This window comes from Marmota flaviventris, chromosome 6 (assembly GCF_047511675.1).
Source record: "Marmota flaviventris isolate mMarFla1 chromosome 6, mMarFla1.hap1, whole genome shotgun sequence".
In the NCBI taxonomy this organism is placed as follows: domain Eukaryota; kingdom Metazoa; phylum Chordata; class Mammalia; order Rodentia; family Sciuridae; genus Marmota; species Marmota flaviventris.
In genome coordinates, this window is record NC_092503.1 from 11317664 (window position 1) to 11461842 (window position 144179).

The 144179-nt window shown below is 40.0% G+C and overlaps 1 protein-coding gene across 1 annotated transcript; it reads left to right on the forward strand.

Moving 5' to 3' along the window:
- The first annotated feature begins 53103 nt into the window (after nucleotides 1–53103).
- On the forward strand, nucleotides 53104–106466 carry Nox3 (NADPH oxidase 3). Its single transcript, XM_027939553.3, has 13 exons — nucleotides 53104–53151; nucleotides 53741–53836; nucleotides 53939–54049; nucleotides 54974–55058; nucleotides 63088–63233; nucleotides 65629–65810; nucleotides 69232–69361; nucleotides 74333–74425; nucleotides 76793–77046; nucleotides 82484–82646; nucleotides 92784–92930; nucleotides 96272–96396; nucleotides 106340–106466. Exons 1-13 carry the CDS (start codon nucleotides 53104–53106, stop codon nucleotides 106464–106466), a joined length of 1707 nt encoding a protein of 568 aa, XP_027795354.2.
- The last annotated feature ends 37713 nt before the right edge of the window (nucleotides 106467–144179 follow it).

Sequence of the window (144179 nt, forward strand, 5' to 3'; positions counted from 1 at the left end):
GAACATTCCTGTATAGATAGGAGACCTTTCGGGGGATACCTCATTTCCAAAACTCAACATTCCACCCCTGATCTCCAACAGCTCATATGCATTTCACAATGCAAAATGCATTTAGTTCATCTCCAAGAGTCCAATATTCTTAGCAGTTTTAGCATGACCTCAAAGTCCAAGTCCAAAGTCTCACCTGAGACTTAAGGCCAACTTTGCTGTGAATCCCTGCAAAAATCAAAAACAAGTTACATATATCCAATATACAGAGGCACAGAGTAAAATTTCCATTCCAAAAGGGAACAATCAAGAGATAGGAAGAAGGGATGTGTTAAAGCAAGACCAAAACCCGGCCAGGTCCTATAACTCTGCCTACAGCATCTAGGACATTCGGTCATGGGATGTGCTCTCTAAAGGGAGCAGCCCTGCCCCTGTTGCCTTGCTGGTTGTAGGACACATGCAACCAGCAACTTTTCTTGGCAGAGACTCTATGCTATTGGCATCTTTTAATTCCTGGGGTCTCCATTTCAGTTTCAAGCATCACCTTTTCCCCTTCACAGCTTCAAGCATCATATTCTCAAGGATTCTAGGCCTATTAAGCTTTTCCTGATCTCCCAAGCTTTCCTTTGAAATCTCTATGGAAGCTTTCAGGACCACTTAACTCAGCATCTGGCATTCCTGCAGAACCAGCACTGCATAAATGATGTCAAGATCTGCTGCCAGCTTGTCAATACATGGGCTGCCTGGAATCACAGTTGCAGTGGCTTCTGAGTACCTGAGAAGCTTAGCCCAGTTAACCAAACTCCTCATCCCCCCGACGATCTCTTCTCAAAGGAATTTTCTTTTCTCTTTCCTGGATTTGTAGATTTGGCCTTGCAAGTTTCTGAGATGTCCTAAAGCCGTCTTTCCTATTATCTTTGTGAAAAGTACTTAGAATCTCTTTAGGGGCTATATTCTCTTCAACAAGGACACTTTCCTTTGGCCCCAGCTTTACACACACTTTTTTCTGGCCAAAGTTCTCATGGTGGTGTCAGAAAGCAGAGAGAGAAAGAGAAAGAGGAAAATGGTCACAGAAAGATGCACCCGTCCAGCGCACTCCCCCAGTGGCTCACCTCCTCCAGTTATGCTCCACCTGCCTACAATTACCATCTAGTCATTCAAACTAGAATGAACTGATCAGGAAACAACTCTCAAAATCCAATCATATTACCTTGAAATATTCCTGCATCAACACAAGAGCTTTGGGGGACACCTCATATGCAAACCATAACACTCTTCCATACTATTCAAAGAGTTTTACACATATATTGATTATGTATTCTTAAACTGAAGAAGAAAAATTTTGTTTCATAAATCTTAGAATTACCTACTATGCGATTTTATGTTGTTGATGTTAGTACTATGATATTTCTCACCCATGAAAACCACAAAGCTTTACTAGGAGCTCCACTTTATGTGACTGACCTGCATTAATAAAGTTCTGGGGTGAAGGAGAATTGAGGAAAAGGATCCATGTACCCCCTTTACATCAACACCAAGAGTGAAACTGTAGGAGGAGTCACAAGTTTAAAAATGAACAACAGTAGTTCAGCAGAAGCAAAAGATAGCCAAAGGCAACCATGAGAATATAAGGTACTGCCTCCCCATCCATTAGACACCATCTCTCACAGAAAACCTGATGAAAGCATTGAGCTCCTACAGAGCCATGCATGATTGTTTAAACTCATTTCACTTAAATATCAACAGTATTCCTTAGCTGACCACTAGGTTACTGCAATGTGACCTATATCTTGGTCTCCATCACTCATCCACATGTGAAAAGACAAGGTTGAATGAACTGACCAAAATCTACACGTGCAAGAGTTCTCAAAACCTTCCTGTGATACTTCCCATTGATAAGTTCTATTCTATTAATTAACTTTTACTTTAAATTATAATAAAAGAACCATCTTCTTTAGATATGTTACCTAAAACACCTATACCAGCTATCTGCAACACATCTGGAGCCATCTGCAAATTCAGGGAGGAAAAAATACCCTCTCCGTGAGAAACACTGTTCCCAATCTCATGATAACAGCAGTGAGTGAGACAGATGACTCAGAGCTCTCATACATTAAGACTTTACCCCATTAGCTATTTATAGGGAAATCTTTTAAAAATGTATATGCTTAAAAGTTTAAAGTGTGCTGCTCAGGATGTTACGTTGACAAATGGATATGCTGTAGGTTACTCACTTCTTTCACTTTAGACTTAATTTTATTGTCAAAAGTAACAAAATATAAGATGCTTCTAGTTCTTATCCAAACTCTTAAATAAAAAGATAATTTTTTTTATTAAGTAAAAAATAATAGTGTCCAAATTCCTTAATAAAAGGACAGGCATTTTGCCTACAAAAAAAAAAAAATACAGTCAGACAAGAAAAGACACTTGTAAAGAGTGATTCATATCTAACAAAAATGTGGTAGTTGGAAACACAGGAAGAAGATTTAGATTAAATGAAAGGAATTGACAAGAAAAAAACCAAAGCGGAACCAGCTTGTACGGGCCCCATCAGTGGCCATCCTTGTTTCCTGGCTTCATCTGCTGAGTGGACTTAAAAGTACATAAAAACAGTGCACAGAGATGAAGAAATCACTGACATGACCACCATACTGGAATTCTATCTGTCCCATTCTTACTTTCATTTGATTCCCCTCATAGCTAAGGTACATCAGTCCATGCATCAAGATGGGGAAGGCTCTCTCTACACAATGAAATGACACACTTAATTGTGAAATCCTTACCTTATTCTGGACAATGAACTTAAAGCCCATGAATGTCTAACAGTAAGAAACTTAGATGAGTGACCTAGGAAAGTCATTTTGATTTGATTTGCATGTCTTCATTTCCTCATGTATACAACGAAAGCCTTGGACTAGAATGATAAGCTCCTTAAAAAAAATAAAGAATATGTTGTATAGGTACCAGGAGCCTAAAATTTTAAAATATATACTTTTCAAATAGTAACACATTGACTAAATGTTGTTTCCTTTGGAATTTTTTTAATGTTTGGAATATTGCAAATGTGTGTGTGTGTGTGTGTGTGTGTGTGTGTGTGTGTGTGTGATGTATATATATATATATATATATATATATATATATATATATATATATATATTTTTTTTTTTTTTTTTTTGTCAGTACCTGGGATTGAACCCAGGCCTCACATGTTAGCCAACTGCTCTACTACTGAGTTACATTCCCAGGCCTTCAAAAAATATTTTTTTTGTGTAAAAATAATGAAACACCTGAAATTTTCTAGAGAATTTTACATTGTTAAAGATAGGGAGATTTGGTTAACTATATAAACAGATGTTTCCGATATTTAAAAAATTCTTATATTGCTGGTTTAAAAATAAAAAAAATAGGGAAAGAAGATAGGACTGGAAATGTTCCTGAATAACAATTTCTAAGAATTTCATTATAAATTGTTCACTCTTCATACAAGCATGCAATAGTTTATTTCTTAAAAAGCTTGAACTATTGTATCAGAAACCACAATACCTATGAAAATCCTTTTTTAACTCTAAGACAACACAAAATGTAGGTATCGCTGTCATTATTGTTGTAGTAGATGATTCCACATATGCTACCATTGCCTTCTGAGGCTCATGGCTTATACTTCTTTGTTTTTAGTGACAATAAAATCTAGATGCTAACTTCCAGTTTCTGAGGTGAACAATTCATATGGATGTTCCTCCACCTTTGCTTTTAGAATATTTGGTAGATCCAGATATTATCTGCGATTCTTAAACAGTTTTATTCAAACATAGCACGGGTTCTGATTGTAACTGAAGAAGCTATCTATTGTCACTCATGTAGCTCTGGATGAATGAGTTTTAATTTGACCCACAAGAGTCAGTCTAGCCAAATAATAACAATGAAAATGCATGAGAACAGCAATTTCAACCCAGCTATTTCACAGACAAGCTTATTTTATGCATCAATAGCAAATAAATCAAGAAATTGGATGGACTTGCTGAATGTCTTTCACTGCTCTAAGTAAATCCATCTCGCTAGCGTAACAAGCAGTTCTGAAGATTGGAGTGTAAGCAGAGAAGAAATATTGATTGATTGCTTTATTTAGAGTAGAACTGTAACACCACCTATGCAAGGAATTTAGCATATATAGCCAGGCAGTACCATCTTGTTGCTATGAACTTAACTGCAAGGTAGATTAGATGCTGCTGTGTAGAGTCTGGCCCTATAAGGTGAAGCCCCCTCTAATGGCACAATGGCTCCTGCTAGCAGTATTAGATTTGGGCAGTGCCGGTGACTGGGCTGGCTGGTGCACTAGATTTCTGTAATACACACTGCAGGGTAGCTGAGCATTTGTGGGAATGTCAAAATTCACATGTAGGAGCCAATTGTTTTCAATCAACCTTGTAGGCATTTTAAGGAAGAAGAATATCTTATACCAAATATTAAATTCCAAATGTATGCTCCATTTTGAAGGCTCCGGTTTTTATGTCCACATGAAACAAACCTCCCTCTAAAACAACTGTTTGCTTCCTGTCAGCAATTCTTCATCTTCTTATTGTAATGTTTCTTAAATAGTAATAATACAAAGAATCCCAGACCCATAATCTGAGACCCAATAGATGTCTTACTGAGACTAAACAGAACATACAAGAATTTAAAGGAAAGGAAATGCCTGGGTTAATAATATACCTGCCCTGATAGAGAACTGTGCTATGTTCTTGCTTCATGATTGACAGTGTTTTAATACTCCAAGCTCCATTTCCCAAATGTACATTGTTAATGCAGATGCTCTTCAGCAAACTTAAGATCTGGGGAAACAGACTTTAAGAGGAGAAATTAAAAATTCATGCAGTTGGCTACCTGATACTAAGAAACTACATTGTCCTAAGTCATTTAGTAGCTCTTGACATTCAGAAAGGACTAAATCCCAAAAGCTTTGTGTATCTGCAAATTAATACACAGCACTAGAGTTTATAAATTCTTTTAAATAATCAAATAGTTATATCTGGAAAAACAAACTCAAATGACTTCCTCAGTCCTTCAAAGAGAGTTACATTGAACATCACAGTCAACAGAGGATGGCCAGATAGAGTAGTTCCCTGGTTAGGCGACCAGTCCTGCATTGCAGTCTTAAAGTACATGGGACTCAAAAGGCTCTTTTAGAAAAATGATAGATTGCTACAAATCCTGAGCCTTAAGGAGGGTCACTTGCAAATGTGGTTGTTCAAATTTATTTTATTACTATGCAAAACCGATGGGCATTTTTATCAGAAGAAAGTTGTCTTGATCTAATCAGTGGTAATGTAATTCAGAAGTATAACGTTATTGGTTATATGTGATACAAAAACCAAGGGGAAGCATTTCAGTATATATGTATGACAATCAAATGAAACTTGTAGTTTGATAACTTTAAAAGAAGAATAAATGCATTATTAGAATATTCGAATAGAATTATTTTTGAAGTATTGGTTTGCAAAAAATTGGATACAATGTCCTTCAGAGAATTTCCTGTGAAACTGATATGAATCTCCCTTTTACTCTGCTGTAACAGTGCTGCAGCTTATCTATCACAGCAGCCTTCTCTAAACACCACGATTCCTACACCAGAGGACTGCAGAAGTAGGGAACACATTCCACTCATGATTTTCACAGCTTTCAGTAACATCTCACAAAGAAAGTGAGAATTGCTTTTATGGGTATTTTGCAGCTGTCTGGGGCATCTCCTGGCTCTGACAGGTCCCTTCACCTCTATCACCACACATCACCCACTGATCTCATATGGATAGCATGTCACCAGATGACAAGCCCCTCCAGAACAGGATCTTTCTGTTGTTCACCTTCATCTCCCCAACCTCATACCACAGTGCATTTCATACAGATGTGGTTACTTGTTAAAGAGGCAATCAGGCATTTGACTCAGAACATTCTAGTAACTCTGTTTTCCCACCTTTTTTGTCATCTGACACCTTAGAAAGCCTAACCAACACTTGGCAGCAGCTCATAAGATTTGGGGGCAACAAAGAAAGCCAAGGAGGCTAGTCCTGCTCTGCTCAGCAATGCCTAGAGGCATTCTAAGTGCAGCTCTGTGTGATATTGAAGTGGGAATTGCTTATCACCTAGTAAAATCAGGGGGAAAAATGAGCACTATTACTCTCGTTTCTTACAGTACAGTGTGAAAAGAAATTGAATAAATACCCTTGATGCCCAAATCACTAGGCTTCATACTTGAAATGATTGAGTGAAAAGAGAAAGTTCTCAGAAAAGCCTTTCTAAAATGAGCCTGTTTAAGCAGCTTGTTTCCTCAAGCAAAACTACAAATTTTGATTTATCAAGTGCAGGTAGTTGTACAGTGCCTTTGAAAAGGCTACTTATGCTCCTCAAGGCAGGGAATCTGATAATATCAGCTGGTTATTTTTGTGAAGAAAATGATACCTATGCGTGAGCACGTTGGGCTTGCATAGTTATATATCGAACCACTCTTCCCTGTTAAGTGAAAAGGAGAGAGAATTCTGTTCTCTTAAGCCTTCCTTTGCCTGTGTTGGAGAAGAAAGATCTAGAAGGTTGCACAGAGTTCTTGTGCCAAAGGTTGAGCTGTGACAGCTCATGCACTTCTCCCAATGACCATGGTGGTATGTGCTGGCCTGGACTCTCTCGGCTCAAATGTCACATGCTGAGGAGTTCATCTGTGGTTTCTGTCCTCCACCCAGATGAGGACAGACTCTGTGCCTGTTCTAGACTTGCTCAGCATGTTCCTTTCTTATTTGTCAGTAGTTTCCTTTTTCTCAAAGCAGGCCACAGGTTCATTTCTAAGGCCAAAGAGAAGTTTAAGTTGCTTACATCAGAAGGTAATCATGATAATTAGATAATTAGATAATTTCACACTTCTACTCTATTTTACATGTTTTCCCATTCCTACAAAAAAATGAAAAAATAGCATTTGTATTGTTTTAATTACATTTTGCAAATGAGAAAACCATTGGTTCTAGAGTCTACTGTGACATTGGCAGGAACGACAACAACAAAAAATAAAAGTCCCCAATTTCAGACAGTAAAATAAAGCCTAATGAAGACAAATTAATGAGGTTTCAGAAAATCTTTTTCTGTTTCTTTAAATAGCTCCAGCTGAGAAAAATGAAAAGTCTACAGTGCTGAGATTCAAGTAGTTTAGTCTATGACAATTTACTAATACTTTATTTAAAATGATCAAGGTCTGGAGCCTGATGCTTAGGAAGGTAAGGAGTATTCTCTCATAGTGGGGACTAGGACAAACACCATTCTCATAAATGCATACGGACAACTTTCCCATCATCAAAGCTCCCACCCAAGAAGGGTGAACTGCTCTAGGAATTTCCACATGCTGGACACAGCTAGCAAACTACATAAAGCACATGAAAGCAGTGTTTTCAGACCGTGATGACAGGAGACGTAGGCTGGTGATCTGTGAGAGCATTGGGGTGAACCTTACCTTCACCCCAGCTTCCTGCCTGGCAAAGGCAGTGGGGTAGAGAACAGAGACTGGACATCTCAGTTTGTTGAAGGACAGGGTTTGGGGTCTGGAGAAGCCAGAGGGTCCACAGTTTGTAGGCAGAATCAGTGAAGAAGGTGGAGCTACACCAAAAGCTCCAGAGATCTGCAGATGTGTCCACTCAAATCACTGCCTGATTACTGATCTGCACATGCATAAGGCAAAACCCCAAAATGCTGGGGAAAGACTCAGAAGGAAGAATAACTAACTTTAAAAAGCAGGAAAAATGTGAGTATGGGCGGGGGGAGTGTCAAAGAGAACAACTAGCAACATGGCAGACATGAATTAAAAGATAGCAAGAATTACCTTTAATGTAATATAATGGGCTAAACACTCATTAAATGAGGCAAAAAGCCAGGTGTAATTTTAAAAACTCAAAAACCTTAGATATATGCTCTCTGAGAAAATGGCCTTAAATATAAGGACCCAGATAAGTCAAATGTAACAGAATAGGAAACAATACAGAACGCAAAATAATCAAAAGAAATTTGGAATAGCTATACTAACACCAAAGAGTTCAGATTGAGGATATGCCCAGGGATTCCGAGGGACATTTTAGGGCAATACAGAAGCTAATCCATTACAATCCCAGAAGTGTGCATACCTAGTAATAGGCCTTTAATAGAAGGGAAATAGAAATATCCAAAACTGTAGTTAGATATGTCAACAATCTCTTCTCAGTAATTGATAAAAATAAGGGAGAAAAATCCTTAAAATATCGGAAATATGAGGAACAACACTATCAATCAACTTGGCCCATCTGAAGATCCATCTTCTCCAAAAAAAACAAGAATATATATTTCCCTCAACCCTGCATGGAGCATTCACCAACAGATAGTCAACAAGTCTCAACAGATTTAAATGGGCTGAATTCATGAAAATTTGACTACAACAGGATGAAATCAAAAGTCAAAAAAGAAATTCATATGGAAAAATTCCTATTTACATGGAAATTAAAGAACTCACTTCTAAATAATTCATGGGTCAAAAAATTAAAGATATGAGAAAAAATGTTTAAAATTATAATAAAAATACAGCAAGCACATCACTGTTCATGGGATGCAGCAGAAAAAAAAAATGTTTGGAGGAAACTTTAGAGCATTAAGTATTCTTATTAAATAAAGAAAAAGTTTTGAAGTCCTTAAAATTAAATTCAAAGTTATCAGAAGAAAGAAAATAATAATAAAGAGGTTTATACAATAGAAAAGATAAAAATAGAGAAAATCCAATGTAACCAAAAGACAAGTGCCTGAAACAAAGAAAAATATAAAGGACCAATATTAGAAATAGAATAAGTGACATCATTACAACTTCTACAGATACTGAAAGAATAATAACAAATGCTAGAAAACACAAACAGATTAGAAAAGAAAAACTAAAATAGTTTGCAAAATATAAAGTTTAAATACATAAATCTTATTTCTATATACTAATAACAAATAATTGCAAATAGATTTTTAAATAAATAATGACATATGATGGAAATATTTGAGGATAAATTTAATATTAGAGAGGACCTAATTACTGCAAATTACAAAATAATTCTAGGAGGAATTAAAAAGAACTTAGATTATGGAAGAGATATACTATGTTAATGGATTAAGAGACTCCCTATTGCTGAGATATTAAGTCTCCATAATTGGATCATTGTGGCTGTAATGTGTACATAAATTAAAAACTGCTACAGCCACTTTGCAAACCAGTTTGGCATTTTCCACTTAGGCCAAAAATACACTTTGCCAAAGTATCTGGAAATCTACTCCCACATATTTGCTCAAGAGAAATGAAAAGACTCAATAACCAAGGCTCTTGGTAATTTTATTTATAGTACCCCCCCCAAAAAAGAAATAAGTCAGTGTGCCTCAAGGGGTGGCCTTGCCTTCTATGGCCTTGACATAGAAGTGGATACTGCTTGGTCAGGAGAGGAAACGCCCACTGACAGACCCATCCAGGTAGATGATTGTGAATGGATTATGCAAGTGAAAGAAGTCAGACACAGAGCATCACATACCCAACAAAAAAGACACTATTATGCTGAAGGGAAGATCGCTAGTTTCCAGAGTCCAGGGCAAAGGGACATGGAGAAACTTAGGGGTGATGTAAAAATATTATATTTGGTTATAATGATGCTCACACAACTTTATACATTTGTTCAAATGAATCTAATTATTCATTTAAATTGATTCCTTTTATTCTATAATTATACCTCATTAAGTTTATTTTTAAAAACAGATTGGAAAAAAATATAATTAAAAAGAAATCATCTTCATTTATTAAAACATCTGGATTAACAGAAACTGTTCTTGTCTCATTGTTTGTCCTGTTATATGTTTTACATCTTATTGAGCAGAGGAAAAATAAAGCTATTGAACACCGACACTAACAGTGTGGAAAGACTTCAAAAGGTATAAGATTAATTTAGATTAAAATTAGAGTCTTTCATAACAACCGATAGTTTTTTAACTAACTGTTATATTTCAGAAGAGCAAAGAATTCAGATAGATGTTTATCTTTATTGTGAATTATTAAGTAATTTGACATACCTACACACATGTCAATGTTTACTGCTTTCAGTAAACATTGAATTATGGTTTAATTTAGAGCATTTTGATTTTTTATAATCAATGCCATTGATTTTATATACCAATTATAATGAAAATAACATTGGAATAATATGTTTACCCTTTTGCATTCTCACTTCTAGACTATTTTGTCAACATTTTAAAAACCAATTCATTGATTGGAATGGATTTTTTTTCTACTTTGATTTCAAACTCATTGTAAACAATCCTGTAACATTGAGCACACTTCTTCATCAATATAAAAATTAAACTACTGGGGCTGACCTTATAAATACATCAGAGGGGCAGAAGGACACAGAATATGTTAATGACATTTCTGGATAATCAAGGCCAATAAAAACATAATATTTAAATGTGATATGCAGAATAAATCAACCTCAAAGGTACATTCCCAAACTTTAAATAGCCTGTACTGAATAAGAAAAGCATGACCTGGTAAATCTAAATCTTAGTTCCTGAAAGGTAGAAACTCCTTAAGTATGTTCTGTAGAACTCTGCATAGAGACACTCACACACAACCATGACTTCATTTTCAAATCAATAGGACAATATTGAATTAAACAAAATAAACCAGTTTCTTCATGTCAGGACTTCTAAGAGTGTTTAATGTACAATATGCATTTAATTCATATTGAGAAAGACACAAATTAAATAGGATGTCCCCAAAGTATTAGATCATGAATTCTTTTATCAAAGATCAACTACTAGAACCTGTATTTGAAAAACACACTTTGGACAATCTGGTTTAAAATAGGGCTTATTTTCCCTGAGACACACTTTCTGAAATCTGTGAGCATAATTCTCTAAACCATGTCTCACTTAATCTTTTAATGATATGTTGTTTCATTTGTTCTGCTGAATAAATGTTAGAAATAAATAATTGTTTTGCTTGTTTTGTAATAGTCTCCTGGAGAGCATTTGTTTGTGTATGTGTATGTCTGAATGTATATATACATATATAAGCAATTCATTTACAATAAATAATAATGAAGTGTGTACATATAATTTAGCGAACTTTAAGTGGCTCTAATTTAACCTTTAAACCTTGGGCTGGGGTTGTGGCTCAGTGGTAGAACACTTGCCTAGCATGTGTGAAGCACTGGGTTCGATTCTCAGCACTGCATATAAATAAATAAAATAAAGGTCCACTGACAACTAAAAAATATTTTAAAAAAAGAACCTAGACAATGCTAGTCTATATCAGATGGGCATACCTACTTATCTCCAAAGGGATATTTGTAAATAAGAAGCAGTTATTAGAAGACAATTATCCATGGGTCTCTTGCATTTATAGATGTCTTAGGATCAGAATTATAAGTAACTTTTTTCAGTACATTTTTTGGAGGATATTTATGCCGCAGTCCAGCTGCAGCAAAATAACCGGGGGGGTGATGAGCAACTTGTGTACATTGATACAGCAGGAGTGGGAGCCGTTTATTGTAGGACAACAGAGGTATTTATACATTCCACACAGCTTATCTTAATTAACATAAACTAGATACAGCAGTCAACCAATAAGAAATCTCCACACTTAATGGCTCGCTGGCGCCACCTCACAAACCACTCCCCCTGGCAAAATACCAGGCGCCATCCTGACTTGTTTACAGACTCTAATAATTTGTATAGCAACATCCTTGGAAAATGTAGTATCTTCCTATGGGGCACCAGGGCAATTTGTTTGCAACTCAGGATATATAAAGATAATGTCTCTTTTCAGGCAAAGTTTGGGAAGGTTTGCTAGCAGTCTCCTTTGAAAGAATTGTTCACGTGCTCCCTTTAAAAGCTCACAGCTCCTCAGCTGTGAGACAAACCCACTGCATATGGAGTGTCCATCTAGTCTGCATCACATCATGTCTCTGGGTCCCAAGGAGCATGGGAAACATTGTGAACATGAACTTCATACTTTCTCTTGTGCCATGAGTAATAATAGCCTCTGTCTCAGACACAAGAGTCTCGTATCTTCTCCAAGCATCCGTGAAATTTTGACAGGTAAACTTATTAACTTGCAAATAGGTTAAAACCTCAGATTCTTCATAGTTCTTGACAGCTGTAACATTTACTCTGAGGTGACATTTTCAGGTAAATATCTTCCCTTGTAGCAGGAAAGGTTTAAGGATGTCAGTAGAGGATTGAATGACACAAAATGGGAAAGATGTAAGGAGGCTAAGTATTGCTGAAATAACCAAATATGCAGCATTGGTTCCCAGGGACTGCCAATGTAAGATGTAACAAAAATGTCAGAAAGAATATGATGGAGGCAAGGTTTCAGTACATAATGTTCTGATTTCATGGTCCAACTTAATTTGTGGGGCTTTAAAACAAAAGAGGGTGTGGCAGAAAGTCAGAATACTGGAATTAACACAAGTATATGCACAGGTCTGCAAAAAGGTATTTAAAAGCTAAAGGAATTCTGCAAGTAAAATATAGTACATCTTTATTTTGGAAGTAACAACACAATCAAAATATATGCTGCATGCTTGCAATTCTAGAGTGGAAGGAAGGAATAGAAATATATCTTATAGAAACAAATTGCATAGCTCAAAATTCTGGAAATATATTCTGGAATTACAGAAATATAATTGTACTGTCTACACTTATGCTTAGCACCCAATAGGGGTATTTTTTCATCATTGTACTCTTTCTTTAAAACAAAACCCCCAAATTCTTAATATTTGGAATATGAAAACCCTCTGCCTTGTTATTCAATACTACGGTAGGCAGGGTAACAGCTCCATAAAATTTCCATGTTTTAATTCCCAGAAACTGAAATATGTTATAAAACATGGCAAAAGAGACCTTGCAGATGTAATTAAAATTATAAACTTTAAAGTGGGATGATTTTCCTGGCCTATCTGGATGAACCAGATCAAATTACATGAACCCTTACAATGAAGCAGAGAACATTTTTTAAGATAGAGGCCAGAGAGATGCATCAGATGGGAAACCAGAGAGATTGGCAGCACCCATTGCTACTGGAGGAGCACTGCAGGAAATTCATTAGGAGCAACTCAGGCAGCCTCTAAGAGCAAACACCAGCCAGAGAATGGAGACCTCAGTCCTACAACCACATGGAGCTGAATTCTTCCAACAACTTGCATGAGCTTAGAAGCAGATTCTGTCCCAAATTCTCCAGAAAGAATCAGCCTTGTGAAACTCTAAGCAGAGGACCCAGCTGGGCTACATTCTGCCTGAACTCTTGATCTACAGAACTATGAGATCATAGGCGGGTGTTGTTTTAGTTGCTAAATTAATGGTAGTTTGTTATTGCAGAAACTAAAAACTAATACAAGTACGATACCCTCTCTATAAACACTGACCAACAATCTGTATGAAGTTTTTATAGTTGAGGATTTTAGCAGAGATGACCCAATAAACAAACCTATGGAGATGTTGCTAGTTTTTAAATTCAAGTGTCAGTTATTTGCCTACAGACATTAGTCTAGTAAATGAAATAACTTGATGAATAATTGAAACTGCTATTTGATACCTTTTCAATTATTCAATAACAAAAGAAAATAACAATATCATTGCCAGAGAGTTAAAACAGTATTCTCTCTTGAATTTATTTAACTCTTACACTATGATACAAAGTCAAGGCTGTCACAGCTGACCGTGAAGATTAGAAAATTTCCTTTGAATTTCTTGCAGTCATCAAACACAAGGTCATTGTGGGTTAGTGGAGCAGATAAGTTAATATTTGCATCTCACCCAGCAAATGACCTAATCCTTTAAAAAGGGTCTTTGTTGTTATTTCTGAGCTAAGGAAGCTAACTTCTTTTTGAGAATAAAATTCCTAGACAATTTTAAACGTCAGGATAAGAGCATTGTAATCATGCTTTTAGACGATGGTAATATAACTGATCATTAGTTAACTCACAGCAAGATTATGAACAAACTATAGGAATGCTACTTAGAATGGCATAAAGAAGTGACTCTAGGGACAGTGAATGATTTGGAATGATCACATTTACTTATTTGATAGCATTGAGTTAATTCTCCAGAGGAGTAAGCTCATTTCAAGATCATTAACAGGTCTTAACTCTTCACATCGGTTCTCTATAGTTTTTCATTTAATATCACAATAACAAATTATCAATTACACCATCCCAGATGTATATATTTCAGAAGCAAATGATTCTGTATGCATTTAACCTTTTGACATCATGATCATGATCACCAACAATAAAATGAGGACAGAAAAATGCTGGTTGCTCCCTAGAAAATTCTCCATGGGGACAGAACTCTGTGGAGAACACTGAGCCCCTTGCCAGGAGAGTATGCACTAGCGCTCACTCTCACTCTCTCTCTTCTCTCTCTCTCTCTGACAGTAGCAGAGCCTGATAGCTCACTTATAGCCCATGGACTCCAATAAGGGATACCAGAGAAATCTAGAGGAAAATAAAAATTATTTTCTTACTGAGTCAAAGTTTATTTTAAAAATTACACCTAGATACCAGTAAAGGGCAAACTCAGAGTGGAGCGTTAGGGCTAAATGTCATATCATCTTTCTTCTTATTTGCAAGAAGGACAACATCAAAATCATCTAAAGCAGATAAAAACTTTTTGTATTTGAAAATGTCTTCCAGGGAAAGGAATTTCACAATGTCCTATTGCAATTCACAGCAATATAGGATTTTTCAGACAATTCCTTTTAATATATAATTCATCTGCTGAAAATATTTCTTGAAAAAATATCACTCCATAAAAATTTATTAAATAACTACTATGTTCTCCTTCTTTCTTTCTTAGCAACTTTGTTTTGGTATAATTGTTTTGAATAGAAAACTTAAGGTGGAGAGTACCCTTCCATGGTTAGGAGAAACATAAGATGGAAATAAAGACTTTATTACTCACAGGTCCTGAATGGTCCCTATCATGCCTGGAGGCCACACACATGGGTATCAGAAGGTACCTGGGGAGAGAGGGTCTCATGGACTACCACCTTTATTCATTCAATGTATTTAGTCAAACAGATTTCTATAGGGAGTTTTAATGGGTGACTTGAAAGCAAGCTAACACTGATACTGCAAAGGGCTACTGTGACATATCATCAACAGTCCATGTGGGGTATGAGGGCCAGCAGAGCCAATCAAGTGGGCTGCATCTAGCTTCTCTGTAAGGATATTATCACCAGTATAAAGCAGACATCTGGCTGAAACACACTGAAGAATTAGGGACAGAAGGTGGATCTAGAAATTATATTGGGGTGACAAAGTCTTGCTTCTGCTCAGGGTAACACAGTAAATAAGCAGTCATTACAGATTCACATATCAAAAACTCACCCATTTCAAGCTTACAATTCAGTGGTTTAATATATTCACAAACTTGTGTAACCATTTCTCACGATCTGTTCAGAAAATTCTCATTACTCTAGAAAGAAACCCCCATTCACAACAAGTCACTCTTCTATTCTCCCTTAGTCCAGACCCCGACAAAAGCTTTTTTTTTTGTCCATAGATGTATTTTTAATTATATATAATTACAATTATATAATTTTGAAATATATATGTAAATACCAGGTCCATACAAGATACAGTATTTTTTTTTTAGATATAGTATTTTATGACTCAATTTTTTCACTTACCACTTTATGAGGTTCACTGATACTGTAGTGTGTATTAGAACTTCATTCCTTTTTATACCTGAATAACATTCCAGTGCGTGGACATACCACTCTTTGTTTATCCATTCATCAATTTATGGACATTTGGTTTCTTTTCACATTGAGGCTCTTATAAGTAATACTGCCATAATCATTTATGCACAAAATTTTATATGGATATATGTTTTCATTTCTTTTGAGTGTATATTTACCAGGGGAATGTTGATTACATGGTATGATTGACATTTTGAGAGCCTGACAAACTGCTTTCTAAAGAGGCTGCACAATTTTACATTCCCACTATCATTCTCCAAAGCATCCTCACCAATGCTTGCTATGGTCAGTTATTTTTATTACAGCCATCCTTATGAGTAAGAAGGGGTATCTCCCTGTGACTTTAATTTGTGTTTTCTCAGTGAACAATTATGTTGATCAACTTTTCATGTACTTATGAGTCACCTATCTATCTTCTTATGAGGGTTTTCTGTTTGAATTCTTTGCACATTAATTGGGTTATTGGTCTTTTTATTATTGAATTATGATAGTTCTTTCTATGTGTTGGATGAAAATGCCATATCAGAAACACAATTTGAAATATTTTCCCCCTTCTTTTCACTTCTTGATGATACCACTTTCAACACCACGGATTTTAATTTTGGTAAGTGTGATTTTTCTATTTTTTTCCTTTAGCCACTGGGGTTTTGGTGTTTTAGTTAAGAAATCATTGCCTAATCCAAGATCATACAGACTTACTCCTGTGTTCTCTTCTAGTAGTTTTATAGTTTTAGCTCTTACATTTAAGTCTCTAGTGTATTTTGAGTTAACATTTACACATGGCATAAGGTAAGGGTCTAACAATTCATTAGTCTATATATATCCAATTTTCCCAGCAAAAGACTACTCTTCCTACATTGAAATATTTTGGTGCTCTCATAGGAAAAAATCATAAATATATGAGTTGATTTCTGAACTCTTAACCTCATTCCACAGACCAGTACATTTGTCTTTATATCAGTAACACACTGTCCTGATTACTGTAACTTTGCAGTACATTTTGAAATTGAGTAGTGAGTCTTCTCTAGTGTTAGTTTTTTCTTTTAAGACTATTATGATTTCCTTGAGATTCCATATGAATTTTAGAACTGCCCTGTAAATTTCTGCTCAAAAAAAGGCAGATAGGATTTTAATAAGCTGAATTAATAGATCAATTTGAGAAGTACTGCCATTTTAACAATATTAAGTCTTGTCATCCATGAAGATAGGATGTCTTTCTAACCAATTACCTCTTCTTTAATTTCTTTTGATAAGATTTTATGATATTCAGTACACAAATTTGTACTTCTTTTGTTATTTTTAATTTCAATTGCCCAAAGCATTTAAAGTTTCTTACTATTTTAAGTAATAGCCACTTAAATGATCAGTCCTATGAATGTATTGCCATTTTCCCTACTTAACCAGGCATTTTGAACTATTACATGTGAAAATTACTTTAGACAAAAAATCTTTTTTCTATTGACTTTGGTATCCCACAGTATCCAGTTAAAGTATATGGTACTCTGAAGAAGTCAATTTGTATGATCTGAATGAATAATTTTCCCCATACTGTGGAAATTGATGTAAATGTAGAAATTAAGAAAACATGCTAAGCTATATGGGGAGAGTCACCACAAGAGTAGTTGCTGAAGACTTAAATATGCAATTCCTGATTTATAAATGACCTTGGCTGTATGGCTAACCCTATAGGTTTTTTGGGGGGTTTTGGGGTTTTTTTTTGTACCAGGGATTAAACCCAGGGCACTAAATTACTGAGCCATATCCAATCCCTTTTTAGTTTTTATTTTGAGACAGGGTCTTGCTAAATTGCTTAGGCCCCCACTAAATTGCTGGGCCTAGCTTTGAACTTGCAATCCTTCTGCCTCAGTCTCCTGTGCCACTGGGATTACAGGCGTGCACCACCCCATCTAGCTCACAAATTTCTTCCTCCCCTTCAAAAGCCATACACCCAGGATGGTTGAGGCCTTGGGCACAAGAGGCCTATCGCATAGCCAGTATTTTCACTGCTGTTAACCAAACAACCTGACAAGAACAATTAGATGAGGAAAAGTGTTTTAGAGGGGGTTCACAGTTTCAGAGGTCTCAGTCCACAGAAGGCCAGCTCCATTCCCCAGGGCTCAAGGTGAGGCAGGACATCATGGCAGAAGGAAGTTTTTGCTGGAGGAAAGTAGGTCAGGGCGTGGCTATGAAGGAGGAGAGAGAGAGAGCGCATGCTCCCCTCATGCTCCAGTGACCTACCTACTCCAGCCAAACCTGCCTGCCTGCAGTCCTCACTCAGGTAATCCTGATCAGGGGATTAAGACGCTGATTAGGTTAATGTTCTCATAACCCAATTATCTAAGCTTTCTTGTATTGTCTATCGCACGTGAGCTTTTGAAAGACATCTAATCTGTAACCCTAACAAGGCCCTTTTAGTTGGCAACAGGAAGTAGCAAATTTATTTTGTTAAGGACTAGAGAGCATACAGTGTCTCACATTTCATTGGTTAGCTGGTGCCTGTACAACTCCTCGACTTTGCCCATGTGCCATGGCAGCACAAAAGCAGCCATAAACAACACATAAACAAATGAATATGGCTGTGTTGCAACAAAACTTTATTTATAAAAGCAGGTGATAGACCAGATTTGGCCAGCATGCTGTAGTGAACAACTCCTGGCCTATTCTGATGTACCTAGAGCACCAGGTTCTAGGTACCATGGGCAGGGGTGGGGGGATGTTTCCATTATTATAACCTTTACATACATCACCCCCAGGCATCCCGCTAACCAGAGATGATGGAAGCTTCTAACTCCACACTCTCAGTGATGACTGCTGAGGAGGAGGGTCTCAGGAAGGCAAGGTGGGGTTCCTGCAGACAGAGAAAGCAGCTACAGCTGCCTGAGCCTTCTGTACTTGTCTGCTCCGGCTGTTATAACAAAGCATCATAGACAGGGTCATTTAAACAATAGAAATTAATTGTCTCACAATTCTGGAGACAGAAGGTTCAAGATAAAAGTGCAGGCAGGGCAGATTTCTTCTGAGACCTCTCTTCTTGGCTTGTAGATGACTCTTCTCTATCTTTTCATCACGTAATCATCCCTCTGTACTCGTCTGTATCCAAATTTCCTCTTCTTATAAGGGCACCAGTCATATGGGAGCACAGCCCACCCTAATGACCTCATTTTAATTTAATCATCTCTTTAAAGGCCCCTATTTCCAAATGAAATCACACAGGGTTAGGATTTCAACATACGAATTTGTGAGGGGACATAATTCAGCCCATTATAGCTTCTCTCAGAGGAAACCCAGCAAAAATTAATTCTACCAGCCCCTCATTTCCCCTTTTCCTTTCATATCACCTGTCCCTGTATTGTCCACTTCCCTTCCGTGGCCACCCCCTGCTAAGGAAGATGCAGATATCTTCCTTCCAGAGTCCACCAAAGACTTGAAACAACCTCCCAGATTTTCCCTGATTTCTCTACCCCATAAACCATGTTCATAATCTCCTGAAGATTTTTTTACAACATTAAAGTATAACATATTAAATGATATTTCCTCTTTGAGAACCTAGATCTTGTTAGGAGTGACACAGTCACTCTCAGAGAGGTCATTGTAAATACAAAGAACCAAAGAAAGCTTTGTCTGTTTTATTGCTAATAACAGTAACTAAGGGTAACATAGAACTTTACAACCAAAAAAATGCACATACATGTGTCCTTGCTTTTGATCCCAGTGGTAGTCCTGTGAGGAAAAACAGGACACCTTTGATTTACACAGGAAGGACCTACGCTCCAGAATGTTCCAGAGATGTGCTAAGGTGACACAGGGAGGTTTTCCAGCTAGAAGGATCCAGGTCTCTGACTGACTGAGGGCAGTTGGCTTCTGGTATTGCTCAGATGGTCCAAGCAGTTCTCTCCTTGTTTTGAACACAAGTGACAATGTGACCTTTCTGGATAAGAAAAAGAAGTGAGGCGGAGAGGTGAACTTGTCCCAAGAGTGAAGAGCAGATATGACCCAGGAGAAGGGAGAGAAGCCAGTGCCTAGGCTGTGTTGGTGTCAGAGAACACGCAACTCCAGCCATGAGGAGAAAGGCATGCTTCCCTCCCAGCTCCTCCCTCTCCTGGGCGAAGGGTCACCTGCCGAGGCTCTGAAGCCTAGCTTAGAGAGTGAGGTGAAGGGAAAGATCTGCACAGGTGTCCAGTTTACCCCAACCCACTTCCAAGAGGAAAGATGACAGAAGGCAGCCCAAGACTTGGCTGCTGTCACTCCATGCCCACCGTCACAGGGAGCCGGCGGAGAGCCGGTTCCAGTGTTCTTTCTTAATGTGCTGCTTGTGATTGTCGGCACCAGTAAGCCTGATGGGCCTGCAGCCTGTTTACAGAAGAGATGGTCTGCGGGGGATAAACCTAAGAGAAGCACCTTACATCAAAATATTTTGTGTTGAAAAGAAATTGTGCGATCCCTCCACCCCCTCTCCTCTGGAAAAGGCTTTTTATTTTCTAAAGGGCATGTTGCTTAAATCGTTCCAACCAAGGCTGTGCAGAGCGCTTCAAAGGACTTTCTCAAGGAAGGCCCTTGGGAGACAGTGCCAAAACACATTAGATTTTGAAGCTCTAATTTGAAAAAATGTTTCTAATTCAGATCCCACAGTCTCCTTTAGTAAATTCCATGGCATTATTTCTTGTTATACTTCCTCTTGGCACCATATATATTCCTACCCTTCTTTTTACCCTTCGGATGGCAGTCAAGAGTTATTGCATCTCTTCAATTCATCACTTAACTGAGACATATAAAGCATATTGAGTTATTCCAGCCACTTTCTTTAGGCACAAGTCCTTAATATGATCTCTTTATCGTCCCCTGCATTCTTCTGGGTAAAGAGCTCTAAGTTGTGAGGCATATAAAAAATCACCTTAGTCCAGCCACCCAGTGGACACCTAAATCTTACTCACCCAGCAAACCAATGAAAAGAACCCCAATTGCCTACTCAGCCCTCAGGAAATTCCATACCTTGTGAGTTAACTCTTTCTGTATTTGAATAGTGAAGATGTATTTTTCCTGTGTATTTTTATTCTGATTGGGGAAAAACATGGGGCTTCCAATTCTTCTTCTATGCTCTAAAGGTCAAGCAGAAGTCTACCTTTTAAACATACAATTGAATACTGAAAACAATTTTTAAGGTCATTGAATATCCCCAAGACTCCAGCTAAGTTCAGGAAGTAAAGGCATCCATAGATTAACTATGAAATTAGCAACTTGTTTACCTACCTATGCATCAGCTTGACTGGAAAACACACAAAGTGCTATTTCCTGAAATAATTCCATCCTCCCCAAGACCTTTTTTTTTTTTCCATCTCTTGGGAAAACTCTTACTTTACATTTTTCCTCATCATTTACCTATGATGTTTCCTTCAAGTCCCCGTTAGGCAAATGAGAAATCTAACTTGTGAATTTGGACTAAGAAGTGAAAATAACCTAGGGGTTTAGTTTTTCTGATAACATCATTATATTTTATCAGAGACCTTCATTATTTAGAATTAATAAATATTAAGAGGTTGCAAACATCAAGTGACCCAGCAATGTGAAAGAAGTGAGATCTTGAGATCCAGGAAGTGATTTTAACCCTTTTGAAAATAGGACAGCTGTTACCAGAGCCTGGAAAGGGGGAGATGGAGAGAGCAAGGTAAAGGGGTTCACGAGTGCAGATGCATAGGGAGGAATAACTCTAATGTCCTACAGCACAATAATAAGGCAGTTACTGTTGACAACAATTAATTATTTATTTCAAAATCTCAAGTAGCAAGGATTGTGAATGTTTCCAACACAAAAGAAATGTGTGAGGTGATGGATATGGCAATTAACCTTATCTGATCATAATACATTGTATGTATGTATTAAAATATTACACTCACGCCATAAGTGTGTATAATTATTATGTGTCAAATAAAATTATAAATACAGATAGTAAACTTCATTTGCTCATGCCCAGGGCTAGAGAACAACAGCAATGTGTCTCAAATTCTAAAATAGACCTACATTTCAAAGCTGAAAGAATTGCTTATGTTATTTGTTCTGGAAGATGACTCAACCCTTCTGGCATTAGCTGCAAATCAGCTCCACCAAACTGCATTTGCATCTGGTATGTAAGAGGCTTACCATAAACATTCGCCAGTGGATCCTCACAGGTTCAAGGGAAGAAAACTCTTGACTAATTCTTTGTACTTATTTCTCAAAATCCCTTCATCACATGAACAAAGATGCCTGTTAGCTCGGTTTCTCTTTATCAACAGAGAACTCTGGAAACTTCCGGACTGATGGGAGGTCTCCCCCGAAGGAAAAGCCACTCCTTCCTAAGACTGCCTTTGCCAGCCCAGCACTTAACGTAAGACAGGTGGGCTGGGGAGTGGCTCCATGGTAGAATACTTGCCTAACATGCGAGGCCCTGAGTTCAATCCCCAGCACTGCAAATAAAAAAGTAGAATTGTATAGAATGAGACAGTCTGTCCCCGGCCCTCCTGCCCTAATTTCAACATCCGTGAGTCTCCCTGCCTATCTCTATTCTTCCAATAATGGCATTTTTCACTCTCCTGACCCTGCCAGATTAATCTTTGCCAATCTAACTCTGATCTGTTCAAAGAACTCCAACAGTTCCATTTGGTTGCAGAATAAAAGCCAAATGCTCACCCAGTAATCGGATTTTTTCTTTTTCTTTTTGCAGTACTGGGCATTGAACTGAAAGGAGCTCTAAACATCCCCAGCTCTCCTCCCCTTTTTATTAAGAGGGATTCTCTCTAAGTTGCCCAGGCTGGTCTCATATTGTGATCCTCCTTCCTCACCCTCCTGAATAACTGAGATCATAGGTGCACACCACAGAACCAGGCTTGGATTCTTTCTGAGCCATTTAAGTCTGCCTTTTCAGGTTGACTTCACACACTCTGTTCATAAATCCTCAATTTAGGCAGAGCTGACGGGAGTACCTACCTCCCACCTCACAGACATCTTCACCCCAGCCACTGGTATCTTTCTACCTGGATGGTCCTTTGCCACTTGATTCCAATTGACCCTCTTCTACCTGCCCAGTACAGCCTAAGACTCCCACAAAGATGTTCTTGCTATTGCTCAGAATGTCTACTTCTAAACTCTCAGCTGTATTTTATTTTTGTTTTACTTTCCTTGTTGGAGTATTTAAATAGTCTAACTTTCTCTATTTTACCATCTTTCCTACTATAATGATCTGTTATACCAAAGACTGGTACCATGCCTTGGATGCAGCAGTGCTCAATAAATGCTATCAGATAATAGCAAACATCAGCCAGTAACCTGAGTTTATTCACAAACTTAATTCCAAAGAAAAGGCTATGGTGTGTGTCTGTGTGTGTGTGTGTGTGTGTGTGTGCGCGCGCGCGCGCGCGCATGCGTGCACAGATTTCAGCTTTTTAGAATACAAATCTTGAGCACTTGATCCAAAGGACTTTTGTGCTTCTATAACCAAGCCCTGTGTTATATACATATTTTGCTACTAACATGTTTTCTTCGAGTTCTAGTGCATGGAATACAAAACACTTCTGCTTGCTCCCTCACAACTCCTGTGTAGTCGATGCTATTGCATCCCTCTTAACATTTCTGGACTATTCTTTGGAGTTGTTGCAAAATATCGTTATGCCTTACAATCAGTGGGAAAAAAAAATGGAACAATTCAATTTCCGACCAACATAACTCTAGGTAATCCTCCTTTGCTGCTAATTCTAAAAAGGACCAGAAAACACACAAAGAAAACATCAAAGTGCTATTTCCTGAAATAATTCCATCCTCCCCAATGCCTTCTCAAAAGTGATAGCAGAAACAGGGGGAACAGGGTGCAGTTTCCAGAAGCTAATGATAGGGCCGCCATCCAGGACGGCAATAATTGAGTTTTAATGTCCTGAGCTGTTGCTTGTCATAAATCCTCTATACGTAAAACTCGAGCCTCTGCTAGGCAAGATTAATGGTTAGCAGTGTATATAATATTTATTAAACCTCTTTTTATGTTGCCTGGCAATCTGTGCTACCATCAAACAAGTTGAAATAATTGACATTTAGCACACCAACCTGCTTTTGACTGAGAAGCATGACATTCATGTAGATAGTAAACATTTGGCAAATGCTGTAAATGTCTCCAAATTTAACGTCATGACCTTTTCCCAGGTAAATGTTTTTGGATAAAATGTAAATAATGATTCACTGTATGTCAAATACCACAGTATGTCAAATACTGTGCAATGTCAAGTTTACTGTCTTCTTAGCCTCCAGAGGTTCATAGATTGGTTGACCTGTTGCATCTTTCTGTGAGTTTTATATTAAAACTCACTACCATTTATTATAATTCATTGCTTTTCCATAGCTTTTCCCCACAATATTTCTGATTAAGAACAGGAGTTTGGTTTCATTGTGTAATTAAGTGAAACTTGGCATTTTAAAAATCCATACTCCAGCATGAGAAAAATAATTCTATTCCAGAGGCCTCTACACATCAGGCTGCATAACGTCCCTCAGAATCTCTGGAAGTAGTAACTTCAAATTTTTAAATAGAAAGTAGAACTAACAGATTTAAGGGGCTAGTCCTTTCACCTAACAAAATCTCTGGCTCTTCTTCTAATCACATAACAAATGCTAATGTTATCAAAGTGGAATATAACTGCATCTAATTGTGCTACTCTATAAAAGTTCATCTTAATTTCTCACTGTGAAAAAAATTGCTCCAATTAACAGTCCAAGAGGTCCTTTCAACTTCATTGTTGCATTTAAGTAGTTCCCTAAGAGGACCTAGACTTTTTCACTTAGTACGTACCAAGTACACAGAATTTTTCATTCACTCTCCATTCTTTTAGTTTAACAAAATATCCTAGAAAGAAATATTTTGCAAGGATTAGTTTGATTCACTTAAGAGTATTTTCATGTGGTAGTAGAAATAAATATATAATAATGCACTAATACTAAATCTATTTAGAATTTTTTTTCTGATGTTCAAAGATAAAATAGGAATCCCCACTAAATTCCCAGAGAAGTTTCTAGAGAGGAATTCAGATGATCAGTTAAAAAACAAAACCTATTGTGTGCCTGGTATTCATTCTGCATTTTGAATCATCTTTCTAGAACATTCTTCCAGTGAAATTTTACTGAATGCCCAATAGATGAAAAGGCACACTCCAGTCATTGCAATTTCAGTGTTAAAAGAAGACATCAGGCACCTGCCCGCCCAGAGCCTTAACTCTGGGGGAAGCTGCATCCTGTGGTACCTTCTCTTCATTTCCACAATACCAGCTCACCATCAAAGCCACTGGAAACTTAGAGACCATTTCTTCCAACATCCTCATTTTAGATATGGAGAACCTTAGCTCCAGAATTCAGAGATGACTTGTTCAAAGTCTCATATGTCCAGTGGCAGAGTAAAGGCAGAACTGACTTCTCCCCCTCTATAGGGATTCTCCTACACTCTATCTCATTCATGCTCCAGTTCACTTAAAATTAAATTGCAAAATGACACCGCATACAAAAGTGTGGAAAATAATTCTCTGATTCTCCTGCACTTACCACTGTCTGAAAACACAACTGACTCTGCAGACACATTTTAATATCTCTACAGACTACAACTATCAGATTGTGGCCAAAAGTTATAATGGTGAAGAGCATATCTAAGTCCTTTAATCCTAGGTGTTACCATCCAGACCCCCGTCTAAGCTCTTCATATACTTTGACATATTTAATCTTCAAAACAACCCTATGAGATAAGTATTATTATTATCCCCACTTAACAGATGGAACAATTGTGGTGCAGAGAAGTAAAGAAACTCATTCTTAAATAAAATATTTACCAAGTTAATGGGTTAGCACAGCCATTAAAAAGAATAAGCTCAAAGCATCCATAGTGTATTCTTAAGTGAAAAATATGCATTTATATATGTGTGTAAACATATAATAAGTATACATATATATGTGTATGTATGTGTGTATATATATGTATACATATATGTATATACACATAAGATCCCTCAGAATATCTAGAAGTAGTTGTGTAATATGAATTGAATTGTATTCTGCTGTCATATATAACTAATTAGAATAAATAAATTTTTAAAATTCTAAAAAAAAAAATCTGGAAGTAGTAACTTCAAATTTTTTAAAGTAGAAATAACAGATTCAAGGGTTCATTCTTTTTTTTTCAATCTCTCTCTCTCTCTCTCTCTCTCTCTCTCTCTCTCGCGCGCGCACACACACACACACACACACACACGCAAGTGTTGTTATTGTTTGCTCTGTTTTAAACTTAGACAAACATTATTTTCCAGGGTCTTAACCCCACAGCATCTACTCCCACCTGTTCATAAATGGATGCCCCTGATTTGGTCAACATTGCCTATCCTCATGCAACTGGAACTGTTCAGCATGGGAACTGTTCTTGCCGCAGTCCGGCTGCAGCAAAATAAATGGGGGGGGGGGGGGGTGGACGAGCAACTTGTGTACGTTGATACAGCAGGAGTAGGAGCCGTTTATTGTAGGACAGGAGCGGTATTTATACATTCCACACAGCTTATCTAATTAGCATAAACTAGATACATCACTCAACCAATAAGGAATCTCCACACTTAATGGCTCGCTGGCTTTACGTCACAAACCACTCCCTCTGGCAAAATGCCAGGCGCCATCCAGACTTGTTTACAGACTCTAACATTTTTCTGGCAAAATGCCAGGCGCCATCCTGACTTGTTTACAGACTCTAACATGTTCTAATTAATAGAATAAATCATATTAAATTATGGTAGAATAAATCATATTAAATTATAAAGTGCACTAATCTTAAAATTCTCAAGGCATATTTATGTCTTTAAAAAAGAACAAACACCTCCAACATCAATTGTGCAAGGAAAATACATCTGAGCAGGAGCCAGAGCCTGTAGCCCTTGTTAACATGACAACCATGAAATCTCCCGAGCTACCAGATGCCAGAAAAATGGGGTTCAGAATTTTAATTGTTAATCCCCGATTTAGCCCATTGAACTGCGGAGCCCTTTAAGGCCAAACTAAATTTTAAATTCAATTCACTTGAAGAAGTTCATTGGTGACCTTTGAGAAATCAATTGCATAGTATCCCTAGAAAGAAAAGATGATCTAACTTCCCTATAAACGGATGACCTGAAAAGACATGAGCTATCCCTACCAAATGGGTTGGGAGGGCACTCTCACATTTAAAGCTCAGTGACGGCCTTTTATATCCTAATGGGAAACTTTTAGTTCCCATAAAAAAATGAATGAAGAAATAAATACTGAGAGCCAGCTGGGAGTTGGGTACCTTGCCGAAATATTGAGCAAATTTTTAAGTTCTTCTTTTGGCATTACTTACTCATTGTTTTGACTCCTTGAATAAAAATTCAAGTCATTTTTATTCCACTCCTTATTTAAAAACAGAAAATTTTCTTTTTTATTTTTTGAGGTGAAAGTAGTTTGCAAATAGATAAAGCTTTAGAAATAGTCATGTAAACAAAATTTTCAGAATATGGACACAGAAAATCAAAGCATCTGTGAACTATGGTAACTGACCAAGGAGTCTGCTTCCCACAAAGTCTGACCACACACTCTCAGGAGTCCAGGACCCCTGAATATCTAGATTCAATCATATTTCTCATTGACACCCACAGACCTCCCCAGATAACAAACAACTTCTCTCTTTAGAGATTGGTGATATCCCAAACCTAGTCCCATGGAAGCCCAAGGTAGGCTCCAGTATTTTCGCCAATTAGACAGCAGCAGTCTTTTCAAGCACCTCTGTGATTGCCTGAAACCACCAGTTTCTAATTTGGGTGACATTTACTAAAATAGTAAATCCATGAATGAGAAAAACAAACTTTAGACAAAAAAAAAAAAATGAGATGACATTGCTTGGTTGAAATCAGTATAAGCTTGGAGGAAAATGAGAACTGGTCCAAGAGATAATGATAGAGAGGTTAAGATGTCCCAGGTTTCATCTTTTTCAAGAAGTATTTGTCTATCGATTACCTTCAGACTCTGTAAACAACCACCCAAGCCCCACCTCCCATCTGCTTTGCCAGCAGAGTTAAACATTGCTTCTCAGAACAGACTTATATAAATAAGTTATGGACAATATATTGCCAACTTCCACCACCTAATAACATCATGTATTTTTTATGGATTGTTGGGATTTGTAAGTTGGAGGCATCTCCATTGAGATGGATAATGGCTGTGCTGTTTTATTTTATGCACAGCTTTCTTATTGAGAACTGCATTAATCTTGTGTTTTATAATGGTGAATGCCAAAGAGGTGTCTATTCCTCTCTGTGAAAAAAAAAAAAAGAAAAAGAAATCTTGTTTTGGCTTCTAATGTACTTTCTCCTTCTGCTTATCTCCTGCTTAGACATTTTTATTAGTATAATTGTTGTTGGGAGCATAAACTGAACTCTAGAATCTAAGGAAAAGAAGTTCTCATAGAGCAGATTTATGATCCAATATGACAAATTCTTGTACTTTCAAATTCAGACTCCAAAGTCAAGAAGGATTTGATGTCAGAATGTTTTTAAATCATTTTCTAGAAGAGATCTAATACAAGTGCCTGGAGACTGAGGTTCTTATAAATGGAGTTAAATTTCAGATTAATATGCATTGGTATCAAGCAGTATTAGGTGATTTAACCATCATTAGCTTCAAATTGTTATACAGATTAAATAGCTATTTTATTCTAAATGCAAACACAATAGCAAAACACAGAACTATTATTTAATTGTTTTAAATAGACTGTAATTTTGAATATTTCTAATATGACAGTTTTTCCCCCAACCCCTCTGCAATAAGTGACTCTGCCAAGATGAGAAGAAGCCCCAGACAGTGTAAACACACCATTACACCACGAAAGACAGCCTAAGCAGGAGTGGGATTTTTTTGTGTGTGTGTGACTGCAAATCCACATTGACATTCAAACAATTTTCTCGCTTATGGAACATCAGGGATAGAAGGGACCTTAAAAGATAATCTGGTCTAGGACATTTCTTTTACTCAGACAATCCCAGGGGGTGAGTGGATTAACAGACAGTTATTTAGAGGAAAAGATTACACTGCTGGACTTCTTTCTACCAGACTGTATCATGTTTATGTGACCACAGAAAACCAAAGCAGTAGGGTGCACAGGACTCCCCTTTACCCGTGGGAGATACATTCCAAGGCTCCCTGTTGATGCCTGAAACTGCAGATAGCACCAAACCCTGTACATACGGTTTTTATTCTATGTGCCCTCTGGTGTACCCACATAGTACCGAAATTAACCTGTCCCTTGTGTTTTATATTCAGTACCTCCTTTTCATCACTGCTCTGTGCTTTAGGACCATTATTGAGTAAAATAAAGACTATCCAAACAAGCACTGTATACCTAGTATGCTGAAATAATAATTAATAAAGCTACTAAATGACTAACAGCATATTCAGAGTGGATACATTGGACACAGCAAGGACTGTGTCCTGCGTGGGACAGAGTAGGAGGTACAAGATTGTATTATCTATGTAGAATAACACACAACTTAGTACTTTTGAATTATTCATTTCTGGAATTTTCCATTTTATATTTTTGGACTTGACCACAGTTAGATAAAGCCTTAGAAAACAAAGCCATGGGCTGCTATACATGGAATTATTTGATATCCTTAAGTGACAATTTGAAAGATCCCTACATAGGAAAGATCCCTATAGGATCACTATAAAGGAATCTGATATTAATATTTTTTTAAATGAAGCTAGGTAAAAACCCAAATTGTTTTGTCCGTGATGTACAAAACTGATCAGTTTATTTTTCCTATTTTTTGTTGTTTTGGTTTTATTGATGGTTAATGGAACTTATTTTTACAGTTTCTCTAAGTTAGAAATTGTCTTTTTGAAAGTGTCATTTTCTGACCTTTGCCTGTTGCTGTCATTTTGGATGTAATTATTGTGAATGCTTTGCTAAAATTTGATTTAGGACTATTTCATCTTCAACTGTGCAGAAAACAACTTAGTGAGATTTGAAAGCTCTTGTTCCAATCGCCTTAATCAATGGCTTTCAATTTCTTATGTAAATGAATTTACACATATTTAAATGCCAACTCAGAGTAGAAAGGAAAACCTGATAAATCCTTAATGATGGCAACCCATATTAACAGCCCACGGTTCCAATGACAACCCCTCTTGTAATTTAAAGCAGCAGCATAATTATTCCATTTCCCATAAATGGCTACTGTAATGACACCAAGTTTGTAGTTTGTCACATGGGTGGCAGCACAAGTACACATGTAGCTGTTTGTTTTTAATAAGTCAGATACCTTAATGGGCATTCCCCTGCAATAACAATACAGAATATATTTATGAATGTGTGAGGACATTTACTTAATGGCACACATTAAAACATTCAATAAAAGGTAAATATGGTAGAGAATGAAATACAGCATACAATTAAATAGAAATGTTCTTATACATTTTGCAATCTTTGCTTTGCGACTTCTGTCATTATCTACTTGTGCCATGTCTTTAATATCAGAGTGACAAATGTACCATGATCACATGCCATGTAAAGAGAAGCACTTGTATCAATGCATAAGAATTTACTAAGTTATAAAGGCAAGACTGATCAACCCAAAATTGATCAGCATTTGTGCATCTAGAAATATACTCTTGAGCCCTATTTCTGAAATATTAATATGAAATACCAAAGAGTGGCTTAATTATCTGAAGTCGTTGCTTTAGGTAAACTTTGCATTATTTTACTTCAAAGTCTAAAGTATTGATAATGAAGTGATTCATAGAGAGTGATGACACTGACCTTTTACCTCCTCTATATCTTGAAAGGTCACTTAGTTTTATGAACCTTTATAGGCACTCATTTCAAGTAATTGTGTACTATATTTCAGTGAAATCAGATGTATAATGTCAGAAGAAAAAGAGATGCTCCAACCTAATCTTGCCCTCCATCTTCTAGATTGAAGGTCACAATGATGTGTCTTTCACATTAATTTAGTATGCCAAGAGAATTATATCTTGAATGTATCTAGAATGACAGAAATGGTGTAATAAGTCTAAAGTTAGTGGTCCCATGTTGGCCCCATAGCACTGTGTGTTTTCTTCTATCATATTGCTGTGTAACTCTCTATTTATGGGTCTGTGCCCTCCTCTAAATTATAAGCTCCTTGAGGTGGTAAGTGCTTCTCATCCTTCACTGAATTTTCATGTTTCTCTTCAGCTCTCAACGCCGGCATGCACCTTGCACACAGTAGGCACGCGAGATGGATTTGTGGAATGTGGGGAGGAAAGAAAAAGAGGTAGGGAGGAAAGGATGAAGGAAAGTGGATGGAAGAGATGAAGGAATTTTTCTGCACCCTCCTGATAAATTAAAGGACTCCACCTTTGTAGTCCTAACAATGGTTACACGTCACCAATGACACCAAGAAAAGGCACCAGTCCAATGTTCTGCTTCTATGAAATTTAGAGAAAATTCCTCTGGTGACAATATATTTAGAGTTCCATTCAATTAAGTTAGTCAACCATGAGAACATACTCATTGCTATTTTTTAATAATTTCAAAACACCCAAGTAGTGCTTATTAATTGTTTATCTTGGGTCTGATATTTTGTTAGCCACTGGAAGAAAAGCAAAAGAAGTTGTATGATCATCCATTCATTCAGTACTCAATAAGTATTTAGCAATTTTCCAGATGTGCAGAATGCTTTCCCAGCCCTTGAGATAATTACATTGTTCCTGGGAAGAAAAGGTTGTGTGTATGAAACCGAACACCATGAGAACACTGAGAAAAACTGGGGTACTTCGGAATAATGGTACATGGCTACCCAACACTTATAGGTGCTCACCAGGTGTCAGGCAAGGTGAAGCATTTGACATGCGTTCTTTCACTTAATGTTCATTGTACTTTATACCCATTGTTATTGAAACCTCCACTTTACAGCTGAGAAAAGCTCAGTTCAAAGTGGTTAATTAACTTGGCTGTCTTAGTTCATTCAGCACCCTGCAATGAAATCCTATAGACCAGGAGCTTGTAAACAACAAAAATCTATTTCTCACAGTTCTGGAGGCTGGGAAGTCCAAAATTCAGGCACCAACAGATTTGACACCTGGTAAGGGCCAGCGTCCTCAGGAACCTTTGGCTTCTTGCTGGAATCTTCCATGGCCGAAGGGCCAAGGGAGCCTTTGGGGTTTCTTTCATAAAGGCAAGAATCCCACTCATAAGGACCCCATCCCTATGACCTCTCACCTTCCAAAGGCCCTTTCTTCTAATACCCTTGGGTGTAAGGATCTCAAATATGACCTGGAGGAAGTGGGCACAGTCAATCCATGACATGGCCCAAGTCATCAGCTGGTAACTTGAGCCAACAGTGTTTGTGGCTCTCATGTTCATGCACTTAACCCCTATTTTCTATGACTTCTGATCACAGGCCTAAAGTTTTAGATGTAGATGAGACATTTTAAGATATAGATTCTATGTTGGCTAAAATTATAAGAAAATTTAGCTGGGCACGGTGGTGCACACCTGTAATCTCAGTGGCTTGGGAGGCTGAAGCAGGAGGATTGTGAGTTCAAAGCCAGCCTCAAGTGAGGTGCTAAGCAATCCAGGTGAAGCCCTGTCACTAAATAAAATACAAAATAGGGCTGGAGATGTGGCTCAGTGGTCAAGTGCCCCTGAGTTCAATCCCCGGTACCCCCAAAAAAATTATAAGAAAATTGTCACGGAAGAGATAATATTTGAGATACAGATTTTGAAATGTTGACATTGTTTATATGATTTGAATAGACAGAAGAAAGAATCATATCAAGGTGGAGGCCAGAACAAAAAATCCAAAAGCATATTTATACAAATGGTAAATTCAATCTTGGAGTATATAATTTATGGAACTGAAGCTTTTGGTTGATAATTCTACAAAGACTGATGAATACGCCCAGAATGGCAACCTAGAGGTCACGAACCCCCATACCAACCCACTCCCCCTTGTCCCACCTCACTAACTTGGTACAAAGTTATGTTCCCTTAATATTTGCTCAGTTTTCTGATTCCTATCTCTACTACCCAAAGCCTCACAACTTCTTCCTGGGACAGTGCTCCAACATTAACTTTCTTTATGACCTCATAAATAAATCTCTCTCTAATCCTCAGATTTCCTATTAGCAAAATGGGCATGGTAATAAAACTTTTATCACAGGCTACTTTGTACATTGAAAAAATGAGACAAAAGATGGAACATACATGTCTCAGTGCCTGGCAAACAGTAGAAACATGTAGGGTGTGAAAAAGATCTTTTTTTTCTACTTGCCTAAGTTCAGTTGCTGAAGCCCTATGAATTAAAATGATATAAGACAGAGTAACAAGGGTGGGGGGAGTAGATATAATTCCATACATATTTATGGTTTTAGAGCTTTTCCTATCTCTATTATTCCTCAATTGTCTTCATCTCAAAATAATCCTTATTCTGGAGTGGTAAGTCTTGGGGTAGCATACTCTAGTTAGCTTCAAACTGAGTAGATATTACTTTGCTATATTTTTATCCTGTCTTCTTGATGATCTTCCTCTCCTATTATCTCCTAAATTAGGACTAGGGTTATTTTTCTAAAATGCACCTCTGCTCATCTCAGCTTAATGCTTCTAAGTTTCCCAGTGATTGCTCATGGCCTGCAGGATGGAATCTATACTGCTTCGTCTGGATGACCTTGTAGACCATTTGCCCGTTAGCAGACTCATTTAACTTAAAAAAAAAAAAATAAGCCCATACCACGTGATAGAAAGTATTCTCAAGGTACAACCACAACGATGACAACGAGAAGGTTTGTAACACAAACTCCGAAGTTTAAGGTGAAATTCTGGGCTATGGAGATTTGGGACCACCAGCATATGGGTAAACCAATCGGCATGGCTGAGACTGCTGGCAGACCCCATGGAGCGTGAGAAACAAAGGGGTCATGAACACTTGGGACCCCAACACTTAAGAGAAAGACAAAAGAAGAAAGGTTCATAAAGGAAGCCGGAGGTGTTGAATGGGAACTGGATGAGGCTGCCATTAAGTCAGGGGAAGAGGAGACAAAGGAGAGAGTGATCACCACATGGGTGGCAGATTCTGCTTGGAACACCATCGTGGTGTGTGCCAGGGCAGGGGCGGGACCCTCACAGCCTAGCCTCACAGGCGGGCACGCGGCTCAGCAGTAAAGCGCTTGCCTGGCATGTCCAAGGGCCTGGGTCTGACCCCATCCCCCGCCATTCAAAAACGAAAACTGTAAATGAGAAAATGAAGGCAGCTATGCTGATGCTTTTCAATGAAGAATCATAAACACCCAAGAAACAAGCCTTGGTTTAGGTTTTGGGTTTTTTTCTTTATGGCGGGGGTGGGGGGGGTGTGGAGGGGGTGGGGGGGTTGTTGTCCTTTTTGTTTGATTGATTTAAAAGCAAAAGCTTCATTTGTTACAAGTTTTCAACACTGGCTACTTGTAGAGTCACTTTAAGATGCTTTAAGAAATAATGATGCCCAGGCCAAATGCCAAAAATTCTGATCTAATTGATTTTAAGCTCCACCTGACATCTGTATTTTTTTTTTTTAAACTTCAAAAGTGATTCAGATTTGAATCGGCTCCAAGCTTCTTTCACAGAGGAAACTTATGGATTTCTGTGGCATGTGTAGATAAGGAGGGGAAAAAAATCTCTCATTCTACCCTCCTATATTCTCAGCTGGGGCCCCTGTGACAGGGAGATCAACAAGAGAAACCAAACAAATGTTTATTAACATGTTCATCTCACTTCTGCATGGGAGGAACTCAGGGAATGAACAACTCAAAGAGGTGCCTTAGAACTCTGGCTTATGTCAAATCTTCAACAAAGAACAATGGAATTATAGAGAAATAATAGGGCTGAGGAAAGTGGGTTTGGGCTTCTTTAAAGAGTGGAAAACTGAGAGGCTATATATATATGAGAAACCAACGGTTTATAAAAGCTGGTTACTAATGTTTGGTACACAGATTCCTCTGGTGCCATGTGCAAGCTGGTAGGAAGACAGAGTTACTTCCAGCAGTTGACTCTGATCCTTCCTAGTAGAGAAGGGAGGAGGGCCAGCTTTGGAAATACATGTCCTGCTTTTAGGCAAATAGAGAGAGGGCAGGGAACTTTTCTGATATCTACTTCTTCTCAAAGGCTTTCGGCTCAAAGCAATCCTCAGGCCAGAGTGGCATATCTGGGTAACATCGCCTGGTTCCCCTTTTGACAGGTATGCATCTTATGTACCTAGGCTGCACTGTGCCTAGGAATTGATGTCCATCATCTTAGTGCATCCTTACAATCAGCCTGCAAGGTAAGTATTATAATTAGCCCCTTATATGGCGATGGAAACTGAGATACAAAATGGTTAGTGCTTTAGCCAAGGGTAGCCAGATGGTAAGAGCAAGGACAGGATCCACACAAACCCCTGCTGTTGACTCCATCTGACCCTGTATGTAACTCTGCTGCCTCCACTTGTAAATTATCAATCCCACCACAAAGGCACCACGGCTGGCAACACAGAATAACCAGAAAATAAACCCCTGTGGTCACCCAAACAAAAGGTAAACACCCACAGTAAAAACTTAAGAGGAAATAATAACATAAAACTAACTCTAGCCTGGCACAGTGACACCCAGCTGTAATCCCACCCACCTGCCTCAGGAGGCTCAGGCAAGAGGATGATGAGTTCAAAGCCAGCCTCAGCAACTTAACAAGGCCCTAAGCAACTCAGTGAGACCTTCTCTCTAAATAAAATACAAAAAAAGGGCTGGGGATGTGGTCGAGTGCCCCTGAGTTCAAACCCACATAAAAAAAAAAAAAAAAACTATTGTTACTTCCACTAGAATAGTCAGGAGCACTACATTGTAAATTTCCAGTTATCCTTACATCATGCATTTGACTAACTATATATTGCAGAATTTGACTTTGCAGATCCAGCATAATCCAGATAAACCACTAGACAGATAATTAATTTTGCTTAAACTAACTCTGAACCTGAATGGCATTTCTATCCTACCTTTCTAAGTGACCCCAAACTGAATGGATACAATGACATAAACCTAAATAATGATTTAGTAGAGCAATTACCAAAAGTTTAAATTTTTCTCCTAAAACAGCTGCATGATAAATAGTTCCAAACTTGCAGGTAAGTGAAAGTTTTTTAATTATTCAAGACAGGTGAGCAAGAGTATGACACCTGCCCTGAACTGTAACTGGAATTCATTTCACTGGTTCTTTGCATGTGTGTGCATGCTCACACACGTGTACACTCACTCATGTGCACACACACGCACAAATCATGCCTGCTCTCAAGGAGTAGGCCTAAATATGTCAGCATGTATGTGCATGCATGTGACAAATACTCACAGCACCTGAACATTGCAAAACCGGGATCCATCATGGCATCTGTGCTCATGTTGATAGCCACAGCCTCATAGGACTGAAATAAACAAAGGATGCTTTTTTAATTTGTAAGTGACAGGATGAAGAATATTGTGGATTTTCCCCACCAGACTGTAACAATATTAAGGTAAATCAAATTTTGCACCTCATTTATTTAACAATGTCGTTTTTCAGTTGCTATAGGGCTTTTTTAGCCTCTCAGAATACAAGGCTGCACAAATTTCCCAGAACTTATTTTTGAGAAGGAAAAAAAAAATTGTTAGCTCTTGAACACTTAATTATAATTGGCTACGCTTCTTTTCTTTTATTAAGTGATAATTTATGAAAGACTACTTCAAGATCGTCTAAAATGCTGCCTTTAGAAAGACTGGAGCAAGGGAATATGTAATCACAATGTAATGTAATCAGAATATTTAATTAACATGTAATCATAAAGGAAGAAAATAGTCTTGGAGGCTTCGTACCCAAAAGTCAACAACAGGACTCTATTTAAAAAGCTATATATGCTTTAAAAATGGTTTTAATGGTTGATAACATGGCCTTTTGTAAGATATTTGCTCAATAATTCTTTTTTTTCAAATAGAAAATTTAAAACCTTGCCTAGAACTTGGTCTTGAAAAGCTACTTCCTGTGACCTTTCAACCCAATTCTTGCTTGTCCTTTAGAGTGCCCGGCTTCTCCCAGAATCTTCACCCCAGACGCTTCTCCATTCACATCCTCCTCCATCCACCCCATGAATTTCTTCTTTCTGCTGAGCCGTGGATTACTAATTAGAGACATCATAATGAGGGATATCAAAATCAGAGCCTTGTGATTTGAAATTTCTGATTGATTTTTTTCCTACTTAAGGATTCATAAGAACATATCGAAATGCAATCATTAAACAAATCACTGACGAAGCAAGGAAGACACATTTGTCCACCACATCAATGGCAAAGCACGGGACAAGAAATGGATTTGATTAGGAATCATGAAGACGATACTGAAAATTCCAAGAATGAACACAGCTCAGATTGAAGTGCCTTTTATGCATTCTCTTATTCATGGACCTGAGGTGGTTTAAAATTCATTACTTTCTTAAAAGCTGCAATGAACGTCTTGTCCATAACTCCTTGGATACAAGTGTTGAGAAGTGCCTTCAGGCAGATACCCAGCAGAACTGCTAGATGATAGGAAGTACCAATGCCTCAGTTGAGGACACTGCTGAATAGCTTCCCCAAGTGGCTGCAGTTCACACTCCAACAGCAGCTTCCACAGCTCTTTTTCCCTTATCCTGGCCAATTCAATATAGCCTGCCCTTTACTTTTTTTTTTTTTTTTTTTTTTTTTTTTGCACCAAAGAATGAACCCAGAGGTGTTTAACCACTGAGCCACATACCAGCCCTTTTTATTTTTTGACACAGAACCTCACCAAGTTGCTGAGACTGGATTTGAACTCATAATCCTCCTTCCTCAGCCTCCTGAGCTGCAGGGATTACAGGCAAGTGCCACCATGCCCAGCTAGCCTGCCATTTTAATTTTGCCAAATAAGTAAGAAAGGATGCTTTTCCCCCCTTCAACTTGTATTTTTATGATTTTTAATAAAGTTAAATTTCCTTTTGTCCATGTGCTGACCAACGTGTGGCTTCTTCTCAAGTTGCCTGGTTTCACTGGACTACTTTTCTGGAGGACATTCCTACAATGTTTTAGTAGTTACCACAGTTTGACAGTGTGTTCTCTTGGATCATGTATACAGATGATCATTTACAGACTCTTTATAGTTCTAAATATTGTAGTTCGATTTCTTGTCATATTTCCTAGTTAGGTCTGTAAGAACAGGATTAGAGGATTACAGTGAACAATCTTGCTTCATGCAGACCTTTAATGGGAATGTTAAGTTTTATCATTTTGTATAATGTTTAATATAGCTTTGTGTTAGAGGCTCCCCAGCTTATGGCCTGAACCTTATATTCCTAATTTGTTAAATTTTCATTATACACGAGTACTAGTCTTATACAGTAATTTTCTCCATCTATTGAGATAATCATGTGGATTTTGATCTGAATTTACTAATGTAATAATACTTAAGAGATTTTTCTCATCTTAAAAAAAATCTTTCATTTCCCAAATATACATTAAGTGGTTTTAACGATTTCCTATGCAGGCTTATGCTCAATTTGCTCAGTTTTCTCGGTTATACAAGTTTTCCTAGAAATTTTACTTCAAGTTTCAAAACAAAATCGTCTATGTTCTTTTTTAAGTTTCTTTATCTAATTTAGTCATCAAGATTATAAGAGCATGAAATTGTTCTTATAAGATAGAGGTCTCTTCTAAAGGGTCAATAACACTCTCATTAAACTACTTGGAACTGTTGTCTAATCACTGGATTAGGAAAGGCAGTATAGAATTTTTATTGTTAGTTCATTTCTTTAAACATTACTGTATACTCGAGTCTTCTAGTTTTCCTTAAGTATGTTGGATTAGTCCCTATTTTCTTGAAAATCATATTTTACATATTTTTTCAAAATTTTGTATACTTGTTGATAGTATACTCTGAGGCTAAAAGATAATTTATATTGGGCTAGTTGTTTTGGTTTTATCTTCATTATTTTGTTTGACTTCTCTTTCATTGTTTCATTTTATGATTTAAAGTCTTCCTTTCATACATAATTTTACTATTGTAAACATATTTGTTTTGAAATCTCTTTCACATATCTATTATTTCCTTTTCTAGCAGTTTTGATTGTGGGAAGTATTAGAAAAGAAAATAGTATGAACTCCCATGTACCTGTCCTTGTTTCAAAAGTAATAAACTCTGAGCTAATCTTTATTCATTTGTTACCCCACCCTCTTCCTCCTATCTCTTGATTATTTTGAAGTAAAAAAATCACATTATGTCATTGCACCCATACACACATTTCAGTATACATCTCTAAATCATGAGGACTCTGAAAAAATATAACTACATTTATGTTGTCATCCCTAAAAAGAAAAAAATGAATATGGCCAGATCATTCAATGTCCAATTTTCCCTACTATCTCATAACTTTTTATAGTTCTGTCGAGTTCTTATTAAGTTGCATACATTGCAAATGATTAATATCTCTTAATTCTGTCATCTGTAGCTTTCCTCCAATTTTTGAGTAGTTGTCTTTTATTTGATGAAACTGAGTAGGTTGGCGCCTGATCACATAAAGTTTCAATATTTTGTTTGGCAAATACTGCCCAATATTATGAACCATAAAAATGTGTGCAATTTCTGGTCAAATGTCTTTTTGTGATGTTAGCACCCAGAACTGATAAATGCATTCAAGTTAGGTCATGGTTAGAATCAGAGGTTGCAAGTGATCTTCTTAACTTTTATTATTCATTTGCAATCACAAGTCGAAAGACCATAGTCCTAAAAAGAAAATGGCCCCTTCTTCAATGATTTGATTACACTAGGGACAGTTTGAACAGAACAACAGGATAAGAAGTAAAAATGTTTGATTCTTTTCCTTATTTGTCAATTTTCAAAATACTATTGATAGCTCAACAGCTTCCAAATGTGACAACTAAAGTGCTTCCTGTTTAGAATCTGTGTGAATTCATGCACCTTCTATATATCTGATATATCATGATCTTTATTGATCCTCATATTATCTCATCTCTGACCAGCAGGAACTTTTCCACTTGGGCCCTGAAGTCTCCTCGACATATCAGTTGGAGTCTCTGATAGTTTCTGCTATGACTAGATATATCCCAGGCTCTTTTCAATTTCCTGCTCAGCAAACCTTAGACTCAGCCCCTCATGGTTTTATTGATGAATAACATTTAGAAACCAGGACCTGATCCAAGGGATGCTCACTGTCCGTGGACACTCTACTTTTTTTCTAGACCTTTCCCCTGAACATAGCAAGAAAATAATCGCTTAGATGAAACATTTTATGACCTTTTACTGATAATTCTAATTCAAATCCATAATTACAGAGTTGCCACTTCACCATGTCGATCTCACATCTGTATCCTTTCTTTCCCCACACGTAAAACCTTGGCTCTCAATGGCAACAAGATAAATGCCCCTGTCTTTATCCTTCAATTCATGCAACATTCAGAATAATATTGCTAGAAAAATGTTTTACTTCATTTTGTCCTACAAAGACACATCATAAACCGTAAGCAAATTCCTCTGCATGTAATTACTGCTTTATTTTTCTCAATCATTTAGAAGGTAATTATCCAACATACTGTCTATGTCTTCCTTTGTGCCAAACCTTGTATGTATAAAATATTTATGTGTAAGGTCATCTTTCAGCCTTAAGAGAAACCCAATATTAGAGCCCTGCCTTCTGTGGGATGTTCAGCAGTGCCTAAAGTTTCACCAGTCATGAAACATTTTTACATTAATTTGTGGCTCTGTGCTTCTTCAACTTTCAGTATAATTCAGAATTCTGACTCCAGGCGATTCTGTTTTCTCCCATGATAAGGAATGCTCCATTCTTTCCAGGCTTCACATTCTTCTGTTCCTAGGGATCTCACAGCTTCCTCCATTAGGCAGTGCTATGGTTTGGATTTGGTTTGGGTGCATCCTCTGAATCTTCATGTACTGGAATTTAATCACCATGTGATATATTAAGAGAGTGGAAACTGCGGCATACAGTGGCACATGCCTGCAACCCCAGCTACTGCAGAGGCTGAGGCAGGAGGACGGCACGTTTGAGGCCAAGCTTGGCAATTTGGCAAGACCATCTTCCTAAATTTAAAAAATAAAATAATAGGGGCTGGGGGCGGGGATAGCTCAGTAGCTGAGCACTGCTGAGTTTAAACCCCAGAATTGGGGAAGAATAAAAGGGGTAGAAACAATCAACTATAGTGTTCAGAGATGGGCGGGGGGCCACCTGGGAGATGATCAGGATTCAAGAAAGGTATGAGGGTGGAGCCTTCGAAAATGAACCCAGGGGTTTACAAGAGAGACCCGAAAAGATACGACTCTCACACGATGCCCTCTGCCTCCTTGGCTCTTTGCCGGCAAGAAAGCCATTACCAAATGCAGCCTCTTGACCTTGGATCTCCAGAGCTGTGAGCCAAAATAAACATTTCTTCACTAAAACTTACCCTGTCTGAGCATCATGGTAACAGCCACAGAAAATGGACTACTGCAGACAAGAAGCCTGGTCCTCCTCCTTGGGTACACAGGGGGCATCTACAACTTACAGGTCCTGGGGCGAAGTTCCAACCTGGGAACCCCACTCACTACCACTACTGGAGCTTCTTCATTTATATACCTGAAGTCTTCCACCTGTGTCATCAACTTGCACATGCATTTCTTAATAGTTAGAACTAGTTTAGCTGGCATCTCCAAGAGTCTTAAGGAATAGTGTTGTTCCCTGTATCTATTAAGGTCACGGTCATGATCAGGAGCCTCCAAAAGCAAACTTTCAGATACATTCACACAGAGCAGAAAAGACAGGTGGAACCCAGAAGCCTTCCTCATCCAGATATTTTGGTAATTGTAGGCATCTGAACGATGGGTCAAATTTCTCCCCTGAAAATTGAGTTCAGGTAAATTTGCATGCAGTTTAATTTCTGGTAGTCATTTCAAGAGATTTTTAAACATTTAATCTTGGGCGTGATACCTATGCTTTTTGTACCCAATGGGAATGCTTTATTGCTAATTTGACTTTGATGCAAAAATGCACCCTTTTAAGCATTTATTCCTTAAGTTTGAAAGCTTTTTCTCTGGGAGTGCATCAAGCACTTTTTAGGAGCACTATCTTATCATCAGTTCATTATTTGGTCATTTGTTCTGAAGGAGATTTCGAGGCTTTTCATAAATCTTGGCATTTCATTTACCAGATTCCTCCAACTTAGCCCTCATCTCTTCTTCAAAGTCTAAATTTTAAGAAAAGAAAGAATTATATCTTTTCAATGTCTTAAACGTATCTTAACACAATTTAAAGAAGATTTTTTAAAATGAATTTATAACTTGGCAATTTGATTTCCAGACTAAGCAAAGTTTTACAAATGGAATACTTTTAAATAAGTTATAATTAATTAACTATGCAAATATATCAAATAAATTTGGATACATAGTTAGATGACTAATTACAGTTCAGAAAGGTTAGAAATTGTAATACTATTTTTCAGCTTGGTTAATATAATATTATAATTGGGGTTGCTTTGATCATTGGGAATGTCAGAGACAATAATTTTTCAAGCTTGGCTGATTTCAAAATCATAGAGTTATGAGTATTAGCAGCTTAATATAAAATGTGGTACTGTCCACAAAGTTAAAAGAAATTATTTTTGTCATAATAAGCTATATTAATTTAATTAGTTATGTATATGGTTATATTTTTCATTTGAAAATGAAAGAAGAGTGATAGTTGATAGATCTAGTTCTTGAAAGAGAAAAAAGAACTCTTTGATATTTGAAATAGTTCCATAAGAAAAATGTTTGCCTCCACAAGTTTTATTATTTCATGCTGTCGATTTTCTAAATGTCCCTTAATTCACATTTTTATTCAGAAAGCACTCACATGGGGCTCAGCAATGTGTTGGGTATTAGCTCTCCTTGAGCTAACTTTCATGTACCCTCCCCTGGTCTATTTCAGTGACGTCCTACTTTGCCTTCTGACTTCCAAATCACTCCTTCCAGTCTACCCTCGCCCTGACCCCAGATCATCTTCTTGCTATAGAAGTCTGAGGCCAGTACCTCTGCGTTTCATGCTTTTACAATGCTTCCCTACAGTGACAATCCCAAACTGAAGGGCGTGGGACCTTTCCAGCTAACAGATGTGTTTTCTCAGAACATGGCCCTATTTGGAATAAGGATCTTTGAGATATAATCGAGGTCTCTCAAGGAGACACCACCCTGGATGAGGGCGGTCTTATACATAGTGAGTGACCTTGAAAAAGACAGAAAAGGAGAAGACACAGATACACCCAGAGGGAAGCAGACCATGTCAGAACAAAGGAAACTGAGTTATGCTGCCCCAAGCCAGGCACTATTGGATGGATCTTAAATGTCCCCAAAGGCCATGATACTAAAGGCTTAGTACCTTGGTGCCACCTCAATAGTGACACTATTAAGAGATGCTGGAACTTTAGGAGGTGGAGCCCAGGGAAAGAAAGTTAGGTCCTTGGGCGCGTGCCCTTGAAAAGAATGTTGGGAAACTGGCCTTTGTTCCCTCAGCTCTCCTCCGCTCTCTCTTCTTCCCCAAGTAACCATGGACAGAAACCTCTGAGACCATGAGCCAAAATAAACCTTTTCTCCTCTTTTTTTTTTTTTTTTTTTTTTCTTTTCTCCTCTTAACTTGACTGTCTCGGGTGTTTTGTTACAGAGACAGAAAGCTGATTAACACACCAAGGAAGGTCAAGGATTTCCAACAGTCACTAAAACTTCAAGAGAGGCATGGAAGGGATTTTCCCTAGGTGCCCATGGAGAGAAGAAACACTTACAACACCTTGATTTTAGATTTCTGACCTCCAGAACTGTAAGAGAATAAAATCTGCTATTTGAAGCTGCCGACTTCATGGTAATTTGTAATGATGTCCCCCAGGATACTGAGTGACCTGGCCCTGGCTATCTCTCCATGTCTCTTCTCACCTTCTGGTCTTCACCTTTGACCTCTTTATCTGCTTGCCCTTCCCTCACACCCCTGTGGTTTTGTGACTGCTTTTGCAACTGCGGCTCCCCCTGCTTTATGGTTAAATCTGGAATGCCTCCCAGAGGCTCAGGGGCTGAAGACTTGGCCTGCCATGCAGCAATGATCAGAAATGGGACTTTTGGGAAATGATTGGCTCTTGAGGTTCCAACCTCATCAGCAGATTAATCCACTGATGATCTGAAGGGACTGAGAGGTAGTGGACACTTTAGGAGTTGGGGGCTAGTTGGAAGGGAGTGGGTCCTTGGGGATGGGCCCTTGTTGATGTATCTTCTCCCTGGCCTCTTCCTTTCTCCATTTCTCTTTCCTTTCTGGCTGCCATGAGGTGAGCACCTTTGCGCCACCAAACCCTCCCTTCCATGATAGTCTGCCTTTCCACAAACCCACAGTGATAGGGCCAAGCGACTATGGAAACTGTGAATCAAAATAAATCTTTCCTCCTTTATGTTGTTTTTCTCAGGTATTTTGTCACAGTGACAAAATGTTGGCTTCCCTCCCTGGAAGACCCTTCATATTTTTTCCTTCCTGATTAAATTACAAATCCCTGAAATGTGTCTCTTCCTTATTCCCCAAGATGAGCAGGCTGTTGCCCCCTGGTGGTACTGCTGTGCAACCACACCTTTTTTTTATAACCTTCCACACTAGACTCGAGTTATTTCAGGGGAAGACATCTTACAGAGGAGATCATATTTAAACTGATCCTCAAAAAGGGTTGAATGTATAAGGCAGGGGATTGTTAATTTTACATGTCCACTTGACTAAGCTATGGTCCCAGTTGTTTGGCCAGCCACAATACAGATGTTGCCTTGAAGGTATTGTTTTGTTTTGTTTTGTTTTAAGAGATGATTGACATGTCAATCAGTAGACTTAGAGCAAAACAGGTTACTCTTATGTATGGGTGACTCTCACCCAATCAGTGAAAGCCTTATAAGCAAAGATTGAGCTCTTCCACGTAGAAGGAATTCTTAAGAGAACAAGAGAGAAATCCTGCCTTGCCTGAGCCTTCAGCCAGCTGTGCAGTATCAATTCTTACCTCACTTTCTGACCTGCCCTACAAATTCCAAACTTGTTTTAGTCACAACCAATATCCATTAATCAAATGATACACAGTCATGATACCTCACCTGTAGAATCCAGGGGCCGCAACCTCCTAGAAAAGACTTTGAACTGAAAAATTGAAGATCTACAATTAGGGACCGTCAATTTGTAGCACCTGCAACTCCAATGAAACTTAAATTAGCTTGGAGGGATGACACCATAGAGAGGAGCCAGGCACCACAAGCAACTCTAGCCCAATACACCTGATTTTCAACATGTTTACAAAGAGTTCTTTGCTCTCGTTGAAGATTCCGAGGCTAGATGTGTAGCTGGTGGTAGAGTCCTTGCCTAGCCTGCATGAGGTTGAGTTCAATCCCGTCCTCTAAACACTCTAATATGGGTCTTGAGCAATTACTTTATTTCTTATTCTTGGCAAAAAGAACTGCTAAGATATGGGAATGGGGACAATAAATTTTACTTTTAAATTACATAGCACGAACAAGGCAATTCTTCAGGTCACTGTCCTATGAAGTCACGTTCTTCACTTGGGAAAATTCACATTTTAAGCACCATGTTTAAATATTTGATATTAAATGTACACTCTCTCAAGAGCTGCGCTGTCAGTGAGGGAGAGCAGAGTAGCACCCGATGACTGATCCTCTCTTTCCACGGGACTGAAAACACAGCTTAATGACTCCAGTCATTCTGAATAACATTTTTTTCTTTATTGATTCAAGTTAATCAGCCAGGCCACCATAAAACGCCTGTAGCTCTGGACGCCAATCAAAACAGAAGCACTCATGCAGATAAGGGAAGTTGTCATCAGGTGTTGTCATTAAGCATCTGTGCTTGGGACTCAGAAGTGACAAGGCCGGGCAGGCAGACCACAAGACTAGGCTTTGGGTATGATGAGCTCACAACTCGGCTTCCCCTCTACATCTGAGGAGAGTTCTGTAGCCTCTCTGAATCTTCACATCCTCATCTATAACACCGTGCTTACGGTACCTCCTCATAACTCTGTGAGGGTTACGTATCCAGCATATAAGATGCCTGGCTTCTGAAAGACCCTCCCAAAATACCCATTTTCCTGGCTTTTGGAAAGTGGAAAGGTCCTCCTATTAGCACTTCCAGGTTCCACTGCCTGGGATCCCACTTCTGAGTGAGCTCTCAGGAGGTGACTTCTGCTGATTCCTTCTTCTCTGTCCACTGTATATAGCAAAGACAGGAAAGCAGAGGTTTAAAAAAAAAAAAAAACTAGCCAACGAAACTGACCACTCAACTTCAGTCTCATTTCTCCACTAACCACAAGTATGACCTTAACCTTGTCCCTTAACTTCTCTGGTCTCTGTTTTCTCTTCAACATGAGAAAATGGCAGTAAATGAACCCTAAGCATTCACTCACATCTTGAGAATCATAATTCTAGGAATATTTATTCAAAACATGGGACCCTGCAAACCATCACTAAAAAGAATTGCTGCGTCTGTTTGTGTGTGCCTGTCCTGGGTCACTGGATGATGACCGTGTGCTTCTTTTTCATTTAAAAAAAAATTGTATTGTCTTGATTTAGCTTCCTAATGGCCTTTTGTCAACAAAATGAACCTTTAAAATACTAACAATACCCACATTAACAGTTGGGTAGGGAAAAAAATACTAAATTGCACGAGATGACAAATGAACAAAAACCCGACTTCATCCTGGAAGAGGGACACCAGCGCCCGCGATGACTGACGTTGGCGTCCTTGAAGACACACGTGAGCTCTTCCCCCAGCTCAGAATTTCATGTCTGATGGTTTTATTTAAAAAATAAAAATGAATAAAACCTTTGTGGCTTCCTGTTCTTTTCTGAACTCTGGTCAAACAATCCCACAGTTTGGCAGACTTGGCTTGTGAATTTCCAAAAAGATGGAAAGTAAACTTTCCGGCTTGTCCAAACGGATGGTGAAAACAGAGAATTTCAATACATGTTCATTTGCCTTCTTATTTGCTACCGGAAAATTGATGAGTGTTGCAAGAAGTATTTATTTGCAGGAGGGTTGTTTTATGTTATTTCACCTATCCCGTGTCTATTAAATCAAATGGGTGTAATTCACCGTCTGCCTCCGCAGAGCCTCGGCGGCAGCAGGCACGGAGGGAGGCTGGGGGGCCGCTGTGCACGCAGCGTGAAAGAGCAGCGGGAAAAGGGTGGTTGGAAGTGCTCTTCTCATCACAAATATGTGTCTTCAATATTTAGTTGTTGTGGCAGGAAAATGCCAACAAATACATGAACTGTAAACCATCTGGCTTGAAATATGTTCAAATATGAATGTTCATCTTGAAAAATGAAATCTATGGAATTCTGGCATCCACTTTGACTTTTGAGAGATGAACAGCTTGGATATGCAAAGAAGGGATTTCTCGACTAGACTTCTTAAACTTTCAATTTTCCTGAACTCAGAGGTTGAAATGATTCACTACCCGGAAAGGAGAACTTTTCCTTGTGCTTTCAAACTTTAATGAAAGCCACTGACTGCTTTAGAATCCCCACCACTCTGTGTGGGGGTTTGTATAGAATTGTCTTGTGCTGAGAAGCGCAGAAATGGATGTGGTTCTGTATTTCTTATTTAACATTAATTAACTTCTGATGTGTGCTAGACACAATATATAATATTTAAAGAGCAGGATAATCCTGGCTTTTGTTGGATTTTTAAACCAAGAAATTAAAACCAACAAATAGGAGAGTTTGAATGGTGCCTTTCAGTTAAGGGTAAGAAATGTTGAATTAGTCACTCTGGTTTCTTATGAGTCTTCAGGTTCATAAGAACGATTCTCCCAACGATTTCAAGAAGGGTTTAGTGACTTGGCACACGGGAAGAAGAAATGTGCTGCAAGTGTCTGTGAGCATTGAGGAAGATGAAGGCAGGGATATGGGAAAGCCAACAAATCACTGAAGTTCTGGGCTCAGAGGACCAGAAAAAGAAGATTGTCACTCTCTCCATGCTCGGGAGTCCCCAAGTGTGCGATCTTTACCACTCAGGATGCCCTCACTTTTACATGATTCTTCAGTCCTTGCATATGTCCCCGTCACCTCCCTAGTGTCACAGGTTCTCAATAGCAGAAGCAAGACCTCAAAACCCCCCTGTGCCTAAGATTGTGTGATGCACATAAGCAGTGATCTCGGCGGGTATTCATTTGAAATTGCTAGTGCGTTGGATAAACCTAAGAATCATGAGGCAGGGGAGGGGAGAAAGCTCAAACTCAGGAGAATCAAGTATGTTTGTGATACAAGCCATTTAAAAGAGGTATTATAAAAAACATACTTGCTAAAATAAATACACAGTACACTTAAATTGACAAAAGTTAGGTTATTAGTCATAGATTTAATTAGATTTATTTTAAACTCAGCTATTTTCATATGTATGCTTTCTTCACTTTTTTCTTTTATTCTGCTTTTCCTTTAAGATGGAATTCATGCAACATGATTTATTCAACATAATTACATAATTGTCACAATAAATGCTTCTCAAAATAATCATGTAAGTATTGGGAATTACATGTGTGAGCAATTTTTTTCTTTATTTTTTCATCTCTTTTCACCTTAACGCTTAAATGTTTATATATGCTTTTAGGAAAAGGCAAGAACATGTTTAATGCTTAGAAGAAGCTCATTTGGCAATGCTATTTTTATACTCTATGAACGCTGCTGTATCTATAGGGAACCTAGATTTTAGTATGCAGCAGCAGAAGCTACGAGGTGATCAATCTTGCCCTTGAAGATCAAAGTGTTTCTTTGTTGGGTCAACTGATCAACTAAGAAACTAAAAAATAAAACAAAACTAAAAATGTAATAGAATGAATCCAGTCCAGAAATCCAGCAAGGTTAGGACAGTCTGCATTCAAACATAAGAGCAATTAACCTGCCTTTGCAAACATTTGCTCTATCCCCCTTGACTCCCTCCACTATGAAGAATTGCTATTGGTGAGCTTTAGGAGAACAAAATCCCCCTCCTCTTTTGTGGTGGGCTGGGAGAGCCAACCAGTAAACCCATTCAATCAGAGAAAGCACCACCTTGCAAACAAGGCAAATTTCACTTCTTCTGAGACAATTCTGAAACATGGGAGAGGCACCGCCTATTAGTGATGAAAATAATTAGAAAAAAATAGATCAAATGCTAAGCGTTTATATCATTTTAGAGATTTTGCACAATTTCCTTCCTGCTTAAAGTAGCCCCTTTAATCTGTCCCTGGTTCTTTGAAAATGTTCAGTCTTTATTTAACTTGTAATCTGCATCTATATAGATTCCTTCAACAAAGTAAAAACGGAGGCAGCCCTTTCAGGCATGATACGCACCCCTCAAATTTTTACCAGGTAGGTTAACAAATAATAAGAGTAACCCAATGTCTCCTTTGTGAAAATTGAGTGTTTTCATAAAGGACCCTGAAGGTTAGACTGAATTGGACTTTGGTATGCAAAATTACTGAGCCCTGAATGAATTTGAACATAATTTAAAATTTACTTATGATTCTTTGATATGAGTCAGCTAAAAATCATTCCAAGTTCTACAAAAATAAAATTTATGAAGAAAATATTCAAGCTAAATCATGAGTCATATTTTCATAATACAACCATTAAGAAATGTTGTATTCTATAAGTAAATAGTAGTTACACTAAAACATGATGTTCTTTACATATTCAAAATGAGGAATCAACAAATCACATTTTAGGAATAAGGATGAAGCATATAAAGATCAAATTTTAAACAAAGACTTTTAAGTAGTATTTTTGCTGTAGTACTAGAAATATCTTAAGCAACTAACAAAACAGTGATTATACATTATTCCTCAGCATGTGTTAGCTTACTGTTGCTGTGACAAAATACCTACAATAAACAACTTAGAACCAAGAAATGCTTCTTCTAGCCCATGATTTCAGAGGTTTTAACAGTCCATGATCTCTTAGCACCAAGTCTTTGAGCCAGTGGTGAGGCAGAACATCATGGCGGGGAGCATGTACAGAGGTCTGTTCACCTGTACTGGCCAGGAAGTAAAAAGACAGAGAGGAAGAGGCTAGAGTCCCAATATCCCCTTCAAGGGCCTGGCTCCAGGGATCTAACTTCTTTCCACTAGATCCCCACCTCCTAGTGCCATAGTCTGGCAAACAAGCCTTTAACACATAGCTTTTGGGGGACATTAGGGATCCAAACCAAGAAGATCAATATATGTCTCTCATTTATAATAGTGTACAGAAGGCTGGGAAATTTTAACTCTTCTTCACACTCATTGAATCGAAAATAGAAGATATTATAAAATTCTGGATGTGTTCTCTCTGAATTGACTTTTATAACTCAATTGAAGAAGGCTTCTAAGATATGTAAATCCTAAACACTTCAGAAATAACAAATCATTTCATCATAGAAGATTATTGGCTTAAAGAATTCAATATAAAGACCACATCTTCATATTGCTTGTTGTTAAAGAAACTACTGAAGATATTTCACTAACTGCACTCTTATCTCAAGTGAATGCTGCCAAAATACCTGTGCTTTTATACATTTCTAGAGGGGAAAATCTTAAAACATAATGCCTTTTTCTAAGGAGAAATAAATCTATAACATTTTTTACTATGAAACCTATGACTTCTCCAAAAGAAGCACCATCTTGCTTACCTGTGGTTTTGGTATGTTTTTGTGTACGTGTGTGTATGCACAGGTAAAGAAGCAGTAACATTGACTATAGGAGGTAGGCATTATAATTAATACCATTAAATAATGCAGAAACTGAGGCTCAAAATAGTAACTCATAGTCAGGGCTGGATGGCAAGGAGAAAGTTCACTTCTTCATCAAAATGTTCAAACTGTGATTCTAAATCTCTCCATGTTTAGAGATAAAGATGTTTCAAAATGTAACCGGCCGAGCACAGTGGTGCATACCTATAATCCCAGTGACTCTGGAGGCTAAGGCAGGAGGATCATGAGTTCAAAGCCAGCCTCAGCAATAGTGAGGCCCTAAGCAACTTAGTGAGACCCTGTCTCTAAATAAAATACAAAATAGGGCAGGGGATGTGGCTCAGAGGTCGAGCACCCCGAGTTCAATCCCTAACCCCCATAAAGGTATCTGGGACTTATACTCAGGTGTGGTAAGACAACAGACATAAAGACATCTACTTTGAAAGAAGTGTTTATTACTTATTAGTCCCAAGAGTAGGGCCACCCCATGTCACTCAGGGCCATGTAGGAAAGCACCAGACTGATCAGGAATTAGAAGAATCAAAGGGAAACTATGGACCCAAAGTTTTATTGTGATTTCCACAGGAAGAAGGAGCAAGGTGTTATCAGCATTGGAGTGGGCCTAGGATTGGATAGTTTGAATAACTGCAGGAGGCTCTGAGCAATAGGTGGTCACCAGCTAGCTGTCACCAGTACCTGACCTGGGATGACTGAGGAGAGAGAAAAAGTTGGCTTGGTGTGTGAGCATCTGATAAAGGAGGTGGCTGGGAGGTATGAACACTGCATTGTATTGGTTACTTTGGATTTTAAAGGAGTGTTCACAGGCAAGTAGCTTGGAATTGACTAACTGTTAACTTCCAGCCATGGTGGAAGGGCAAAGAGAGGGTGAGAGAGAGAGAGAGTGCAAAATGAGGGCCTGACTTTTCCTTTTATATGGAACACACACTCATAATAATGGCATCAATCCATTAACGGATCCTGACCTCATTACCTTGCATTAGTCCCCACCTCCCAACACCGTCCCACTGAGGATCAAGTTGGCAACAAGTTTGGGGACGCATTCCAACCACTGCAGGCTCCAAGATATCAAAGCCTCACAAAATGTAGGATAAAAAAATATATGATTAATGATGACTTATGTTTACTGTTTGATCATTCACTGCATTATATAGAAATAACTTCATCACACATGACAACATATTCAAAATTTGTAAATTAAATGAATTCCTACAACTTACATTACTTCTGATTTATAGGACTGAAATGTGTATCTATTAGGTAGCTTTTATGCACAGATCCATATACTAGGAGTTTATAAATAAAGCATTAAAAGGTAATGGACAAAATTTAAAAAGCTAGAATCGGAGAGAACTGAATTCAAGCGCATCACTCCTTCAGCAAGTGGTTTCATTGGAGCTTCTTTCTACATTAGTGTAATGGGGCTCATACTGTCTACCTGCTAGAGGCAATGGATGATTTAATTAGACAAAACTTGAAAAGTTCTTAACTAAGTGCTAGTATACATACGGGTCAAAATTATTCACAGTGACTGTCCTTACAAGATTTACAATTTAAAAAAAATAATTATTTTAGGACAATGAAATTGATCTACCCTAGGAAAACACAGAAAGCTTTGGCAATTATCCCAATGATACAAATCTCCTATTTTCATCTTAATTATCTGAAATTTTTAAATGAAACACTTGAGCCAGAACTAGCCAGAGAATTGCTTCAATTGGGATAACTCTGCCTACCAGAATAGACACATAATCATTGTATTATAATAACTTTGACAACACAAAATCAGAGAATGATCAGGCTCAAATGCAGCGACTTCAGGTATTGTCCAAGTATGAGAAGATAGTCTCACTTGCCTCCCTGTGCACTAAGTCGGCTTGGGGGGGGGGGGCAGGGAATGGGTTCTATTCCATCAATCACCCCACCCCACCCCCATAAAAAGCTCATTTTTTAATAATAATCACACTTTTAGATTTGTAAGACTTTTCCTATCTGTGATTTTTCTTAGAATCTTTTTTCCCCACCATATTCCACCATTTGATCATATTTAGCCCCCACTCCATATCTTCTCTGGAGACCTTTTTGGAAAGAGGGGGGAAGAAGCAAAGAAGTAAAAACAAAGTAGAGGAAGCTACGTCAAAGCGTTCCCCTGCGTGCCTCCTGCAGCCCCCGCGCTATTTCCCAGTTTTACATGTGGACTTATTGCCATCGAGACTGCAATCGTGTAGAAAATGAATGGGGTATAAAGTACAAGAGGACAAGTTAATAAAACAAGCTTTCTTTTCTTATGAAATCTTTGAAGAAAGGAATCACTAGACAGAGACCCGCCTTGTATTTACCCAGGTCAGGAGGCATGTCAGCGTGCTGATTGCCTGTGGCAGGCAGTCCTTAATTAGAAATTCCTTGAATCCAGTAGGTGCTTCCCAAGACAAAAAGGCAAAGTGATTGAGAAGGGTGACCCTCTTCAGCACACACATCCAGGCTCAGGTGACTGCAAGGAGTCAACGGCTAATGGCAAAGAGGAAAATGGCCATGAGGGGCTGCTGGATTTTGAATGAGAGTCTGTCCATCACGATAGTAGTAAGTGTCATTTTTTTGTCAGTTTGCCTTAAATGTACATACTCAAGAGACTGATTGTTGGGAGGACTTCTAGAGACTTTAGAAGTCTTGAAACATTACTTCAGTTAAAAAGACTAAAACTTGCTAGAAAAAATTCAGCAGATGTATTTAATTTATCCTTATAGAATCGTGCAAAGTTGTTTTCCGACTGAGTTCATTTTTAATTATTTTTAAAGTCAAGTGGTTTGTTTTCGCATAATGTATGAGGGTTTCTCTAAATCAAGTGAAGTCTTTGAATTAGTCTATGAAATTGGAATGTTTCTAGAGCACCTTAAAAGATTTCCTCCTTGTTGTCTGCCAAGCCGTGTTGACTAAGAAGGTTTTGTAGTTTTCGTTAAATTACTGGAGGTTGACCTAGGTGTCTAAAACCAAGTTCATCATTCTTTATCATTGTGATCTCTGCAAAAAACTGACCTGTGAGAAATAAATACGTGGAGCAATTCTGATTAATATGGATATGCTCTTTGTTACATTTCAAAAGAATTAGTAATTCTAAGTGGAGGAAAGGTTGAAGATAGCATTGATGGGTTCTCTTTTCGTTCAACTCTAGGTCTTATGGCTGGGAGTGAATTTATATCTGTTTATCGATACTTTCCTTTGGTATGAAGAGGAGGAGTCTTTCCACTACACCCGAGCAATGCTGGGCGTAAGTAGAGTTGGCCCTAGGCATTACTGTTCCAGAGAGCATCTGTTGTCCCAGTCTCCCTCGTCTTCACGGTATCTTTTTTGTGTCTTCACCTATGGACAGTCGACTCTGGCGTGGGCACGAGCATCGGCACTGTGTCTGAATTTTAACTGCATGCTAATTCTGTTACCTGTCAGTCGGAACCTGATTTCATTCATGAGAGGAGCAAGCACTGTAAGTACTAAAATATTTGAAATCATCTAAGTTGTTACAACTTAACTAACATAAGGCTACTGAAGACAAACATGTACTTAGCCATACCCAGGAATCCTCCTTAAGCTTAGGTTTGTTTCTCTGCACGAGAGGAAAGAAGAGGTAAAGCTGAAAACCAGTTTCATGTGGCTTTGGCTTTTGCCATTGGCCTCCTTCGCAGCTCCACCTCTTGTGGGTACATTTGCTCCGTGGAGATGGAAGCATTACAACAGCTTGGGCTGGTACCGTTTCTGACTGAAAGAGGACAAATATACAGTTGAGATGAGCCACCCAGGAGACATTTGAGTTCTCACCCAAACACAATCATGGTACATGAATCTCAGTACGTAGATTTTAACATCTCCCTGGCATATCGGGACATTTCCTAATTACAGTAGTGTCATTGCACTGAGTACCTTAACTGTGTTCCATCTGAAACAGAATAACATACGGAAAATGAGGCCTTTGATAACCTTTACATCATGATCAATTTATTTTCGTAATCATTTTATGAATATTGGATATACATGAATATAGTGCCCTTCTGCATAGTGAGGAATAATTTATAGATTACTTAAACCCCATGGATGAGGAGGAAGGCCATCACCTCCAGTTTCTAAATAAAGAAATTGCATTCAAGCATGCATAGAGAACCCTTATTTGAGAGTTGTTAATTATAGCCAGAAAACTACCAACTCAATAATTTTTATTGAGTTGAAATTTCAAGAAAACAAATAATAATCTTTTGTTTTGCTGTATGACTAATTGCTGCTAACTTTCACATCCTGTAGTCTCACCCTGAGAAATTTAGCAGCAGAACTGAGTCCTGCTCTCTTAACTCTTAAGACAAGGTTGTCACTGGGACCTTCCCCTGAATTGGGCTTTTACTTATTTGTTTTTATCTAGTGCTGCAAAGGACCCTGGAGAAGGCAATTAGACAAAAACCTCAAATTCCACAAACTGGTTGCCTATGGGATAGCTGTTAATGCAAGTAAGTACTTATTAATTGCAAAATGGATTTTATAATACCTAATGTCAAACCTGATTTTAATCCCTCCATCAAGTCTCACCCTTAAGTAAAAGAAATCTTTACCATCCATCTGATAGATAAACCATATACGAATGGGTTTTTTTTTTATTTCTGGATTATACTCTTATATAGATTGTTCCATACAACAACTTTAAATTTATGAAAGTTGGTGAGATTTCCTGTTCATTTGTAAATAGCTTCTCTTGTTGATAATTCAGAGACAAATACCTACTTGATAAATGAACACTTGTTATTCAATGTAATTTACATTAGAAATAAAATTGACCTGTGCTCAAGCTCTCAGAGTTATAGGAAAATGACTACCAAATGGTATCAGAGACAGAAAAAAAGAAAGGAAGGTCATATGAAGGAGAGTACTGAGCTCAGTCTGAAGAGTACTGAGCCAGTGGATTTGTGAAATATCTTGAAGAGATGGGAATCTTTATTGGCATATAAAGTCCTGTTGTTATTATTATACTTCTAATTCAAGAAGGCAAGGCGGCTGTCCGGTACAAATTAGCAGCCCAGGCCAAGGTTAGACCCTGGTCAGGAAGAGAGAAAGCAGGGAAATCATCAACCGCATTGTGGTTTTGTTGGAAAACAGACACTGGAATAAAAGGCCATCAGAACAATAAAGAGTTATGATTCAGGACCGTTTCCCTCAAACTAATTTAACTATAAAATGTTTTCCTCATTTGTTTTTATCCTCTCATGCATAAAAAATAGCAGAGTAAAAGGAACACTCAAAACAAATGTGAATTTAATTAAGCAACAAGACATGACAGACGGTGCCCGAGTGCCAATTAACACAACTTTGGGTGTGCAGTCAGACATCAGGGGAAGATTCTCCCCATTGATTGTCTTCAATGCCAGATTAAACCAACCCAGAGAAATGCTTTGCAGAGGGTCTTTGTGGTTTGTTAAGAGATAAGGGTACAAAGACATCATGTCCTAGAGAAAATCAACTGAGGGATGGGGGGCAAAGAGCAAGGCTTATTCACATGGTGACCCAAAGCCTACAACTTTTGATGGATAAGTGAATGCGTGAGGAATGGAGGCAGGGAAGCAAATTTCAGCTTAGAAAGCAAGTCTTTTCCACACCTTGAAACTTATCTAAAATGATATTTAGAGCCCCCTCAGGGCATTGAGTTCTCTGTTGTGGGCAGTGTCCAAGCAGAGGCCAGAAAGCTTGGTAGGCTCCTCAGAAAAGGAATTCAAAGAATCTCTAGGCTTCCTTTAAAACCTTAAGAGTCCTCATTTTTGTACACTGAATATGCACCGAATGTCTCCCGTGTGCAGGACACCCTGACAGCAGCTGCAGCCTTCTGAAACAAGGGTGGCCAGGTCTTTTACCATGGAGCATCCTTCAGTCACTAGAACCAGCAGCAGCACTAGAACCCCATGATCAAGCTATTGAAAGCCTGGGCTAATGGTTGGTTGTATGATGTCAGATTAAACTTTTTATGTCTTCTACGGAATTAAAAGAACGGTAATAACAATTCATGCATCTCAATGAGATGTGCAGATTATTGCCAGGACTGGCACTTGCTGCTACTGCAGATAAGATCAAACCCAAGCTCAGCAGCCTGGCAGTCGGATTCTACGGCCCCATCTGGGTCCCTACCATACCCCACTGGACTTTGCCCTTCAGAGCATTCTGGACCTCTGCTCATGGCATTCCCTTTACCTGAAGTGCTCCACCTCTCCTTCTTCATCCTCACTGGAGGATGTGTGTAACCCTGGGAGAAGTGCATGCACATATCACCATATCCTGGTCTACTTACTCAGGGCTGGCCCTCTCCCCTCTAGACTGAGGTCACACTTCCTACCTCAGAGCGACAATCCTCAGACTCTGATGTGCCTTATGCACGTTGACTTCCGCGGTCCCTGTCACATAGCACATCCTCAACAGATGTGGTCAAACTGAGGATAAGTGGGATTTGGCAATAGACATGAGGTTGAAGGAACTACTGGGAAAGGTATAAGACCCAAGTACAAGAGTTGCTCAGAGAGCCAGGAGCAGCTTTGGGTGGATGAAACACAGAGAAGGGGGCATGAAGTGGCTCAAAATGACACCCATTGTTCAAGATAAGAAGTTCACATTCTGCTGCAACTATGGACAGCAGGACGTTCTTTCTCCCTCTTCCCTCACAAATCCCTGGAGAGCATCAAGCATTCTTCCCAGCCCACTTCCTCTTGAACCACCAGTGCTCTGCCAGGCTCCCAAACATCCCCCAGGCTCTCCCAGCAGAGTCAAAGCTGCATCTGAGAGCCACGCGCCCCCCTCGTCCACACCTCCATGGCAACCAGCGCGCTGTTGTGGTTTGCTTCCCAGGCAAAGGCAGGAAGGTGGAAAGAAAGCTCTCCGCTTCTCCCAAAGCCTGACAAAGCAATTATTACATTTCACATCAACTACGCAACGCGGCTGGCAACTGTGCTTTTAGGAAGGAAAAAAAAAAAAAAAGACAAGCTAAACCCTGGTTTCATAGCTACACCTTGCTTTCCACATTTTGTCCTTCTGGTGCATTCACAGGAGAGCAGCTGCAATGTCCCTGCGCTTATTTTATTAGCCTCGCCCATTATGCTGCTTTTCAAATAGTCGACTGGCTTAATAGAGGTGTGTAACCTTGGGAGAAGTGCATCCACATTGAAGTTTGCGTGCCAGACTCTAATTTCTCATCCGTTCCCCTCCAAGTTGAACTGCAGGCTTTAATTGGTCAGATCATTAAAGGATGTAATTAGAGACTGGTGGAAGTAGGCTAGGGAGGAGGAGGGAAGGGGAGAAACAATGGTCTCTATAATCAAGGGCATCACCGAAAACGCAGTGACAGGAGCCCTTCTTCTTCTGGCTTCCTGCCTCCCTGCTTGCCTGCCTATGATAAGAGCTGCCGGAGCATTCTTCAAACACTAATAAATCATGCTCAGGCACCTATAACCCCACCGGTATAAAAATCGTACTTTCACAGCCTCTCCGTTCTTATTAATGTGGATCTTTCTGGATTCCCTGGTCCACGGTAGACCTTGAAGACCCCTCCAATTGAAAAGTAGCACTTTGAGCCTGAGCTCCCATCAAAGGAGGCTGTAAATAGTGACCTAGGCAGCTCTTTCCAGCAAATTCCACGGCTTGTGTCTGCCAGGTTTCAGGGGTGCACAATTACCCTGGGTGCAGTTTCTGATGAGTTGCTAAAATTAGTTTACAAACATCAATAAACAGAACAGGGGCAACTTGAGAGCAGAGAGCTCAGAATAAAGGTTCTGGAAAAAGCAAAGATTTGGAGGCCCCTGAGGAAGAGAAGAGCACCAACAGCCCCAGCTCTTCAGGGCCCGACCCCCAAAGAATTGCTACTAACCAGTTCTGCTGGAGGGACTGGGAGCCCCAAAGACGCTCCACCTCCAGTCCTGCCCAACAGGATCTAATTCAATTCACAAACACAGCAGGCACAGGGTGCCAGAATCAGTGGGTCTTCCTGCAGAAATCAGACCGCAAATTCCAAAGTCTCTGCCAAATTCTGGCTGCAGAAGTGCATTCAGGATTTGTCCTGGTCCCTGTTTCCAAAGACTGCTTAATTAGGAGGTGACTAACTCCAAAATGACTGTTATCACTGACGGGCAGGCAGAGAGACAGCTAGAACTGACCACACTTCCAAAATTCCCCTCTATTATGTGTCCTTTGATCTTCAGAAAAATAAGAAGGAAAGAAAGAAGGAAAAAGAACTATCTCAGGGCAGCTGGCTCTAATTGTAGCCTTTATGATTTTTTTTTTTGTTGTTCACTGTTCAGTAAAAGCTCCTTATTTGAACTCAGAAGTTCACACACCAATTAAATGTGCATGTGTAGTATTTCCAAGATTGCTACTCTCTTTTAAAAGTACTTTGGTGAGAAAATAAAATTGTAGAAAGACCCAGTTATAGCACCTTTTAGCCTGGAGCATTTGGGTGGGTTATGCATCTCAGTTTTTTGCTTTTGTTTTTTTGGGGTTTTTTGTTTTGTTTTGTTTTTGTTTTTTACACTGGGGATCAAACCCAGGGCCTGTCCCATGCCAGGCCAGGTGTTCCACCACTGAGCTACAGTCCTGGCCTCTGCATCTTGGCTCTTCCAAGGAGGGTAGAGCAGTGTGTACTACGGAAAGTCTATAGGGACAACAGAAAGAGCTCCCCTGTGTAGTTGATTCCACTGGATTTACTGCAAGACTGACGAGTCCCATCTAAACCAGCGCTGACTTTGAAAACTATATAGAACATGAATTTCACATTTGCACTATTACTCTAATAGTAGTCTGAAGATCCTTTATGGATCTTAAACATCCCTGATTAACTTCAGAGAAAGATACAGAGCTATATAGCTGGAAGGAAGTTAAAATATACTGTAGTTTCCTCCAATCCACCCACTTTACAGATTAAAAAAAAAAAAAAAACGGGGCTTAATGAAATTAGGTAACACCTCCATGTTCTTTGTGCTGCATGCGAACAACAAATCTAATATGTGAAATGATCCTGACGACTGAGAGAGAAAAGTCAAGCCATACCAACATTTTATCACATCTTTTGAGCAACTGCCACCATAACATAGGTAGCATGGTTATTCGTATTTTAAAAGAGTAAAATGTACAAAAGAGAGAACAGAAAATACAATGTCTGAAAAAAAGAACAAGAACAACGCCTCCCCTGGCATCTCTGAAGTCCCGGCAGCCCTGGATTGAGTAGCTGGCCTACCTTTATTTCTGAGCCAAGATCACAATAACATTAGGATCTGATCTAAAAGGAAAATGAAATGTTTAGATAAACAAAAATGGGCATACGCAGTTTTCACTCTGAGAGTTCCTGAGACAGATAAAATATCCCACCTTTCATCTTCTGCCTTGTAAAGCAAAAACAAAATGGAGGCGCTGAAGCAAAGAAACACTGAAGATACGAATTTCAAATATGTGAAAAATACCGAGGAGAGTGGTTTTCAGCCTATTCCCTCAGAAGCCACCTCTTGAAAAGTGTCCTGGGCTCTCTTATCCTACTTCATTAGATTCTTCAGCTCTGTTAGGAGAGACCTGGCAATAAGAATAAATAAATAGTTCAATATCTTTGTTCATTCAATCCACACACTTAAATTTAGTTTAACAGTGTCAAATCCTCATGTGGAAATCAATCTAATAGAAAACAGATTGTGATCAACAGCTCATTACATGGGGGAGGAATGCTATAAAAACAGAAGAATATAAGAGAATTTATTCCATATTCTCTTTCTGACTGTCCCCTGTGGATTATGCAATAGTACACTGGTCACTTATTTTATTTTAATCTGAAGTTTGGTTTCTATTTCTATAAAATGGGAACAGCTCTAGTTTCTCTGCAGTGCCTTAGTGTCTGCTGGGAGAATCAGAAATAGGAGGAGCACCCGGGTATCTCAAGTGGTAGGCAAAGGGGCAGTTACACTAGCTCACAATAAGGACACCAAATGTCACCATGGGTCATCAGCCTTAATTAAGAATGGTAGATTAGGGGCATCAGTAAGCCATTCACAGAGCTTTACCTAAACTTGTGGGAGAGCCCCGTTCTGAGAAAAAAGTAAGGCAGAGCAATATATTTTTAGTCCAAAAAGCAGTAAAGCCTATATGTCAAAAGATGGGGCCCTGAAGTCACATAAACAGGGTTTTATCTCACCTTTGCCATGAACTTTCTGAACACTGCTCTATGCAATAGAACCAAGACTAATCCCTGAGGGTTAATCGGATGATATGCCTATGCATTTCTAACAACGCCTGGTGTAGAGTAGACATTCAAATATGAGAAATCCCACCTGTTTTTAACAACTCTGAGGTTATTATCAGAAAATAGTAATTAGAAGTGCCGGACAATGTGTGTGTTCAAATTAGCAAACAGTTCCCAGTGTATGTACAGCATTTTGGAAGAGATGGCTGCTGGAGGAGCTTTTCTGGCTTTGTGGCTGTTGAGGCTAAACGAGGCAGCTCTCTCCTAGCCATGGCCACATGTCAACAAAGCTCATGTATTAGTCTATTATCCATTATTGTAAAGAAACAGTAAGGCTGGGTGCTTTATAAAGAAAAGAGACGCACTGGCTCACCATTTTGGAGGTGTAAATTCCAAACAACATGGTGCTAGCTCTGGCAAGAGCCCTATAGCTGCATCACCTCCTGGCAGAGGCACCAGGGCTGGAGCACACAGAGAGAGAGAGAGAGAGCCAGCAATGGTGAGACAGGAAGCCAGACACAGGGAGCCACCAGTAAGACCTCCACTAGGCCCCACCTCTTAAAGGGCCCTCTCCACATTGTCACACTGGAGACCACGCTTCTAATACACACACCTTTCCCCAAACTACCCCCAAACCATAGCAGCACATAGGAGAAAATATACTCTCTTCAATGCAAACCTCACTGAATTCACAAACAGGCAACAAACATCGTAGATGCAGAAGCACTATCGTATGCCTTGCTTTCCTTGGGGGGTCTCAACTAAAAGTATGTTTGATTTGATTTTCAATTTATTAAAGCCTGAAGAAAAATGTGCTAGAAATATATGCCAGCAGATATACGTCTCTAGTCAACATTGAAACCATTGGTTTCCTGACTCTTTCTTTATCCCTTCTACCTTTCTGTAATATCACAGCCACTTAGAAAATAATTATTAAGTACTTGCTGGTGCTAAGCAATGGGCCACACACAAAAGTTTTAAGGAGGACTAAGTCTCGAAGAGTCAAAGTCCCTTGGGGACACAAACATAAATAAACACAACAATCATTTCTGAGAAATCGTGTAATCAAAATATCAGCTGTGCCTATGGAAGTGGAGAAGTTATAACAGAAAACAACTTTCTGAATTAGGTCTTAAAGCATGAGTAAAACTTTGCAAGGCAGAAAAGGCAATAGTTCTGATAAAAAGGACTAGGGTAACAGAAAATCTCTTCTAAATAGAAAATGGCATTTCTAAATAAATATGTGATTAGGACCACAGGGACCAAAATGACACCAATATTCTAGAAGTTTCTGCTGGTCGCATTTGCCCCTTCTCTTACGCACCTCCACCTACAGTGGACCACCATGGAGAATCTCATAATTCACCCACAACTGGTATAGACTATAATAGAAGAGAGAGAGAGGAGATATCAACTGGGGAATTGCCTATATTCCAATCCCAGGAAATGAGTCCTCAACTGAGTCTGATCACAAAGGCAGGTATCAACCAGCTCCCCAACTAGGGTTCCAGAGCAAAAGCATGCAGTTGTCTAGACACTGTGATTGCTGGCTGCCCAGAAGATTTCACAAGACAGGTGGAGGAACATCAGACCCAGAATCCTCAGCCATCTAGATAATCTATGTCCCTGATCTTATTCACCCATTCTCAAAATTAGAAAGCACAGAATTTACTTTTCAAGAATATGGAGAGGGTATTTTAGTTCCATAAATACTAGTATATTTCAATACAGTAGGACTAACACATTCAAATACACGAGACATGTGGATATGTATACCTATACGTAAATGCTAAAATATATACAGGAAGGAATGGACAATATAATGTCTGAAAGAGAACAAAAATCAATATATCCTGGTATCATTCATGTATATCATTAAATATATCAGAGTGTATGAGGAATGCTTTCTGCCTTCTTAAGAAATTTCATACTTTTATCTACATGCACATGTCTTATTTAAGCATTATATCTTATATATAATTATGTTGTGATATCATAAGACCTATTCCACTTCTAGAGACTGTATGTTTAAAATTGTTATGTTGAATTGAGAATTGCTTTCTTTCTCAACATAATTGAAACGAATGTGGTGAATCACACACCATTTTCAGAAGCATTTGATCCACTCTATTCAAGACACTGGGAAAGATGCCTAAGTAAATCAATTTTCCTTGGGGAGTTTGAAAACCAGAACAGAGAAACTTGATCACAGTGGCATCGCATTTCTGAGTAACTACAAAGGACAAAATCCATATGTTGCATGTCCTATGTCATCTCCTCATCCTCAGCCATCCACATTGTGGCCCATTTGTTCAACCTTGAGCGCTACCACTTGAGCCAGTCGGAGGATGCGGAGGGACTCCTGGCAGCACTTTCCAAGCTTGGAAACACCCCAAATGAGAGCTACCTCAACCCTGTCCGGACCTTCCACACAGTGAGTTCCAGTTTCCCTTTTGAAAAATCCTTCCTTATCTCATCCCTTTATCAGGAAAAATATATTTCATTAGCTTTTAATACAAGAGCTGGAGAGAAGACGTTTATGCCAAACGTTATTATCATTTTCACCTTTTTAAACTTATTTTTTTCAACCATTAATGTTCCTGGGAGGTTATGAGCAAAGTGAAAAACATGCCAATTAATTAATATGTTGTGAAAATATATAGGTGGTACTTAAGAATGTAGTCACCTAATGTAAAAACCTAATATTTTAAAATTCAAAAGCAACTCATGATCAGTTTTTTTTTCCACTAATGTTAGACTTATAAAGAATGTGAATCCCATCTAAATGCAGAGATTATAAATTGGATGTCTTCATTTTCAATTTGCAAATTGTTTTCTGGATCCCTTCTCCTGCACCTCATATTTTGGCCCACATGAAAACAGGCACTAGGTAAAGAAGCTAATTTCATAACGAGACCTGCAAGGCTAGTGACCCCACTGATGCTAATGACCTATATGCACAGAGTGGCAGCACCTGTGGGGAGGAAAAAAGGAAACCCCAAATGTAGACACAACCATTACCCTTAGAGGAAAGGACAATCCTCTTCCTCCAGACCTCTTCCTTTGTGGTTGACCCCAACTTTTTCCACGTACTACTATATTGCAATATGTGTCCAACATGGTGACCGTGTTAAAAAGTCTATATTTTCCAAGAAAAAGGCTTTGAAGGCAACACAACGCAGCAGTAGAAATCTCTCTGTTGTTATGTGGGCCATCTCCATGAGTGACCATTTCACTCATACAGCTTTACTGAAGGGAGGAAAATTCAAAATCTGTTTTGGGAGTGATTCTCCCATGTTAAACTCCTAATTACCCTAAGATGATAATTCAATATCAAGCCGTTGATCAAGTTGAGTTCCTTTGCTCACTTGACAGCAATTAGAAGCACAAATTTCACCTAAGCACGTGGGCAGACCTCTCCCATCACTGTGCACCCACCTTTAGTGGGGAAATGGGATGCTAACCCATTTCCCCACTAAAGCTCCAGAAAATCCAGTGCTACACAAATATAAGAATAATTATCAACATTTTAAAGAGATCACATAATGAATAGAATACATGATAAGTAACTTTTAAAGCAATTGAACAAAATAATTAACACAATTACTTTTACATTTTTTAAGCAATATACTATGTAGGTACTGACTAAGCTCAGAAAGTCCTCTAAGTTGGGGTGTTTGGAGAGAGATGATATCAGTTACACAAAGTGTATTACACACAGCAATTGGGAAGAAAAGGAGTGGGACTGCTTTAGAGGATTCATTGCAACTCAAACCAGTCTATAAACGTGTTGCGAGAAAAGAGGAAATTTGCCTTAATAGTCAAAGAAGGATGATTTGAAATTAGCACAGCATATGCTGGAAATGGATTTCAAGTATACCTGCAAAAAACCTCCTTTAAATGTTTTAGACAGACCCCTTTCCATTTTATTTTCACTCTTTGCCTTGTGAGGAAAAAATAAACAATGGAGAAGTCCCTGTCCAAATTACCTTCGGATCTCAAAGCAGCCCAAATTAATGAGGTTTTACTGACAAAAGATATAGTGTGAGTTTATTGAGCTCATGGTCGGCTCAGCGATAGTAGCACAATGTATGAATACTAATGACTGGGCAGGAATATGGGAAACTCGCAATGAAAACCAAACGCCTTCTGCTTCATATTCTAAAAGGCTATTTAACTGTCCCTTGCACTCTTGGGTCAGAATTCAGGCCTTTTGGGAGTATCCACCAGAAAAGAATAGCTGTACCTTTATTGATCACCTAGGATTTACCAAGCCTTATTTCAGGCCCCCTAAGGTGGCGTGAAAGAAATGCAAGTCATGGTCTTTCCAATTAAAAAGCAAGAGCTAGGAAGAACTACCAGGGGAACAGAGTGTGCAGCTGCTGTATTAGGAATGCCCCTAAGGGACTTCTCAAAAAAAAATGTGTTTATTAATGTTAAAATGCAATTAAGCATGGTGATCCACATTTTTTATTTTAAAAATTAAAAACTTAACAACATGGATTGACTTGCTATATTATATCTTAAAATGCTCTCTTTGTATTTTATGCTAATGTCTACCCAATACAGTAAGTTGGACATGAAAATTAATTTATATAAATGGGAAAAAAATGTAGTTAATGACATGGCACTTCATAAAATTCGAGCTAAGCACAGGGGAAGAAGGAAGGGTGAGGGAACTCACTTCTTGAGTTGTTCCCAGATCTTATCCAGCTAATATGCTTCCAAGCAAAACACTGTGAATGGCTCTTTGCTTGAACCTTCAAGTGTTGACTCTAAAAACTACAAAGTGTATGAGATATTAATGTCGTGGCATCCGTTTCTGTTAGAACACAACCACTGAGCTGCTGTCGACAATAGCAGGCATTACGGGCCTGGTGCTCTCTCTGGCTTTGGTCTTGATCATGACCTCTTCAACAGAGTTCATCAGGCAGTTCTCCTATGAGCTGTTCTGGTACACGCACCATCTTTTCACCATCTTCTTCATCAGCCTGGCTGTCCACGGGGCAGGGTAAGTCCAAGTTATGTTCAGCATGTTCAGATTATTATCTCCATGAATGTCAAAATCTTTGAAAGTCCTTCTAATAAAGGAACACAATGTGCGGTGACAACAGGACGCCTATTAAGTGTGAAAATGCATGCCCACTGTGGCAAACTTCTCTTTGTGATACTGAAAATAAGTCACCTAGGTAGAGAAGTATTTTATTTATTTTTCCAAGCTCACTCGGTTAGTGAGTCTTGACATGTTTATAAGATTCAGAAATTCTAATGAATGCTGGATGACAGCAGATCTATGTTTCATTCTGTACCTGTTTCTGCAATCCAATTTATGTGGGATTAGTCAGGAGATATATTTTTTGACATCTGGATTTCACTTCTGCTTAGCCAAATCCATCAACTAGGCAGACCAGTATGCAGGAGAGCACAGAGCATTTGAGATGACCAGCCAGACCTGGATCAACTCTACCCCTATTTAGCAGAGTGACTGGGCACAAGTGTTTTGAGTTTTCTGAGTCTTAGTTTCCCCATGTGACCTCTCAGATACCTCTTTGCACAGACATCCTATGAGATTTATTCTGGCATTCAGCACCTGTAGAGTGTTAACCCTCACAGAGAAGCTGGACCAGCACCTGAAGTACTCAAGGGTGCACAATGTACCCACCTGTACGTGTCAGTTCCTTAATGACCTGAATTCACTAATTGCTGTCTACAAATGAGCTTGCTCTTTTTATTCATTTCACCGACTGGTGTTTTTCCCCCATTGGATATCCATCTGCAGGATCAATTTGACCCTGACGACAATCTTGAAAGTAGAAAAGGTGAGGGTGCCCCCTTTCATAAGGAGGAGTCCAATGGCACTCAAGGTCCCAGGTGAATGAATGGCAGAGTCAGACCTAGGGCACCAATCCTTAGGGAATTAAACTTCTATTTTTAAAATATTTTTTAGCTGTTGATGGGCCTTTATTTAATTTATTTATTTATATGTGGTGCTGAGAATTGAACCCAGTGCCTCACACATGGTAGGAAAGTGCTCTACCCCGAGGCCACAACCCTCTACTTTTAAGAAGCCCTTGAAGAACGAACGGACCCTCGATTTTTTAAGGCATATCTTCATCCTCCAGAAACACGTGGCGGGTGGTGGTGCAAACACCTCTTGGCTCTTCCTCGGGTCCCGACTAGCTGAACACCTTCTTTCACTCGGCCCTGCAGAGCGCGCACACGAGGGGCCTGGACGCCAATGGCTCAGCTTCTGCGCAGACGCAGAAGTGCAGGTGTGCAACCCCACCCGCCTGGCCTGGGAGGGCAGCGCCTTGGCGACTCGGTGGTCCCCTTGGGTGCCCAAGACAACTCTTTTAGATTCGCACCTTAGCAAGTCAGCTGTCCCCTCCAAACTCCCTCCTTATAGGAGATGCTCCTTCCTGCCCAAGCCCCATTTCTCCAAGGGGTGACACTTTCACGCTGCCTATGCCTCATTGCAAGCTGCCGTGTCCAGCTGCTTATCTGAATGCACACATTGTGCACACACTGTGCACACATTGTTCAAGAGGGGTACCCCTGGGGGTGTATTTTACACTAACAGAGTGCCCTTCCCACTGCTAATCCTTATATCCTGGTCAACCTTCCTTTTTATGCTGGTAACAGGTTAAAGACTTTCTATTTTGTTTCAGCTTTAAAGTGTCTGCAGTTGGCTCTTGGGAGTGTGCACATCTCAACCTTCCTATTTATTTGTACTTGGGGCAGACAGAGTGGAGGGTGTGGCCCAGCGTTCCATCCAGAGAATGGATGAATTGACAAATTCTGCCTTCCTCCGATGCCCAGCTCTTACCCCCGCGGCACCTTGTGAGGCTCTTTCTATCCATATCCATGGGTGTGTAGAAATCCTCTTCCCAGAAGTCACCCCTCTAATCCGTGTTCCCTGGTCCACACCCTGGTGCACTGTAGAAGCAGTGGACTTCAGTGGGCAGTGTTTCATTGGAGATACTTTTTTGATATCCAAATAACATTTCAAGATGAAATTTTTTAGTCATTTTTACCTAGTTGAAAGGCTTATTTGGGGATAAGGGCTTCATTTAATCTTCTCAGCTTGAAGTGTTCTACAGCTACTGTTTACAGCAAAAGTAATTTGCGAATTCTATACAAAATGCCAAGTAAAAGTAGGATTACTGGAATGTGTTAAAGCCCACTAATCTACCTATTATGGGATGGCATAGATGGAGACGTTCAAAAACATTTTTTTAAATGTTAAAGATAACTTCATTTGTAGAACCCTCTGGGGCCTAGTCTAGGGAACGTTGTCTAAGGCCTGGCAATGGATGCGGTGACATTCACAGTGCCCCTCTTCTGGCTCCCATTCAGTGTTCACCCTTGCTATGTCTGGACATTATTTGCACCTGGAGATCAAAGCTTTGCTCATCAACTCGAAGGTGTGCTATCAGATTTGGATGACGTCCATAAAACAGACCCAGACAGAGACCAACACATCAGTTCTAACTGACCCCAAGCTCTTTCCAAAGGCATTATTGCTTCCTCCTCCCATGCCTTGTAATGCCAAAGGCTGTCCAGGACATGGATTTGTGTGACATACTAAAATCTCTCAGTCCAAGAGTCTATTTTTTATTGGCAAAATAAATCGGTGCATCTCATTCATAAACACTGAGGCACTACACAGCCCCCAAATTATGTGACCTCAAAGTCTGGTGCTTTTCACCGTCAGTACGCCAGTGTGTGACCCCAGGAGCTAGAACCAAAGCAGTTTGTCAAAGGTCACTTGGTAGTACATTTGTGACAAATATAATAGAACAGAATTACAGGACTCTTCATCCAGCACTTCATTCATGAAGGCTGCCTTCACTTTGCACTCTTAAATTTATCAATACAGTCTCAAAGACATATTTCATAGTGACCTATTTTGACTCTGTCAAACACTAAGCCTGCTAGTGGTCACTGGGGGGAAAAATAACCATTATTCAGGGCACTTCTTTTGTCTTCTTTACTTGAAAAGTTCTAAGCTCTCAGAAACAAACTAAGAAGGGTAGAAGTTAAATCAATCTGCAAAAGAACCAAATAGTACAAAGTTAGCCAATTAGCCCAAATCAGCAATCAGGACGAGATGAAACCTAATTAAATTCAACAGTCTACAAAAGGATGTGTTCAAACAATTTCCTTCATTATGAATTCTCTAATATAGACACTTTCAATTTAGCACAGGATACCACAGAGGGGCACTTCTTTTCTGGGATCTTCAAAGTTATCCAAAGCTTTTTAAATGCCTATTTTTAAAGATGCTGAGGAAAATGAGTGACAGCCCAAACTTTAAGCAATAGAATTGTTGTTCCAGAGCGTGCTGTAAAATACATAAATCTTGTGGTATAACAAAACTGCACAAAATCAGTTTGACATTTTTGTGTGTGTGCTTTTTTTTTTTTTATAAGTCAAATTATTCGAGGTCAAACTCCGGAGAGTCTCTTGCTGCACAATGTCACCTTCTGTAGAGACCGCTATGCTGAATGGCGGGCGACTGCCCTGTGCCCTGTGCCTCAATTTTCTGGCAAGGAACCTTCGGTAAGAATGAACCCAGGAGCTTTTAAAAATAACTGTCCCCACAGTTAAGATAACTAGAGCTTTTATATGCCTGGAAAAAAGAACAGCCCATGTCACCACTAGAGAAAGCCCGCTCTTTATTAAGTGTACTAATGGAGAAATCCAGTTAAGGATAATTTTAAAAGAGGTTTACTGCCAAAAGCACCCTGTTCGGCTTTGAAATGTGTTCTTCTACTTATATTTAAATATGGATGTCAGACATTGTGGGGATCCATAATAGCACAGTAACGGCTCTGGAGGAGTTAGCGTGTGCCTAACTACCTTCTGCTCTCCTGCTTCCTCAGCTGCCTGTATCCCTGCATAGCTGCCTTCTCCACTCTGAGAATTAACAGCATCACTGCTCGGCCTCGGATGGCTACGGCCAAGTGAGAACCATACCCTCTTTATAATGTTGCCTGCTTGCTTTCTTCCTTGCTCCCTTCCTTTATTTTTTCCTTCCTACAGCTTTTGGGATTGAAAAATAGGGGCGTCCAATGCATTTCCTTCTTTTTCTAATTAGGCTCTCATGGATGAAATGATAGCACTGTTATCCAAGAATAGACTTAATTAATTTGAGTAGATGATAATGTCCATAGATCTCAAAAGTAAGATTTCTGAGTATGTCGCAGTCATTATAGTTGGTAGCATAAGTAAATAGAAATAATAATCCTATTTGGTCGCATCCAGGGTCTTAAAATGGTGCAAACCTTTGGGACAGCTGGGTGATGCATGAGGGAAAATAATTAAAGCCAGTAGATTAAAACTAGGAGGAAAAAAGTGTCCAAAAATAGGTAGCATAAACAGAATATACTAATATGCGAATGATGGGGATTTAGGAAATTAAGTCATCAACATCAGAAGAATATAAATAATAGCTTTTTGTTAAACCCTCAAAATATTAAATTAAGCACCAGGTTTTAAGGGTAAAACTACTGGGAGGAATGTTTAAAACTGAGACAACTGAAATAGATGTGCCCGTTAGACTGTGGTTCTTTTAATGGCCAGTATAGATTGTCTCTGTCTTAAACTCAACTCTCAGTAGCCATGATTCAGCCTGCATATTAATGAGGAACATGAATGCCTCTCTAAAATTTTCAGCTACAGCATCTCCATAAAAAAATCAATACTCTCCCACACCTCATGAATGCAGACCAGGGCCTGCTCCCAGCAGTGTATGCTGACATTAATTATCATTAAGAGGGGGGAACTTACCATCTCTCCGTTGACTCTCCCCTGCTACACCTCCTTGCACACCCAAACTCAGGGTGTCACTCTTTCCCATTACTTTTAATGGATCCTGATTCAAAGTGTGTGTGGGCTGTGCAATTACCGCTTGGCTGAACTGTACAATATTCTCTCTGATGTCTCATAGACTGAAACCGAAAGTCATCCCAAGGACAAGGAAGGGCTCCTGTGCTTCACTGCATCACGCCTTACCCAGTCTTTGCAAGACTCCATTTCTTTCTTTTTCCTCTCTTATTTCAGTGGGTTCTCACAGTGTTTTTATCAGTAGAGTATTTGCCAGTTCACCTTCTGTGGTACACCGATCCCTACGTGGGGACAAAGAATGCTTTGTACATTCCCTTCATTCCCTCGTATAAACTGAAGTGACCAGAGGAACCAGTTACACCTGGCATTCCCCTCCCATGTGTCTGACTCCTCCTTTCTACCCCAAACTACCCGCACAAGGGCACTCCAGATTCCAGGATGGCTCATTCAATCCCATATCAAAAAATGCCGGGTCCTCCTTAGCCCAGGAAGCACCTCACTTCATTTAACCACAGTATCAATCAGTAATAATCTTCAGGTTGACTTTTTTAATTACGAGGGAATTATATTAGTGGTGAGGGGGAGTTAATTCAGGGAACTCTTACACGTGGCTCTTGAGTGCTTGCATTTCACTAGACACAGGAATCAGAGCTGTGGTTCCTGCCCCGGGAGATCTTATTGTCTAGAAAAAGAGGCTATTCATAAACACACACATAAAATAAAATCAAAGCCAGCATGTTCTTATTTTCTGGTAGGAATGAAAAACCAGGAGTGAAAGCGAAGGAAACAAGTTTCATTACTGCTGCTTTTAAATCAACATAGTTTTATTTCTATCATAAAATACTCACTGTACCATGACTTTCTGAGTATTTCCGAAGAAGGAAAAAATAATGCTGAGAATCCACACAGTATTTTAACATTAAAGAAACTCAGATGCTGCATAATTCTGCTCCTTTATTTCATAGATGGGAAAAATTGGGGTCCAAGGAGTTTCCTTTTCTCCCCTCTGGTCTCCCCTCTGGTCACGAAGGACATTCCCAGCAAAGCTACATCATGGAATGGGAGCTCCTGACCCTGTGGCTGTGACTTTTCCTCTCTGCACCCCACAATGATTGCTTGGATCTCTGACCTTTCCCCAAGATCTATCGGTCAGGTTTCTGATGCTGTGTACAAGTACATAACTTCAGCATCACATTTATCTCTGTGAATAAAGCCAAAGCTTTGAGGGAGCTTAGATTTAAAACAAAAAATTTCTCCAACCATTCCCTGTTTTATGAAACAGAAAATTTGAGCATCATAAAGCCCGAGGCACAGGATGGGGAGGTGTAGTTCCAAGCGCAGAGCCAGGCGCCACCTCACCATCCATCCCTCTGGCTCAGGAGTGTGGGGCCCCCTGTCTTCACTCTGCTTTGCCTGTCCTGGTCACCAAGGCCAGCCAGTTCCCTAAGGCTCTTCTCTGGCTGCATCTCATCCTCACTCTTTCACTTCCAGGGGTTCCAGGAGTCTCACTGGGAAGGAAACTGGGCTATCTCCTCCCAGAGCAGTGTCTTTACTAGTAATGAGATGGATTGATAGCTTGTAGTCTCCTTCCTGACTAATCATTAAAGGAAAAATAACCCATCCCATTTCATCACCTTGGAAATATCAGAGGCTGTGGTTAATTTGACACTACCCAAGTGATGGATGTGGGTCTAAACATTCTAAAACGTGTATAGAAGATTATTTGTACAAATACATAAAGAATATGTACTTTCCAAATACCTCTCTAACCCCACATAGAGAGAATTGCATTCTTGCAATTTCTGTAAATACCCAAAGCTGTTCTGTAAGCACTTCCTGGTTCATTCAAGCATAAGGAACCCAAGGTTGTATTTCCTCCATTCAAACCTGTCCTTCTGCCACTTCCTATCTCTTGCCTTGTCCTGATCATCTTTCCCACCTCCCCCCAGTCCAGGTGCACAAAGAGTTTTGTTCTCTCTGCTAATCTGAACATGTGGCTGAACCCCACGGGGGCAGAAAAGAATAAGTGGGTCAAATTGCTCTGTTACCTGCATACATGCATCCTTTATGAGGCACACAAGAGGCCATCAGGAAAGCAGCCAATAGGGTTGGTGCAGGAGAGAAGAGACACCATGCAAACAGAGCCAGAAATAACCAAAAAAGAAAGAAATACAACAAGAAAGATAACTCAAAAGAAATAAAATAATGCTAAAGGGTTTGTGATATGTCAACCCAAGAGACAGAGCAGAATAACTGATATGTAAATAGTGAGTCATTAATGAGTGCATTGGTGAGGATTTAGAGAACACTTGAGTTCAAAAGAAAGCAAGGCCCTTCCTGCTCCCAAGAGAGTAAGGCTGAGTAATGCTGCTTTTCTTGACTTTGGCTGAGTTTGGGAGCATTTATAACCCTATCATATGTAGGGGCGCGGATTTAGAGTACCAAAGAGGAAACATGGGGTCATTTTCCATGGCTTGAGGTCTGGCTCTGCCTCCTTAGGTGACTCCTTCCCATTCCCAGGGACCCTGAATTTTCTTCTTTTACAAAAGAATTTGGCTAGATTTATAAGAACCTTGACATCTTGAAATTCAATGAGTTCATGGGTTGGTTTCTAATGTTTTGTAGAGCAAGCCTCAGGACCATTTGTAGTGTTGGATAGAAAGAAGCCTGTTTTCATCTTCATTACATGGTAGATACTGGAAGAGGCAGCCCAGGGTCCCAGCAAGAACCGAGACTGGATGGTTAGGCACATCTGAGTTCACATTTTGAATGGACACCTTATTGCCTGATGACCTTGGATGGTTGTTTGGTCTTATGGAGCTTTAATTTCTCTACTGTAAAAGATAATACCACATGTCTCATGGGATGACTCCATTTCCAACCTAATACAAGCCTTCATCAATTTTAAGATCCCATTCCTACCCCTTTCTTAGGTGAAGACACTGTGTTGTGCACGACACCTAGTACCCGAATAGCCTGCTGGTAAATCGATCATCTATAATGCAGACTGTGCTCATGAAAGGTTAACACAGTATCTGATTCATTCAGAATGTTCACTGTTCTGGGTCTCCAGAAACTGATGACTCTTTTGTTCTGATTCTATATATCTTATATAACTAAGATTTAAGAGGCTAAGAAACTAGCTTCATATTTTATTCCAGAGGATATTGGTTTGTGTGTGGGGTGTGGGTGGGTGTGTGTGTGTGTGTGTGTGTGTGTTATATTCAGACAGACCCCAGAGTAGTAATGCAATGTTCAAATTACTATTTGAGATTTTTCATTTAATTTTTCATGCCCTGTGTTGGCTGAGTAATGCTGCTTTGTAAGCCTTTGACTTTGGCTGAGTTTGGGAGCATTTATGACCCTATCATATGTAACATAAACATCAATCTGCTTCCTTATTTCTTTGCAAATTCAATTATTTCTAATTACATAAAGACATCATTGATCAAGTAAGCATAAAAACCAATATAGGAGAGTTTAATCTCTTAAATAAGCTTGTAGACCTCAAGGAATAATTGAATGCTGTAGTATTTAATACAGGGAGTCATCTTTGTTGTTGATAACTGGGCCAAAGTTAAAGGAAAATGTCTAACCCCATCATATTATATATTGATTTGGTTCAAATTGAAAATATTTGGATTCTGTTTTCATTTCCTTTCTCTTTCTCTCTGCTCTCTGCAGGCTTGGAAATGGGTTTTGGGCCCTGTGGTCTTGTATGCATGTGAAAGAATAATTAGGTTCTGGCGATCTCAACAAGAAGTTGTCATTACTAAGGTATGCGTGGAGCTTTATGTCTGAATAAAGGCCTGAGTGTAGATGAAAATTTTTTATTAGCCCAAGTTTTTAATTTGCCATTTTTATTGCAGAACTATCTGTAATTTAGAGGCTCATCTTCTGTTCTAATAATTGCTTATATCCTGAGCATCTTTTAGTGTGACTAATTTTACTGAAGACAGGGATCAGGGCTCCAGACTGGTATGCAGAATTCCAATAAAGGTTTAGAGTACAGCACTGGAATTGTCTTATTTCTCCTTATTCCAGTCTCTCTCTAGGTGGGGAAGACAGAAGGGTTGAGTATGTATTCCACTAGAGTAACTTCATGCACCATATAAAGACACAGATTTTGCAAACATACAAATAACATTTAAACATTTTCAAGCCTGCACACTCCCACCTGGGACTGCTGAGCAGTGGACAGGGAAAAGAAGCTTCAGGGTAAGAAGGGGCACCTGGTGGTTCAAAATAAAGAGGAAGGACCTATACAGTGCTCTGCCCGGGTGAGTGGAGTGCACCATGGTAGTGTTCCCAGTCTTAGTATCCTGGCTCACAACTCTTTATGCAGAGCAAGATAGAAAGAGACCAATAATCTTGTCCAGGAGACAAAGTATCAAGCACTCTACCCCAACCCTAAGTGTTTTTATTTTCCCACTGCAACATTCTTTATCATAGTGAAATGTGTAAGTAATATACAAAATTTCAATGGAGAACTGATTAATTTACCATATAATAATCATAAAACTGATTATGTATACATTTGATTTTATATGGTAAGTTTTCCATGCCTTTTGTTGCCCAAAAAAATGATAAATCTAAATATACAAATATCAACAAAATGTCAATAGTGTTACTTTGGAATAGTAGATTTTTAAGTGAGGGCTCTTTGTATTAATTTTAGATTGCTTAATTTTTTAATACCAGAATATATTCCTTTTATAATTAGTAAAATAAAAACTTTTGTTTTCATTTTGATCGGGAAAAAGTATAGGAATTTCTGAATGCAATTCCATTCACAAATATTAATCCTCTTCCTCTTTTTTAATTTACCAGTTCTTCTGAAGATATAAATAATATTTATTTACATATGCATGCATTGGCCATCTTAATATTATCTCTAAGTTCAGACTTTCAAGTACATCAATTAGTTGATGTATTTGAGCTTTTAAGTATAGAAATGAGTTTAGGATAAAATAGGAACCACCGAATTAATGATAGTGCTAGGTAAAGCCTAGAGAGAAAGCCTTCACCTTGATGTTGCTTTATAAATATCTTTACCATCCCAGTGTTTTTTAAATGCCTAAAAAAATTCTCTGCTAACAGAACTTATAGCACTCTGCTAGTATAACTTTAACAGAATACTACATCCCCTTCACAGTCTTCAAGAAAGCAGAGATATAGAAATTGCCTCCTGTTCCTGCTTTAAGCTGTTTCAATGTTGCTGTTATGTTAAAGCACCAAAGGATGTCAGGCCGCATCAAAAGCCAGGCTGTAAAACTGGTGGAAACCTTGAGCCGTTACTAGGGAGACCATTTAACCGAAGCATCAGAACAAACATTGGAAGGGAGAGAACTAGAACTAATGAGTAAAAGACTGAGATGTTCTTCTTAATGGAAAAGTACTGTCCCAGGGTCTAGATACTAGGTTTTGTTCCTTTATGCCTCTTGCCAGGGGAAAAAAAAAAAAAGAGCTAGAGATATTTTTCAAAACACAAGATGGAAATCCAAAGCAGAAAATGTGCTCTTTCCTTGAATAAGCAATGAGTTATAGATTCTCACTGAAGGTCCTAAGTCCTTGTGCAATGCTTTTTGGCATCTAAAACTCAGGATAGTGGTAGGATACTGGACAAGGTTTAGTCAAAACAAAAGAAGACCTAACAAATAAATATTTCAGAGCTGGAAGGTTGTTTCTCATTCAGCATGAAGAAAGATCCAGTTTTATTCATATAGGTCATTGACAAAGGTAATAAACTCTTCCTAGATTTTTAAAAGCATGGAAATAATGCTTTTGTTGAGCATTTTAATAACTTGAAGCACAGTTAAATGATATGCAGATTATACTTGCTGATATTTCTTCAAACTGGATAACTGTGCTGGGGGATGCCTGGTCACTTGAGACACAGAGTCATGTGCCGGGCATGAAGTTGCACGTGGATGCAGCTGCCCAAATGTCAGCCACAGCACTGTGAAGAACGAACTTCATTCTTGCTCAAGTTCAAACCCAGAAAGCAGTGGTATCATTGAATTTTATATCTTTAAAAAGGCCGATTTAAAATTTCGAAAACTTTCATGAAATGAAAGCCCTTTTCTTATTGACTTCACCTGAATAAAACGGCTGACAACTGTCTATGGTCTTGCTCTATTTTAGGTGGTAAGTCACCCGTCTGCAGTCCTAGAACTTCACATGAAAAAACGTGGCTTTAAAATGGCACCAGGGCAGTACATCTTGATCCAGTGCCCGTCCATATCCCCTCTGGAATGGCACCCCTTCACCCTCACCTCCGCCCCCCAGGAGGACTTCTTCAGTGTGCATATCCGGGTAGCCGGAGACTGGACGGGAGCTTTATTTAAGGCCTTTGGTGCAGAGGGACAGGCCCTCAAGGAGTCCCACAGCCTGCCAAGGTCAGAGCCAATGTCTCTTTTATGTCTAAGTCATAACATTGCACAGTAAAGAATCTTAAAGCATCAACATGCTACCAAATTCAGCGGTATCTTTAAGCCAGGTTGTAAGTTTGAGTCCATTTTTTAAAATTTGAGAATCTACATTAAAAAGTGTCATTTAGGAGACTTCCAGGAGAAGCTAGTACATTTCTGTAAAAAACAAATGTTCAACAAAAGTAGGCAATGATCCAGGAAGAAGGAACAGTTTGCCTTCCCAGTTCCAAAAGCATCTCTTGGCTAATTATATACAACCTGCCATGGGTGAGACAACTCTGTGAACTTTTTTTTTTTTTTAATCACAGTCTGAGCTTTTCAGATATTTGTGAAGGTTGGTCTTTGGAAGAAGGATGCTGTGTTCCAGTCTATTGGATTTCAGGGCCTACACTGCTCCCATCTGGTGTCATCTAAACTTGATTCTTTTCCTCTGCAGTCCTATTTCCAAATACAGACACATTCTAATATTCAGTATGTCAACAAGGGGACACAAATCAATCCACAATAACACCCTACTCAAAAAGTCCCAAGCACATGACAGAAGTCCCAATGTAAGTTACAGCTCCTTAGCTCTTTGTAGTAAACAACGGCAGAAGGCCTAGTTCTGCTGCACCCAAATCCTGTGAAGTCCATGTTTAGGGCCCTAGAGAAACAGGGATACAAAAAAAAAAAGATGCTAAAAATATTTTGAAAGAATTTGGTATTTCAAAGGATATTCCTAATTCTGCCATCCTTGAGGAACAGCAACTGCTACCTAGGAACCTGGGTAGAAAATATCTACAACGCTTAGAATGAAGTTTGTGAGGGCAGCACAGTCTTTCCTCTTTGCCTAGAACAGCACCTGACCCACAGAGGGAACAGAGGAAAGATAAAAGAACTTTTTTTTAAAAAATGAGTTCTGATGCAATGAGTTCTTTAGATTATTTAATTTACGTATTTCTTGGTGACAGACTAAGTGCCATTATAACTTAAGGCACGGAATCTAATTAGTTTGTGGTCCCCTTCCCATGGTTTAGAGAACCAAGTATGTCCCACTGGGTTTGTTTCTGTCCAATTGGTAGGAAAAGTTGCATCCTCCATTTCAAACATCGGTGCTCAAGAAGATGTAATATCAAGCCTGGCATGACCACCACCTGCTCAGGCCAGAGCCCCAAATCAGGTGACATCGCCTCACTCTTCAGCTAAGACTGCTTTTATAGGATGGAAACTTGGCAACACAACAGAATTATAAGGTTCAGGATGCAGTGCAAATGCCTAAAATCAGGAATAAAAACACACGCAGAGGTGTCTGACAGCTTCCTAGTCCCTGCCCTCTCCTACATCGTCCTAGAGGACGGACACCCTCAAGATGGTACCTTCGTAGCCTGGCTTCTGCGCTGTGTGCAGCGGCTCTTTGGTCTGTCAGCCACCCTTCCCTTTGCTAACCAGCTGGCTGTTAAGCCAATCCTCCAGTAAGCGCCCAGTGTGTACTCCTCAGTATCTTTTCTGTCTGAATGTGCTTTCTGTCTATGGAGCGCATGGTCCAGAACCAGGCCCAGCATGATCTGGTCCCCTGGGGTCTCCTGAGCTCTCTGCTCCACCTCCCATCCCTTCATTGATTTAGCCCTTCCAATCTTCTTTCATTTTTATGATTGTGTTTCAATTGATGGATAAAATTACTTATAAAGATATATACCTATTACATACCACACAATTTTTTAAGTACATATTCATTATGTGTGCAGATAGATAGATCTAGAGGAAGAGAGAGACCCACACATTATGTTAAATCTAGCTAATCGTCAGTTGTATTGCCTCACAGAGTCAACATGTTTGTGAGAAAAGCACCTAACATCCGCTCTTTTGCAGTTCTCAAGATTTCAACATATCATCTGTATCAACTACAGTCACCTTGTTATACAATACAGACCTTGTGAACATACCCCACTAGCTGTAATTACATATATGTAATACACATATATTACAAAACATATTGAAATAGATTAAATATTTAATTTAATAGAATGTCCTCCAGTCTCCTCCATGTTGTCACAATGAGGAAATTTCATTTTTTAAGACTGAATAGTATTCCACTGGGTCTGTGTTCCACATTCTCTGGATGTATCCATTTGTGGCGGGCTAGTCCTCTTGATTTTTACTTGCTTTCAGGGCCTTGGCCCCAGCTGTTCCCTCCATGGGCACCCTGTTCCCAGATCTCTGCTTGGTGCTCCCTCCAGGTCTCCATTCAGATCTCCTTCCAAGGAGGCCCTTCTTTGCCTCCCCATAGAAACCAACCCTTTCTTTCTCTCCACAGTACTTACCTCCACATGGCACACTAAACAGGGGCTGGTTTGCTCGTTGCTGTCTCTCCCCATTCTGCAGCGTAGGCTCTGTGGAGAGAGGGAGTTATATGTTTGGTTCACTTTAACATTGCTGGTTCCTAAAACTAGCTCTATTAAGTAAGAACCCAATGAGTGTTTATCCAATAACTAAATGAGTGCTCGTGAACAGCGCAGCCTCCTGTCACTTGTTAAACTGGTTTGCCCTCTGCCTTTCATAGGTGCAGGCCTATGTATGAGCAATAAAGTGCCCCCCAAAACTAGAATTCGTTCAGATCTTCAAGACACAAAGAATCCAAATCTTATTGGACGACCTTGGCCCAGGTTATGGTTTAACCTTGTTTTAAGTTTGCACCATAACGGGGAAAGCGCCCGTCTGTTCAGTGCTTGGACCCTGAAAGGTCTTCACCCAGCCCACGAAAGCGAGAGGAAAAGGGTGAGTGGGGACACAGGAGGAGAATCAAGGCTAGCAAGAGCAGAGCGCTCCTTCCCCTCAGCCCCGGAAAGGGGGACAACGTGGGGCCGAGGAGGCCACGCCTCCTGAAGTAAAAGGGAGGATTCCTCAGAGTTGATGCTGGAGTTCCCAGCCGTTTCACCTGTTCCCCAGAACCAGGGCTCCAGCCTCAGAGGGCCTGGGTTCAAGTCCAGCTTTGTGCATGATCCTGGAGAATGTGTGGAGCTCCCTGCCTCGGTTTCCTCATCTTACCGTGAAGATGATAAAAGCAGTACTCAAGGCTTGGTTTAGAATCAGCCATGGGGTTCTTTATAAAAGCTTTGTCATGATTCATGGCAGCACATGGTAAGTGCTCAAAAAAATTAGCTATGATTAATATTTGCAAAGTAGGAAGCAAGAGCACCACAGAGATGACCATGAAAGTAATGGTTGGATGGGAAGACTTCAAAGGCAGGGGATGGAGGCTGATGGTGGCAGGGGGCTTGCTGCAGACCATACACAGCAAGGACCCAGCAGGACACAGAGGCCAGGAAGATGACTCTTTTCCTGTTGCGCATTATTCGAAACCAGGATTTGGAATCAAGGAGGGATATCGGAGTGAACTTGAAAACAAGCATTAGGGCAAAGGAAGCCAATTCTGAAATTGCAACGGGTCTGGAGCAACGAGGAGATTTGGGCCTCTAAAAAAATAATGGTTGTCATGACAGCTGTGTTCAACTGCTGAAAGGCCTGAGGTACAGGAAAGGAGAAAGACCTGGTACGTGTTTCTCAGGAAGGCAAAAGACGAGAGACGTCAGAAGACAGATCTCAGTACGACAGGAGAAAAATTGCCCCAAACTTAGAAGTGTCCCCAAAGGCATCAAGGTATCCTGGACTGTAACATCCGAACGTGACCTCTCAGAGACAGGAGGGAGGATTCTCAATTCTAAATATGCAGAAATTTATCATGTGTTTCTGTGGAGTTTAGGACATACTTCTTCTTTGGGTATAATTGATATCTTTTTAAAATCGGTATCAAATAAATCCCAAGTATTACTAATTATAAAAATAATAACAATAAGACAATGTAATCTGTAGGCAGTTTTTTCTAATTATTTATAAAATAATTTTCTTTAATTATTTGTAAAATAATCTACCGTGGGCTAAGATACTAACATTTTCCCGTTAATGACATTTTATTTTTATTCTTCCATTTCCATATATCAATATGTAATAAAGCCTTATTAATTAAGATTAACTTGAAGAGACTTAATTTGAATTATTAGGAAGTCTAGAATATGGAAAATTTTTAAATAAATCCAATTGAACTTTCATGAACACATAACAAAGCCCAAACGGGCCAACCTGGGGTGCCTTCCACAGACTCTCCTTAGGGAATGGTTAGGAATAACTTAGAAACCTTTTAATTAGCATATCTTTGTTCATATGTAAATGTGTACTTTTGGAATAGTTGGGGTCATTTAATACATTCTGCTGACTGAAATATTTTAAGCATTCCCTGTACAATTGATTCAGCAAATGTTATTAAACGGTCCATGCCAGATAGCATGAGAGATGCTGAGATGTAGCACCTCTATCCCAAAGAGATGCCTGAACAAAGAGAGACTTGGTTCCTACCTCCATAGACCTGAGGGTCCAGAATTCAAGATGGAATTAAGTCACACATGCATGCAAGTACACGCGTGCACGCGCGCACACACACACACACACACACACACACGGAAAAGATCCTAACTATGAGAAGCGAGGGTACATGGCGCTTAAACTATATGAAGGGGGTTAATCTAGTCTAGGACACAAGAGGGACTCCCCAGGTGAACAATGATTGGGGATGGGACCTCATGAAAGGGTAACTCTTAACCAAGTAAAGGGATGGGGAGAACTGGGCAGAGTATTCCAGGTGAAAAGATAACACATGCAGAAGGCAGCCCTGTCTATTTAGGGAAATAGAAGAAAAGCCAACGGGGGGAACTAGTGATGAGCCGTGAGATAAATCCAAGGAGCCAGTCCATGTAGGACAGTGTTAAAGACCATCTTACTTATTCCATGAATATACTTTATGCTTATAAAGAAAAATTTGCTAAGCAAAGACAAAGCATCTTTGTTGCCCCTGGCCTAATTATCACAGATTTGGAGTTAGCATTACCCAAGATAGTGATTTTCAGAAGTTCTCCCTAACAGACAAATTATTTCAAAAGTAAATTTATTCCAAATGAAAGATTTCTGTTAGACTAGATGATACAAACAGACAAAACAATGTAACCAAATCAATGTAAGCAGAGAGAATTACCTTAGGAAAAGTAAGAAAAGCCTTATAAACCACCTCCATCCTTCTCTTTCTTCCATGGGGCTCCATGATGCTCGGAGTCAAAGCAAACATCTCAGAACTATAAGCAGAGCTCACCAGGTGGAAGAGGTGTGCGTTAATGCAGGGGATACCAGATGGCACCTGGGCAGGACTAACTGGTTTCTCCCCCTGAGGCAAGCCCCCAAATCCTCATGCTGAACCTGTGCTCTCTGAATGGGGCGATTTTGAGCACAAAATAGGACCTTTGAAAGCACTGGAGTGGCTGGTTTTGTGTCAAGAACAAGGTATTCTCAAGGTCAAATGCACTGCACTCTGTGATTCCAGGCTGGCAGTGGACGGGCCATTTGGAGCCGCTCTGACGGACGTGTTTCACTACCCTGTGAGCGTGTGCATTGCGGCAGGAATCGGAGTCACTCCCTTCGCGTCTCTTCTGAAATCCATATGGTACAAATGTTGTGAGTCACGGAGCCAGCCGAGGCTGAGCAAGGTATGGAAGAATCCAAAGTTCACCCTTCCCTGGATTCAAAGGTTCAACGTCCTATCTATCAACTGCCAATTCTTGGGGAGGATTTTAATTAACTATGAGGGATAAACTCAAGGATCCTTAACTATACTTATGTTCTTAAAAATCTCCATTTGGTATTGCGTTTATGAGAAGGGTTATGTCTAATCTTGTTAAAGATGACAAGACATAAATTTTATTGCTTCATTGCCATTACAGGACATGTAATTGCTCATCTCAATAAAATATGGACAGGCTGCAACTGGCTATGCGACTGGGCTGCCGTTGGTGACATTAGTGGGCAGCCTTCCCCTTTGCCCCTTTAGATGAATACTGTTTGCAAACATACTGTTGTCTCTTATTCTCACGGCCACTCTTGGGATTCGCTGGCCTGTTCCACTGCTGTTGCTACTCAGTCCCCAACCCTGATCCTGTCAATTCTTATATGTGCTATGACCAGATTTCTTCAGGATTTCTTTCTTCCCCTGTCCTATCTAGAGACTTCATTCCATACCTTGATCTTGCAGAGGTGAAAGGAGCTTCCTTTCCAGGTCCTGAAGTTTAATAATCTGAATCCATAAAACCAACTGACAAGAGACAGATTAACAGGAGAAAAGGTGCAAGTTTATTCTCATGCAGGCAAGTAGGAGTCGCACAAAGCATGAAATTCAAAGCAGGACCAGATGGTTACAGCTTAAATACTTTCTTTATAGTGGAGAGGGGAGTGGGCACTGTAGACAGTTTCAGAGGAAGAATAAATGATTTTTTAGGGGAGAGGAATGGGCCCAAAGACAAGTGCCTGGAACAAAGTTCACGTGGGCAGGGAGTGTGGTGTCGACTTCAGTTTTTCTTCCTGTAGCTTAGTATTCTAGAAGGTCCAAGGGAACTGTAAGGAAAGAGGGATGAGAGACAGGAGCGGGGAGCAGGAGGAGGCCAGAGACCTTGGCTCTCCTTGAGTTCAAAGCACTGAGCATGCCAAAGCCATCCTTTGGAGTATCATTTTTTGAGCCTCAATCACCCCCTTAGGACCAGCAACAGGCACTGGAGCAGCTGCAAAAAGGAACTGTTTTACACTCAGGGGTGTGAATACAGGGCAAACCGTGACGTCAGACGAGCTGGGCGGGTCCTGGTCCTGGTCCTGCTGCTGATCCTCTGAGTGAGCCTTTGGCTGTAGCTCCTGTATCCATCAAAGGAAGATGCTGGATTCAACCAGCACAAACTTTGTGCTTCTGTGGAACACCAGTCACATGACTTGGTCTGCTAAAGAGGGTCCCATGGTTAGATAAACCTAAGAAATGCTCCTAGTTCATCTCACTCTAGGGGATTCATGTCATCTACTACCCTATGGAAGTTCTACAGAACTTCAGTTCCGCAGAAAAGAACCTTATTCAGTCTTGTTTCACCTGATATTACCAAGCGTATTGGCCCACAATACCTTTGTCCACCTAATGCCTTTGTCCACCTGACACCTGTTAGAACAGCATTCTGTGAGCCCTGAGGGCAATACCAGACTCAAAGATCTCTCGTGCCAGGGCTTTCCCAAGTAAGACACAGGATACGAGTTCTTTCATGATGTTTCTAATGACAAGTCCTTGACATTTGTTTTTTCATTTGGTTTGATCTCACTTGATCTTGTATATGAGATAAATAATACAAATCCTGTTTTCTAGATAAGCAAACCAATGCTTAGAAATATTTAAAGTGACTTTCCTGGAAACACACAGGTAACAAAAGGCAGAGTCAGGATTCCATCTGGTTCTTTCCATGACATGACCAACACATGGTGGACATGATACCAACACCCCCTGAAGCCCTAGGACACTGAGGTAGGAAGGCTGTGGGGCTCTTAGAGAATCTGCTCCTGGACTTGGATCCGGGAATCTGCCTGACTCTGCTGTCACTGAAGTATCGCCTTCAGTTCATCATCCACCTCTTGGAACTGGATTTTCTCCTCCACGCAGTGGAGAAATAAGAGTCCATATCCAACTAGGAGTTTTAATAACACTTAAGACAAATAAGTAATGTGGACTACAGAATCACTGGGTAGATATGTATAAAATCATGTAAACGTGATTCATACCTGCCAAGATATAAACTGATTGTTGGTATGCTACCTCTACCAGGCCAGATGGATCAGGCATTTACTACCTAGCAGAGCATTTTGCATACGGTTTCTCCCCCCATCTCTTCAAGGTACCTGCCACTTTAATTCCCATTTTGCAGATGAGAAAAATGGAAGCTAATCACAAAGCTAATAAGAATGATAGAATCATCTTAGCGAGTTGTTATATAATTTGTTCAGATAAGTAATTTTCTCAGTTTACCCATGAAGAGTCTGAAGCACAGAGCACTAACAAGTATCAGAACTCACATCTGAATCTAGGTCCCTCTTGTGCCAAAGCCCCTTTCCCACTTCCCACCCCAGGAACTTCACCAAGAGAGCATAACGGCTACTGTGGGGTACATCTGGAACTCAGGGCAGAGCTTTGTTATGGTCTGTGACAACTTGTCAGGCCTCTCAAGTGCTTCCTTTCCTCCTTCTGTCTGCCAAGTAACACCCACTGAAAGGGGTGGCCCATTATTCATTTTCTGTCACACTTGGGGGTCACACAGAGACGGTGTTGATCATATGTCTCACTTTCACTTACTCAATCAGAATTTATTCAACACCTACTATGTGCCGGGCTCTCTCAGACTGACACAAGATGTCTGTCACACACAACTTACAACAATCTAACTCACACCTGAGCTATAATAGCCTCTCCCTTCTCCCCTCCTCCATTACCCTCCTTGCTCTCCTCCTGTTCCATCACCTATCTTTCTTTCCTGCGTTAAGATCCACAAAATATTTTATCTCCCCAGCAGGCTGTGAGCTCCTTGAATGTGACTCCTCTGGACATTCTTATTTGTGGTTATGTAGGAGCTGGTGGGCCACTGAGTCAAGACCAGAGCATGTGTTTCTGATTTCCACTTCAAAGCTCCTTCATGAAAGAAGTGAGGGTTTCATGCTCTTGAAAGTCGAGGCTGAGAATTACACTTAAGATGCAATTCCTGAGAGCTGGTGTGCATAAGAACAAGTTCGGAACTTTCTCTCCTTTGAAGCAACTTGGTGTGTGTGAGAACAGCTATCATTAGGGTTATGTAACTCATATTTGTCAGGGCTTCTGTGCGCTTTCGAGATATAAATACTACTCTTTCCACTGAACTGTCAGCCGCTATATAATTTTCAAAGTGCAGCTAAGCAAAGAAGTACATATTTATCTAACAGCATCTTCACCATTTCAGGTCTGGGCTACAGTTTTCACATTGTTCTCTTGTAACAAGAAAGAAGAAAAAAACAGAATAGGGGTTCAGAGATGGAATTTTAAGCATAAGTGCTTAACTGCAATTAAAAAGAATTTTTCTCCTCCGTGTGTGTAAAATACTAGTTGGCATAAATGCATAGATTCATATACAAAAGTCCCAAGTCCTAAGCCTACAGCAAAATAAATAAATAAATAAATTGTACCAGTTTTCTCTATTGGACCCCTCTCCTGTACCCTTCTCACCCTACAGTTCTATAAAACTGAATGAAATGCAGGCACTTAACTGTAAGGCACCAGCGGCTCCTTTGGGGTCATAAGCAGCACTTTCTATTTGAAGCTGATGTTTTAACATTTCTTTGTTTCCATCTTTTCTTCTTAGAGATAGGAGGGCAGTATAGGAAGGGAGAGACATGGTCAAGGAGAGGCTTCCTAAGAAGACAAAAGAACAGTGAAGTGTAGGAGATTTGGCTGGGAAGAAAGCAGGGAACGTTGCAGCACACTAAAAGGGTATTTTCAACCCAGAAGTAAGAGTAAACTTCTCTGGATTGAAAGCAGATGAGAACCCTAGGCCCTGTGGGATGAGGGCGGGCAGCAGAAGTGGAAGGAAGCCCTCCGAGGGCTGAGGGGTAGGAATGCCCTGCAGGGATGAAAGTCCTCCAATCCTGCCTAACGGGTATGATTAATTCTACATCACACTCAATTTGTGAAAAGAGCTCTTGAAAAAAATTAGGACAGTTTGCTTGTGCAAACTGTCAAGATGATGAATGAAATAGGTGTGTGAGAATGGGGAGGAGGGGGAAGCATGCTGACATAAATGTATTGGCTTACACATTTTGGTTCCCCCTAATATCACAGCCGGGTAGATGGAACTGCAGGAACTACCAACTGGAAGGTTTGGTTCATTTTCTTTACTGTATATGTAATCTTTAGACTATAGTAAAATAGATTATAAAAAAAAAAAACTGAGATAATCTAATTTCTCCATAAATTGTCTCTCTTCATCAGTTCAATAATAGATAACGGTGATAATGGGTATTTATAGTGTGTCCCAGGCAAAATGGCCTTTGGGTTCTTAACCTAATATAATAAACAGATAATTCAAATAAAAAGACAGCATGGGCCAGTGGGAACAAGAGAAAGAGGCCAAGAAAGACAAAAATCCATACTCTGCTTAAAGATATTAATAAAACAAAGGAGGACCTGCTCTCTTTTCTAATGAATGAAAAATGCATTTAATTTAGTCTGTTTAGTTTGAGAAATTATTTACTTTCGCTTTCTCTCACACTGGAGCTCGGGCTACTCCTGGAATTGATCATCTCTCCTAACCACTGAGAGCTGCGATCAATTGAGCAGGGTGGAGTAGGCCCGTCTGCTCTCCCTGAAGATGCGTGGGCTCCCCTCTTTGATCAGGCAACCCCAGAAGACCTCAGCACCCCATCGGGCCTACCATCGCCCCGTGGGAGGTGTCCAGTGTTAGTATTTTCAGCACCTTGGTTTATTAACCACACAGGCCATACCTGACTACAGTCTCCTTGTAAAAGATTCACGTAAAAGTCTCTCAAAAATCTCCCTTCCTTCACCTCCCTGTCCACATTAACCATGCCCCACTCAGCTCCCCACTGAGCACTGAGTGAGTGGGTTTCATTCTATTCTTCTTGGTCCCATGCAAGTACACAGCCCTACACCTATATGCAGAGGGGTCATTGTCACATAAATGTGTGTGTGCTCTGTAGAGAGAGGGGATATATACCATTTGTTTCGTTCCGAGTTTCCACTAGAACGTGGCCAGAAGCAACGTCAATGTCAAAGCCTGATGATCTATTTCATTTTATGTGGTGCCTTCAGAATATTCCACGTTATGGCAAGCCCACGATCTGTTTAATCACTTTGCTATTCATGAGAGATTCTGTTGTCCAACAAGGGTTAAAGAACAAATGTTCAGCCCTGGACCACAGGGCAAAGCGGTAACATAGTCATGAAATAGTTAACATTTAGGGTAATGGTTTTAAGAAAAACATCTTAAGCATGAAAAAACTCTTGACCAAGCCTGGTCTCAGTCTCACAGTGATTTTTTAGGGAAAAAAAATTATGATTTTATTGCTTTAAAATTAGAAATTTTACATATTAGGGAGACTTATCAGTAAGAAGAAATATATTCGTCGTGTATTTTTTTCTTGTATGCTATTGTATTCATCCAGGATTACTTTGACAGTAACAACAAAATAGAAACCAGAATATAATAGTATCACTTATTGATAGTATATATTTTCTAAATACCATTTGCAATCTGAACCATTTCAGAAAGAGAAGCTCTTTTTTTTTTTTTTTTGGACAGTGGTCATGATTTCCTCTATGCAGAGTCTCTGTCAGCGTCCTAGCTTGGGCTCTAGTGTAGATTTGTTGTCCAGAGTGGGAGACAGAGGTATGTGCTGCCCTGCAGGAGGTGGCCCACACTGTTCCCCGCTGGCCGGCACTCTGTGGACCTATAAACACCTCCAACATGTGTTTAGCACACCCGGAGCCAGGGGTGGGTGCACTTCCCCTAGAGGAGGGCTCCTCTTTAAGAGCTAAGTCATCATGATCAATGCTGAAATTCCAATTCCAAGACTGGTGCTAGAAATAAAGTTTGGCAACTCCAATGGGGGCTGGATGGGGGGCGTTCAAATAGGAAGATGGCAAGTTCAAGGTTAGCCTTGGCAACTTAGTAAGACCCTGTGTCAAGATAAATAATAATAATAAAATAAAAATGTTGTGTCCACCGAAAACTGAAAAATAAATATTAAAAAAAAAATTAAAAAAAAATAACAAAAAGGGACTAGGGATGTAGCTCAAAAGAAGAGTTTCCCCAGTACCACCCAAAAAAAAAGTTTAGCTTTATCTGCTCTCAGTAATCATTAACTCTACAATTCAGGAGTGACCCAGGAGAATGCAGTTCCATGTAAGGCAAATGTCCCTCTCAGCTCTATGACATAAACACACCATCCTCAATCTGTTTGCTTTTCTGAATGATGGGAGCAGCAGTCGCAGTGAACATCTTCTGAGCACTTCATTCATCCGACATTGTGCTACCTGCTTCCATGGACCATGTCCTTGTCCTCACAATGACCTCATGAGCTCTCCTCGGTCGGTGTATGGACATCTTACACACATGGTAGCCTAGTCTCAAGTTAAATAACCTGTCCCAGTTCCACCTCCCAGGGGTCCAGGACAAGTTATAGAACCCAAGGGCTCACGGTGTTTAAAGACTGTGTTGTATTTCATTCCTTATGGACACTTTCCTTTTTTGCAGTGGTCCTGAGCCATAAATAAATGAATAGATAAATACTTTTTTCCCCATTCATCCTCAGAAAATCAATTTTGGATCTAAAGAACTACAAGTTATATTTACAGAGCTGTGCTCTGCCTGTGATTGCAGGTGCCTATCCAGGTTTGGGCAGGGACTTTTGACATGAAATAGCCTGAAAGATTCAACCTTTGATGGGAGAATCTATGAGTCCACTGGCAAAGATAAATTGGTAGCTCTTCTTGTTTTCATTTTTTGATGTTGATTATCAAAAATTAGCACAGGTCCATTTCCTACCAGCTCCAGATCACTTGGAATTAGTCCGCATACCTTCCTAAGGAATTCTTTAAAAGAAGCCCAGGCTTGGGAGCTACGGAACTGAGATAGAAGGAGAGAGCTCAGCTCTTTGGGTGTAGCTCACATGTGATGGACACGGGGGAGTTGGGTCAGGTCGACAGTCCATGGGAATAATGTGACAGTGAAGGACTGTGCCAGGCCATATGCACAGAGAAGCCCTTGCAGAGTCCCAGAGGGGCCACCTAAAACACCTAGGCAAGCACTATGTCCATAGGAATGAGGGAAACTTGGGCTACCTTGAAAGTTTAGAACTTTCATTACTTCACTGAGGATGGCTTTCTGTTTGGTAGCATCTTTTAAAGGAATCTTCGTATTTTTGGTCTCTGATATCAGCGACAGAGTTCTGAAAGCCCTGCTTTACACAGTGAACTGATGTTAGGGTTAGTTTTATTTTTGGAGACTGAGGTGGGGTGAGGGTCGGAAAGCACAGATCACAGAGTTGTAGCCCATTGTTTGGACACTTGTTCTACTATTGACCAGGTCCTTTCTAGTGGGCAAAATGCAGAGGTGGAACTCTTATGTCCCTTCACAGCAAGTGTCACCTACCATTAGAAGGATGAAAAAGAGTCAAAGCAAATACCCCTTTTCTTCCGTTCAAAGTCTCTTTTTTTTTCCCCCTCTTTGTGCCTGAAGCACTTCTTCTGGGCCTATCCATTTTTCCTTCATAAGTCTCTTGTACCAAAGCTGCCAGTGTCACCTATAAGTCAATTATGGAGGGGAAAGACACAAAGCCATTAGAAGGAAGCAAAAAGAATAAAAGGCTCGGCAAAACCTAAGAACACAGACACACAGCTGTGCCACAGAGAGCAAGGACAGAAATAATTTCTATTTGAAAAGGCAAAGATTAGAGTTTGGGTAAAGTGAAGATGTGGGAACGTTTCAAGTAAGGACCGTTGGAATGGCTTATTGTCCAGGTGTGAATGCATTTTACGTACGCCCCTTCACGGGTGGGAAATAATAGGAAGGAAATCAATGGCGTTTCGCCTGTGCCAAATGCCCCCTTCATTCTGAGGGAAGACAACTGACCAGTCAGGAAGGGGTGGGGGTGCACGGTGGAGCAGGCGTCCAATTCAGTCAACAGGTTTTCCATTTCCCCTGAGAGCAAAGCAAGTTAAAGTAGGGGCAAAGGTACTCAAGAATAGTTAAGATGTACTGTCTCATGGAGGGAAGATGAAGGTCGCAGATTTCATCACCAACAGGACATCAAATCAGACTCCCAAACAGCCTCCATTCTGCCCCCACTGCTCCCCACAGTCCCCAGTCTGCTCTCAACACAGCAGCCAGGGAGACCCTTCCACAGGCCGGGGATGGTGGCATTCCTCTGCCAGGCCCTGCAGGGCCTTCCTGGCCCACTCAAGTCAACATGGCCCCAGAACCATAGAACAGCCCCTGTTCTCTCTCCTCCCCTGCTGCTTGCCCTCCACTGCAGCCCCCTGGCTCTTCCTTGAGAGGTCTCAGGGCCTCTACACTTCTGCCCCACCATCCTCAGATCCCCCATTTGACTCCCTTACCTCCTCAGATCTTTGCTCAAAGCCCCCTTCCAGCGAGACCTCCCTTGGCCATTGGGCTTGATGTCACAACCCTTCCTGGTCTTCCTGTGTGTCCCCCACAGCACTTATCATCATCTGGCATATTCTGTTTTGCATATTTACCTGTCATCTTTCTTCTCCCTCTAACATGTAGACTCCCCCATGAGGTCAGGGATTTTGTGTGTCTCTCTCTTGCTCATCTTGATTGTTCCAGAACACAGAATGGCCTGGACACTAGTGAGCATTCAGTATGTATCTGTTGAGTCTGTGATCGAGTGGATGACAGACACCCCGTTAGTGGGGATTCTCAGGGCATTCACCAGAGGGAGTCATTGGCTGGGTTCTGCAGGACTGTGTATTTTAATCTCTAGGAAGTGGTGGGAGCCAGGAAGAGAGAGGCAATCCTCTTTTTTTCTTTTTCAGCAGGGTGCAGGAAGGAGGATCCTTTGTGTTTAGGGACTGAGGAATCATTTGTCCTGGGATTAATATTTTAAGTGTCTTCTGAGCAGGAGCTGCCCAACAAACATGTCTCTAATTCTTGAGTGGAAGGGTCTTACTCTGCCAGCTTTTGCTCTTCCTATTAATATTGTAGATTTCTGTAAAAATCTGAAGAGGATTGATGAGATGTCTAGCCTTGTACACATTCCGCAATTTCCTTTTCCTCGTGTATTTGATCTATTAGTTAAATCTCATCTATAAATCTGATGGCATGATTGTGAGCTTGCAGGCAGGCTGGCACAGAGGGAGAACACTGGCCTTTGGAGACACACCTGGCAGTGCCTGGGGTCGAGTCCAGCCCCACAGATGTTGTTAAGGCCTGGAGATACCTCCTGGGATATCTCTTGGTGCAGGAAAGAGTAGTATCAGCAATGGGTAGGAGTATGAGGAAAATGCAGAGAATTAACAGATTTTTCTCCCATGGTTTCTTCTAGATGCATTTTTCTGAAACTCACAGCCCAAAAACTAAGCCTTTGTTTTAGAAAACTCTCCTTGTCACTTGCCATTTGCTCAATCCAGTGAGCTGTTGATTTTTTTTTTTAAAGTCATCTCCCTGGACATAATTTCACTACAGCAGTTGACACACGGGCACAGCCCCCATGCACCAGCCTTTCTGGACACTGATATGTCTCACTGAGCAGAGATTTCTGGCCTGTGTGGCTTGATTCCACAATTACCATAATCTCCATTCTCCAGAGGCCTCGGCTGGTGAAGTGGATTAGTGCCCAAGCCTTCGGGGTCTCTGGAGAAGAGAGTTGAAATCCCGAGCTTAGGTCATAAGTAAAGATGAAGGGGGTTGGTCTAACGGCTTATCCCCTTTGGGGAGCAGTGAAAGGCACAGCTAGTTATGATTATTAATCTTGTTCAGAAGAAACACAGCCAGAAATGTGGTGAGTTGATCCTCATCCAGAGGAACTGGCACAGCCCACGGGCTCCTGACTCTGAATTCACTCTGGGCCTTTTCAAACACAATGTGAATTTTTTCAAAAGAAATCACAGTGTGACAGTTTGTTCACTGGCAAAGAAAAGCATGTTATTTTTGCAGAAGTGCCCATTTGGGCTCAAATAATTTAATGGAGATAAAGTAGTCTGTGATTATCAGCACATTATGAAAAAAGAGATGGCTCAGTTCTGCCTTTTCTCCTGACAGGTGTATTTCTACTGGATTTGCCGGGATGCAAGGGCGTTTGAATGGTTTGCTGATCTCTTACTCTCACTGGAAACACGGATGAGCGAGCAGGGGAGAGCTCACTTTCTGAGTTATCATATATTTCTTACTGGCTGGGATGAAAATCAGGTATCGATAAGATTTTGAGAATGAGCATCATTACCTGGCTTGCTTAACACAAAAGGAACAGTTTCAGTCATGAGCTATCTAGTTATCTGGCAGCATGAAAGAATTATCTTTATGTTCCTAAAAAGGAAAGGAGAGTAAAATAAAACCAGATTAAAAAGAACTATAAATCGTAGCAATAAAAGGACCTATAGTTATCTTACCGTGGAATAGAAAAGAAGATAAACAGGTTGGACAGCAGAGGACAATCCAGATTGGAAATCCCAAAGAAGTTTGCATTTGTCACTTTAAGAGTGACATCAAGCAAATATTGATTGGTTATATCATCTGTTGAGTTCATAATTGATTTTAATTCCATTCTTTGAGCTGTTCAGAATTAAACAGAAAAGATTCCCAGGTATTTATATTGAACCTTTTTCATTGAAAAGTATCTGAGTAACTACAGAAAATAATAAGGGATGCATGGTTTGTCTGGAGATTTCTTTTCTTTAAGGTGTTCTTAGAAACTGTGGGTGTATGTATGTGTCTGTTTACCTGAGATGAAGATGATCTTTGCTTAGGCAGATGTTCTGCAATCCATGGTATTAATGAAATACTGAGTCTGAGTTTACCGAAAATAATGTATATTAAAACATGGACCACAGTAATAGGTCAATGTTATAATATTGAATGATGACAAGTACATGTGAATCCAGTTCAACTCCTCAAATATTAGAGTTTACAATAAAGTGATTACTAGGCTATAAAATATATATTCTAATCAGCATCTCAGTTGCAACTATCATTGATGTTTACCTCCAAGGAAGTTAGTCTGAGCCAATGAGTTTTGATTAATCACTAAATTTATAAATCAATGTTCTGTGTGTGTCAGTACAAGCATGCACACACACACACACACACACACACACACACACAAACACACACACACTTGTAGAACATTGCTATAATTTGGCTTTGTCCTTCTGCAAATGAATAGACTTTCCTTGGATTTCAGTAGCTTTATGAAATTTATGGTCTTATTTACAGTCCTTCTTAAATATTTAATCCTCTGGGATAATTTGAAATGCGAGTTTCTTGGAAACTAAGATTAAAACATCTTAATGAATTATATAGTGTTAATTATGTTTTCTAAACAAACATTTCCCTTATTCAAGTGGGATCTTTGACTGATGATCCATTTGGTGAAGTATAGAGACAGCTTTTGACTTTTCTTTTCCAAAACTATGCCTTATCTTCTACTTCTAAAGAAAATTGATCCCCAGTGTCTGCTTAGACATCTCCTGTCTTTTGGGAGTTATGAGACTTGGGTTCTCCCAGCTGAGATCTGAAGTCAATTTGGTGCCAATGCAACCCTGCACTCTCCTTCCTATCTCTGCCACTTCCAAGAGTAGAATAGAGTATATATTTTTTCCTAAATAAAAGTAAATTAAAATAGATATTTTCTTAAATTTTTCCCATGACATGTTGGACATCCTTTAGACTCCCAAGTTTCAGGCAAGAAATCACTAATCTCAACATTTAAGGAAAAAATAATTGGTGCATTCTGTCAGTAAATCAAGCATCAAGAGGCTGTTATAGAAATAGCCAATTGTTAGACTGAATTCAACAACCTCAAAGTGGCAAAATGACAAGAACAGAAGGGACAGATGGAAGAAGTATTATGAAGGGCAAATCAAAAGAGTTTGGAGATTAATTGAACACTGGGCTGAGAAATATGGAACAAATATAATTCCAAATGTTTGAACATCAGTGATTGGCGGCACTACAAAGAGAAGTAAGTAAGGCCTTCACGAAATAATGTCCAAACTTCTTAGCAAGTGCTGAAGGCCCTTCCCAACCTGACCTAGCTCCATCAAGCCCCATCCGTTTCCTCTGGTGCCAGGGCTGCAGAACATGTGGCTGCACATCCTGCCATTGATGTTTCAAAACAACCATGTTTTTGTTCTTAATGGTCCCCCTCCCTGACAGGTCACTCAGAAACCTCTGCCATTTTCTTCCCCATTCTCTGTTTGCCTGGAATGCTAATCCCAAACTCTTCTCCATTAGTGGTCTTGCTACCTGGAGTCAAACTTGCTTGATGGAAACCTCCTGTAGCCTGGAGTTCTGAAATTCCAGTTTGCCATTATCTGCTGGCCTGTTGGGGCCACTTCCGTCATTCCCAGCAGATCCTCGATGGCCCAGGTCTCTTTCTCAGACGAGGAAAAAGGCCGTGCAGTGGGAACTTGGGCATGAGTTGTCTGTTACCCAGACTTTCAGGATTAGGAAGAGTCAGAAGGTGAAGCCAATCAAGCACCAAAGTGTAGACAAGTGAGCACAAAGGTTTGTGATGGGTCTAAGGGTAGTGCAGGTCACACACCCGTGAGGAAAGGACAGGGTAGCTACCAGAATTCAGCAGGAGCTAAAACAATGACAGCCACTGAAAACACTCTCACGAGGGAACCATACACCTCAATCGCTTGCTTATTCATTGGCTGACATGATGCAGTAGTGGATTCGCTGAATTCGAAGGCAAGTGCTTGGGCACAGAGCTCCCACCATGCCCCTTGCTGTGCTCTGGCCTCCATGTCCTATCTGCCAGCCTCAACAGCCTCCCAGTATTTGAAGGCTCTCAGTATAAGATCAGCTTTCCCTATTCATAGGTTCCACACCTGTAAGTGCAGATTTCAACCTAGTAGATACTATATATAAGTAATCAAGAGATGATGCAAAGAATACTAGAGAATCTGCATAGGTTATATGCAAATACTGTGCCATTTTCTATAAAGGGTTTCATCATCCTCAGTCTTTGGTATCTGCAGGGAAGGGGCAGTCCTGGAACCAGTCCCCCAAGGATTTCAAGGAACCACTGTACATCAAACTGTTTCAACCCAGTAGGCAAATCTGACCATGAGACCCATCTTCTTCCTGGACATTTCATGGCACGTTAATCTGGCAATGCCCTTCTCAAATCCTCAGGATTTAATATGAAGCAAAAAGGGACAGCAGGTGGAGATTAATTTTTAAGAAGTCTGGCAGAAAAAAAGGGAAATCATTTAGTGTTGCTTTCCCTTAGCCACATTTGCTGTATGGCTCTCATCCTTTCAAAGAAAAATATCCTTCTTAGGCTAATATTATTGCATACCTACTATGTACCGTTTCAGTAGGTTCAATGCAAAGATACATGAAATATGATACCTGTCCTAAAAGGCAACATCAATGGTATCTGCTAATAATGATAAGCATTTCCAGTCCTGTAAAAAAGGCTTTTTGTATCAAATCTACACATGAACTTAATGATCCTTTATTTATAGGAGGCTCCTACTTTTTGTTCTAAATGTCATCTGATACCACAATTCTTATTTTAGGCTATTCACATAGCTTTACATTGGGATGAGAACACCGATGTGATTACAGGCTTAAAGCAGAAAACCTTCTACGGGAGACCCAACTGGAATAACGAGTTCAAGCAGATAGCCTACAACCACCCCAGGTGAGTAAGGTGAGCTCTCTTTCCTCTGCCTGCTGGGAGCCTCCCCCGAGAAATGCAAGTTACTGCTGACTCGGGAAGTGAATCTGAAGTCGGTACTGCACATCTCCTTTAGAGAACCACAAACTTCTGCTTAACTGGCTTACAGCCTCTGACAATTATTGATTATGTTGAAAATTTTCACACTTAACCTCAATTTAAAGATGATATTTCTTAAACAACATATGCCTTCAAGAAAACTTTGGTGAGCACAGTTATCTCTAATTACCCAACTGGAGAATTCACTTATGTCCAACCGTACAGCGTATCTAGCATGTCTAGCAAAAGCAGAGAGAACATGTTCTAAGACTGAGCAGGGAGTTAAGGTAGTGGTTAAGGACTCAGGAACTGGAGCCCAAGCACTTAAGTGTGGAGTGAATGAATGAATGTAAGGTGCCTAAAATAGTGCTCACTACACAGTGCTCCATGAGCTTAGCTGCTGCTGCTGATATTACTATTATTGTTTCAAGGATTAATGTTATTATTATCATTATATAATAAATTTTAATGTAAAGAAGAAAGAGCACTTGCTCTGGAGTGAAGCCTATATTTCCTGGTTCTAGAAGTTTCTAGATAGGTGAGCTTGGACAAGCCAGCTTGGTTGAGGTTTTGTGCCCCACTGTAAAATACAGATGATAATATTCATGGTGTTGTCTTCATAGTTTTTAAAATTATACAGTATGTTAAGAAGTTAAATATAAAGCAGTAACACAAACAGTGATCATTGCTCTTCTAACTCCCTAAGTGAACCCTCATCACCTACGGCTCTTGAACGTCAGTAGATTCTAATATTGTCATCAAGGCAGAACATTTTCTCTGAGGCAAAACTGAAGGAAGTGAGGGAGTGAAACAAGTAGGCGTCTGGGAACAAGCAAAGTCCCGAGGCAGGAGACGCCATGATCCAGGAGGCCAGTAGTTTGGGACAGAGGACATGAGAGGGAGAGTAACCGGGGGTTGCATTTAGGAGAAAGGACAGTTGCAGATCATCATAGACTTTGAATTTTATTCACAGAGGAGAAGCCATTTAGAGGTTTGAACCCAGGAGTGACATGAGATCTCTCTGGCTGCTTTAAGGAATAGTAGGGCCTTGGACAGAAGTGGAGAGGCAGGCAGTGGGCGGTGGAGGTAGCTTGGTGGAGGCGGGGCGTGGCAGCGGAGGTGTTGAGAGGCCCTTACATCCTGGGCAGGTTGCAAAGGGAGCTGACCTGATTTGCTGATGGGTTGGATATGAGGCATGAGCCAAACCAGGATGAAGTCCCCATTTCTACCTGGATGGCACTGTAAGCGTTCTGGTTGTCAGTCAGAGGCTTTCAGGAGTTTTTTCTTTGACATGTTCAGCTGAAGATTCCTGTTACACATACTGGCGTCAAGTAGGCAGTGGTACGTACGCATCATGATTTCAGGGCAGGAGCTGGGTTGGAGGCCATAACACCAAATGAGATGACCAATGCAGTAGAGAGAGATCAACAAGAGTTCCAAAACCCACAACATTTGGAGGGTAGGGAAAAGCCTTCTCCTGTGCAGGTCCCAAAGTTGAATAAATCTTATTCTTATCTACCTTATTAACCATGCTACTTAGGTCTTCCATAGCCCAACCTTCTTTCTGTCCACTTTATCAGAAGTAAATTAAAACATCCTAGGGTTCTTCTGACTACATCTCTATCACCTGTGACTTCTCCATGCAGCTTCCTTACATTTCTGCTCTCTGGTCTTCTTTCATAGGAGTTATGCTTTATTAACCTTTTTGTAGCTTCCTAGTATTTATTTCTGCTCCATAGAATTTTTTTTTTGGTGAATATTATTTAGGTCAGTTCAGCTCCTTCTTACATTTTTATTTTTTTGCATGTAGTCTGTTTGTGCCAGAACTATCCATTTTACTCTTTATTATTTGTCACTACATTGTGAGACTTCTTTGGATCATTATTGAAGGAGCTTTGTGAAGAGAGAAGCGTGGAAGAAGTAACCAGAGGCCCTCGGGGTTCCTAGGCATACAGTTCCAGTGTCCTCCTTCTGTGTGAAGTCACTCTGACTTCAGCTGCCCCAGCTCTCCCTGAGCCCTGCTTCCTGGACAGCCTGCCTGAGAAAGCCTGCACCCAAGACAAGAGTATTCATTGAGGAGGCTCCTGAGCCCACAGCCCTGGGTAAAAAACAGGCTGAGGGAATGTCTGTGGAAATTTCCTCCTGACCTTGAGTCATCTGAGAGCAACAGATTTCCAACAAGAAAGTTAAAAACAAAAAAACAACAACTTTTAGCTTCAAGGTTGGGGTGGAAGTGGACCAGCTGCACAATCAATTGCAAAGTCTCACTTTTACTCCAGGGGCTCAGCCTTAGATGCCCCAGAAGAGCTGCCAACCTGTGGCAAGTGGCCTTGGAGGCTCTTTCCAGGCCCCTCATCCGCGAGTCCACTTGTTCCCCTTTGCCTCTAGCCTTGGCTTTTGTGGACACCTGGCCTAGACTCCAGGGCTGGAGCGCCACCTTCTCTCCAGCAGGCTTTGCCAACCCATCCTACCTTCTAGATCCTCTGAATCCAGTTCCTCTGGGCTCCTTTCTCAACACCTGTTCCTGGATCCTGGAGCCCAAGTCTCTTTGAGCCCTGAGAGTCACCACCGGTCACCTTACCCCCATCCAGTTCTTGTCCAGTGCAGAAACAAGTTAATTTCATCTACAGATTCCTTAAAATACTTAGAGGTAGAAATTAAGAGGTCCAAAGCTCATATATGATCACTAGGGTTTTGGGGTTGGGGGGTGGGTTATTCCTACTTTCACCTTTTGGTGAAAGTTTATTTTTGACCAATGTTTTGCACTCAGTTTTCAATTATCACAAAAGGAATTTTCCCACTTTGCAGGCATTAAACAGAGATCTATATATCTTGTAAGCTCTTATAGATAGTCCGGCTCTTTATTAGGCTCCTCTCTTACTGACATCCCACAGCTCATTTGTTTATTTCTGTTACACATGAAGTCTGCAGCCCAGTGGGGAAGGCCTTTCAAACCAAACCATTTCATTATCTCTCTCCCCTCAGAAAGTGTGAGCCAGAAACACGGTGCGTCAGGAGACTGAGGGTAAGACTGGGTTTGCACAAACTCTGCCCAGAAAATTATGCTTTGCAGGGCTGAGAAGTGAGCCTGTCCAATTTTTGCAGGGAGTGAGCAGCAAAAACAGTTTTAAGCTGGGAAAACTGTGGCTGTCACTCTCCCCACTTGCCTTGTCAGGAGTGTGTTCATTTCTTTCTAGAGGCTGGAATCGAAGTGCAGAAATGTATTTGATGTCCAGTTGCATTTTTCAGCACATTAGCTTTGCAAACTCTCTCTCCCCCACGGATGACTTTGCATCTTTCAGGAGAGAAGAGGCCCCCAGGTTTGCATGTCGTTGAGTTAAGCCTCTACAGCATACTTCCTAGCCCAATTTTTTTTTTTTTTTTTGGTACTGGGATTGAATTTCGGGGCCCTTAACCACAGCACCCCACACACACACCTTTTTTTTTTGTATTTTATTTAGGACAGGGTCTCACTGAGTTGTTTAGGACCTCACTAAGTTGTTGAGGCTGGCTTTGAACTTGCAATCCTCCTGCCTCAGTTTCCTGAGCCACTGGGATTACAGGTATGCTCCACCACATCCAACAAGATTTTCTTAAAATACCATATTTGGAATAGCCTAAGACTCTAGAACACAGCAACTTGTTATATAGTTTCAAACCTCAATATGACAAATATCAGACTCATGCCCACAAAGTCAGTTGTTACTTTGTCCCTGGGAGAGAGGAGTCTCCAGCAAGGAAGCTGTCCCCGCCCTTCTAGAAGACGTTCAAAATGACCTCGTTGCAATAATTTTTGTTTTCTGCTGTGTAAAAGGAGATTTATGTTTAATGAAGCTTTTAATGAAGAAATCTCGGAAAGAGAATGCCAATAAAATCTAATTTTTAAACAAGAAAATCTAATATTGAAAAGTATTTCAATATCCTGGCCTTTGTCCAGATAGAAATGAAACACACAATCCAATTACTGTTCTGCACAAAGGACAAAGTCACATTAATTTTCCTCAGGATGCTTATTAAAGAGATAAACAGTATGTTTTCCCCTTATTATGTCAAGGATATGTTTGTTCCTAAGCCCACTTGGCCACTCCTGCAGACAGGCTTGTCCTGTGTTAGCTCCTATCTTTTGGCAAAGAGGGTTCAGAAGGAATTGGTAGATTTGCTAGTGGTCTCAGAAAGGTCCTTTGTTCTCGAGGGCCTTTGAAGTAGGCTCTCCACCATGTCTATTCATCAGTGCAAAGCCGAGGATTCTCAGGACTTGCTCTTGAAAAAACATTTACCTGTTCACTCAAAGCTAGAGTTGGTTCTTGTTCTGAGAAGGAGTTAAATCAAAAGAATAAAGGGAAGAGGGGCAAAAGTATTTTTTATAGAACATGAAAAACAGCACCAAAAATAAAGCTTGAAGGGAAGCAGATCAAAGAGAGTTGGGCAAGCTCTAAAGGAAACAGAAAATTGCAAAAATAACAGTAATAGAGAAACAAATTGATGGCATCAAAACGAATACAAATAAGGAAGAGGGGAGAGAAATTAAAAATAGATCAAAGGCTGGAAATAGAAAAAAGGAAAGCGTATCTATTGTTTTTATTTGTCATTAATATTGGTAATTATATCAGCTGAATTTGCAAAAACAAAAGAATAGCTTTAAAAGGCAATCAGCAAATAGTAAGTATATGTATAAAATAATGTCTTTTATTGCTATTACCAAACTCACATGCCTGTGATAATTGTTGTTTATTGCTTCAATTAGACAAACACAAAAAAGCACTCTAAACAAAAACAATGAAAATCATTCTCCTAATTAAAATATAGTAGGCTAATTAAATAATGCACTGACATCTATGTCTTATTAATCTATAGAAATGTGTCTTTTACCAAGGGGAAGCTAAATTTCATTGTTTTGGTCAACACCCTCAATATGTTCCCAAGCTACAGACGAGTATTCAGGAGTCAGCTGATCATTGCCAAGAAGGTAGACGGAATGAAAATAAATATAGCTTTGTCACATCAAGCTACTCCTTTGTCAAACGCACATTTTGTGTATGTGCTCAACCTTCTGAATTTCTGGATCAGCTGTTTTTAATTAATTGAATATGAGGTTTTTCCATAGGGCTTCCGCGTTTGATCTTACGCTTCAGATAATATTTATAGTTTGCTGCTTTTGACTTATCTGCTAATAACTTGGCCGTGCCTCCTAGGTGTAAACTTTATGTAATTAATTATCATAACAACTTTAAAGCTCTGGCCACTTTTGGAAACTTCAGAAGTGTTTCTTTTATCTTGACGGGAAGAATAAGCATATGACATCCCTTTTTAAAGCAGTTCGACCCAACCCAACAATGAAAAGAGGTGTCAACTTGCCACATGATTGGGGGCTTCGGATCCATATTGCATGAATGTATTTTAGACCACCCATTGTTTTCAGAAATGTAAAAATACCTTTATACTAAATGGAGTAAATGTGTCCATCTGGAACCACATTTGCTTGTGTGCACACCCTTCAATTCTCATTTGTACGTGCATATGTGCAAAATGTTTTTCAATGATATTTTTAAGACATTAGCATTCAGAGGCTAGCACACAAGGTCTTTTATCTAACAGGATATCTTAAACATTCATTATATGACTAAAATATTCAAAACACTCAAAGAAGTAGACTTACATGAAAATCCAACACATGATAAATTATAGCTTTGTGAGAAAAATAAAGCCACTGTAAACTGAGGATGCGAATATTGTCAGCATATTTAAATTGTACCTTCCCACCAGAGGGCATCTGCCTCTCTGGTTAGAACCAAGTGAAAACACAACAAAAATTACTAGAATTACTCTACGTGTGGTTGGGGGGATTAGGGAGGAGAGTAAGAAAGTAGAAGGTGGTTTCTTTATTGCTTTGCAAAGCTGCTTTGATGATGTTATCTATCAAATTATGAGCTGTGGCAGCAGGTTATTTATGCATGAAGTGTATATATTTTAGTGCTTTGTTGGGGTAGAGGAGGAGAATAGGATTGGGGGGAAATGGCTCTACCAGTTTCAGAAATCCAAAGCTTCCAAGTCAGCTGCTTTTATTTTTCTCCCTTATAAGATCCTAAGTCCCTCAAGGGCAGCAGTTTTATCCATACACCTCAGAGCCTGGCAGTAGCCAGCATGAGCAAGAGGAGAGATGGAGAGATGGAGGAGAAAGCTAGGACCAGAGTCCTAGCCAGACGTCTCAGCCTGCCAAAGAAGATGAAGCTGGTGGGAAGTGGGCAGAAGAGTCACACCAGAGCACTGTTAGGTGGGTCTGCAGCAAGTAATGAACAGCCCAGTAATTAACACACAGAGGAAAGTCATGCAGCCAGCAGCTACAACGGACTGGAAGATAGGTTTAAAAAAAAAAAAAAAAAAAAGCTGGCCAGCACAATTATCATCTGTGCTTATGAAAAAGAAGGTGTTGTATAAACTATAATTATGTGATAAATCATTTGGAGGGTTTTCTAATGAAAAACACTCACTAGGAAAGATTAACCAGAAGTTGTGTCCATTGTGTGAAACAGGGTCTATAGCTCTCGGTGCCTTCTTTCTAAGTCTCCATAAATCCACGGGAACCTTCTGTTTATCGATTTTACTTGCAGAATGCACTCAGGGTATAAAGTAATTTGATTTTTTTAAAATGGGGTTTAGGGTCTGCCCCTACAGGGTTATAACTTACCAAGCATAAAAGCCAACACATAAAAACAAACACACAATTTAAAGAGAGAAGAGCTCACGGCAGCAGAACCTGGGAATCCAGCAAGGTGGTGGGATTACTCCCAGGCGCACCCACACTCCCATATATCTGCTGGCTGAAATCTCCTGGCGGGTGATATTTTGGATGCCTTTCATGCATGGTATCGCTGCCCTGTTTTGAAAAATACACCAGCCCCACAGAGAAGAGCACAGTAGTTATTTAGCAAATATAGAAGGAGAAAGGAGGATTTTCCTTACTGTTTATCAGAGCTAAAAATAATGCTGTGAATGTTAACCATCTTTGCAGCCCATGTGAAATGTGTCCTTTTCTCATCAAAGTCAGCAGCCCAGACTGATCAATGCCATTAACATTGTCCCTGATCCAGCTCCTCTCGCCTGTGCAAACTCCACGGCTTGCAGCTGTAAACCCGAGAATAAATAGTGTCTCGTGGTTTTATACTTCTTTTGCAGAGAATCTTTTTTTTTTTTTAATTCTGAGCAATTGTGGGTAATTAAATTTTATAGAAGACTTTTTTTTTTCTTTACCAACCCCATTAGGGTTCCTTTGCATTTGTCCATTGCCTCATAAAAGAAAAATAAAAAAATTAAAACTGCCGCGTCTACGCCTTAACCGCTTTTCACGGAATCTCGGCCCCGTGGTTCACGGTAGGCATTCGTGACAAGAAATCTTCATACTTGGAATTGTAAATGCCAAGAGGGCAACAGCAGGCAGGCAACAGAATGCCTTGCTTGGGGACAGTGATGTGCAGCCAGCTGGTGAAGGGCTGACCTTTTGGTCAAAGCAAAGATAGATAATGAATGGCCTTTGTAAGACTTTTTGGCAATCGCATAACCATGACAGTTATGGACCCTGAGTACAGAAAAGTATGCACTTAGCTGTGCAGTGTAATAGCCATCACTTCAAAGGGGCAGGGGAGCTGTGAACCGCTGGGGACACCAGTGGTACACCTGGCAGCCAGCAATCAGAAGCCTTTGAAATGGAGTTTTAAAGGCAGAGCATCAAAGAGCACCATTGGCTCCTGCAAACAGTGACTGTGGCTGTAAACGAAAGGACATCTTAGCCTGTTGGGAGTGGGCCAGTGGGCAATCTCTTTGGTGACATCTACACTAATGGAAAAATATCACCACCCATAACAGCATCTTTGAAAAATGGATGCAAGGGTCCCTCTGGGCATCAGACACAAAGCAGAGCTGTGACTTCTCATTGGAAAGGGTTTTACCTGACTCATGCATCACTCAAAATGTTTCATTCCAGAGCTCAAAAGACATAGTGCTGATTCAAGTAAGTCTATCATCGCCTCCGAGTTAATACCTCCCTCCCTCCCACTCCTGTTCAGCTACGTGGAGTAGGCAGAGTCCTGCAGACACAGTGTGTCATAATGACGAAGATAAGCTAAGAGTCACTGAGAAATCACCACATGCCACACTTGAGGCCAAAATCTGGACCTGCAGCGGCCAACCTGGTCTTCACAGCGATGCTGCGAGAGCAGAAGAGATTCCAGGAGCTGGAAACTAGATTTATGCTCCTCAATTTACAGATGAGGTGATGGGGGCTTTGAGAAGATAATTAATATGCCCAAAGTCACCCAGCAGCCAAGTGGTGGAACCAACAGCACCCTGACCCTGTCCTTTCGCTCTGCAACCCCCTGTAAATTGCTTCATTAAGTCATATTTTTCAGGCTAGGGAATATTTTCTGAAAAATTACTTTGTCAAATTTAGCTGTGGGGAATGATATCTTTGAGAGTCGTACTTACACATTTTAAACATATTGTCATTTACAAATGAAGCCATTTGATAAGTTCTTTTGAAGCTAGTCTAAAATATCATTAAACCATCGACTTCCACCATGGTTATTACAGTTCTGGAACACATAATTAAAAGGTGGCTCTGATACGGCAGAGAACCCTGCTTCTGTGTCAGCTAAGATGAACTAGGCTATGTAGGCATTCCCCAACAAAAGCCAGATCTGAAGGAGTACGACCGGAGAGTGCACTGGTCCTGGGTCTGAAGAATGTTCCTAAGACAGTTCCTCAAAGGGAGCTCCCAGGACATTGTGTGTCAATATTACCCAGGCTCCATGTTAACCATGCATTCCTTGGAGCCAAGGAATCTGCATTCTAACCATCTTCCTAGATGACTTGAAGCATGGTAAAGTTGGAGAATTTTTGATCTGGACTAGAGTAACTAATTTGGCTCATGCCAAAGACTGGAAAAATGCTACAGGGCATAATAATATTCAAAACAAGGGGAAAAAAAGACATCATCTCTGTAACTCCCTCTAGACCCACAAACATCACAACTTCCAGAGACAAGCTGAAGGCTGGCACTGTGATGTCACAAGGGATTTGAGCCGCCCTGGAATAGTCACCATATGTAAAAATATCTCCTCAGCCATGTTATCCAAGATGTCATAATTGTAGAGGACTGCGTTTGTTGACCACATTTTCAGCAATGTCTTTTTTCCTTCCATCTCTTTGTTTTGGACTTCTTGGAAAATTAAAGTAATTCCAACAGAAGAAATAAATCAAGTTGCTATTACTTCTGTATAAATTTTATTATCTATAAAAAAGGCAGGGTTGAGCAGAATGTTAGTACTAACTCACCCTTTTAAAACCATTTTGGATGCATTATCTCATTTTGCTTTCCATAAAACATATAATGTAAATAAAACATATCATGTAATTATTGTCTTGGTTTTATATCTATGGAAAATAACATCTCAGGTCTTGCCCAAGAGCATAGAGATCATAATCAACTTGACCTTTTTCTTCAACAAAGATGTGTTGACTGTCTTATATGCTGGGCACTGTCCTGAGGGCTGGAATCACACCAGATCGGGTTTCTGCTCTCAGGAAGCTTATATTCTAGCCATGGATCCAAGAAGATGCTAATCAAGGTCACCTGATCAAAAATCCAGGTGACACCCTCTCTCTCTCAAAACCTCCTGCACAGCCATCTGGGTGAACCCCTGAATCTGGGAGGGAGCAAGGTGCTGAAAATAGGAAGAGGGAATCTAAGGAAAAAGGAGGTGGATGGATGCAGGTCAGTAAATGAATAAGCAACCTACATCCACAGCCCCTCCGAGCTCTGCGATTGTCTTGGCCTTGCCCTGGGTAACACTGCTCCCTTTTCCTACCCCTCCAGCAGCAGCATCGGTGTGTTCTTCTGTGGACCCAAAGCCCTGTCAAAAACCCTTCAAAGGATGTGCTGCCTGTATTCATCAGCTGACCCCAGAGGTGTTCATTTTTTTTACAACAAGGAAAGCTTCTAGATGTTGGAGGTAAAATCTACACATTGTGCAAGTGCTGTGATCATCTAGGTCAGGGTCCCAAATAGCCAGGCTTTGTGGAAACTACCGTCTCAATCTCAGCTACTCAGTTCTGCCATGGTTAGGGGCCCAAGGAGCCACCAACAAGAACACCAAGGGATGGGTGTGGTTGTGTTCCAGTACAACTTTATTCACGGACACCGAAGGTGAATTTTACGTAATTTTCTTTTGTTACAAAATTTTTATTTTCAACTACTTGCAAATGTAAAAGTCATAGTTAGCTAATGGATCATCCAAAAATCAGGTGGTTGAGGGCTGGGGATGTGGCTCAAGCAGTAGCGCGCTCGCCTGGCATGCGTGCGGCCCGGGTTCGATCCTCAGCACCACATACAAACAAAAATCAGGTGGTGGGTCCAACTTGGCCTGTGGGATATAGCTTACCTTATGACTCAGGTCATCTTTCTCAGACTCGATGTCACACTTAACATTATATCCAGTCTGGAGACACGTTGCTACTTGGCCTGAACCTCCTTTAGAAACCATTTCAAAGTTACTTTACCCTGATGACTGACATCTGCATTTAGGTCCAAATCCGCTCTTTTCAGATTTGAAATTAAGCATCTTTGTGCTCTTTTTCATCCTGTGAGGACCAGAGAAGTCACCAATGGGGGTTATCTTCTACAAAACCGTTTACGTGAAAATGATAACGAAGCTATTCCCTGGCTATCCCTTATCTAATCCAAACAACTCTACATTTTTAGCCTTTCAGCCCAGGATGTACATTCTAGCCCTTCAATTCTTCTCATTGCTCTTCTTCAAAATCACTTACATCCACTCTAAAAGTGTGGACGAAAATGAGACATTATGTTCTAATAACTGCATGACCAGTCCTGGGCAGAAGTGACTTTCATGGATCTTATAGGCCACATACAGGACATTAAATTCTGTGTTTGCCTTCTCCCTCATTCCCTTCCTCCCCTCCTTCCTTATTTCTTTCTTGTTCTCTTTTAACAAATACTTTTCATTATTATCACATTTCTGTCTACGGTGATCCTGACTCTTACATCCCAACTCAACTTCTGCCCCACAAGATAACTGGGATCTTCATTTTAATTTTAAATTCCATCTGGCCAGTTTTTCATACCATGCAGCTGTTTCACCCCCAAAGGATTCCAAGACATTCCTCACATCTTAGTTTTCTTACTTAGTTGTTGGTTAATGTTTCTGAAGTTTTCCTTCTAATATTTCAAGATTGTTCTGAAGTTTAGACCCAGAGACCAAAAACAGTATGTAGCTTAGTAGTACCTACAGGTTTAATTAGTAACATCTCAAATCTTTTGTTTAGGTTTACAACCAAGTTATTGCCTTCAAAGAAATCCACCAGGAATTCCTGTGAGCACCTATTAATGTCAGCATCCAGTTGGAAACTGGTTAATGATAGCTAGCCACTGAGAACACTACACCAAGCCATATTTTCTTAGCCTATGAATAATATGTTATATACAACAGAAGAAAACATTTACTGAAATTAAAAGGAATTATGCTTTTCAAATGCCTATTATGTTTGTAGACTGTTATCCTGTCATAAAACAGAACTAAACTGGTCTGACATGATTTGCTTTTACAAAATCAGGCAGCCACATACACTCTTCCAAGTTTTTCTAAAAGATGACCTGATCATTTGTTTTACATTATTCTCAACATTTGATACTAATTCTATAATTTCTGAGGTATATTTTAAATTTACCCTAAAGAAAAAAAAGATGAATATATTCAATTATGTCTCTAAAATGATTTCTAGTACCCTGCATTGGAATTTCTCAGTATTTTTAAGTGTCACTTGATGCAAATCATTCAAACTCTACTAAGTTTAATATACTCAGTCATTTGTGTAATTGTTTCCGCCATTTTAGTCTGATTCAGACTTTAAACTAGAAATTTCTGTAGTCAGATCTAATGTCTAGCAGAAAAACTTATACATCAAAATTTTTTCTCTTGTTCATATCTAGTTATTACTTTTCTTCCCTTGCCTTCTTGAAAATCAAATGTACTTTTTGATCATCCAGTTTTTGTCTAATAAAATAAAATATTCTTGTCCTTAAAAATAGATTTACCTCATCTTTTGACTTCTGGAGATGCTATTCAATCTTTATGTTACTCACGTGACATACTATATAGAATCTGACCTATCCAGGAGAAAAATAATAATAGTAACCAGTAGATTTATTTAGTTTAGTAATAACCAAATAGAAAATGTAGGGGTTTTTTTTAATTTTTTATTGTTGGCTGTTCAAAACATTACATAGTTCTTGATATATCATATTTCACAATTTGATTCAAGTGGGTTATGAGCTCCCGTTTTTACCCCATATACAGATTGCAGAATCACATCAGTTACACATCCATTGATTTACATATTGCCATACTAGTGTCTGTTGTATTCTGCTGCCTTTCCTATCCTCTACTATCCCCCCTCCCCTGAAAATGTAGGTTTTAAAAAGGAAATTCTCACTTCAAAATAGAAACAAAAAATGTAGCAAACCTATAAATTCACTTAACAAAAATTATGCGAGATTGTTTGACAAATGAATAAACAATTACAGAGAGACATTTTCAAGTGAGTAGAAGTAGCAGATTTCCAAATGTGAACATTAAATATACTAAGATGTTAAATTGTTCCAAATTGGTAGGCTGAAAGAAATTCTGGATTTTAAACCTCTCTCTCTCTCTCTCTCTCTCTCTCTCTCTCTCTCTCTCTCTAAATGGAAGATATTTCAAAGTTTATTTTGGAGAGGGCATAACAAAGACAAGCAAAAAATAAATTTTAAAAATGGAAAAAGAGAAGAATGGAAACAAAGGAAAGGAAAGAAAAAGAAGATGATGGTGGGGGTGAGGGGGGAAGAAGAAATTCCATGAGAAGAGTCATCTTGAAACAGAAGACCCTAGAGCAACCAGAGAGGAGAGGCTGTATCTACAAGTGACCAACAGTAACTTTGACATTGACCTTCCCAAAGCATCACCGGACACCAGGTGATAACAAAATACTATCTTCAAAGTGCTGAGGGAACGTAACTATCAGTGGAGAATTTTGGACTTGGTGAAATTAGTATTCAAAGGTCAAGGCAAAAATCTAGATATTTCCAAACATCAAAAACCTAAAATTTACCTCCCTCTCTGAAATAACTACAAAAGGATCTATTTAAGAAAAGGAAATTCAATTAATGGAATACAATAAGCAGTGATCAGCAAAGAAATTGAAAAATCTTTTGTCAAAATCTCTAAGCATTGATGGCAAGAGAAAATGAGTGGTTACTTTAGAAGGAACATTTTTAAAAGTAGAACTAAAGTACTAGACAAGAATAATATGAGAGATGGAGGGTGGCACCGGAATTAGGGCACCCCAAGGTCCACACATTGTTCAGGAGAGTGAAAGAACTATTGATTAAGTATAGCCTTTGTTAGGTTCTGTAAGTTAATTAAAAGAGAGAACTTCAGGGTTGGGGATGTGACTCAGTAGTTAAGTGCTTACCCGGCTAGATGGAAGCTCTAGGTTTGATCTCCATCACTGGGGGGAAAAAGATAATTTGAAATGGATTCATTGCTCACCACCACCCCCTCTAACACAGCTTCTCTAGTCTTTAGTTTTTATTGAACTCAAGCTTCTGATCTGTGGGAGGTCAAGCAGTGTTGGAAGAAGTTCTTGTTACTTCCTCTGCTTTAACTCATACATGAGAATGTCAGTCTGCCACATTTTTTACCAAGTGATAATCTGGCAGTATTTAGTATTTGTGGACCATATTCTCTTCCTTTCAGAACTTTGTACGGTTCAATGACACAGTACTTCTAATGTCATTGAATACTGCTGCAGTGAAGTATGAGGCCAACTTCATCCTCTTCCCTTTGTAAATAAATTACTTTTCTTTTTCCTGGATGCCTAAATAATTCTTCCTTTATCTTTTGGGCTCATAACTCTTCTGTAATTGAATATTTCTCATGAATTTTATTCATATTCCAGTGTGATTTTTGAACAACATTATTTTGTGCACTTCAGAAAAATTTTCTTGCATTAGGTCTTTGAATACATTTATAGCTCTTTGTTTCCTTATTTCAGAAGCATCAATTATTTTTTATATTTGTTCTGTTTAGTTATAGCTAACAGTAAAGTGTATTTTGACATGTTATACACATCAATTGTTCTTACAGTTGATCACTGGTTCTTCTTTTCTCTGACCTGTTAGTTTTTTTAATTAAGTTTCCCCCCCGCCCCATTTTCTTAAGACGGTCATTTCTCCTAATTGGTTACTGACTCATAATCCCTTCTGAAATCCTTGGAACAAGATATATTTTGGAATTCAAAATGATTTCATATTTTAGAAAATAACAAATGCATATTCCACATGTTATGTAATATTCCCAATGGAGTCTGGGCAGTGTTCAGAAGCATTAATGTTTTTTCAAAGAAAACTATGAATATGAATATCCAAGTTACATTGAAAAAACAAAGCTTATAAATAACTTCACATCTGTTCAGGACATGTTATGCCTCCAAGTGGGTTACCAAAAGAATAAATTAAAAAAAAACTACTCAGTTTTCATAGTTACTTAAACTTGGGAATTTCATATGAAGGAGGGATTTGGACTTGAAATTGAGCTTTTAGAAATGTCTATTCTTTTCCTTATGTTGATAAGTTTTTTAATTCATTCTATAAAGATGCTGCTTCGAGCCTTGATGTATGACCTTAGACCTGTAATGTCCCTTTGGATCTCTCAGTGTTTCGTTTTGGTCCTGTATTTGTTTGGTCCTTTTATTTTCTTTCTCTCGCTAATGTTCTCATGAAGTTCTCCATAATACAAACAAATAGGTAGGGATGGCTGAGTGACGGCTTCTGCCAGCTGGGGGACCCTCTTCTTCTCTGCGTGGCTTTTCCCCTTTCATCCTGTAGTACCTTTTCACAGTTGCTATGTATCCCTGGTGCTTTTTTTTTTTTTTTTAACCTTATGTTAGTTAATTGCCCAAGCACTTTATAGGTTTTATGAATAAATTGTGGGTTATTGTGGGTTGTTTCCACACACACACACACACACACACACACACACACGATCTCTAAGACCATGTTTTCTTTCTTTTTATCTTTTTTGTTGATGTTGTTCTCCCCACCCCACCCGACCCCTGCTGTCTGTTACCTTTCTAACTATAAAGCTTTATTGACATATAATTTATAAAATTGACCCATTTGAAGTATACCATTCAATCGTTTTTGGTACATCTATAGAGTTGTCTAACCATTACCGTCATCAATTTTAGAATGGTTTCATCATTCCAACAAGGAAGCCTTTATCCATCAGCAGACAGTCCCCCCGGTCCCCCAGTGCCTCAGCCTCAGACAACCACTAATCTGCTCGCCATCCGAGTAGACTGGCCCTTTCTGGACATTTCACATAAATGGAATTCTACCATATGTAGTCTTGCATGACTTGTTTCTTCCTCTTAGCATGTTTTCAAAATCCATCCGTGTTGCTGCAAGCACCGGGGCCTTGTTTCTATGTTGGTGTCAAACAATATGGAATACGCCACAGTTCATTTCCATTCACCGGTCGATGGCCTTTGAGTTGCTCCCACTTTGGGGCCGTTATGAATACTGCTGCTATAGACATTCACCTACAAGCTTTGGTGTGGACCGTGGTTTTGGCCTGGGTGTCTCGTGTGTTATCCGTCTTTCTATAGATTGAGAGAACACCAACTGCATGGAGTGCTGTTTAAGAGGAACTTGGTTTAGTGGTTCAGAGCCTATGTCAGATTTATAAGCCCCATTCAATCTTCTGGGATCATATTGACTGCCCTGTGCCTTGGTTGACTCCATTAATGGGATAAGGGAGGGTACATCATATATTTCCTTGAGGAGAGGCTCCCAGACTTTGAAACTTCGAATCCTTCCCCCAACAAAGTGCAACACTGAAATTCTCTTCCAGCAGAGAAAGACAACTATTTTTTTTTTATGCTAAGGATTGAACTCAGGGGCACTCGACCACATCCCCAGCCCTATTTTGTATTTTATTTAGAGACAGGGTGTCACTGAGTGGCTTAGAGCCTCACTGTTGCTGAGGCTGCCTTTGAACTCGCAATCCTCCTGCCTTAGCCTCCCGAGCTGGGTAATCCTGTTGCTTCAAACATCATCTGTTTCCAGATAAGACCCCAAATTGAAACTCTAACCTAGCCTTCTCCCCTGCCTTCCAGTCTGGTATTTCACCTCCTACTTCACCATTGGAAGAAGCAGCAGCAGCCCCAAGTTTACATATCCAAACCCAAACCCTGGGCCACCTCACAATCCTGCTCTCCCTCCACTTGTCTTCTGCTGTTGCACGATCAGCTACCAAAATGCCTCAGCTGAAGACATTGAAACCTCATCACACTCCAAAGCCTGCACTAAATTACTGCTCCATAATTTCATTTGTTGCACCTTTTCTAATAAACATTTCAGAAAATCGTGGATTTTGCTTTCTTGTAGTTGTTGTTACCAGGATTGAACCCAGGGATGCTTAACCGCTTAGTCCTCCTTGGCCCCTTTTTTACATTTTATTTTGAGACAGAATCTCTCCAAGGAGTTTGGAGCTTAGCTAAGTTGCTGAGGCTGGCTTTGAATTTGAGATCCTCCTGCCTCAACTTCTGGGGCCACTGTGATTACAGGTGTGTGCCACCACGCCTGGCTAGATTTTGCTTTTGTGGGCTCCAATAGGAACAATAGAAATTTCTAAGTTAACACCATCGCTTTTGTCCAATCCACCTTCAGGGTAACTGCATACTCACAAGCAAAGTCCACGCACACTATTGCCACAAAAGCGCTGTTCACCAGGCTACCAGACCTTCCCTGCTCTAAGAGGTGGGCCTGACTCAGGCGCCTGGGTCAGCATGTTTCATCCACAGAGGTCACTCACAACCGAACAACCTGAAGCAGCTTCTTACACACCCACCAGCTATTATCATGTTGGATTTTGTTTTCTCTCCGTGTTTTCCTATTCTGCAATCTTAAGCGGTTCCCCCTATTAATTTCCATAAGAAAATCCACAGCCCTCCCAGTTACTTTTTCCCAGTCCTTCTTCCCAAACTGAACAAAAGAAAAGTTGCTTTAAGAAGTCTTTATCAATTTCACACACCTTCAAATTACTTCCAAAAGTCCCATTGGTCTTAAAGAGAACAGCTCAATAATGCTGCCGTCTCTGTTTAGTGATTCCCTTAGGTAAATCCCTAACTACGGAAAGGAACACCATCATTACATACTTACATAATAATCTTGTGCCACACCCTTCAAATATTCAGTCAACTTACCTCCAAAGTCAAATTGACTTTTTAAAAAATGCTTAAAGTGTAAGAACAGCATTAAAAATATAAGGTGCCAATAAATAATTTTAACAAAATATGTGAAATCTCATCAAAGAAAATGAATATAAACTCTATTAAACCTGCCGCCTGCTAAGATGAACAGAGATGCTGCCGTTCTCTACCCTGTCTCTGCCCTGGGCGACTATGGGTAAAGACCTGTCAATTATTCCTGTCTTGCACTTTGGAAATATCTGTCAGAGGCCAAAGAGTGTGTGTGCTGGGGCTGGGGGTTACAGAGACAAGAGAAGTGAAGAAAAGAATTCTTTAAATCTGCGTATGAAGTCCTAGGTGGTTTCCCAAGGGGCCAGTGTGTGAAACCAACCAGAATCAACACAGCCAATGATTGGAGCGTTGAACTCTGGTGAACAATACAGCCCAGGTTTCAAATTGGCCTCTGGGTTACACACAAGTAGAGCATACCAAAATAGCACTGCAGAGCCTTTGAAAACTAAGTTGATATTTGAGCCACAGACCACAAAAGTGGGCCAAGATGTGTATTCTGAACCTAAACCTGCTAAGGGCCTGCTAAAATAGGAGATCTAAATGAGAAACGGAGTGTCGCAGCATTGTACTCAAAATGCACAGGATGTAATCCAAGAGTTTTGTCACACATAGAACAAGGAAAGCTCAACTCAAAAGGAGAAAGTCAACAGATGCCAACACCAAGATGACACAAATGTTGGACAAAGACTTTTAAAAATAGCTATTATAAAAAAACATTCCACCAGACAATTAAAATCACTCATGAAACACACGACAAAAATATTCTCAGCAGAGAAACAGAAGATATAAAAGGAACCAAATGCAAGTTTTAGAACTTAAATTGTATTAACTGAAAAGAAAAAGTCACACTTGTTGGCTTGTGCCAGGTGAAATGGCACAAACCAAGGGACCGATTAACACGGACAAGATGGAAGAGAAGGAGGCATCAGATTTTTCTATAAAGGTCCAGATAATTAATGTTGAAGACTTTCTTGGACACATATGGCTTCTCTCACGCTTATTTCTTTGACTTTATTTTGTAACCAAAGCTTTTATAATGTAAATCATTCCTAGCTTATTCTGAACTGTATAAAAACAAACCAGCAGGTGGATTGGCCCACAGGCCACAGTTGGCTGATCCCAGAATTAAAACAACACGGATCCATTTTATAATAATATTAAGGGAAAAATTGTGGAAGAATACGTATAGAGTGGAACCACTAAATAAAATTGCAAGGCAAGCAAAACAATATTATTTATACACACACACACACAATCACAAGCATATTATAAGTGGACAGAACTCTCCAGAAATTAAGCCCCAAATTATTTATGATGAGAGCAAAGAGAGACTGGAAACAGATATTTTTATTTTTTTATTTTTTAACTGATTTTATTATTTTTTTAATACAGGACAACAGTGGAATTAATTACAATCCCTATTACACATATAGAGCACAATATTTCATATTTTGTATCTCTGTACATAAAGTATGTTCACATAAATTTATGCCATTATACATGTACTTTTTTGCATTACAATTCTTATTACACATAAATACCAAATTTTTTCATATCTCTGTATATAAGGTATTTTTAAAAAGAGACTGAAATAGTGTCCTCAATATTTATTTCTTAAACTGGATTTTTAATTTGTAGTACATAAGATGGAGTTTTGTATATACCTGATATATTTCATAATATGAGAACATTCTTGGATTCTTCAGGATAGATCATGTTAGGCCATGAAACACATCTTAACGAATTTAAGAGCCTGAACCAATATTATGTATCTATCTTTTCTGACCATGATGGCATGAAACTTGAAATTAATAACAGAAGGAATCTTGGAAAACTCACAAATAAGTAGAAATTAAACAAAATACTTTTGAGTAATTAAGAAGAAATTAAAATAAATTTTAAAATATTTTGTGGTCATAAAAATGGAAATGAAACATCCTAAAGCTATGTCAGAATTGCTGTTATAAAAAAAGACAAATACTAACAAGTATTGGTGAAGTTGTGGAGAAAAGGGATCAATTACATACTGTAGGTAGGAATGTAAATTAGTGCAGCCATTATAGAAACCATATAGAAGTTCCTCAAAACAACTGGAAATATGAGTATATGACCCAGCAATCCCACTTCAAGTATATATCCAGTGCAATTGGGATCAGTATGTTAAAGATACACCTGTACTCACGTTTACCTCACCGTTACCTCAATAGCCAAGATACAGAAACAATCCATCAATGGATGGATAAAAAAAATGTGGATAAATAAAGGAAAGCATTCCATTGTGTATATATATGTATACACAATGGAATGCTATATAGCCATTAAAAAGGAAGTTTCTGTCATTTGTAAAAATATGAAGGGCACTAGAAGACAATGTGAACTAAGGCAGGCACAGAAAGACAAATCCAGTACGATGGCACTAATGTGAAATTTTAAGAATTTTATCTCATAGACACCGAGTACAATAGTGGTTACCACACCCACAGAGGGTGTGGAGGAGGGAGAAGAATGGAGAAAGAAAAGATGATGAAAGGATACAAAGTGTCAGATGGGAGGAATGAGTCTTTGTCATGTATCCTACTGCGGTGATGGCTGTAGTTAAAAATAATGTATTTTATATTTCAAAATTGCTAGGAGAATGGGTTTTTAAGAGTCTCACCACAAAAATGATAAGCTGATGGTAGATAGATTAATGAACTTGACTGAATCATTCTATAATGTATACATCACATTTTATCCCATAAATATACACAATATTTTTCAAATTAAAAATAAAAGGAAAGTTACCTGAAAAAAAAAAATAAATCTGAAGGGGAAAATTCCTGGTAGATTTTTGCTGTTAGGCGAGGGGCGATTCCCCAAGTTATCACTGGGACAGACAGCTTCTCCTCAATGCCTGGGGTTTCCCCAGTTCCCTCCTGATGACATTCTGTCATCTACGCCATCAATTACAGGTGAAATTTTGGACACTTGGTTTTCTAGAAACAGAGAGAGTATTTTTAACATACCTCTGTGATTTGCAAAAGTGGGAATAAATCAAAAACAGTATTTTTAAAATGGTGCGTCTTGTCATTGTGTTTGTGACAAGGGACCTTGACTTGTTTCTCAGGGATGGGTGTCTTGGAAACTCCCACAGCCTGACTGAAAAAGACCCAGTCTCAGCAGGGACACTGGTGCACGCCTATAATCCCAAGGACTCGGGAGGCTGAGGCAGGAGGAACACAAGTTGGAGGCCAGCCTCAGCAATTTAGCGAGGACCTAAACCACTTGGTGAGACCCTGTCTCAAAATAAAAATAAAAAGGGCTGTGATGGTGGCTCAGGGATAAGGTGCCTTTGGGTTTAATTCCTAGTATTAAAAGAAAAAGACCCAGTCCCTGGCACTTCAGCCCTTCCTCACCACACACACACAAACACACACACACACACTCACTCCTCACTATGAGGAAGGGCAACACAAAACACAGGAGCCAGGGCACTGCCATGGGGCTGGACATCAGGAGACTCGAATGAGCAGGGCAAGGTAGAGCGACCACAGCAGCGCTCAGCTTCAGGTGAGGGCCCCCAGGACTGCAGGGTCATCACTGGGCTCCTGGGTGTGCACCACGACCTTGGAACTCCAGGGGAACTCCAGGTGTTTCAAGGCCGTGCATCCGTGGACTGGATCCCTCCAGGTGCCAGGCAAAGCTGAGCCTCTCTGTGCCCAGGAAGACCTGGCCTGGCTCTGCGGTCTGGGGAGGGTGACAGAGGGGACAGGGAGGCAGCAGGGGCCCCTCTTCCGCCTGCTCTGTTTCCTCCAACCTCTCCTGCTTGCCCCCACCCAGGGAATTAATTATTTATACTCACATCTGCAGCACATTTTTCAGATTCAACGCCATTGCAAAGAAAGAATCACAAAATAAAGCCATGTTATTGTGTTCTTAAAATGGTGCGTCTTTGTTTTAAAATTGCTTAAGTTTTTGAAATGCCTCCCCATCCTGCGTGATTAATGTGATGCATACAGTGGAGCTGCACCGAGAGGGGAGAATTGCAGTCGCTGCCAGTTCACCTAGAGGCATTTATCTTTTCTTTTTTCCCTGGTGCCTGCGCTGAGCCTGAGGGTACACTGACACTTTTTTTTTTTTAAATAAATTAAGCTTCGTTTTCTTTTTTTTTGCATGTGTGTTAAGAACCTTGAAGGGAATGAGCAGCGTCTGCAGCCTCCACTACCAGCTGCCATGGCAGGAAAGAAAGAGGTGACAATTTCCCACAGATTCAGAATGATTGTTTTAATGGGGCTGCAGCGGAGGTAACAAGCACAAAGATATCGGCGCTGCCAGGACTAGCAGCCTCGCTCCCCCAGCCTCCTGCTACATGATGCAACATTTCGCTTCTGGCTTAACGTGGCATCTCTTCCCTGCTTTGATTTATTCCCACTTTTGCAAATCACAGAGGTATGTTACAGGAGATGCATTTAGGGCCGTTGTTATAGCTCATTGAGGAGCACGGCTGTTATTCCACCAGAGGACAATCTCATGCATATCAGGGTGAGTGACCTAGAATAAAAAGGAAAGGAATTTCTAGGGGAAAAAAAAATAAAAAAATAAAAGGAGGAGAGAACAGGAATATAGATGTTAGGCAAGGATGAAATTGTATTTACCTTGATTGAAAACTCTTTTATTATGAACATAATTTAGATCAGAATGGAAAAGAGAACTATTGGGCTCCCTGCCTGGCTGGGAGGATTGCTGAACGCACAGCCACTACAATAATGTAAGCGCATATGTAATGACTGTGTTATTGTGTTTATATACGAAAGCATTATGCTCCATCAAAGGAAATGAAAAATACCTTCCCGGGTTTGCTCAGTCAGCTTCTTTAGCAGAAAGTGCTTGGAGGTGTGGAATAGCAACCTGTGACCAAAATACAGAGTGGAAAAGAACTATGCCGGCTTAGTCTGAGGTGGAAAGTGTGCGTCCATCAGAGACGCTGCAAGGCTGACCAGACCCTGGGGTCTGCAGAGGGGTGCAAGGTGCAGCCTCTATTATGGTGCTGGCCTTAGCAGTCCTTGAGCACTAATTATGCCCCACCACGGTGTTGGGTAAGACGTCGTATAAACAGCAGCACTGTCCACAGGGAGCTTAGAGTCCACAGGGGGCAGGTGAAATACACACACACACACAGGGACTGTTAGAAATAGGAGGGCAGATTTTAAATGAATTGCTGAAATGATACAAACTCTAAGCAAAATATTCTAGGAATCTAGCTACTCACTCTCTCTCTAGAATATGGGTGTTTATATACATATATTCATATATAAACATTTTTATTTTGGCATGGTATGTGATGTGTATTTTTACATTTTCCCTGAACATGCTCAATGAGGAAGTTTCCATTTCCTTATTGCTGTGACTTTCTCCCTGTCAAATCTCCGCCATGACCCAGAAGGGAAAGCCAGTGGGCACCTGTGCATTTGCACCCCACCCACGGCCCTAGGTGTGAGTCCACAAGTGCTTTCACTGTCAGCTCAGGTTGCCCGGACTCCCCTTGATGCTGTAAGACGGCACTGGACCCAGACGGTGGTACAAAGGGGAACAAAGCACATGATCCTTTCTGAGCTCTCATCGTGAGCTAGAACTCTGCTCAGTGTCTTACCTGTTCCGTCATTTGATTCATGAAAGTTTCACAATCAGGGACTTGGTCTTGGGGTGGACGCTGAATTCCTCCTGCCTAGACAGGGCTTGGCAGATAGATCATGCTGGAAAATACTTGTGGAGTGAACGAATCCTTAGAGCAGATCTTCCAGGTGTGTCTCACTCGCCTCCTACCTTCCTGACCAGGAGACTTAAACTCAGAGGTGGACTGACTGGCACGCAGCCATGTGGAGAATCTACTGGATGACCCATGTTCAAGACTAATTAGGCCTGGCTCCAAAGATGAGCTTCTAAAAGACAAAAAGACCACACCTGTCCTCACAGGGCTTACACTCAGAAGGAAACGACACTTTGCAGACAAAGAACAACAACGCATGACCCAAATCTCTGCGAAATTAACCGAATGTAGAGTCAGCACAGGGAGTGTCTGACGAATGATATCCCTGGCCCTACCTTTCGCTTTCCAACCTTCCACTAGCACTAGCAACTCGCTCGCACACCTATGTCCCTGGTGGGAAGGAAAGTGGCTACAGACACATTTGGGTTTATGTAACCATGTTGTTGTTGTTGTTTTTTTTTTAATATTTTTTAGTTGTGGTTGACACAATACCTTTATTTACTTATTTATTTTTTATATAGTGCTGAGGATCGAACCCAGGGCCTCGCACGTGCTAGGTGAGCGCTCTATCGCTGAGACACAACCCCAGCCCCTAACCATGGGTTTTAACCTGAGTGAATATACAAGCCAAAATATCCTCAAATGTATAATGCCAGTTTACAAAAATATATATTTTTTTATTTTTCTCTCTTGCCTTCCTATTAGTGATTCTGGGGATTTCCAGATTAGTTCTGTGATTTTCCTTCTCCCCTTACACCAGATCACTGTGGTAAGAAGGGGCACTCACTAAGGTCAGCCATAACCAGGCACGGTGGCACACTCCTGTAATCCCAAGAAACTCAGGAGAAGAGGCAGATCACAAGTTCAGAGTCAGCCTGGGGAATTTATGTTTTCAAGACCCTGTTTCAAAATGAAATGTTAGAAAGGACCGGGGCTTTGGCTCAGTGGTCAAGCACTTGCTTAGCCTGAGTGAAGCCCTGGGTTCAATCCCGGGTACTGTAAGGAAAAAATGTCGGCCATGCCCCTCTGGTGGGCGTTCCCAACACTGAGATAGGAGTCAGGACAAGCAAGGCGTGAGCCTGAATACCCGGGTGGGAGGCTGCAGCCCCACCACAGTCTCGTGCAGATGATGACCATGGCGGTGGGCGTGGCTGATACAGTGCACCCTTGGAGAGACCAGGCCCTCACCATCCTAACCAGCCATCAATTCTAGTGTCACTAATGGTGAGACAACCAGAAGTAAGGTACCTCCCAACGTGATACCAGATGAAATACAGGTACAAAATGCTATAAAGTATTCTTTCCAACATGTCAAGTCTTAATCTATCCCCTCATTACAGGGGATATAAGGGTGGGTTATATCAGACAAAGACAGAAGGAGGGACATTAGGAAGGACATAGTTTCTAGTCTCTTCAAAAGCCAATGTTATGATTTTTTTAAGGCAATGTTGATACCTTAAAAAATAAAAAGAAGGAAGATTTTTCCATATTAAAAGATATTTAAGAGACATCAGAGTCAAATGTGACATTTAATTTGATTCAGGCTTAAGCAAATGAGCTATAAAAGACATTTGTTGGAGAGAATTGGGGAAATTTGAATATAGCTGGGTACTAGATGATGTTGGAGAATTCCTAATTTTGTCAAGGATAATGATGGCATGATTATGTAGTAGGTGTCCTTATTTCTCAGAGGTGTGTATTGAAATATTTAGGAGTAAATTGTCATGGTCTCTATAACTTGGTTTAAAATATTTCCACTGAAAATAAAAATGACACAAATACAGCAAAAGGTGAATAGTTACTAGGTGAGGTGAAGGGTCGGTGGGTAATTCTTCTTCAGAATCTACTTTTCAGTCATAACAAGAAAATTTAAAAGGATGAGATGATGCGTGTGGATTGTTTATCAGAATGCCTGGCACACAATCAATGCTTGTTAATATTGGCTTTTATCATTATGGTTGTTTTTATTATTTCCAAGCTGTCATCCCTGCTACTGATGCCCGCTGGCATTACCATGAAGGCTGCTGCCACCCACAGTCCAGAGCAGAGATGATCAATGTGGGGTATCGTCTCCAGTTCCTCCCCAGCCTGGAGAAGCCAGTATTGCTAGGGCCTGTACCCTCCATGATGTGGGTTTTTGTTACCTTCTCTCTGAGGTTTTTTGTTGCTCTAAACGCAGCCTCTTCCACAGGGACCAGACCTGAGTGGCAAGCAATGTGGTCAATGCAAAACCACAGCTGCTCAGCGCTGGCCAGCAAGCTGTGCTACAGGAGGGTGAGGCTCCTGACCCTGGCCTCATGCTCCCACAGGAAGGAGCAGCAAGCGACAGGTCCCTCTGGAAACTTTTTGCCTCCTCGCCCGCCCTTCCTGTAGAAAGAGGATTACTTATGGGCAAATTTGGGAGCAAGCGCCAGACATAGGCAGCCGGGGCCCTGCCAAGGCAGGTCAGGACCTCTGGGTCTGTTGCCACATGCCAACACCTAATGGCAAATGTTCTGAAATGTTCTGTCCCGACAGCCAGGGCCTTGGCTCTGCCTGTGACTGGCAGTTCAATTTGTCTGATTCTGAGGTTCAAAGTGGAAGTCCACTCTCTCACATGTTTTCCAGTTTTGCAATAAAATTAACACTTTCCTCTCTCTCTCTCTCTCTCTCTCTCTCTCTCTCTCTCTCTCTCTCTCCTGCTTATCATTTAGTTTAGAACTTAGACAAGGGTTGGATAAGAAGACATTATCTTTTAATTTCCTCAAACCCTAATATTTAAGCCTGGTTTTTCTATTGAGCTGAACTCTTCCCCAGGTCTTCCGTATAAACCGACACACGCTCTGCCCCGTGAGTCATTCAGAAATGATTGAGATGTGCCTGTATTTTAGTAAAACACGGTTGATTTGAGATTTCAGTTCTGCATGTTTTTAAAAAGCTTAATAAACTGTGTGTTGCTAGATATCAAGTTTATAGAACTGGGCAAACAGGTCTTCTGTGAGTCTGACAGTCAAGAAATTTCCAGGTTGGAGAACACTCTGAGTGAAGCCAAGTGAAGGGTGAAATTGCCACCAGGTCTCCTGGGCATCTATCCTTCAACTTAAAAAGAGGGAGAACAAAGCCTTCTGGGCCACAAGCGTGGAGTTAGCAGGTCCCGTAATAATTAATTTTTTGATGGTTTGGAAAAATGCTAACGTACATCTCACTGTTGTAATATCTATATCCTGGAAGAGGCCCTCTCAGGAACCTTCTTGAACTCTTCATCACCTAATAATTTCAAGTATCAGGAGAGATGTTTTCTATTACAAAATCTGTGATGCAGAACCACTGTTATGATGAATTTTCGTAAGAATGGAAAACAGCTATACATAAGCCAAATAAACTTAAGACAGTATTATTAAATTTTTTTATAATCTTTAAGTGTGATAACATACATACAATTATCATTTTAACTGTTTTTCTAATCGTGGTAAAAATACATACAACATAAACTCACCATCTTACCCATGTCTAAGGGTATAGTTTGAGGGAATTAAGAATATTCACATTAGTGTACAACCACCATCTAACTGCAGAAATGGAAACTCCATACCCAGATAGACAACAATTCCTTATCCCCCCTCCCAATACCTAACATCACCCCACTTTTTGTCTCCATGAATTTGAGCACTCTAGGTACTTCATAAAATTGAACTCATGCAATATTTGTCTTTCAGGGCCTACAGACAATTTTACATGTCTTCTTCTATATCCTCTGCCCATGATTTATGTATGCCTTACCATGGGCTGGCTTGCCTGATAACCCACCCAGGAATGCCACCAAAACATTAGTCAGGCTATTTTACATTCAGAAGACCACATCTTTCTCCTTGACTTTTTTTATCTAGAAATCACCATGCTAAATAAAGCCTGTGCATCAGAGCCTGTTCTATTTGCTTGAAGTTAAAAATCACAAGGTCAGAACACTTCCAAATTCCCTTGGCACAAAGAGCCCTCGTCCCTACCTCACCTGTACACCACCCTCTGAAAACATCAGACACCAAAAAGAAGGGACAAAAGCTAGACTTTCTACCTTTTTCTCAACTCTCAATTCATCTCATTCCTGCCAACAAAGATATCAAATCCAAATTATCTGAGTCTTGCTTAAGTCAAGTGTTATTTCTTCTACATAACTAGTTTGCTTTATCAAAAAAAAAATAACAAATAAATAAAAAGCTTGGTTCAAGGTCCCAGAAGAAAGACAGATTTTTTTTTTTTTTTTTGCCTTGGATAGTCATAATTATTGTGAAAAGTGACTCTGAGAATAAGAAGTCAAAACCAATTTGAACTGAAATAGCATATGCAGACGTTCATGAACTGGCCATTAGCAATAGTGTTCAGGAACCAATAGTGTTCAGGATAATGTTTCTCAAACCGAAAATGCTGTATACGAAATGTGGTAATTAATTCTGGGACATGGCACTATTTTTTCTTTTTTCTCATTTTGAGAAGAATCTGTGTTTCTGATTCTTCATACACATAGTCCACGCAACAATTTTCAAAGTTCTTTGAGTAGTTGTTAGATTAAGGAATTAAGCAATTAAAACATACGACGTGTCTCTGTCCATATTGCTGACTGGATAATTTATAAAGAACAGACATGCATTGGCTCTTGGCTCTGGAGGATGGGAAGTCCAAGATACAGGGGCCAGCTGCTGACAAGGACCTTCTTGCTGTGTCATGCATGGCAGAAAGCAGATGACAGAGGTCAAGAGAGCAGGGGAGAAGGTGACTTCTTCTTAATGTCACTAATCCTACTGTGACCTCTTCCCCTTTTTAAAGCTTCCACCGCTTAGTAATATTATGTAGCAATAACATTCCAAACAGTTTTGGAAGGGGCAAACATCCAAGCCACAGCAAGACTCGACTTCACACAAGCATCATGGTCCTAGAATGGACATCTCTACACGCCAATGTGTCAAAGCACCTGAGCATGCCCCGTACAGAGTCTCAGATGTTAAGGAAAGAGTCTTAAAGACCTACTACAGAAAACTGTTTCTCTACTAACTAAACTTAGATCCAACTAGTTTAACTCGATTGGTTAAGGTCATATTATCAGAACAAAAATTCAAATCTCTTAAATCTTATTTCAATGCTATTTTCATTTACACCAAAGAAAATGAAAAAATACCTAAATGGTGAGATCAGAAATTAATCTTCATTTGGAATTCAACTCCTAAGAGGTTTCCAGAATCATCTTGCCCCAGTCAAACTTCTCCAAGACAAGAGATGCTTCTGAACAGGGAGAACGTGGGCTTGGTAGATTAATTAAACTGGCTCATGAATAGGTTGGGTTGGCCATGTTCTGGGTGTTGAATACCTGTGACCTGTGGTGACCTTCGTCAGACAGACCACCAATGTCAGGAAGGATATTATTTAAATCATACCTGGGCAAATTTTACGTTATAAGGCAAGTGACTTCAGTCCAAGTTCCTCAAGTAAATTCTAGGAAGAATTTGAAAGATGAGCAGATTCCCAGAGACTGAATATGTAGACAAGATAATACAAGGGAGGTATTTGTGGATTCACCAAGAACCAAGATGTCCTTGGGGACAAGTAGAGCCTGAGAATAAAAAGCAGTCGCCTGCGGTAAAACAGCATCCACCTGTTAAAGATAGCTTTCAGGTTTCAGACAGCTTAAAATAAGAAATGGGGAGGAAAACATGATACCCTGGCTGCCAAAGATTCAAATAAAGAAATCAGAGAGGAGGTTGAGGGCATATCTGAAAAAAAATAAGGATAATAAAATAAGTGTGCCTTAATCTAAGAGGTAATGGATGGGATAAAGGTAAAAGACCAATCCATTCTGCAAAACTGCTGCAAAGAGACATTAAAGACTTACCAGATCAAATGGCCGTGTGGGGACACTTGACAACCAAACGAGGCCATGATATAATTGGCGTGTAAAGAACCAGCTTGCCTCTCGCCGCCAAACAAAAAACACGTATAGAAAGGATCTGGTGGAGGCACCCAGGAGTGGATGTGGCTGTGTATTTTGGGACATCTTAAACCCAAACAAGTTGCAAAACTTTGTGGGTAAAGGAAATCTGGTACAATCACTGTGAATAGAAATGTCATACTTAAACTTCCAGATCAGGGGTTGGCAGACTCCTGCCTGTGAGCCAAGTCTGGCCCACCACCTACCTCTGTATAATCTGTCAGCTAAGAATTGTTTTCTGACTCTTTAATGACTGACAAATTAAAAGAATACACGGTACAATGGAAATCATAAAAAAATCGAATTTCAGTATTCATGAATGAAGCTTTCCTGGAACACAGTAGGACTGATTTCTATCCATACTGTCTGTAGATGCTTCTACACTACGTCAGTACGGTTCATGGCCACAACAGAGACCATGTGGCCTGCAAAGCCTAGAGTTTTATGATCTGACTCTTTTTAGAAAAAGTTTGCAGCCTCTAATCTAGACTATAAAACAAAAATTGAAATACTCTAAAAAGTAGCAAAGTTACAAAGTCAACCCAAGTAGTTCCAATGAGGAACTTCAGTTATCCACCCATTAATTTGCAGACTATTTCATGGGGTGGTTTTAATTGAGACAACTACTTCTTCCTAGGAGAAGTCACTTTAGAAGTTTCAAAGAAAGGGGTCTCTGATCCATAGCTCCATGAGATAGGTATGAACTAGGAAGTGCCTGTGGGAACTCTATGTAAGAGTGATTCCAAACTGACTGAGCCGGCCCACAAAAAAATCAATGATCAGAGACCCAACTTTGGGAAAAGAAACAATGGAGAAATTTAACATCATTAAGAAAAATAAGAAAGTTGAAATAACAATCCAAAGAAAATTTTTAAATCCCTCTTAAAACTTCAAAAATTCCTTTAAAAATGTTTTGGGAGACCAGGAAACATGTAAGGCATGGAGGAGAAGACAAGGAATTTCTCCAACATCATGGAGGACATTTTATATGTTTATCAGTGAAGTTTTAAAAGAAAAGGTGTTAAAATAAAAATAAAACTGCCCATGGAAGAAAAATAGAAGGAATGTCATACCTAGAAGAACAGACCCAAGTTAAAATAAATAAATAAATAAAAGCTAAAACAGGGATAGGTGGACATTTCTGAGGAACAAACCTCAGTGGTAAAACCTTTGCCAGAACTATGGGAGGCAGAAAGGCAGCCAGGGGATCTATGAGACCAATAAATTGATGACCATGATAGAAAGGTCCACACAGGTGTAAAAGGGAGACAGCAAAAAATGAAAAGAAAGCATTGATCACATTCTCACTAACTTTTGAATTGACCTATCCCAGGTACAAAGTTGAATAGCAGTAACAAACTAGATGTTCCTGACTGAATCAGGAATGAATTCGGTCACAATTTTCTTTCCCAAAATTGAGTAATTGCTAGAAATAGATGGGCTCCACCCCAGAGTTTAGAAGAAAGTCAAGGGTGAAATTTTGGATTCCTTGAAATACATGTAGACAGATCAATTTAACAGAGGATTGGCAGGCTGTTAAAGGGACAGGCATTCCTGAGTAAGGACCAAGGATATGATTCCCTGTCCATTTAACAATAAGATAATGCACCTTTAAGGACGGTAAGGTAGTTTCTGAAAGAGAGATATAGCTCTCTAAATTTTTTTTTTTTTTTTTTGAGGAGGGAAGTACTGAGGTTTGAACCCAGAGGCACTTTATCACTGTGCTACATCCCTAGCCTTTTAATTTATTTATTTATTTATTTATATTTTTAAGATAGAGTTACTAAGTTGAGAGCCTCACTAAATTGCTGAGGCTGGTCTCAAATTTATGATTCTGCTGCTCAGCCTCCCAACTTGCTGGAATAACAGGCATGCACCAGCATGCTCATCCCTCCCTAACATTTTTAAGGAAGCATGTGGAAAAGGAAAAGTCAGTGGTCATCCTCTGTTTAAATACTCCCAAAGACTATGATAAGATTCCATGGGGAAGAAAACTATAGACCAATATCCCTGATGAACTTAGATGCAAAACTACTTAATAAAATACTAGCAAATCATGTTCAACAACATTTATTAAGAAGGTGGTTTTATTGAAGACATGCAAGAATGGTTTACTATACACAAATCAATAAATGTAAGTTATCACATTAACAGAATTAAGGACAAAAATCTCTTAGTTATCTCACTAGATGCAGAAAGAACTTTGACAAAATTCAGCAACCATTCATGATCAAAAAAAAAAAAAAACTAGGGATAGAAGAAAACTATCTCAACATCATAAAGACTATGAGAAATCCAAAGTCAATCTCCTAGTAAGAGGGAAAAAGCTGTAAGTACTTCCTTTAAAATCTGGACAAGACAAGGCTGTCCACTCTCATCATTAATATAGTGCTAGAAATTCTAGCCAGAGCAATAGGCAAGAGAAGAAAATAAAAGGGATAAAAATAGGGAAGGAAGAAGTCAAATAATAACTCTTTGAAGATGATATAATCCTCTACCTAGAAGATCAAAAAAAATCCACTAAAAGATGGGTAGAGCTAATAAACAAATTTGGCAAAGTAACAGGTTACAAAATTAACATATAAGAATCAATAGCTTTCCTATATATTGACAATGAATCTTCTAAGAAAACTATGTTAAACACAACAGCCTCAAGAAAAAAAAAACTAGAAATAAATCTAACTGAATGAGGTTTAAAAAAAAAATACTACAATAATAAGTAAAGAATATTGAAGAAAAAGATTGAAGGCCTCAGAAGATGGAAAGACCATGTTCATGGATAGGCAGAATTACTATTTTTAAATGGCCATACTACCAAAAGCAATTTAAAGATTTAATGCAATCCTCATCAAAATACTAATGACATTTTTCACAGGACTAGAAAACAGTCCTAAAATTCATTGGGAAAAAAATTAAAAAGACCCAGAATAGTCAAAGAAATTTTAAGCCAAAAAGCAATGCTGAAGGTATCACAATACCTGATTTCAAATTATACTACAGAGCTACGGTAAAAACAAACAAACGAACAAAAAACCTGCATTGTACTACCATAGAATAAACACATAGACCAATGGTACAGAATAGAAGACACAGAGACAAATCCATCCATCTAAGTCACCTGATCCTTGACAAACGTGCCAAAAACACACATCGTAAAAAAAAGGCAGGCTTTTTAACAGATGAGGCTGGGACAACTGGCTATCCACATGTAGAAGAATGAAACAGAACCTTATCTGTCACCTTGCACAAAATCAACTCAAAATGGATCAAAGATCTCAGAATTAGACCAGAAACTGTGCAACACCTAGAAGAAAACATGGGGTCAACACTCCAGCTTTCAGGCACCAGTAATAATTCTCTGAACAGGCTCCCTATAGCTCAGGAAATAATGCCAAGAGTTAATAAATGGGACAGCATCAAATTTAAAAGCTTCTGCATGGCAAAGGAAACAGTTAGGAATATGAAGAAAGACCCCACGGAATGGGAGAAAACCATTCCTAGCTATTTTTCTGACAGAGGATTAATATCTAGAATATAAAAATGCTTAAAACACTTTATACCAAATTATCAAATAGCCCAATTAATAAATGGGCAAATGAATTAATAAGCAGACCCTTCTCGAGAAATCCAAATGACCACTGAATACATGAAAAAAAATGTTCAACATCATTAGCAATTAGGTATATGTAAATGAAAACTTCACTGAGATTTCATCTCACACCAGTCAGAATGGTAGTCATCAGGAATACAAATAATCATAAATGCTAGAGAGGATGGGGAGAAAAAGGAACACTTTTACACTGTTGGTGGAACTGCAAATGAGTATGTTGTCTATGGAAATCAGAATGGAGGCTCCCTAAAAGACTAGGCATGGAACCACCATATGACCCAGCTATTCCAATTCTCAGCATGTACGCTGAAGAATTAAAGTCATCTTGCTACAATGAGACATGCATACCCATGTTTATAGCAGCACAATTCACAATAGCCAAACTACGGAACCAGCCTAGGCATCCATCAACAGATTAATGGAAATGTGGTATATATACACAAGGGAGTTTTATTGAGCCATAAAGAAAAATGAAATTATGGCATTTGCAGGAAAATAGGTGAAACTAGAGGCCATTATGTTAAGCAAAATAAGCCAAACTCGGAAGGTTAAGGGTTCTATGTTTTCTGTCATATGTGGACTCTAAGGAGACAAAGGGAAAAGAAAGGTGGGGGTGGATCTCTTGAAAATCAAAGAGACATCAGTAGATGAAAGGTACCAATGAGTGGGAAGTGGAGGGGAAGTGGGGAAGGGCTGGGGATTGTTATTGGTCAAATTATATTATTACATTTTGTGTATGTAGAAACATGGAACAACAAATCCCATCAATATGTATAAGTATAATGCAACAATAAAAATGTGGGCGGAAAAGATTACATGAGAAACTACGCACATTATGTAATACCTTCTATTACAAAAGCAATATATGTTCTGTGTAGAAACTATGGAAAATACAGAAAAGCAAAAAGAATTAAATTAAAATCATCCATAATCCAGCCAACCAAAGATATCCACTGTTAATACTTTTCCATACATTATTTGGGACCAAACATGGAATTTAATTAACTGTTTTATTTTGGACACTGGCTCCAAAAGAGGAGAGAAGGGCAAGGAAAAATAATTTCCAAATTGTTCCAACTCACAAACGGATGCTAAGACCTAACAGGAGACTATTTATAATAAAATCCTCAGGTTTGCACATGACACTAAGTTCTTTTTAATAATGAAATATCATCCCATTTATGCAGAGGAAGCCGTGGAAATTTCACAAGACTGCATGTGGGAGCAGAAAACTGGCAGATGAAATTCCTTATAGGAAAGTGTAAGAGAATACATGCAGGGGAGTATTGGTACCATCCCAATTACCCTGGAAATGATGGATTCCCAGGTTCCAGTCAGACGCAGAACATGCGGCACGCTGTCATCGCAGATTTGTACCCTAAAGGCGTCACACTGATTCCACGTAAAGATCAAAAAATGATGTGGAAACCAACATTCTGTTCTCTGAAACAATGGTTTATGTATGCCTAGAATATTCTGCAGTTCGAGCCCTACCTTAACAAGGGCAGAGATGATTCAAAGAAACCAAAAACCTGAAGATCATTGCCTATGAGAATCAGTGCTGATAACTGGCATGCTCCCATCTATGAAATCTAAGAGTGACGGCTGATACAAACAAGATGAAGTCCTCAAAACAGTGACATTTTGAGATTGAGGAAGGTGATGCACCTTAACCGAGGATCCATGGACTTTATAAGATTTATAAACTCCTTAAAATGGTACAGACATTTTTTCACATGTATGTACTTGTGAGTGTGTGTGTGTGTGTGTGTGTGTGTGTCCTCTGTTGAGTGGCTGTATAATCCTCACCAGTTTCATAATGAGGTTCATTACCCTAAAATCCAAAAACTAGATGGTAGGAGAGTAGCCTTAGTCACTAATTCCTTGAGGTTTGAATGGAAAAGCCTTAGAACAAATTAAATTGTATTTATCCCATTAAAAATGAGCACATGGAACTTCTTTCATGAGAGATATTATAGATTAAAAAAAATAAGCATAAAGTGTATGGGAAGGTTTGAAGGAGGTCTCCAAGTTTCCGTACCAGGTCTCCATGAAGACAGACTGAGGTCTATTTTATTCTCCCCTCTGTCTTTCCCTACAGCTTAGTGTGGGGCCTGACACATAAAGGGCACCCCAATCAAGGATTTCCAGGTGTATTAATCACGTGCTGATGAACAGTTATGCTCCCATTTCAAAAGAGACAGAGAGACAGAGAGAAGGGATACAGGGAAGGCATAGGAGGGGTGGAGGGAAGAGGGATGTGCTGAAGTAGAAGGGGCAGCATGGCTGTTCTTTAGCACATTAATCCAGCCAACAAGTATTGATTGAGTGACTACCGTGTACCAAGCCCTGTCCCAAGGTCATGCTTCTAACCAGTCCATCTTGATGGCACTCTGAGTCTGCATGAGCTCCAGGTCCATCTCTGCGGGCATTTCAGATACTCTCAAGGACAGGACTGTTTCCCTCTTTCCCATATCCTCTTCTCAGGTCCTTGCTTGAGCATCTTCCATTTCAAAGACACCTAGACTCTGTGGAGATGGACATGGCATCATGTCAGCAAAGAACTATGCTAATGTGGCCTTAGACGAATACCAGGGGGGAAAAAAACAGAAATGAAATATCAAAGCAATAAAAAAGCATATAAGAGTTTTCTAACATAAAACTTTGTACAAGTGTTCAATGGAACATTGTCAAGCAGATTAATTAGTTAACATTTGGAAAGTGCTTTGAAGATGAAAATTGCCAAATAAGGGCTTCAGATATTGAGCCAATATTTCATTGGCTATAACTTAGTGGCATAAGAAACAAGTCCTCTAATAGTTGAGGCAAAGATGGAGCCCAAGATGGTACATAGAGGCTCTTTTGCCCATAGAGAGTGCTTCTCCAGTGTCTCTGAGGTTACAAATGGGGAGCTTCATTTCTCCAAAGTCTCCGCTTTTGTTGGCCAATCCCCCTGAAGGCTGCTGCTAGAGGACCCCTGTGGCAGGCTGCTTGGGGAGCAGTGAAGTCTTCATAAATAAGTCCTGTTAGTGTCCTTCCAACCCTGATTTAAATTTTATTAAAATGGGATTCAGGCTAGTGTTCCCCGGGTAGATGGTATTCTATTCTTTAACAGTGTTGAGATCTGAGCTATCTAGATTTGAATCAAGCATGACAAGAGCCCAAGCTCAGAACACTGCTCCCTCCAACCCAGGTGGGACAGGGACAGTCTCCCTGGGAGCAGGAGTCAGCAGGGGGAGACTCCAAATCAGAAACCATCCAGCGTTGGTAGCCGGTGGCAAGTGAAACCACATCCTCACTGTTGATCTGTCTCCAAAAACAATGAGAGCCGGCTTCTACATGGTGGTGGTATTGCCTTGTCTTTCTGCACAGCAATGTTATTTTCACCAACATTTGTTTTCATTTATTTAAGTTTTATGATCCCCAAAAAAGAGTTGAAGCAGCTTCCAGATTAAAACAAAGCACAGAGAACTGCAGCATTGGGGGATAAAATAGGACAAATAATGCATTTTTAGGCTGGCAGTCATAAGATACAGTGTACTTTGGTCAAAACGTACTGGAGTCAAAAGAGAAAATCCTGGGTTCCAGCCCTAACTCTAACCATGTAGTCTCCCTCGAGCTGGATTGCATGGGCAACACAGTCTCTTGAAGTATTGGGAAAATAGTGTTCTGGCATTATTATGTCTGGCAGAAGGAAGCGGGTGGTGTCATAGAGGATCCGGGTAAGAGATGGAAGGTATCTGAAGACAGTGGGATTAACAGGCTTGGAAAGAAAGGAGGGGAAGGAGTTTACACAGAAGACCCGACAGGACTTGGAATGGACTGGCTAGGAGACAGAGCAAGGCCGTTCAATGCTGACTGCTGACTCTGAGGCTTTGTGACTGCGTGTCACTGTGAGGAGAACCAGAAAAACACTCCCTGGAGAGGTTGCTAAACTAGGGCAGAGGGGATGAGCCCCGGGTTGTCACAGAGTCTGCAGTGACGGAAACATTCAAGAGGAAGGAGGGTGTAGGCGTCTGGTATGAGCTGGACCTGAGGCAAGAAAACAAAGCCGCAGATAAAATCGCTGAAGTCATTGGGATTTCAGCAAATGAATGGATGAGGACATGCAGGAAGTGTGAGGGCACAGAGGGGACCCAGGGCTGAGTCTGAAACCAGGACCCAGGAGCCAAAAATAGCCACGATATTGACTCGGTACCAAACATTTGTTTCTGTGATTCAAGGACCTTGTTTTTGCTCTTTGTGGTTGTCTCCAATACCATTCAAACCCTCTAAAACCTGCAGGAAAGAATGAGATTAGAGACGGGGAGCAGAGTTCCTGAGTGGGGGACATCCCGGCAAAACTGGCCACTGCCTTCTGCTTCCATCGGATGGACCCACCTCCTTCAGCTCCTCTCCTGGCTGCACATTGACCTCAGGCCACCTGGGATCCCCTGACCAAAGTAGTCTGAATCCATGGGTCTCATGCAACTGAGTTTTATTTACGTTTCCCCAAACCTGACCCTGTCTGTTTCAGCCTCCTCACTTCCCAAGGTCACCTTCTCTGCATGTTCACTGTCAGCCTTCCCTAGGAGCCTCCAGCAGGTGACCTAAGGTCTCTCTCCTACTCACAGAGAGCAGCTGCAGGCTCCATCTTCAATTACAGGGATCCTGGTGTCCCCTCCCCCACAACGATGCTGGCTTTGCCCATCCCTGGGGGGAAGGCTGAGAATTCTAGGGTTTTCCATCATATGGCGTTTATTACATGCCACATAATGAAGTCCAAGCCAATGTGATGAACTAGCAAAATACTCATCAAAAAAGCAAAACATTTTTTGTCTTTTTTTTTTTTTTTTGTCTTTCCCCTCTTATTCTCAGCATCAAAGATTTCTTAGTTAAATAGAGGTAAATGGGATGTTTGAGAGAACAATTAGCTACTATGAGGTATAGGTTGGATTATCTTTTGGTTTGGCACGTACATAACATTGCATTATGCATTTTAAGTATACTGCATGTTACATAAGATGTAAAACATAGCAGCATATTGCTAATAACACATTATATATTCTTATATATAACTATATACAGAATATATCATGATGAATAGTTTAGAGTATGTTTCAAACATATGTCTGAGCAATTGTAAAACATGATGTCTCTCAAATCTGTATCATCTTTTCGATAACTGAGTTATAGATGATATTATCAGCATAATTTATGCCAACCCAGCTTTTCTAATGATGTTCAAAAATGTGGCAATAATAAGACCAAATTCAGGAACAAATGAGGTATGAAATAGCAAAAGAAGGAAGGGTCAATCAAGGATGTGATTCTGCAGGACTCTGGCTTTCTTAGAGAACCGTCAACATACAGCATCTCTCCCTAGCAGCCCAGTGGTCCTAAGATTCTCCTTGCCCTTCTTCTCCATGGCTGTCAGTTCCTTGTGAAGTGAAGCCAGTCTCAGATTGAAACAGGCGAAGCCCTTAGGGACAGCTGGAATGCAGAACTGTCACAGAAAACACTTCTTCCTTCTGCACACTCAGAGGGCAACACTGTCTAGGGACAGAAGGGGTTGGGGGAAACTCCACTATAAAGGGGGAAAGCCAAAGAAAGAAAAATCATGTGTCTTTGGGAAGAAAAAGAACAGAGTTGTTGAAGACTCCAACAGGGGAAGGGTTAATGTTGGGAAAAATGAGATCACTGCATTCTCTACTGCTGAGAATTATTTGTACCACCTCTGCCTTGACATAGCATCAAATACGGTCGTCCCTCATATCCACAGGGGATTGGGTCTAGGATCCCCTGCACAGTGAGAGATTATCATGCTTTATCACTAGCCCAAGAAAAGATCAAAATTCAGAATTCAAAGTACAATTTCTGCTGGATGTATATGTAACTTTTGTACCATCATAAAGTCAAGAAATTGTTGATGAACCGTGGAAAGTTGGGAGCATACTGTAGGTGGGAACACTGAAGAATGTATGGCCCAGGTCTCAATGACCATAATATGCCAGAGCTAAATCACTATCACACTGCAGGCCATCGTCTAAGAAAGGGTCTCCATTCAACACTGCCAGGGTGTCAAAGCCATTCAGGGACAAGCCAGCGGAGATACAGCCCTAAGTGGAGGATGCAAGAAGGACTGGTGGGAAGAAGGAAGGCTACAGGGAATGCTCCATAAGACTTTAGAAACAACACGAGAAGGGTTTCAAGTTCAAAGTGTTCTGTCATGTGCAGACTTGGGTGAGGGAGAACTGGTGGCATCTGGCTGATTTTGGAGGATGCTGGCAGCACCAAGGACAGGGGCTTAGGAGAATCCCATTCAGTGTCAAGTTCCACAAGCTCCCTGGGGCTGCCTGGTTCCTCCACCCACTCGTGTCTTCTTCAAGGACCTCCAAGCTTATGACTGTCCCCGTCTGAGTATCAGAGGCCTTGAAGCTATAACTTCTCCAGGCAAGAATAGCAGGGTGCCAAGTCATCAATGCCGTGACATGACTACAATGCATTTCTCGGAAAAGCTAAATTATCGACAATTATGAATGCACATAAAATTTCCTAAAGTTGTTTTATCCTACTTATAATCCTTGTTCCAAACCCTAATTAAGTTCAGAATTTTGGTTGTAAATTTTAAAACTTTAATAGCATTCCAGGTATTTCAAACCAATGTATTCCACGAAGATGGACTCCACTGTCGGTACCTGAACAGCTCCAAGTTACAACCCAGATTTCTGCAGAGCTTCCACTCTACCTTTTTCTTTCCTTCCATAGATTTTTTACTTTCTCTCTTTTCTTTTTGCAGCCATTAGAAAAAGAAGAAGAGGAAGAGGAGGAGGAGGAGGAGGAGGAGATTTTAAACCATCACGTGGTGTTTCTCTTGAAGAATGAGCTGTGGGAGGAACCCAGGCCAAGAGGAAGACAGAGTGAGATTAGAACAAATGAGAAATGACACAGAAATGCCCGGGTGAGGGAAGGAAAGGACCTTTTGTTTTTGCTGTTTCAATCATACATGTAAACTACACCTATAAGCAATAATACCAACAACAAAATGAGCCAGTGTCTCTTGCATTGAAGAGATGGAACAGTTTCAGGGAGGCAAATGCTTAATCCCAAAGAAAGCCCAAGAGGAGCATGAACTAACCAAGGCTGGATGAGGATTTCCTGTTTTACAGGTGGCCCTTGCATCCTAGGTCTCAGCCTCTGGGGAAACACTACACCACTTCATATAAGAGAATTGCCCATTCACAGACTTGACTGTCCATGGGAGTGGGGGGCTGGGACCACTCTCCCAGGGACGGAAGGGATGATTTATTTAACTATATGTTATGATTGAGTCTGAGTCCATTTCCCTTCGGGATGACTAAGCTCCAAGGATGCTTAGGCAGGTGTGGGGTGACTTGGGAAGAGGTGCCCAGAGTCTGGGACATGGAGCAGAGCTGCAGAGGCCTCCCCTGCTGGGGTCTCCTCCGTGGAAACTGGGGCTCAGGGTGCCACCAGCCTTCGTTTCCTGGGCCGTTAATCTATTCCATGCTGCTTCTTCGGCAAACTCTCTTCCTTCCTCTCTCATTCCCTCCTTCTGTCGCCATTTTGTATCATTCCTCTTCCTTCCCTTTAATGTGTTGTAATAATAAACCAAAACATCTCTACGTCACTTAAGTGACATAAATAAGGTTTCAGATCGTCTGCTCTTAAAAAGCACAGAAACTAAGGTAGAAGAAGACTGTCTCAAAAAGCAACAAAAATGATCTTAAGTTAGTTTATTTAATGTAATGGTAGCCTTTTTTTCAATCTCAAAGACCTCGGATAGAAATTTAAACTTAAAATAGTTTGTAGTGCAGGTATTCCCCTATTGTTACCAAAATGAATTCCTGGAAAACTTCATCATTAAATATAACACTGTAAAGCAGATTACATCTTCCTGAAGGAACTAATTTATAATCAGGGGATTGTTCTTGATTAAGGACTCTGAATCCAATAAATCACTGGTATATACAATAATATGTCATAAAGGAAAAGATACAACTATAAAGTTATACAATTGTTTCAAATAGTAAAATTGGACCACAGGTAGGGTGGAAATTCCACAGAAATTTGTATTGTAAACAGGTGTTATAAAATGAGCAAGAATAGAATATTTACAATGATTATATAAGGACCCTGACTTACTATTAAACACTTGATCACTTAAAAATATAATTCTACCCTGGCATAAATTTGATTAAAAATTAAAGTTATTTATAATGAATTTTGAATATATAATTAATGATAACTTTATTTGCTGTACTTGACTTTGGAAAACTTTCTAGGGAGGTTTGGGTGAGTTAGGACTCATAAATTCATCCAGTGAACAGGGACCTTAGCAGAGAACAGTGGTTAGCCCTAGATTAAGTTCTATTGAACATTTTTATTAGCTACTTAGATAAATTCACAGAGAACAGAAAATTTGGAAGGTATGCCCCACCACTTTATAATTAATAAGGATTATAAGCTGAAGAAGTGGACAGGCCCAATGGAATGAAATTCAATAAAGGTTTATGATGAAAACAACATCTAAATCGGAGAATAAAATGCATATCATTATTACATATAGATATATATGTATATTTTATATATATGTATATATTTAAATATATATATTTAAAAGAAATTTACGGAATACCTGACAAGCTAGGGGAGATTAAGCTGTAGTTTAAGAGGTTTAAAAGTGGAAGAATGGCTAATCACAGAGAAATGCAAGCTAAATTTACTACTCCAGGTTAAAAGCAAACGAGATAGATATAAATAGACATAACATAGACACATTTTGTAAGTACACCCAATAAACATAAAACAAATAGTCAGTGAAAGCAGAAACCAGAAGGTTTACAAGTTCCCAGGACCCCGCTGCTCACCCCAGCAGAGCCCACAGCACCTGCCAGGTCACTCTGTTGACAGACATTGTGTCTTCCTACTTAATCACCTGTTCCCTTTGTCTTCCAACTTTCCATCCGTCTGACCCACTGCAGAAACCCCGTAAATGTTTGTTGAATAGAAGAGTAAATTAGTGCTCCATTTTCTGATGGGAAATAGTTGAGTAGGAGTCTGAATTCCCTGGTTCTGATTCTGCTCACCCACTTACGCATTTGGATCCAGAGAGTGTCCCCCTGCAGAATCTCCTTACTTTTGAACACAAGGATCCACATGGATTACTCCTCCCTGATCTGGTCTCCTGCTGGGAAAATTCTGGACTGCCAAATCACTTCATTAGACAATATTTCTTCCTTCTTTTTCCCTTGAGGCAACCGGTGTTGACACATTGAAGTGATAATTATTCTCAAGAGTTCAAAATTTACATTTTTATAATCTGCACAATTTATTGTTCATATGCATTTCCCTTTTTAAAGCTGAAAATAGATCCTGCTGCACACTTGCATTACTATTTTCAGCTCCTGGCCTCTAGGTTGAAAGAAAATCTTGAGCGTAACTGTGAGGTTTTCTCCTCCTAACACCCTTGAAATCTATATTATTTCAGGTTAGGACCTAGAAAATAAAAAGTCATATTTGTAAAAGTCTACATCCAAACCTACACAATTATGGATAATTATTTGTAAAATTAGAAAAAGTGAAAACAGGGACAAAAAAAAAAAAAAAAAAAAAAAAAACAGGGAAGTAACTGTCTATTTAAATAGCAACCAGAAAAAAAAAAAAAAATGGACTTTAAGAAAATTCTCAACAAGTATTTCCATGAAAAACACAGAAATACTAAAGAGAGATGGGTGGGTCCCCTAGTATTCCAGAAGGATCTATAAAAGTGAATGATCCTCCCTCACCAGCCAAAGAGTCAGGAATCCATGTCTCACCATTCCTGACTGGGGGAGGCCAGGCTGGGGTTAAGGTAAGGAGGGAACCTCGGGCAATGCCTCCTCTGCCAAACGATGCACACATGGTTTTATGGTTTATGAGGCGTCCTCCAAAATCTCATGTTAGACAATGCAGCCATGTCAGAGGTGAAAGGAGGAGATTATGAGAGCTGTAGCATTATCAGGGACTAAGCACTGATGGATTAATAGTTTAAATGGATAACTGGGGGGCGGGTACCTGTAAGCAGGTAGGTGTGGCTGGAGGAAGCAGGTCCTGGGGCATACCCCGCCCTTCCTCCCTGATGCGCTGCCTCACCTCAGGTCCATAGTAATGAAGTTGGCTCACCACGGACTGAACCTCTGAGACTGTGAGCCCAAAGTAAGTTTTTCCTCTTCTAAGTTGTTCTGGTCCTCAGGTACTTTGGTCACAGTGATGAGAAGTTGACTGGCCCAGATGGGTCCTCTATGGTCCCAGAGAGTGGAGAGTCAGGGGTTGGACTCTGAGGGCCAAGGCCGCGGACCTTCTCCCGCCATCACCCCAGGCCCGTGCATTTGTGGCAGGAGGGGGAGGTCTTGGGAAGCTCCTGACCCTCACTCGTCCTGGATGGCCTCCTTCGCCCCTGGAGGTCACTGCCTACCCTCCTTCAACTTGCCAGGGAAAAAATAAGGCATAAGCACTTTGAAAACTTACAAAACTTACTAAACTCTGCAGTCGTGGTGAGGGTTCTTAAGACAAAGGAAACACCGCTGTGTTCTGGGACGAATGGCCACCCAGCACTGCGCAAAGGCTGAGGGGTGGCTTCCAGGGCCTTCAGCCCTAGACACTCTGATACCAGGCCCGGCGGGGCAGGTGCTCAAAGCCAATGCCACCCTCCCGTCCTGCTGAGGGAGGCAGGTGTGGAGGTGTGCTCTCCCCAGCAACACTTAAAGAACTCTTAGTCTTTCTTCTTTTAAGGTATTAGGAAAGACAAAAGAACCAAGGAAAAGGAAGAAAGAAACTGCTTAAGAAAAAAAATGAGGTTCTATTGAAAAATTTAAAAGAGAATAAGAAGGAGAGCGAGGGAAAGATCAAAGAGGAAAAGGAAGTATTGAGATGAAGAAAAGAGAGGAACAGAGAGTGCATATTGGACACCTTGAAAAGAAATGGTGGGATGTGCTTAAAAAAAAAAAAAAAAAAAAACTGACTTCACTGAGCACAGAAGAGAAAGCGGTGCCAACTAAAAGGCAAAAGAAACAAGCATAAAACGAAAGAGCTGCCGGGAAAGGGAAGAGGAAAGTGGGGGTGGGGACACTCCTTCCAGCACTTGTCCTTCCTTAGCCAGGGAAGAATGTGAACTGAAGAGGAAAGGGGAGGGCACGAGAGGAGTGGCACACGGGCACACCCAAGACCCAGTGCTGCTGTAGAGAGGAAGGGGGCAAGCGACGTGGGCTAGGGAGGAACTCTCAGACAGGAAACGCCGCCACTCCATTAGGTCCACAGCTTGCTGCGAACTTCATCCTCAAGAAAAAGGCATCTACTGAACTCCGATCCTGGGAACACAGGTAGGAGAACACGGAGCCCCTGTAAAGAGGAACCAAGACAAACCCTAAAAACAGAGCTGGCTCACCAGGAGCAAAAGCCCTGGGGCACACAAAGCGTCTTTTCTCCTGCCACTCAAAGTCAAAAGCCTTCTGAAAACATCTGTGGAATGAATGAATGAATCAATCAATCAATCAATCAATCATCAACGGAGCTTCCGCTCTCACTTTTGCATTTTGGGCTCCCAACAATGTGGACCGTGCCCCAACACCTGAGCCTAGCCATTGTGGAACTCCCCTTTCCTCCTTGGGCTCTGGCAGCAAAAAGGACCCAATCCATGGGATCCCTGGTCTCCCTCCAGGAAGTCATCCCAGCCCCATTTTCCATGAGCGAGGGAGAAGGGAAAGAGCTCCACGTTCCAAAGCATTTATGTCTATAACATGCACCTTGTTGTATCTCTGGCAAGTTGAGTGAGGGGATATAGTTATTCTTGATTAAAACCAACATCGAGAAATTTAACGGCCATTTTAGAGACTTCAGAAAATAACAATAGAGGTTGTAGGGTAAAGATGGCTAAAGAATAAGATCTCACAACAACTAATTAAGAGAGACGAGGCGGGGGGGGCTACTGTGGTGGAGACCACTTAGCTTCCTTCATTCAGGATGTCTTTCGAAGAAGTGAAAAATGTTAGTTGGGTTTTAAAAGTTGGGATCCATAATCTTCAAAGACTTTAGAACAGAGATAAAAATGTCTGTGCGCAAGATTATTCTGCACTAAGAGCGATCAACATTGGGAACCTCGTGGTCACCTAAGTGGCCCTGAAGGAGGACCCAAAACCCGCTCCACTTATTTTGATTACTTTTTGTAATGCAACCCACGTCCTATCTAGCAAAACCTATCATTCAGTTTGACATTTTTCTTTGAAGGGGGGGACCCTTTTTTAAGGCAAATACTGTGACAACCATGAGGAGACACTAGGCAATAATTTCAAGAGATTAAATCAATCTCAGGGGTGGAAGTGCCCAACGACAAAGGATCATTTCAGAATAGAATTTGAATTACAGAAAATGATCCTAAGACCTGAGGAATTTTTCATCAGTTCCCTGAGAGCCAGAGAAGCAAGACTAAGAAGTATGGCCAGGCTTCAGAAGAGCAAATCAGAGCCAGACAAATATGTTTTCATGTCAGCTCAGAGATTTTCAAGTTGCATATTAAGTATGACACATTTAAATAAATGCATTTAAAATCATGACATCGTAAGCCGTGCTTCATTTTAAATAGTCAAGGAACCCTTTAGATAAATAACACAGGCTTGCCCTTTTTTTAAAAAAAAAAAATGTATTTAACTGATAGGATTTAAAATAGTTGCTCACATTAATGGAATTCTTGAAGGATTCCATGTATTTTACCAAGTTTCTTCTCTATTTAGAATATCCAGATTTTCTTTCATGTCTGCTTTCTTCAGATCTTGAGTAATCCAGGCTTTCAAAGAGCTAGTAAGATACTATTACTACCTTCAACTTTAAAAAATCAAAATATTAATATATGTTTCTAAAGTGAATACAGTTATTTCATTTACTTAATGTGACTCATTGTTTTCTTAGCTTGTGCTCCTAGAAATGGATACTGTTATTCTCTTCAATTGAGCAGAGTTTAAACCCAGACTCAAATATAAATCAGGGTCACAGAATCAGAAATTAAGATGGTTTATCTAAGAAGAGAATAATAGAATTTTCCTGGAATTAGAAGGAACCTTGGCAATCATCTCAGGCACTTAATAAATACATGCCAATTTGGAAATCTTACCAATAATGAAAAAAACTAGATTTTGAAAATTAGTGTCAGTTATATATGAATGCATCCTAATCACTATTTGCAGCAATTCCTGTTTAAATAAGAACATTCTTCTCTGCAAAACAAGACAAAGAGGAACTGAGCAGTAATATAATCATGAGCCAGAATAAATTTTTGCTGTTGGGCTCATTGCCTGCAACCACCTTTAAGTGACCATGGTCTGCTTGAGACCTAAGGAGAAAGACCAGGAGTGACCGTGCAACATGATACTGCAAATGGAATGCAGTTGGGCAAAAATGGACCCGAGACATTGATCCTGCAAGAAATGTTGAGTGTTCTCAGGAACCAAGCAAACCTCTTCTGATCAGCTTCCTAAGAGCGCCTCAGGACTCCTTTAATGCCACATCAAAAGTGTTTGCCAAAGGAACTCTGGTGCGCTAGAAGGTTTAGAGCGGATTCCCAAGCAATTTGGGTTATCTTCCATCACTCCAGGACCAAGTGCAAAATGCCACAGAATCCAGTGGCTCTTTCTCTGCTAAATTTAACTGGCTCACTCATTCATTTTGCTAATGTAACACAGATTTCTGGAGCCTCCAACAAACTGCTAGGCAATACTTAATGACTTCATGAATGTCCTATCATTTTTTTTTTAACTTAAACAAGGAAGTTAGAACATTTATTAATTCACCAATGCTAGAGTGCTGGACAGCCAAACTACTTTTACTTTTTTTTTTTTTTTTGCCTTTGGGTCGTAATTGCAGCATACCAACAGATGTGGAAGTCTGACTCAAAACTCAACCAGGGCAACTTTTCCAAAAAAAAATAATTGAAGACTGTGTTCAAGCCTTGCATATCCACAGACACCTGCTATATTTGCATAGCCCAGGCTTGCAGGAAGCGTTAATCAATCATTTTCTGTGTGTAGAATTATCCAACCAGAAAACCATTACTTATTTCACCAGAAAAAAAAAAAGAAATTGTTTTTCATTGCTGCTAGTTCAGTTTCAGCCTTTCTCCCCGCTTCCCAACCTCCATCAGCAAACAAGTCTATACCACAATGTAAGGATCAGTGTCTCGGTCCAATCACAATTTTGGTTTATTTATAAATCCAAACAGGTGAGTTCTGTCACAGTTTTTTTTTTTTAATCAATGTGCATTTTTAAAAAATCCAACTTCTGTTACATACCTCTTGGCTTATGTTTATTGAGTATTCCTCATTGTTTTAGGTGCTAGGAGATTAGTAAGCAAAAGGAGAAAAATATGGATAGGGTAATCCTTAAAAAAATCACGTAATTGCAAATCATGATGAACAACAGAAGGAAAGTAGAGCCTTCTCCCTGGGACCAACAGAGGGTTCTGAAAGAATTGAAGGGTCCTAGTGGTAGAATCAAGGAATTCCATGTTTGAGCTGAGATGTGAACAAATAGACCCAAACTTAGCAGAAGTTGGGAAGGAAGGATGGAAGAAGGGGTCAAGAGAGAGAGGAGAAAGTTGTGGACAAGGAAAAAAGAACATGTGCAAAGGCCCTGAGGCAGGAGAGGGGCTGCTCCTTGAGGAACTGAGAAAAGGCTTAAGGGAACTAGCACAGAAAGAGAGGGGGAGGGTAGAATAAGATGAGGTGGAAGAGACTCCCAGGCCCAGATCAGGTGAGGGTTTGCAGATACCATGTGGAGTTTAATCTTTAAGAGCAAGTGGAGCCTGCTCAAAGGTGTCAAGAAATGTGATCTGATTCCCATCTTTAACCTGATTCATTTGGGTCCAGCATGGGAGGGAGACAGGGAGTTCATTCAGTCCACCTGAGATTGATGGTAGAGGTGCCTGCTGCAGGGAGCCAGTGCCTTAGAGAGGACGATGTGCATTCCAGGGGAGTTTGGGAGGTAAAACCCACAGGATT

Coding starts and splice junctions, on each gene's coding strand:
- Nox3 (XM_027939553.3), top strand. CDS start 53,104: ATGAGGGGCTGCTGGATTTTGAATGAGAGTCTGTCCATCACGATAGTA. Junction 53,837..53,938: donor ACACCCGAGCAATGCTGGGC/GTAAGTAGAGTT, acceptor ACCTATGGACAG/TCGACTCTGGCGTGGGCACG. Junction 54,050..54,973: donor TCATGAGAGGAGCAAGCACT/GTAAGTACTAAA, acceptor GTTTTTATCTAG/TGCTGCAAAGGACCCTGGAG.